This window comes from Micrasema longulum, unplaced genomic scaffold, assembly GCF_059751315.1.
Source record: "Micrasema longulum isolate JH-2025_06_02 unplaced genomic scaffold, ASM5975131v1 h1tg001018l, whole genome shotgun sequence".
Lineage (NCBI taxonomy): Eukaryota > Metazoa > Arthropoda > Insecta > Trichoptera > Brachycentridae > Micrasema > Micrasema longulum.
The window spans coordinates 699,783-833,790 of NW_028278206.1; the positions used below are offsets into that span (position 1 = coordinate 699,783).

At 31.9% G+C, this 134,008-nt stretch overlaps 1 protein-coding gene across 2 annotated transcripts; it reads right to left on the reverse strand.

The window, feature by feature from the left end:
• Positions 1-24,082: 24,082 nt before the first annotated feature.
• Positions 24,083-115,665, reverse strand: Pka-C3 (Protein kinase, cAMP-dependent, catalytic subunit 3). Of its 2 annotated transcripts, none has more exons than XM_088232781.1 (7): positions 115,646-115,665; positions 67,948-68,116; positions 56,754-56,863; positions 32,050-32,295; positions 28,772-28,953; positions 27,761-27,838; positions 24,083-24,656 (listed from the first exon to the last, which is right to left on the reverse strand). In XM_088232781.1, exons 2-7 carry the CDS (start codon positions 68,052-68,054, stop codon positions 24,531-24,533), a joined length of 849 nt encoding a protein of 282 aa, XP_088088907.1. In that variant the 5' UTR covers positions 68,055-68,116; positions 115,646-115,665; the 3' UTR covers positions 24,083-24,530. The 2 variants fall into 2 exon arrangements, with proteins under 2 accessions (XP_088088907.1, XP_088088908.1); XM_088232782.1 differs by lacking the exon at positions 115,646-115,665 and adding an exon at positions 89,752-89,822.
• Between the last annotated feature and the right edge of the window lie 18,343 nt (positions 115,666-134,008).

Sequence of the window (134,008 nt, forward strand, 5' to 3'; positions counted from 1 at the left end):
GTGAACGAAATTTCAAAAAAACCCGAATTAAGTGGTTTTCAAAAAAAGTTGTATTTGTATACCGAGCGCCCGAAGACAACAGATTAAACTGTACTTTTTACGGGTTTGGATGGTTCTAGTTCCCATAGTAAACTATCTTTATAAAACAAAACACGATACGGACACCCCGCACTGTGAACGAAATTTCAAAAAAACCCGAATTAAGTGGTTTTCAAAACTTTAATAAAAAAAAACGTTTTTTAGTGTAGTATTAGTCTATGTAAACTTTGTGTTCATTTATTTCTGTCAATAGCGCACAATAGCAACTTGATAACGGCGAAAAATGGGCCGTACACTAAACGTTTGGTATTGCATTTTTCAGTTTGCTCTGACGCTTGGGCAAAGGCAGTTGTGTATTAAGTGACTTTTGGAGAAATTTACAAAAACTTGTTATGACTGACGTTTTTCAATATATTTTTCATTCAATTTATTTAATTTTATCGAATTATCATATGCTATGCTAGTGAGATTTTAGCCTCCTTTAAATGAACCACTAATTTTGTCTTTTTTGTGCGTTTTAAACGCATATTTCAATAAGCGTTTAGAAACGAAACCCCATTTATCCCCATTTAAAAATAGATGCATATTGTAAACTGTAATCTTAGCTTTTATGCTATAAATGAGTTGTCATTTTTTGTCGTCTCTTCAACACTTTTATTATCTTTTTGAAAGTCTGTTTATATTTCTCGTAAAGAATTATTTGAAGCATTAAGAGAACGCGGTGCATTAAATGCCAATTCTTTGAAGTCGAGGGATTAAATTAAATATATATCACAAAAATAACACATAGTGGCAGATTTGAATATTTTGGACAACAAATTTTACAAAACCATGAAAACAAATTTAAAAGAATTGAAGTTATGGAAAAAAAGCTGCAATTTTATTTTGAAGTTTGAAAGACATAATTTAGAGTGGTTGTAAGAAAAAACTGTATTATCTAAATCTTTGGGTAGACCAGCAAAGGTGTTTAAAGAAAACGATTTTACATCGAGGCTGAAAAAAGTGCAAGATCTGCTTCAGACTCACAGTTCTGATGAACTCCAGTTAGCAACAGAAATGAGTTTTCGGAGCTTGGGGAAAAAGTGATGCTGCAAAACTCGTTTGGCAAATAACATTTTCACTCCGTCAAGCATCAAGGATACGTCAAGATTTTTTGAAAATCTAAAATTTATTTCATACCGCCTCGAAATTGAATCATAGCTAGTCTGTAGACAAGAAAATAAACAGAAATTGTATTTGAAAATATGATTTTTATTAGCGAGTTTCGAGAAAAAACTGGGTTACTGGTAGATATGCTAAAGCATGGCTTCGGTAGTACTAACGATGGCAACACTTCCCGTCGATTTTGGACAGTCGCATTCTGTCTTCAGAAATAACAAGTATCGATGCTGATCTAGTTTGGCGATTTTCAGTCATTTTGAAAGTAATGTCCAGTGGATATGACACCGACGAAAACAGTTTCGAACAGTATGCTTTAGACACTGGCAGACTTTATGTGCGTCTATATGATTGGTACCCCATGCTGACAAGTGTTCATAAAATTCTTATACACGGTGCATCAGTAATTATTTTATTTTAACTTCCAATACGACAATTAAATGAAGATGTACAAGAATCGAGACACAAATAACACCACACATAGCCGAAAAGTTTCCAGAACTAGCACCAATCAAGTTACATTAAACAATTTGTTAGTCTCGTCAGACCCGGTAATTTCCTCTATTTGACCACTTCCTAAAAAAAAGTTATATATTTCCTGCTGATGTTTTCCGGAATACTAAGAATTCCTTCCGGCTTAGACTCTGGTGACAACGAAGGAACGAAGATGCTTTTAACTCTTAAGTTTTATACCATTTTTTTTATAAATATGTACCATCCCACTTGTTGCTCGTTTTTTTATGTTCATAAACGTAAATTAAAAACAATATGACTTACATGTATTCCCAGAAATTTGTGTATCTTAAAAATGTACGATTTTTTATTTGTCGATTCTTAAGTAAGAGTAGATTAGTCATTTAAGCCTAAAACTATTCATAACGCAACATCAAATATTTACAAATGACCGATTTTTTTTTCTTTTCATACTTGATCAAAAAACAATTGATTCGTGTTTTTTCTGAATTTCGTCCACCGAGCGCCAGTGGTAAATATCTATAATGTGTAAAAAAAAACACTGCTCCAGTACCATAATCCAGAGAGAAAATACGTTTGTATGAAGAAAAGTCAGACTGCGTTTCCTTTTGAGATAAACAATTATTAAGTATACCAACAAAACTTTGCTAAATAATCTTTTGTAAAAACCGTTCGAAAAACGTAAAAAAAATGGTGTTATTTTTCATTGGTAAGTCGGTACCTAGGTATTTGTTTTTCATTGAATTCCTAAATTCTATCGAATGTCAGTTGATATAATTTTAATATTACCAAAAGTCTAGGAATAAGAAATAAACCGGTAGAAATTATAGGGATTTAGGGAAATAATCGGATAGGTATTCATAAAAAAACAAATATAAGAACATCTTTCCAATTTTTGATTATATGTATTCTCGTGATGGATAAAAAAAATACAATCCTAAATTTTTTCTACTTAATAAATTTAAGATTTTGATAGCTATAAATATGCTCGGGGCAAAGATCTACATTTTAATGGTCTATTTTTTACCACCCCATCATCACCATCATCATCATCATCACACAGAACTGTATTCTTCATCCACCCGGAAACGGACAAAGAATGTCATCACAAGTAAACTTTTTAACTTTCCTTTTAAAGCACTTTCTTTTTTTTGTCTTTCTTTTTTCTTCTCTTCCTTTTTTTTAAATCTACTATTTTCGTCAATTTACCTTTCTTTTATATGGGTTGGTATTTATATTTATTACAGATGAAATATTTCTTTTTTTATATATTAATACTGTTTACCATTGTATACTTTTCTCGATTATCTTGTTCTTTAAAAATATTTTGCCATTTTTTGTTGTATTTTTTTTCACTGGTTTTACTGTAATAATGTAAAAAGTTCATGAAACCGTAAATAAATAAACAAAAAATAATTAACAACTGTATTCCGTTCAATGTATTATATTTAAACAATTTTACTTAAACTTTTTTCAAAACGTTAAAAAAAAAATCTTATATTGATAATTTACTACATTTTGCCACCTACTTCTCATAATAAAATTATTTATATTGTATCTAGCACATTGACACTGTTAAATGAGTCATTACAGAGAGAATAATATTTAATGTGTCTATTGTAGATAAGAAAATATTAAAATCAAGAATAGATCTTAAAAATATTTTTGAAAGGATATGCAAATAATTTAAGTGCCGTTCCAGTTATAAGTTCATTTTAAAATAAAAATATGACAGTAGAAAAAAAAACCACGTTTATAAATTAAATAAAATGAAAAAGGTGTAAACAATTCAAATTACTTAATAGTTTATTTAAATATAATAGTAAAGAGAAAAAGTTATATTTCGTATTTTTATAATCTTAGCAAAGAATGTATCTGATAAATGCCAACTACATGGTTAAATAATACAATAAAAGATTATACTATTTAATCAACATTCAATTTCCTAAATGATCCATCAACTCCAAACAGGGACTCAGTTGTCACAGACTTTCCAGGTCTTTTACTTTCGTCTGACATGTATTTCATATCCTCATAGTACCAATCTTTGAAATTTTCTATCTTCTTTTTGGTCTCATCTGAAATTAAAATATTATTATTACTATTGAGCTATATCCTTTGAATAATGATCGTTACATTATTTCTTTTATCTTTGTACAATATTAACATATTACAACAGAGATGAAGAACATTTAAGAGAAGGTAATATAGAAGTCAAGGCATCTACAGGGCTTATGACCGGTGAATGGTTGGTTTAAGTGGCCACTTTACACACTGTGTAACATTCACCATTCTGACCATATTCGAACATCTATATTCCTTAAATTCTTTCATCTGTTGATGTTTGTGAAGTTAAAGAGCTAAAACCTTTATTTATGCGGGTGAGATTCATCTAATTGAATTATTTCACCTACATACTAGGCAACGCCTGAAAACGTTTTTTGTTCAATTTCTATACTTCTAAATGAACCAGGTGGATTTATCAACAATATTTTGAGTTTGTCTAAATTTTTGTAGACAAGGACTGGATTCAACTCCTTGGAGAGCTATATATATGAACATATTACAACAAAGATGAAGATCTTCTTAATCAAGAGAAGAAGTTCTCATGAAGAGTGTAATTACGTTAGTTTATTTGTAGTTTCATTAAACTATTTGTTTTTTTTGTATTTTTGTGGCGCATTTTAGGTAAAAATTTAAATCCCCGATAAATAGAAGATTTGTTAAATGACTTTAAACTCTGAGGAAAACGTGAATTAGGACATTTTTCCCGAAACTTGAGTGACGCGGAGTCTGCAATCAGTGATCACAATACTGAAAGTGAAGGAGAAGCGGAAAGTATTCCTGAAAATGAAGACTCAAGTGACAACGATGAACAAAGCCGAAACAGCAATGCTTTTTATGGCAGAAACAGATACAAATGGTCAAAAGTACCACCATCGCGATCACGGGTGACAGGACATAACATTATAATTTATTTACCCGGTCTTAGAGCACAAGCCAAGAATGAAATGTTTCCATTGGAAGGGTGGTATTTTCTATTTGCTGAATATATGATTGGCAAGTTTTTCCGTGAGGTTGGTTTTTAGCTAAAATCAACCTGCATAAGGACCTAGCCAAAATAAGAGACCTCAGAAATAGCACTTTCATTTGTGCCCACGACTCAAAGACAGCAACACTCCAAGAGTGTGCTTCAAATGTATGAAAAATATGTGAAGTTATGATTTTTTAGACGTAAAAATATGTAATAATAAAAATATGTAAAAATATGTAAAAATATTTAACTCTTTAATAAAGATATGGAAAGCGATGAAACCGGTCACTGGATATTCCAAATTCGTGGATTAAAGTATCACTCATGTTTTATTTTTATAATAAAATAAAAAAGTAAAAATATGTGCTGAATGCCAGGAAAAATATTAATTTGACTATAAACATTAATTTGATAGAAAATATTGAGATTGAAATAAGGTTCCTAAACTTGACTGATTTTTTTATATTTGCAAAGTACTTTGTGCATTCTTCTTGTGATTTTAGAAGTTTAAGTATTTTTATAGATTTTTTGCATGTTTTATTATTCATAAGATAAGAGTAACTTCAAAAAAGACTTGATTTATCTTTAATACATCACTGTTTTCTAATGTTAACTCATGTTTTTTGTAACTTGTTTTGTTTGACGCTAGAAATGTCTATTTTTACCTTAAAAGCTATAAATAAATACTTTAATAACATTCATAAAAAGTATTTAATTTATTTGTAGAGATAACTTATTTAAAGATGTACATATGTGCTAAAATATAAGTAAAAATGATATATTGGCATGTTTTCAAGAGATGAAAGAAAAGAAAAAGATGTAGAAAGGAGAGTGAATGCGGGCAACAAAATAAACGGCGAACTAAGCACAGTAATTGCTAACGAAAAATTGTCAATCGAAGCTTAATTGGCAGTCCTCGACGGAGTTTTAATCCCACTTAACACTTTTGTATGGAAGTGAAACATGGAACTCGCAGAGGACGGATGAGAGCAGAGTGAATGCGGTCGAAATGCGATATCTTTATCGTATGCGTGCAAAATCAATGTATTACAGGGTTACGAATGATGAAATCAGGCGAGAGTGTAAATCTGAATCAGGTATAATTGATAAGATTAAGAAAGGGTCTCTTAGATGGTTTGATCATGTAGAACGATTGGATAACGAAAGAGTAATAAAACGAGTATATATGGCGAGAACAAACGGTAACGCGGGACGAAGATGACCAAGGAAGACATGGAATGATCAGATAAACCAAAGTTTTAAGTCTGGTCATGTCAAAAGCAGGCAGAATCGAAGGACATGTTTGTATGTGAAAGAAGGAATGTATGCCAGGATAGACGTGGGTAGCGGTCCGTCCTCTCTGCCTACCCGAAATGGCGCGGAAAATGGCGCGATCGTAGTAGTAGTGAAATATTACAAATATATTTTAAAATATTTTATAATTAATGTTTATACATATTCACTTATCGACATATTATGTGAAAGGATACATTTGGTTAGTATGTTCTACAATAGTTTTATTTAGCAATATAAAAATTCCGTGTTGTTCCACTACACACAACGAATATTCTGCAAATATTTTTTACGTAATTTAATATCTATTAAACATAATATCTCCTATATATGGATATGTTTTATAATTAATCACATTTCGTCTGGAATAAAACACAAAACGAAGAATATAATAGTGGCTTCATTATTTAATAAACCAGGGCCCCAATTGCAATGGGAAGATTTATTCAAACAGTGTATGCGTGTCCTACTTTTACGGTGTTTAAAACTACTTTAAAATGAACAAAAAGTGAGATAAATTCAAACCAATTACAATAATAAAAAAAATTAAACATTTCTGGGCCGCGATAACAAACGCCGTCTTTATCGGTACATATAGAATACGTTTCGGAAAAAAATGTCTACATATATTTTTTTCTTAAATTAAACATAATTTTACTTTGTGGATAAAATTGAAGATAAATTTTAACTTTCAGAATACGGACCCTGGGCCTCGATTACAATGGAAAGTTAAGGACGTCATCCTTCCACCATGACGGTATAGTTGAAGATAAATTCTACCGACCCAGCACCTTCAAGTTTTGGGTAGGTATATCAATATGTAACAGGGAAACGCGTACGCCACGGTACATTTATCTACGCACTAAAGTGACAACGACGGGTCTTGCACCTCACGGTACTCATATCTACTCATTATAAGTGACGATAAAAAATTCCGTCGGCTAGTTTTTGCATTTACAACAATTTTTTTTTTTTCAATCTTTCCGACCTCGGCCATCTAGCCAGTTTCTTTCTTAAAGGCCTATATAAATTATGAGAGAGATAAGTCAGTTTTAAAGTCGAGTTGAATTCTGATATTACTGTCAGTTTTGAAAACGAACGGCTAAATCCAGAGATAATGCAGCTAGATGCTGCCCTATTAAAATATAAGAGCATCTAGCCGTAAAAACATTTCCACCGTAAGAAAAAATATTTACTATCTTCCTGGGCTTTGTAATGCTTCGGTAGATAAATACAGATGAAAGTTAAGCATACCGTCTAGATAATTGTCAAGGGTAATATAAAAATCATATTCAAGTGAGAGTTTTTTTGCTTGAATTGGGATTTATTGGAGTTTGTTATATCTTCGAAGTGGCCACTTTTCATCACAGAAGCCAATTTAAAATATAAACAAGAACTATTTTTTTTATTAAGTTAGGAAGACGGGTTAAATTTTCAGTGTCATTAATTGGTTGGATTCGATCATATAACGCCGAGATGACAAGTCAGCAGAACATAGTGAGGTGGATAGAGTTAGTACAGAAGTAAAGTATACCGTCTCAGTATGTAAAGATGATGATAGCCTTTATAATCGCGGCCTAGGGCCTGTATTACAATAGGAATTTAACATTTATCTTCAATTGTATCTGCTATCACGCCAAAATACAAATTTTTGTAGATAAACACCGATTTTACTTTATAACATCTTGATATGTACCTATGAAAATAGCATTTGCAATCGCCACCCTGGTGAGTGTTAAAATATCTAGGTACCTATTATTTGTTGAAGACATAAGTCATCCCCTCCATATTCGCGCGGTAAAATATGCCGAGGAAAGTATTTTAGTAATTCATCTGTATTATGGTGTATAAAAAGCTGCAACACAAATGGATTAAACTTACATTTAATTAAACATAATCAATAAATAATTCGGCCTAAGTAATGGTCAGCGCGTTTGTCTATCAGGCAAGAGGCCTCGGATTCGATTCCTGACATGGTTGGTAGGATATATTTATTCAAAATGGTGTTTTCACACCAAAATATATCATAGTCCCTGCACTGGTACCTGAAGCGTTAGACTTATTATCTTATCTTCATGTAACAAATAAATGATCAAGGTACGCTGCGATTGGTGCACCGATGCGGTACCCCATGCACCATCAGGTCCCGGGAGACCCGTAGGGTCGATGAAGCGAGGCCTGGATGGCCGATTACATGAGTCCTAGAGGGCCGACTTCTTTAGCAAGCCAAGCAAGGCCAAGCAAGGTCGGCGAATGCTTTTCTTTTCGGTTTCTTGCTAGTGTTTTTATATTTAAGAAATATGTACCTATAACTTATAAGCGGTCATTGCTTATTCTCGATCCAAAATAAGATCAACCAACTACAGTACGAAATTAGGTTCGTACTGCGTATATCTCTGGCCCCGCTACGGTAGCTTCACCCGCGGTGATCATGGCTACGGTGCGGTGTCTATAATTCTTCAGTAACTCGTCGGCTGTCTCACCTTGCGCTTGCTTTACAAGATATAAACCCATTCAGACCCTGAGTTAAAATGGATGTTCAACCGATATTTTCAAATTCACTTTCACCAATTGTTAAGAACAAAATAGGATAAGTAAGCGTTCGAATCGTTAGAATGATGCATTTTTATAAATCAATAATGTGAATACTGTATCCTTCAAAATAACGGAATGTTGCTGTTAGTAATTTTATTAATTTTTATAGATGGTACACAAACCTCAACGCACTATGATTTTTTATCCTTATTACCTTTCCACACCTAATGGTGCATAGAGCATTGCACAGGCATACCAATTACATACAGGCATACAATCATTTTTGTTACATGAAGGTAAGATGATCAGTCTCACGCTTCAGCTACTGTGAAATATTTTTAATCTAAAAACATCCTTTAAATAAATATTTTATAGACGCGCTGACCATTTCACCAAAAAGCCGATGATTATATATAAAAGTACATATACAAAAAAATATATCTGAAAACCTTGATATCTCACAAACTTGTGCCATCCACACAATTTCAAAACATACTGGTGTTGGGGTGCATTCCATAAAATATACTTCATTACAATATTCAAGAACCGGTAAGGTTAAAACGCCAACAAAAAATAGACGGCGATTGAACATATTTTCGGCAATCGATGATTTCGATAAAAATGCAATTAGATCGAAGGTTCACACTTTTTATTCGAAAAAAAAATATCCTGCAATGGTGCAAGCTTTCAATAGCCATTATTTATTTACCAAATTTAAAGCGTAACACTTACCATAAGGTAATCGAAGAATTGGGTTTCCAATATTTTAATCAAAAACGTGACAGTTTATTGACTGAGCGGGAAGACCTGATTCTTTGGCATAGAGATTATTTAAGATCTGTTTAGACATACAGTGGAGAAGGTCGCATACGACCATATCATAATATACAACTCATAATATACATATCATAATATACAACCTCGATAAGACTTGGATAAATTCACAAGATGTGTGTAAAAAATGGGTTGATTAAACCGTTAAATCGAGACGAGACATGCAGCTTTTCCGTGGGACCCCCTAATCCAACGAGTAAGGGAAAATGGTTAGTAGTGCTACACATTGGAAGTGCCGTATAATTTGTTTCGAATGGTTTACTTATTTTAGTATTAAAATAATATTGTGCGGACTATCATGACGAAATGGTCGGAGAAATATTTTTGGAGTGGTTTCAAAATATTTTGCCATCACTGGATGAAAATTGCCGCATTCTTATGAATAATGCCCTATATCGCTCTGTCAAATAAGACAAGTTTATGGAAAAAAATGTGACAATATTAAACGGCTAGAAGACAAAATAGAAACTAATGTTGACACAACAATGATCAAAGCGGAGTTGTTGCGGGTTGTCACCTCGTACAGGGGAACATATGACAAGAATGTGGTAGATGTCACTGCAAGCGCAGCAAGTAAATTTGTTCTTCGATTACCCTTCTATCATTGCAAATTATACCCAATTGAATTGGTGTAGTCGATGGTAAAACATCACGTCTAAGGTAATAATACCATATCATTATAAGTGATGTGAGAACACTTATGCTTGAAAGTATTTAAAGACTTTACACTTGACCATTTGAATACGAGTAATTTCGTCAAACATATTATTGGTGTTGAGCAAAAATTTTGGAATGTCGATCATATTTTTGATAAAGTCGAGGACAATAATGAGGATTCATTGGCTTCCGATTTTAAAGTGGGTCATTTGAGGAAGATTAGTTTTTTTTTATGGCAATTATGATATTTTAAACTATGGATCAATTTCTTAACCGATTTTATAAAGCTAATGCCACATAAAATTTTATATTTATATTTTGATACTATAACCATCTTTATTATCACCATCATCAAAGGTAAAAATTGCTTTCACATTTTTGATTGTGAGTAGGTAGTTAAAATTAAAATAGAAATGAAAATAATGAATTCATTTAATTCAATTATTCAATGGGGATTAAATGTGTTAAGTAAGTAGTGGGGGAGGAGACGGAGACATACGCGGACGCAGGTCGATCTTATGTTGCATCGAGATTAGTTTAAGTGATAGCTTCTTACACACTGTGAACATTCATACACAATATTACCTAAGTAGATTGTATGAATACATTTATACTGTTTGAACATCCATCCATTTTCTTTTTTTTTTTTAAATTTTTTTTTAAACTTACTCTTTCTTTGTGTTTCTCTTGCATTAATCCTTTTATTAAATTCAAAATAGTCTCAAATCCGTTGGGTATATTTATGTAGTGTACTCTTTTTTGTCTTAGAGGGATCAGCTGAAAAGGTTAATGTTACTTTCAATAAATATTTAAAAATTAGTAATTATAAATAACTAGCTAAACCCGGCAATGCTTTTCAATTGCTTGATTTGAGTTTACAGCCGTATATACATAGGTTAAATTAACACAATCTAGAGTTTGAAATAAATTATTGTATTTAGTAGACAGAGTATCAGAACGAAATTTTATTTTTTGTTCATTTCTGCGTTTATCAAAAATAGTAATCATATTTGTTTACCGGGCGCCCGAAGACAGCAGATAAAACTGGGCGCTTTTATTGGTTTTTGGATGGTTCTAGATCCCATAGTTAACAATTTGTCAAAAAAAAACAAAATAATAGGGACACGCCAATGGTAAATATCTAAAGTGTAAAAAAATACTGATCTTGTGCCATTATCAAAGGGGAAATACGGGAAAACTTGTGTAAGAAGAACAGTCAGACCGCGTTTCCTCTGAAGATAAAATATTATTTAGTATGCTTACAAAACTTTGTTTAATGATGCATGTACGTAACCATAGAAATAAGTTCGATTTTTTAAAATAAAACCACTAACTTATTTATACACATAATGTGCCTTGAGCCCTTTAAAATTATGACACTTCACAATGCATGCATTCATGCCCAAACGCTCAGTCATGCCGATTTGTATTTAGTTATTATTTAACCGCCAGCTGGGTTTTAAGGTAAACTTTACATTTAATTCTAAACCAAATCGCCTTTTTGTGTCATGAAAGCGTGCAAAAACATTCGGATAAACATAAAAAAAGTTGATGTAACTTTTCATGGGTAAGTAAGTACCTAAGTACTTATTTATGATTGAATTTCAAGTATTATATTTTCAAATATAGAATTCTTTTTGCAAATGTCAAACTCTGCTCTTCTATCAACAACGGTGCACTGAGAGTAGAAATGATATTTTCAAAAATGTGTTGGATGTCAGTTGATATTATTTTATCATTACCAAAAATCTAGTGCAAAGATATAAATAGATAAATTATAATGAACTTAAGGAAAGCTGAAATCTGATTGGGATCTATAAAAAAATAAGGTTGTTTGTAAACATTAAAATACAAACTTATGACGTTGATAAAAATAAAACTTGGCATTTTTTAAATATATGCATTTTCGTCGAATGCAGCCCTGGTGAATGATAAATCAAACATTTATGCTCCTAACGTTTTTTCTATTAATTGTATTTAAGATTTTAATGCTATAAAAATGTCCAAATCGAATTATCGAATTATTTCACATACTGCTCAACGCCTGAAAACAATTGTCCAGTTTTTAAACTTCTTCTTGGACCATTTGGTTTTGAGTTTGTCCAGATGCACGCAGACAAATTACTGGATTTCACCCCCTAGGGAGTCACCAAGATTTTAAAAAAATTACCACAGGGATGCAGAACATTAAGGAAAAGGGAACATGGAAGTCTGTCTGCCAATAGGAATGGAAGGAACTAGAAATTTTGCAAAAATCGTTAATACCTTGTGCTGGAAAAATGGAAATTGAGTTGTGGTAGAGTGGGATTTGAACCTTGGATCTTTGGCCCGTGAATCTACAGTACCTCTACGAAACCACAACCCGGTTCTTGTTTCTCATCTCTTACTAAATCTTCTTTTTATTTAAGGATTTTTTATATTTTGAAAAGGGAGCATATTTTTCATTTCTTAGACTACCATCCCTTTTGCAAACCCTTACACTTCTCCTATTAAAAAAATAGGTAAAAAACGTATTTAACCAACGAACCGATATGCATTGGACGCGTACATGGAAGCAGCCGAGTAGGAGAGGTGTAGGGATTTGTGGAATGGATGCTTGTCAGAGATATAATGGATCTACTTTATTTTTTGTTATCAATTATTTTTTTAATAAATTTAAAAAAAACGGTATTTTAAAATACATATGCGAGTTTTTTTAAAAGGTTACCACGAGAAATTTCCCTCTGAAGTTTCACGGTCTGGCCCTGAAACGCCGAGTACATAGCGGTGATTTTAGTCCCAGCTTCGGGGGCGGCCGACAATGGGTCGAAGGGATCGGAAAACCAGTACGCGGGTTATGGAATGTTGTGAGTTTGGGACAGTTATAATACTACCGCCATAAGCAAAAGGACAGTTTGTGCTTTTGATTGAGTATAACTGATACAAATGCATTTGCCCAATAATTTACATAAAATGAAATAAAATCCTTACCTCAATTAAAGTTAAAATATTTTTGAGGTTTGGGATGGTAACGAGATGCTTAAATTTGAGTAATTTCATTATGTCGACGATGTAAATGACGCCAGCGACAACCGACTGATCATCTTCGTGGATAAAGTAGAGACTGAAAAGTTGATGTAGTCCTACGAGGTGTTGATTCGAAATGTCGCTAATATCTTCAACGTTCATCTGAACGATCACCACACGGGGGTCATCTGGATTCTCTGTTCTAGCCAATGGAAGATATAACCTTAAACAAATCGGAATGCAGATAAATAAACTAATACAAAAGATCATCTGCTCGACCATCACCATTTCCCTATTAGCACCTAGCGTGTCTGGATTAATTTACATAAAACATAAGATCGGGCGTACGCTTCCGATGCCAATCTAAGAACAGCTCGCCCGCATAAGCCTTCTTGGCGGTGCTCACATACACGGAAAGTTGCTCGTTGCTGGACCAAAAAAAGCAGCCTGTAAGAGCTCTCTGTAATCTAGTAACCGGAGCACCTTTGATGCTTAAAGAAGGTAATCCAAAAGTACATAATATGCACTTCATAAAATTGAAAAAAGAGCAAAGTGAATTCTTCACTGACTGGAATTAAACTGATTGCACACGATCAATTCGCCGAAATTTGTTCAGCCTTGTGCATTTTTTTTGACCAAGAATCCAAGAAACCATGAATTTAACAAATATACTTATATATATACATACCCTTCTTTCAATATCCTTTGTATTACTGGACAAAAGGGATCCAAATATAGAAGTTCTGGTATAAGGGATCTCAAAGTGTAAAATTTATCCATCATCTTTTTAGCCTTTTCCAATCGATATTTACACCCTCTTAAGTAATTTGCAATCCATTGATCGTCTACAAACATTAGAAACTGAATTATGAAAAAGGGTCAGTAAAAATATGTAATCATCGTTCCCTTTCCGCACCTAATGGTAAATAGGACACTGCATTGGTATATCAGTAGCAGCATATCTCAATCGTTTTTGTTACGTTCAGGTACGTTAATCAGTCTTACGCTTAATGCGCCAGTCCTGGGACTATTAAATTCTCTAGAGTAAAAAACGTATTAAAATAAACATTTCATTTCAATCATGTCGGGAATCAAACCCGAGACCTTTCGCATGGTAGACAAATGCTCCGACCATTACACCATGAAGCTGAAAAAAATACATACAATTGAAAAATATTGTGGAAATTCGAAAAATAAAACACTATTAAATTTGTGAAATAGTAATAAATAAGGAAGTAGTTTTTTTTTAGTAAAACAGAGTGGTAAAATTTTCTGATAATTAATATTCACCCAAAAAAGGATTTTTCTCAAAGTTCTTTAATTTCTTTTAAAATATTACTTAAACGTACTATATACAATTCTTCAAGTGTGTCTAATCTTAGGCAATTTTAAATAGCATTTTTTTTAGTTTTAACATTACTATGGGCCAGGACCTCGTTCAAAATATTGCAAAGAATATATTTAATATGCAAATCAATATTATGAACGCATGTATAAAATAAAGTGTAATTTCGTACTTTAAAAAATGGATTTATTTGATACATATTTATTAGACCTGCATATTAACAATGGAAAGCTTGAATTGTTATTTTGTACTTGTCATGAAAAAGCTCTCTGGATGTATATAATAAATAAAATAAAATAAATAAGGCCTTGCTTAGTTTAAAAAACCACGTTATGAAAAAAAACTTAAATTAAAAAACGATAACATTAATGTTGCTACTCACTCATTCTAATGTTTCCTCTCAGATGGGGTTGTTGAAGAATCCACTGCCTAATTATGTCACAGTCATTTTTAAGTTTGTCTCCTTCTTCCCCTATTTCGTTAATAGCTTTTCTTGCCAATAGTGGAGAAAGCACCCTTATATCCATTTTAAAAAATGTATTTTTTCTTTTGAAACGTCAGTAAAATCGAATAAATGTTATTTTACCCTAAAATATTCTTACCAAATTTTCAATTACGATTTGTAATTGAATCAAAATTAAAATTGTAATTTTAAACGTATCTGACTTGTAGAGGAGTCCAAATGACAGCTAACGCTTAATTGGAACAAGGCACAACTGTTTAATAAATATATACCTATCTTACTTTTTTATATGAGTAGTGATCACATGGTTAAAAACACTGCACGTTTTTATCTTTTTTTTTTAGAAATTGAGTTTTGAATGGTATTATCGAACGTTTAGTAACGTCACTAAAGTTTTTTCTTCAGAAGGTCATAAATCCACATTCAAATATTTTATCTTAATTGTTGCAACAGAGAGAGAAAACATTATGGGGAAGGGGATATTCAAGTCAAGGCATTCATAGGGCTTATGATCTGTCATTGGCTGGTTTAAATGGCCACTTTACACACTGAGTAACATTCACCATTCTCCCATGTTTAAACATCCATAGTTTTTTAACTTTTCCGTCTGTCGACTTTTGTCTGGTCCAGCCTGTCTGCAAATATTTGGACAAATTTAGATGGGAATTACACCCTAGGGAGGAAACCGAGCCTGTCTGCAAACTTTTGGACAAACCTATTTACAGACTGTCTTAACGATATTTTCTAAAGTGTTTCTAGTACAAAGATAAAAATTGATAAATTATAATGAACTTAAGGAAAGCTGAAATCTGATTGGGATCTATAAAAAAATAATGTTGTTTGTAAACATTAAAATACAAACTTATGACATTGATAAAAATAAAAACTTGTCATTTTTTAAATATATGCATTTTCGTCGAATGCAGCCCTGGTGAATGATAAATCAAACATTTATGCTCCTAACGTTTTTTCTATTAATTGTATTTAAGATTTTAAAGCTATAAAAATGCCCGAATCGAATTATCAAATTATTTCACATACTGCTCAACGCCTGATAACAATTTTCCGGTTTTTAAACTTCTTCTTGGACCATTTGGTTTTGAGTTTGTCCAGATGCACGCAGACAAATTACTGGATTTCACCTCCTAGGGAGTCACCAAGATTTAAAAAATTACAACAGGGATGCAGAACATTCTAGAGACGGGAACATGGAAGTCTGTCTGGCAATAGAAATGGAAGGAACTAGAAATTTCGCAAAAATCGTAAATACCTTGTGCTGGAAAAATGGAAATTGAGTTGTGGTAGAGTGGGATTTGAGCCTCAGATCTTTGGCCCGTGAGTCTACAGTACCTCTACGAAACCACAACCCGGTTCTTATTTCTCATCTCTTATCTAAATCTTCTTTTTATTGAAGGATTTTTTATATTTTGAAAAGGGAGCACATTTTTCATTTCTTAGACTACCATCCCTTTTTCAAACCCTTACACCTCCCCTATTAAAAAAATAGGTAAAAAACGTATGTAACTAACGAACTGATATGCATTGGACGTGTACATAGAAGCAACCGAGTAGGAGAGGTGTAGGGATTTGTGGAATGGATGCTTGTCCGAAATATAATGGACCTACTTTATTTTTTGTTATTAATTATTTTTTTAATAAATTTAAAAAAAACGGTATTTTAAAATACATATGCGAGTTTTTTTTTAAGTTTACCACGAGAAATTTTCCTCTGACGTTTTACGGTCTGGCCCTGAAACGCCGAGTACATAGCGGTGATTTTAGTCCCAGCTTCGGGGGCGGCCGACAATGGGTCGAAGGGATCGGAAAACCAGTACGCGGGGTATGGAATGTTGTGAGTTTGGGACAGTTATAATACTACCGCCATAAGCAAAAGGACAGTTTGTGCTTTTGATTGAGTATAACTGATACAAATGCATTTGCCCAATAATTTACGTAAAATGAAATAAAATCCTTACCTCAATTAAAGTTAAAATATTTTTGAGGTTTGGGATGGTAACGAGATGCTTAAATTTGAATAATTTCATTATGTCGACTATTCCAAATTTGTGGATCAAAGTATCACTCGTCTTTTATTTATATAATTAATTATAATGTACTTAATTAATAGCCAATGTCAGATCAAAAAATGTGTATTTATTATTTTTACAACTTTAGTATCAATAATAATCATAATTATGGTTAACTTATATAGCGTTATTTTCGTAATATAATACCTCAAGGGCGCTTTACAAAGTGATTATAAAAAGATATAAATTTAATTTTAACTCAAACTTTTTAATTTAAGAAAAATAATGTACTTTTTCATATTACTTTTCCACCACATGCTAAGAATTTATTCAAATGATTTAGAGAACAAGTGGGTTTTAAGTTTCTTCCGAAACATCACTTCACTCTCACAGTTTCGGATTTCTGCTGGGAGAGCATTCCATGCCGTAGGGCGTGCGACCGCAAATGCACGTTCGCCGAATTTAGTGCGCTGTTTGCGTAGAGGTATAATAACTTTTCCTTTCGACGTAGATGTAGCTGATCTAAGCGTAAGACGTCTGTCAGCTAGTTCATCTGGAATGCAGAGTTCCCTTAGATATTCTGGAGCAAAGTTGTGCAGTGACTTATACATAAGCCAACAGAGTTTGTATTCCACCCTCTGTGGAAAACGTAGCCAGTGCAATTCCCGAAGTAGTGGAGTGATATGACTGAATTTAGAGATTCCAAAAATAAGTCTCGCTGCGGCATTTAATACAGCCTGTAGGCGAGTCATTTTATTCATCGGTAGACCTGCGTAGATACCTTTTCAATAATCGACTCTAGACACTACAAACGCATTTATCAATTGACGGGCGGCATCAACTGGCAAATTTTTGCGTATGCATTTAATCTGTCTCAGCTGGTAAAAGCATGAACTTATCGTTCTACTAATTCGAGCGTCAAGAGAAAGGTCAGAATTAAGGATGACTCCCAGTAGTTTAACGGTGGGTAAAGCGGTACTCCTCACATCGGGTAGTGCCGTATCTTGAATCAAATTCTGTCGTCTGGCTGAAGCCATCCATAGTTGTTCCGTTTTAGATGGATTAAGTGTTAGTCTATTTTCAGCTATCCAGTTTCCTATTTTCTCAATGCATCCATTAATCAAATCAACAAGCACATTTCTCTCGCTCGGTTTACAATAAAAATAAATCTGCGTATCATCTATGAACTCTTATTTTCTATAATTTACATATTCTTATTTTATTTAATTTTTTATTTTTCTCACGAAAACAATATTCATTCAATGTAAAAACTGTTAATGTGTAAGACTAATCATCTTGACCAGAACAAACCGGGTGGTTCTCTCTAAAACAAACCCGAAGATTCGTTTTTATCGGTATACCAATGCAGTGCCCTGTGCACCATAAGAGCGAAAAAAGGAATGATGATAATTTTGTTATAATAATTTTATTGTATTTAACTTGATAGCTTGATACTCATCAAAACCATTTTTTATTCGTAATGAAGTTTATGGTATACAAAAAATATCCAAACATCATCGTCGAAAGAAAAATGGAGATTGCTTGGGTTCACCTAAGCATGTTATTACTTTGATCCCGTAACATAATTTCAATAGATTTTATTTTGCAGTTAGTAAATCACGACATCCGTCTTCTGCAGTTTGATTCTGAACGCTCTCTAAGAAGTAGAGAAAGCGTTGCTAGCACGTAATAAGTACCTTAGTAAATTACGTGCTAAAACGTTTTCTCTACCCTCGAAAGCGTTTACCCTCGCACTATCAGTATGGTGAAAACAGCGTTTGTCTTCAACGCGTTTGATTTCTGATATGGTAAACATTTAAGTGATTGAGTCGGGTCGTGGTCCCGTGGCAAGTGTTGCGGACTCACGGATCAGAGGTCCGATGTTCGAACCCCACTCTACCCCAACTTGGTTTCCGTTTTCTATTAGTGAGTTATATACAACTCGTTAAAAATGGCCACCAAAATTGAAATTTTTGTGTAAATTATAAAAACGATAATATTTATTTCTTTAAAAAAAAAGTTGCGCACCTAATATTTTCAAAAAATAAATAATATTTTCGTCTAACAATTATTTGCCTTTTATTTCAATTTCACATTATATCACGCTTAAAAAACACCAAGAGTCGTGTATTTTATCGTTGTTTTCCATAATCTCCGAGAATCTATTAAATTTTCCTTTTTTTTATGGGTGTTAGGAGATTTATGGGCCATTTTAAAATTAGTTTCTCATATTTATTTTTGAAAAAATATTGAAAAAAAAACCTAAATAGAAAAATAAAACCTCTGTACCTTGTTTTGCGTTAATTGAATGCAAACAACAAAAAAGTAAAGTATTCAGGAACATTTGACTCTTTTGTATTTCGTTACAAGTTTAGAGTCAAAGTAGGGAAAACTAATATTTCGAAGAAAGTTCAAGTATAAAATTATATTAATAATAATAATAATAATAATAAAACATTGTAATTAATTACAATTAATTTAAATTAAGTGTTTGTTTAGATAACTACATTAAAAAATAACTTTTTAGTCTGGACCCGTCCTTGGAGACAGGGAAATATTGCAATGTTAAACCGCCTAAATTTTGCTCAACGAAGTTCGGCAAAAAGTCTCTGGAAAATATTGGCCATTCCTTGCCCGATGAACTAAAAAAAGAAAAGTCAAATAGCAAATCCAAGTGATGTAATTAAAAAACATTACCTACAACAAAAGTTAGTAAAAGAAAACGATAGTGATAATTATTACATAAATAGTGTACATATAATACTGTGTTTAATGTTTGTAATATTATATTTTCTTACTATTTTGGATTGTTCATTATTAACTGATATTTTGTATTGTCACAAAATTGTTTTCTTTTTATATACCGTCCCAAATAAGTTTTCTGAACCGCTCTCGTGGCCGCAGAAAACACTTTTGTCTCGTGTATTTGAATACAAAATACACGAGATAAGAGTGTTCTCTGCGGCCGCGAAAGCTTTTGGAATATCACACCTGGGAGTAAAATATCTTGTTAATTTAAATTTTGTTTTATTCATAGTAAAATAGATTTAAAAAACACCAGAATTTCGGTAAAAAATTCTTGAGGAAAATATCAGGTATAAGCGGGAGGTTCGATTTCATTACTAATACTGAAGTTCTAAAACGGACGCAGCGGCCTTCTATAACGAGCATTTTGAGGATGCGGCCGTGGACCTGGATCGGTCACGGGCTGCGGATGCTTCAGGAGAACCTTAACAGGAAACGCGGCATCACTTCTTTTTCATAAAAACATATTTTTTCCCTGTTTTAGTTAGGCAAAATAAGTTCGACGTGCAGAAGTCTTTTTCGCACAATATCAGGGAGACATTTGGGCACGCGGGCTCCCGCCGTTCTGGAAGGCCGTCGATGACGATCTTTTGGATTTATTCGGCGAAACTAAGGGACGTGTGGTTATCACGAAAGAGGGCGATAGTGCTGACTGGCGATAGGGTCTCCTGAAGGCGTCTGGTGATGTCCATAAGCTCCACTTTGTACGTATTGTTTAGTTTTGTTTGGCTGTATTAGTTTCTTTAAATAAAACTGCAAAAATAATTGTCACCTAAGCGCATTTGACGTAAGTGGCTCTTTTTTTAGTAATGTTGACGTCAAAAAATATTTTTTTTTTATAATCTATTAATAAGGAAAATACGCATTCAAGTTTATGACTCAAATCTCTATATTATGCACGTTTGCAATATTATTTTTTTTCGTTGTATGATTAATATTGTCTATTATTTTACTTATTCTTACATTATTTATCACAATTGTACACGTACTCCCGTAATTTGCGATATTTAAACTGTTCTTTTATACGCAAACTTTTTTCAACTTAAGTATATTCCTTTCTTATTTAACATTAAACCCCTAACCTAATATTTTTTACATATGATTCACTCTTTACTTTTAATTTACGGGTTACTGACCCCAGTAAGACTGGCAATGATTTTCCTTGGTACTGAATTATATTCGTTATCAGCTACATAAATTAATGTATTGACTGTAAATGATCGAATTTGGCAGTCGAACAATGGTCAATGTCTTGTAATTAAGGTAAAAATGAATTAAAGTGGTTCCAAAAGCGATACTTGTAAAAAACCCCAAATCATTTTATGCTGGATCTCACGTTTCATTATTTACTAAAAAGTATATGAAAAATCATTTGTAATCAATTTATTGTTGAGGTAATTTTTACACTATTTTAAACTACAGAACTCTGTGTTTTGAATACCAATGTTTTTTTAAAATTATTTTTAAATGATTATATTTCTGTTAATGGTTTAAAACACAAAAATACTGCAATCACATATGTATTTTTATCGATTTTCTCTTTCCAGTTATGAATTGATTATTTCTACAAAAACTTTTCCAACAGCAGCAAAAGCATCCCACATCAGATGTATCCTAATTCCATCCGGACTCGCTTTGTATGTCAAAGATTTTATTGGATTGGTTCTTGCCGTGGAAAAAATAAATAAACAACAAACAAAAAAATATTTTGATTTATATTACGTTTATACATCTTAGAAAAAGTGGAGATAATTACTTAGTGGCCGAACCAAAGACGTCACTGAGTTTCATTATGTTTTATTATGCAAGTATCTTGTATCCTCGAATATTTGTACTTTTTCTTTAAAATTTTTATATGATAAAGAGGTCCTAAAGGAAAGTTGCTTTTGGTAGGCTTAAAATTAATAATAATATTCCACAATAGTAAAAGAAGCTAAATGTGTTGCCTTATAATATATCATTTCAAATAATTATTGCGTTTTCTTCAAAATTGACTAAATTGGTTTACTTAAAAAGTTAAATAAAACAACCCATTTTGACAAAAACGTAACCGTTGTCCAAACAAGCTTTAAATATTTTTTAACTGAACTTTATTTAGTTCACCTGACTCTCGACTAGCTTGAGACTCCAATTGAACTTCTGATCTTCCTCGTAATGAAATATTTTTTTCATGTCAACCATTGGACCACAAGATAAGTAAAAGCGGTTTATTTTGGTATCATGTAAATAACACACTCAGCTATAAAAATATTCATTTATTTTTATACAATACACTGACAGATTTCTAAATAATACAAGAATACTTTGTGTCTTACAAATACTCGTCATCGGTAGATCATTATCGTGACCATTCAACTACTCATACAGGCATAAATCATGGCTCCATAGGCATTATCACAGAAAGAACTGTCTCCCGCCAGCCAAACCAGAAACAATAAACGTTAAATCCTACTTTTACTTAAATATACAAAACTAAAATACTAATTTAATTTTGTCAGCTATTTTTTACAAAGCATTTCAGGCTACTTAAAAATAGTTCCAAATATTTATAGAAATTATCCATAAAAATATACATGTGTATTTGTATAACGACACAAGAGTGTTTGAATAACACAAAGGTTTTTTACTACTTGATAAAAATGTATATAATTGTTTTCAACATCATATATTTCATAATCGAATTGGTAGTAATATTTATTTATAATTCACACTACAACAGCATACAATTGAATTGTAAGAGACACTGAATTGTTTAAATGGCTATATATTTACGCAAAATATTCCAGATAGTAAAATGTTTTAAAAACACTATATTTAGATATTTTGTATATCTAGCATTTATCAACAGCAGCAAACTTTTTTACTTGTATTTAGTTAATAACAAAGTATGGATATTTTATAATTATAATAATACGTTATTTAGATTCGACCAAGATTTAAACGTGATCAAAACTAAATTACGCCATTTTAATTATTGTAATTATGACTCATTTCCACAGGGAAATGTCAATAGAGAAAATCAATCTAAAATATATTATTTACTCAACTAAAATATTATATTGAATACACATACAAAAAAACCTCATGAAAAACAAAGTTCAATTCAAAGCATAAAAAACCAACTAAAAATGTAAAGAAATAATTAATTTTGCACTATCTGTCTACTGTCTACATAAAACTCGAAATATAATATAATGCTAAAACACACAACTTTGGCATTAAACAACTTATATTTAGTTTTTACTAATAAAATGGGTCATTTTCATGATTAATTTATCTCTTTGATAAATCAATACCATTTTCCTTATTTTAACGTCCATTAAAAAGGGTGTTAGTAAATCTATTTAAGTATGGCTTCAAAATGGCTGTCTATTCAAGCATAACTAAAAACACATGCATAGTTTTAAAAGTTAAAACCGAATAAACTGTAAGTACATGTGGTTTTGTCATTTCTGTCTGCATGTATTTAGGATAGAAAGTCCCGTTAACAATACCGACTGAATAAATTGACAGAAAAAAATTGAAAACAATGCTTTTACTCGCGTACTCAAATTCCTTTTTTTCTGCAGAATCCGCATAAATGTATCACACTATGTGCAAGTAATTTTAATAAATAATATTTATTCAGTTCTTGGTAAAGAATAATATATTTAACGACTTCAACTTTTTATAGTGAATATATGTATACAAGTAACCATTTTTGTGCTTAAAAACCATACGGATAAAAACGCTTGTAATATTGTATATGTACATAATTTAATAGGAAATTCGAAATGATATTCAACACACCAATAATTTTAGTTTTATAAATAACAAATTGATAATATCAATTAAAACTACGTCTTAGTGACTATCTTTTTACACACAAAAATCACAAACCAAGTATATTGAGAATCTGTCATTAATCATAATGAATTTTGATTTAAATCACACATATTTATTCCCTATTTATGTGCGAATTCTACCTTTGATAAAACTACATAACTACATGTGTTAATATTATAACGAAGGTTTTATAAATCAAAAGTAATAGTTAAAGAAACATATTACAACAGAGATGAAGAACATTTAAGAGAAGGCAATATAGAAGTCTAGGCATCTACAGCGCTTATGACATGTCAATGGCTGGTTTAAGTGGCCACTTTACACACTGTGTCACATTCACCATTCTGCCCATATTTGAACATCTATATTCCTTTAATTCTTTCATCTGTTGATGTTTGTGAAGTTAAAGAGCTGAAACCTTTATTTATGCAAGATTGAATTATTTCACCTACATACTAGGCAACGCCTGAAATGAAAATGCTATTTTTTCAATTTCTATACTTCTTCATGGACCAGGTAGATTTATCAAAAATATTTTGAGTTTGTCCAAGTGTTTGTAGACTTCTCTTGAATATTCTTCATCTCTGTTGTAATATGTTGATCTAAACAGCTCCCCAGGGAGTTGAATCCAGTCCTTGTCCACAAAAAGTTGTACAAACTCAAATTGTTAGTTAAAGAAACTATGTTGTTTTTTTCAACATCCCATTAGGTTCGTTTTAACTAAGCAATAAATTATCAAAATAATGACGATCAATATTTTTAAACGCGCAGTATATTATCTTCATGGCTGTTTTTTTTTTTGTTTATATTGAGGTTAGACAAAATTACCTTGGCATCATTACTTGAATCCGAAGCAGTACTTAATGTTAGGAAGATAATACATGTTTACTTAATACATAATAACATTTTTTACCCTATTTGGACTCTAGAGATATCGAATATGTATCAATTATTCATTTTTTAGCGCTCTTCCCCATTTTTATAACTTGGGGGTGTCTATACTTCTATGAAATAGTTTTATTAGGGTTGTTAGTATCAAAAGTCTTCGAATAATCTAAGTTCTTCATTGTCTAGGGACCTCGCTCCTTTCCAGTCCGTCTCCGGGTACTCGTCAAAGTTACTCGTGTCCCCTTCATACATCACTTGGGGTACAATGGGAGGCTGCAACAAGTCGAGTCATATATTTATTATTACAAGAATTGAATTAATAACAAAACACCTTTATACAGTTTAGTCAGATTGAAACCAAAGAATCTTCAATAACCGATTTGAATGTATTTATTTATTTATTTGTTAACATCCATAAGGTTATTGTACATTATTTAAGACAATAAGTCCTAACTCCATGGGACTAAAAGTCCTGTGTTGAGATGGGACGAGCAATTGTATGACACAGACACATTTTAGTATATCACCACAAATATAGGATCAGAAACATAAAAAATAATTATGAAAAATATTTCAAAAAACATATATATGGCACATCAATATGGTAAACAGTAATCTCAAGCATTTGGAAAATCATCATGAAGTTTCCTACTCAAATCCCTTCCACTGAGGAAAAACCAGTCCTGAACTCCTTTCTTGAAAATATTTTTTGTCCTTAAGAGCTTCATACGTTCTTCCAAAATATTGAACACTCTCGGTGCGATAAATGAGTGATGTCTCTGAGCAAAAGTCGTACACCAAATTGTATTGAAAGAAGGTGAGTTTAAAAATAAATAATCCTTGCGTTTTCATTGAAATTGATAAAATGGTTTCCATGAAAAAGGTCAAATTAATCATCTTGTTTCGCACATATTGACAAAAACGCAAATGTTAGGTATTTTTTTACTTTTAAGTTTTATAACCGTAACTTTTTATTCACCTTTCACCTTTTCTTTTCATACTTAACTCTGGAATAAATTGTATAAAACAAATAAAGCCAGGAAACAGAAATATTTTATTGAAAATTATGTGTCCCTTAGGATATTACAACAGAGATGAAGAACTTTTTAGTTAATGGAATATAGAATCACATAGCTTATAACCTGGTTGACCTGATTGACTGATTTATTTATTTAGTGGCCACTTTACACACTGTAACAGTCACAATTTTGTCTATATTTGAACATTTATATTCCTACAATTCTTCCATCTGTTGACGTTTGTGAAGTTAAAGAGCTGAAACCTTTATTCTTGCGGGTGAGATTCATCTGATTTAATTATTTCACCTTCATAAATTTTCATACTTCTTCTTGGGCCAGGAGGATTTATCAACAATGTTTTGAGTTTGTTCAAATGTATAAAGACAAGGACTGAATTCAACCTCTAGGGAGCTGTTAATATTATGAAAATTGAAGAATATATTCGGGGGTTGCCTAGTATGTGGGTAAAATAATCAGATGAATCTCACCCGCAACAATAAAGGTTTCAGCTCTTTAAATTCACTAACGTCAACAGATGGAAGAATTGAAGGAATATAGATGTTCAAATATAGGCAGAATGCTGAATGTTACAGTGTGTAAAGTGGCCCATTAAACCAGCCAATAACAGGTCATAAGCCTTGTGGATGCCTAGACTTATATATTCCTGTTGTAATAACTTAATATTAACAGTTCCCTAGGGGTTGAATCCAGTCCTTGTCTATAAAAATTTGGACAAACTCAAAACATTGTTGATTACGTGTCCCACTTGTAGAGAAAAAATGTTAAGGAAATTAATATTCTTTCAGTATTCTGAAGTATTGTTTTATGATTAAATGGGTAAATGTATGCACGAGAATCTCCAGAAGACGTGAATGAAGGTAGCAAATTTTATATATATAATTATTTTAGTAGATGCAGTGCGTTTAAATTTTTAACGAGCTTATGTTAATGTATTAGTATCTAGTGCCTGTCGGTGAACCAAGAATTTGTTTTTTTTTTAATTGGCCCCCTAACCAACACAAATCAACACAAAATAGGACACAAGCTTTCTGTTGATTTAGATTTATATATGACATAATACATCGTTTTACTTTACAAATTAATTTCATATTTTATTGGTACAAAATATTCCCAATCAACAAAAGTGCCGGTATGCGGGTATATTGTATTATGACAATGTTAAAAGTCGATAAAATAACATCACATATCACTTGTCATATGGACCGTAAGAGCAGTTTTTTTATGTGTTTTTTTAAGAATGTACATGATGTTCTTGTATAAAAAGTTTTTAGTCATTAGAAAGTGAATTATAAAACTTTAGCGCTGTATATACAAAAAAGTTTATTTTTTTTAAATCCTAGGTTATCCGTAAGTTAAATTATTTGACGCTTTTGTATTTATTGGATGTATATTGTTGTTCAAATTTAATTTAATATTTATTAGTCTTTATTTTATGTATTACTTTTCATCTTAAATATCATATTTTCCTTTTCTTTGTGAATTAGTTTTTAGAATATTATATTTGAAAACGTTATGTTAAGCGTGCATTCTATTTTACACTCATATTAGTTTTTTTTAATCTGTGGCTTGGATCTATAGAATGTATGGTAAACTCTGTCACATCCGGAACCATAATGTTTGTATTTAAAATATATTTCAAATAATACTTCAAAATTTCAAAAACATTAATTGCTGCAGAGCGCAGAGCTAGCTACCCCCCCCCCTCCCCCGCGCTTCTGTTTTCTGTTTTCTCCTCTGCAGAAATTACCAACCATTCGGTTTTGAAATGATTATTTTTATTCGTTTTGAAACGTTTCTTTTTTTAATCTGCCAATATGTCTTCGTTTTTTATACTGATCACCGTGGTTTCGGAAGTTACAGGGTTTACCATACACTCTGTATAAGGCCCAATGTCGTGAATCGAAATATTTCAGGTGACAAATTATAAAGGCATCAAATATATATATTTTTTAAATACAACACATGTGAGGCTAGGTACTATTTGCAAATCATTTTATGTGTGCAAAAAATAATAAAATAGTAATAAGTCTATAAATTGACATCGACCCTCTACAAAATGGTTGCAGGAAAAATATGAAATCTGACATTGGCCCTTCTAGAAAGCCACAAACATAAATTATTCAAACGCAATGCTTCAAAAATATTTTTACAGTGACATCTAGCGATAAGAAAAGAATCATCTTGGCTCTGGCGCCAGCTACGAGTTTATAACCAACCTAACTACATTACTGTCAAGAGATGGCAGTAATAGTATGAAAATTTACTTAATAACAAATACCCGCCTATAATTATTTTATTATAGTTGCTTCAGATTATTGTTACAATTTTAATGGGTACCTGTAATTTCCTCAGGAAGACGTCTTGCCAGTCTAGGTGCTTAAACCATCTGTGCCTCTTCACATCGTCCGCACCACACTAGAAATAATTTAAATAAGGTTTAAAAAAAACATTGCGAGCAATGATAAAATTTCACATTTTAAATATTATTTTAAAGTTGGCAAAATTGAACATCATTTAATCGTTAATAAAAATTTGCAAAAATTCTAGAACTAAGCTTTTTTTTTCTCTCCAATGATGTCTTCGTGATTGAGCACTTTTTTAATGTCCCTATCGTTTGCTTTTATTGATAAATTGTATATTATAGGATCTAAGACCATCCAAAAACCTTAAAGCGCCTGAAGTCTTCAGAAGTACGGTATGCAAATATGAAAACTATTTTTGAAAAAAGCAAAACGCGCCGACGCAGAAAATGTATTTTTGATACTTTTTCTTTTAAAATAGCGGTTTTTTTTACGTATCGGGAAGACATCTGCGGAGAGTGACAGAAATAATATTCAAAAACTTATTCATTGAACTACTCTTCGCCGCATATTATATTAAGCTAAAATTAATTGATAACTGGGCAAAGGAGATTTTTTTTGTTTAATCCGTCTTTCATGATTATGAAACCACTTTATAAAACCAATCCCGATCCCCAGGATTGAGACTGTAAAGAAGAAAATGTTCTTTATCTCTGTTGTAATATTTAATATTAACAGCTTCCTAGGGAGTTGAATCCAGTCCTTGTCTACAAAAATTTGGACAAACTCAAAATATTGTTGATCATCGTTTATGTTTTCTAAAACTTAGCACTAAGTTTTTCCTTGTATGCCAAATAGGTAAGTGTTTACAACTTACACAAATAATTCGTCATGATTTTTCTCCACTCTTTTTAGTAGCCATCGAGTCAAAAGCACTCGTCAAGATTTCTAGTTCAATTTAACTCACAAAACTGTTGTACACTTTAATTATTGAAAAAAATATACACGTTTGTGTAGTATTATCATTTTTCTTTTAACATATTATTACCTTCATGTTCCCAAGCCTCTTGGTTCTGTCAGGAACCAGTAGTCTCTTGATGAGATCCTTAGCCACGAGGTCCAGGTGTCTGGCCCACTCCACCTTTCCGCTCAGAATCTTCTCGTATATTCCAAAAGGATTATTATCGTAGAAAGGAGGATACCCCACCAGCATTTCATAAATTAACACCCCTGAAACCAAAATAATTCAAATAAATATTACAATTTAACACTGTTTTCCTGCTTACATTACTTTTAGAGAAGATATAGATTGTTATAAAGGAAAATGATTTCGAGAAAGGGTATGCTTTGTAAATTATGTTTTAAATATATTTTTTTACAACTATATATCTTTTTTTTTTTAAAAAGAAAAATAGATAATTACTTCGAGACTTCATTATCATTAAAATGACAACTTTGCCCAGAAACCTTTACAATATTTATGATATTTTTTTTATTACTTATTAAACTTTTGTACACGTAAATTTGTACATGGCGGGTCTATTATCAAATTGCAATTTCTTCCAACTATAAAATAAAATGTCTTATTTATTTCATTTAAGTTTCAAAATGTGTGCTAGAAAAAATAAAATAATAACATGAAATGGATACAAAAATAGAACTAGCATTATTTGTATGTAAATTGATTTACATCGATACTAGTCTTCAGTGGGAAAGAGAAATAAAGAGAGAGGAAAAGAGGAGAAAAGAGGAATTAAGGAAGAGAAAGGAGGAATTCATTCTGGTATGATTTAAACGGGGACACTGTAGAAACATCTTTGATGGTGGATGGAAGTAGATTTCACAGGAGCCGCATGAACACTATGAGTTAAAGAAGAAGGAGGAATTGTGGATGGGAATTAAGGTGGTGCTTTGAGAATACGAACGAAGATGTTTTTCAAGGTTGTTATGCCGTAAGCTGTTCGTCTTTCTTGCAGACAGCTTTATTTTCGAAGACAGAAAATCCAAACATCTTCGTAAAATTAACTCAAAATATTATTATCAGATAATTATAATCCTTATTTTAAAATACACATTTTATTTATCGGTTTGAAAAATAAATTGAAATTAGAATTTTTTTTTTCAACCGTTTTCAACTTAAATTTCTGCCATTTTCCTTTTTAGAAAAAACAGTTAAAATACCTGCTTGCGAGGACATAAACGCCACAAGTCTAAATCAGAAGATCTTGTCAATTGAACTCTATAATTTTTAATCATTAAAATCTGTGTTTTTGTCTTGGAAAAAACCGGATAAATCCATTTATTTATGAAATAAAATGAAATGTCTAAAAATTACATTAAACTTTCTTTGAAATTTTACGCGTAGAAGTTGTAATTTAAGATCCTTAAAGCTGTTGACGGACATCTTAAGTATCAAAACATAAAAACACAAATTGAATAAGATTTGCTTTTACTACGAAAAACGTCTAGTAAAATAAAAAATGTTTTTAATCTTTCTTGGCACATCAGCGGACAATTATAAATCGGGTGATAAAACCTGTTTATTAAACAATGTCATTAAATTATTATTCTTAGATGAGGAAAATAATAATCCAAAGATTCATTTTACTTTTGGCGTTTTTTTTATGAATAAGTAATTTTTTTTAATTTTTTTTTCAAATTATAAAACTAGCCAAATGAAAAAATATACACAGTTTTATGTATCGTGTTATCAGAGCATTTTTTAAGAAAGAATATCCTGCTAAGTTTCTATTTAAGAGGTTTGTTAGCAGGTGGGAAAGAAAGAATATGGATGGAGATTATAAAAAATTCACCACAACACCGGGAACAACTGAGAAAAATCTTTCTTGAAGGTTTTCTTGCAACAGTTGGGAATCGAACCCGTGACGCCAGTTTCACTGTTGGCCGTCAAACCAACTACGCCACGGCGCTGGTCCAATTATCATTATCATTATGATTTTTTAAAGTGTTGAGAATTTGAAATTACTCCACCTAAGACGTCACAAGTTCTAGTCGGTAAGTTCTGCTGATTGGTGAGTTGACTTCCCGGAAACCGGAAATCTATCCCAATACTCAATCATTGGTCGGTTCGAAGAACTTGTGACGTAGTTCTAAAAAGGTGCATTTTAATTGATTTTTTCATGAACTGCGGTACAATCAAATTCTCTAATTTTTACCGTGTAGTAAAATATTTTTCCGTAGCACTGAACTTTCTCCTAGGAGATGCCAAATCACGGAGTTAAAAAAAGTAGCTACTTAAAACATTAATAATTTAATTTAAAAAAATGTTTAGTCGTCGATCGTTTTAACGTAGCGTTCACAAAAAAAAGTTTTTATTTCCATTTGTAGTCGCATGTCAAAAATAAAAATCCACAAATAAAGCACTCTCTATCCCCGCAACATAATTCAGAATAGCACCCCTGTAGCACAATCACAAAAAACCATCGACGTGCTAATAAGCGAAGTGATACCGATTTCTCACCATGGTTGTTTATCGTATTCGCAATCACAATGGAACATCCGTGAACACCTAATAATTAATGTCAAAGTATTTACGTTTTGCGACGTATGATCCTGCTGCAGAATCACATATTTTAATTTCACCGGTGGTAAACCGGTGTAAATATGGAAAATATTCCAAAACTGAGATTTCTATTTATTTATTTATCGTGCTTTTTATTGCAATTAGCTGGCGGTTAGCAAACCAAAGGTCAAGAAAAGCAGTCACCATAGTAATTTAATTTTCACTTTTTTGTATTAGATACTCCTTACTTTTTTACAAATGCAGTATATTATTTGTTATAGTTAACGCCGATTTTTTGCAAGTGAACTGTATTTATTTACGAGGAAAACAAAAAAACAAACCTACACGAGCGTTGACTTAGCGATTACCCACGCGTTGACTTATGACTACGATAACTTAAGCATGTTCATTGTGATCCCTCAAATGCTTAGCATGTTTTTAAGCACGTCGATAGTTAATTGTGATTGAGGTACTGGGGTGGTATTCCGAACCCAAAAACGCGCGTAAAAAACGCATTTTAACGCGTATTTACGTACATACAAGTACACGCTAACGGAGAGATCTTTTAGCGCACAATTCCGTTCAGAATACCAGCCCGGCACTGTTGACATAGAACATTAATTATTAAATATTTTACTCTGAAATATTTTATTGTCCCTGCTGTGTAAAATTGATCGCCTTACCTTCAAGTTACTATTTTTGAACGATTATTGAAATCGTTACACCGCAATTAGTATGTTGTAGTAGTAGTAGGTATGTGACACCTGCTAGTATTAAAAATTCCAAATATTTTGATTATTTACCTAATGCCCACCAGTCCACGGCCTTATTGTGTCCCTTAGACTGGATGATTTCAGGGGCCAAGTATTCGGGAGTTCCACAAAGCGTCCACGTCCGGTCCGTCAGCTTCTTGGCGAACCCGAAGTCGGTGATCTTCAGGTGACCATCTCTGTCCAGCAGCAGGTTCTCTGGCTTGAGGTCCCGGTACACGACGGACTTGGAGTGAAGGTAGTCGAGGGCGCAGACTATTTCTGCCGCGTAAAAGTTACCTAGAAAGAAAGAAAAATTTATTTGTATTTTTTTTTTATAGAAGTTGCATTATTATATACTGTCGAGTAAAAAAAATATTACTATTAAATAAATTAATAATAGTGGCATAATTTTATTTTTCATTATAATTTTGAATTCCAACGAAAACGGTCCATTGCAATGCCACGCCACGCCCCTAATACTTCACAATTCGGTCAAATTTTTAACTTGGTTTGTGACTGTTAAAATTTAAATAGAACATCGTCACGAATCTCGACGTCACAATTATCAAGGCCAAAAATGTTGCGTTTTTGTAGGGACACGTTTTTTTTTTTAATTCCCATTTCCAAAATCAGGATTCCTAAAACTAAAACTAAGTAAGGAAAAATACAGATTAGGATATAAAAAGGAAAAAAAAAACCTACATAAATGCATTTTAATTGAATTAATTTTAATTTATAAAACCTACATATTAAATTTTGTAATGAAACGCTCGAATTATAATTTTGCTTGTCATGTAAAAGCCCTCTGGGCGTATATAATATTTTCCTAAAATATATATAATTTATCAAGAAATCAAAATGATCTCATCTAGTGAGCAAAAAAAAAAGTTTTTTTTGCCGTAAACGTGTTTATCGTATTTATGAATATATTGTGTACCATTATTTTATTTCCTCTGTTCGTCTTTACAATATAGTTTTATGTTATTTTTGTTTAGTTTCTTTTATACAATGTTTCTTCATATAACTGTTGTAATTGGCTTACGCCGTATATGTAATTAATAAATTTAGATTCCAGGTAGTAAATATGAGTAAGCTAATAGTTTTAACAATGTTCAAATACCTATTTGTCAAAATTATTAATTACTGCATATCCTTTAGATTTAGATTCTCAATTCTTGAATTTCTTGTTCCGCAGTATTAAGTCTATCGAGCACTGTCATTTCTTATGACTCTTATTATTTAAACACTACGAATGTCTGTCATTATACAAGACAGACGTAGGTGCACTAGATTAATATTCGTAATTATTAATTACCACTGTCCTATACTACACACAGAAAGCTATTGCAATTTACCATAATTTGGCCACTCTTACCAAAACAGATCATCAATCAGACTGCTATGAAGTCATCTCATGACTAATGTTTTATATGAATCTAGGTGAAATCTGGTACACGTAAATATTTACATTTTTTAGAGATACATAAATAAAATCATTTAGTTTTATGAACCATTTTTTTATTGACACAACCAACTAGTTTCGGCAACCACTCGTTGCCCTCTTCGGGGTTATATAAAAACTAAACAAACACATGTAAAAGAACCGTGAACAGATAGATAGAGGAGGGGGTAATTGTGTTTAAGGTAGGGATAGACTTTATTGGGAAAATATTACAAATATGGCTTCGACTTAAGTTTAATTGATTATTTAAAATTTTGTTTGACAGTTTTTTTTATTTCATAATGGCATAACTATTATTGTGGCACAACTGTTTCTTGAATTTGATTGTAACATTAGCAATTTCGCTTTAAAGGCCACATAAATATTTTAAATAAATATGTCGTAAATTGTGCGGATAGGAAATGCATCAGAAACATACAGTAATGCAGTGTATTTCATGTCGACCCTCCCGGGAACCGAAACCTTGTTCCTTAAGAATGGTAGGCAAACGCGCCTACCACAATACAACGAGGCGGACTTATCTCCATTCGATCCCTTTATTCGGGATTTTTAACTTAGAGCCATCGAGTCGAAAACACTCGTCCAGGATTCTGGTTCTATTTCACACACATAACAATATTCTTCGTTCCCGTGGACACAAATATTCAACTCAAAACCAATGATTTTGGAATTGTGCCATTATTATTATTCAGGTGCAAAATACCGACTTATATAATCGATTGAATTAATAGGACACGATAATCTTAATTCTTTAATCCAATACTTAATCCACTTGAAATATATTATCGTTAGCCACTTGAGTTATTCCATAATCCTTGTATTTTTCACAAAATTTATTTTAAGGAATTATTTGGCTAGGGATCGTAATTTTTTACAAGTTTTATTCATTAACATTTTAAAAGAAATTCCCTATTCGGGTATGCCTTTTTACTGTGAAGTCTTACCATCCAGCGAATGAAAACTTAGATTGTGCGCCAGAACACTTGATTCATTTCATTTAAGAAATATTACAAATGTAAATACGTCGCTGACAGCAAACGAGAAATAATTAAAATAATTAAATAAATAATAATAATAATAAATGTTTCAGCTTATTAAAATTACAAACATCGACAGTTGGAAAAATAATTGAGGGAAAATAGATTTTCGAACATAAGCAGAATGATGAATGTTACTCTGTTTGTGGCCACTTAAACTTGCCAATCAAAGGTCATAAGCCCTGCCCTATAAATGTCTAAACTTATATATTCCTTTTTACAAAATGTTCTTCATATCTGTTGTAATATATTAATAGAGAAAGCATTTATTTATTAATTTGTATTTTTTGTTTTGTTGGTAAATTAATTTTAAGTAAATTACAAAAATCCAGGTAATTTATTCGAAAATGGCGCTATATGAAATATTTTACCTGAAGCGTAAGACTGGTGTGTCAAGTGTGTTGTGTGATAAAAATTATCAAGATGCGTTGCGATTGGTGTACCAATGCAGTGCCCTATGCACCATTAGGTGCGAAAAGAGGATGATGATGATGAATTAAAACAGAAAAAAAACACAAAATGATTTTTACAGCATACGAATAATGAAGATTATTATGGATTTTGGAAGAAACTGGCGATGGAAAACGAATCATATGAATTTCACCAAACTTGTTTCCGAGCCGGTGTTGTTTGATAATTGGAGAATTTATAAATAATTCAGTCAGACGCCACAACAAAGGAGACTGCAATCTCGCACATCTATTCACAGCGATTCGTAAAATTATTTAAGTGGAAACAATGCGTGTTAAAGCTGGAGCAACTACGATAAGTAATTGATTTTTTTGACATAACGGTTTCTTTAGTTATTTATTTTTAAATAAAATCCTGTGAAAAGGCTGTAAAGATAATACTATCCATAAAGGTTTAACGAAATAGTGCTGCTGGTCAGAAATGCTTCGACATTTGGCTGAATCCGAAAAAACTGTATCGAACGTCGATAAATGTTTTACTGTCTTATTTTATTTATTTTATTAATATTTATTATCATAAAATATGCATAAAATTATTTATTTATGCAACGTTGCTTTGACAACCTAACTAGGATTACTTACCCCGTTCTAAGCCAATCAAAAAAAATAATATAAAAAAACAGTAATCAATACATAGGAAAATAAATAAGGGTAAAAGATATAGTGAAAAATAAAGTATAATACTTAGTTAAATAAAACACAGAAAAAACGTTGTAAAACGTTTGTAAAAACGTATCTAAGAACCCAGTAAAAAAGGTACACAGTAAAGGCAGAATACATAGTAAGAAACATAGTAAAAGACATATTTTAAAACCCAGTAAATACGTAGATTAAAACAAAATATGTACAAAAAACAAAGTAAAAGACAGCAAAAAAAAAATATGTATGTAAAGCAAAAAACATTTTTTGTAAAAACATAGTAAAATACATAGTAAAACGAAAAACAAATCAGTAATTTTATAGAGTTCCTGGTTTTCTTCTAACTTCATTTTTTTACCGCACATATCTCCTGGAAGATATCAAATGTTACATCGGTCACCTGCACCGGTACAATATTTACTACCGATATCGAAATAAACACGGCGGCAGAAAGAGTGAACGAAACAGGTGTGCACTTCGGTCGTGTGAAGACACTTGCGGCGGTGTGGGCAGGCGGTGTCGGGCAATCTTCCATCAAAACTCGATCATAAAACAGAGATAGGCAAAAAGTCAACACTAAATACGCGAATGACGCAGTGGAACTTCACAAAATAATTAAAACACGCAATCATTAATGTCAATGCTGAAGAAATATTTTGTATTCATTTGGAACGGACGTGAAGTTTTGAATTTCATAATGTACGTAACCATCTTCCATATATATTCAGTAGTGACCGACCGAAGTTCCGGTTCGGCCATTAAAACGAGTTTCTGCCGCGGTTTCGGTTCCGGCTGAAAATTGGCCAAAACTTCGGCTCAGCCGAAACCTGCGGTCGGGATGTGTCGGATTACGTTCGGCTGTTGGTACTTGGGTGTGAAATTAGCACAATTAGAGACCATTCTTATAATTAGTTATTGTATTGCCTATTATCTAACATAAAAAATTAAAACAAGACTGATTTTGAGATTTGTTGCCTATAGTTAGTAGTTCTGAGATCTTTTACATTTATATTTTCTTTATATTTGATAAGTTCACATCCTGTCGTACATAGAAAAACCGTTATATAATTTATATAACAATGAACCATTAAATTATCTTTAATTATATTGTGTATTTTATTAAACACTTATTTCAATGATCTCATAGGGTTTCACGATAAAACGCCTTATTTTGGACGATTTAAAGTGGCTTAACTTATTTTAATAATGATGTAATAACTTATACTTGTAAATAAGTCACTAATTAAAAATACTTTTTACACTTCGAATTTATTTTTTCGACCAATTAGCGCTTTCACCTTCTAATGGGCTTATTATTATAAAGTGTAAGGATAATTTATATAAACCTAAAATAGAGGGTGAAAGCGCTAATTGGTCGCATAAACAAGTGGAAGTCTATCAAGTATTTTTAATTAGTAAAATAATAATAATAACTTTTAAGTATTTTTTTTGTACCACAACAGGCCAGGAGGCCCAATTAAAGTGGTGAATTACATCACAGAACACCCAGGATAGAGAAAAATCACATTAATTTTTTTGTGTTCTCACCGGGAATCGAACCCGGAACCTTCCGTGTGTGAGTGAAGCGTCTTGACCACTATACTACGGGGCCGCTAATATATCACTACAATGAAATTCCATCAAAAATTGTCAATAATTAACTTAAATCAAATTATTTAAATAAGTTTCAGTTTCGACCGAAACTAGAACAAAATCTGAAATTCAGTTTCGGTTTTGGTTTCAGCTGAAAATTTTATTTCGGTAAGCACTAATACCAAAAGGATTTAAAATATTTTGAGTTTTTCAAAATGTTCGAAGACAAAAGACTGGATTTCACCCCTTGGGGAGTCATTTAATCTTAAAAGGATTTACTTGTTAGATTAATGATATCTCAGTTTATTTATTTATTTATTTACATACATAAGTTGATTGTAGATTATTTGAGACATAAGTCCCAACGCCACACATAATCCCATAAGTCACACATCTCAACAGGGAAAAATACACAAGGGTTTGTCATGTTCATAATACTAGACACTCTAATAAGGATCTGATTCTACAGAGAGGAGTCAATACTTTTTTGGCTCAAAGGCAGCAATATTATATAGCCCCGAGGGTATATAACCTTATCCCAGTTTCGTGGAAATGTGGTGGGATTGCCAGGATGAGGAAGGTGTTGACTGCATTCTTAATCCATATTGGTCGGAGGGAGTCAGAGAATCTGTTGTCCGATGTAGAAGGACGTAAGCTGGTTGCTTGTTTTACTAGTAATGACTTAGGACTTAGGATATAGAGATTTTGGTATTATTTATGTTTTCTCTGGATATTCATTGTTTACCTTTAAGACTGAAAAAGCACACATTATGATAAAACTGTATATACTTTTAAATATCATTATAAAATACATAATTAACTGCCTTAGAACGGGGAAGCTATCCCTAGTTAGGCAGTTTAGATGAACCAACAGCAAAAATAAAAAAAAATGTATGTTTACTTTTACTACTGAATTAATTTGTTGTATAAATAATTGCTTGTATATTGTTGTAATAAAAAAATTGTAATAATAATAATAATAATAAACAAATAATAAATACACACATATTATACATTCCATTATTATTCCAATTTGTTACTTTCGGGGGTGGCTTAAAAAAAAAAAGAAAAAAAACTCCATGGGACTAAAAGTCTGGTATTGAGATTACTCCCTATAGAGTGAAATTCAGGATGTCTACAAACATTTGGACATACTCAAAAAATATTTAAAACAAATCAGCCAATTACAGGTTTATACAAGTAGTACCACAGTAAGATATTCTCAGACGTAATAGTAATAAGCAATACTTAAACTAAATTTTAAAGTAAATAAAAGACATTTTATTCGGAAAGCAAACGCCGCACGTTATTAAGATTGTTTTCAAATAAATATTAGTTAAATGATTGCGTAACTGTTTTAAAATTAGTTCAAGTTCACCGTTAATATGAATTTTGCCTATAAATAGATGAAACAAGTGGAGTTTGAAGAAGAGTGTTCTTTCTTAAATACAATAGTTTTAAAAATGAAAAATACTTTATCTACTTTCTTTGGGTGGTCCCGTGTAAGTTGGATTCGTTGCGACGTTTCGGCTACTAACGCAGGAGCCATCTTCAGGATGAACTATGTGTTTTGGAGGAAAAAATGCGTTAATGTACTAGTAGTTTGTACCAAGTCGTAGTCGGCAGCAGGCACATTCCGTGTCATTTTTGTTGTGTACAGTGCCGGGAAAATAAAATTAAAAATAGTCCAGAAACCGCATACGAGCATCAAACAGAAGGCTACTAAACTACTCATAAATAAGTAGTTTTACGTTTTAACCCATTAGTTTCTTTGTAGACGTCGCTCAGTACGTAACTCCTGATTTGCATTCAACTATGCCGTGTTGTATCCTTTTAAAGTGTAGAAATACTGCTAGTATCTTAAGGAAACAGGATGGGATCACATTTCACGTGTATTTAGCAAATGAATGTGTAAGTAGCAAATACATTACTTAAAAATTGAATTATTTTTCCATCTGTCAAATTGTCGAAGAAATCGAAATTAATATTTCGTTAGTGTTGCCAGGGTAGTCAATTTTTTTACCATACTTTGCTCATCTAATGAGAGAACTAATGAAAATTGGACCTCGGATTCAACAACTCTGTGGTGGGAATTCGACCGACATTATCTTTAAAACATCAAATATTATTTAACATGATATAAAAATATCCGTTTTATATAAAATAAAATTTGTTTTATATTTTAAGTTCAAAGTTCATTTATTCAAATACTCTTATTAAATTACCCTTCACTTATCTACTATGTTGTGTCAATCAATATTTCTGCGCCCACAATAAAATTTAAGAGAAATTGACAGATTGCTTTTTTTACCTTACATTTGTGTTTTGATTATATTTTTCCCATCGTGCAACATTACGCGGCGACATTACAAATGCGCGTTGTGAAAGTGGAACATAGTGGGGAGATTTTTGGACACAGTCCGATGTATTCAAATATGATTCTACGCTCTTTCTGGATTATTCTCAATTCTATAGCCGGGAACAATGTTGAGTTTAATTTCAGCCCGTCGTCATTGTTTATGTTATTTGTAGGATGTTTGTGTATTTCAATTGCCTCTTTTATTATTCGTGCACTGTAATTTCTAGGTAACGAAACACACAGTTTACCCTGAAGATGGCTTCTGCAATGGTAGCCGAAATGTCGGAACTAATACATCTTACACGGGGTTACCCAAAATAGATATTGATAACAGTGACCGTGAAAACCTACGCACCTATTTAAAAATACTTTGTTTTGTGAATCATTTTATTTGTTTACACAGCAGACTAATTTTTTATCGACAGACACTAATTTGTTATTTTATATATTACGAGCTAAACCCGGCAATGCTTTGTTATTGCTAGATTTGAATATATACTTGAAAATACATTTAATGAACATAAACTAAAGTTTGATATCACACTATTGTATTAATTTATATGAGATATGTACATTAAGGTGGGCCAATATTTTTTTCCGAATTTTGAAATAAAAGGGGTCTAAAAAGTTGCCTTTTGGATTACTCGGAATGTCAAAAATATCAAAAAAAATATTCGATACTACTTTTGGCCCGATAAGTATTCGAAAAAGTCGATTTTTTGCGCTAAACCGGCTGCTATTTCGTTAAGTAAGAAAATCAGTCCAATTAAATTTTATAATGTGCATTTAACCTCATTAAATAAGTATCTAAGGGCATGAGTTGCACTTTGTTTTGTAATAAATGGGTAGCATTGTTTTAATGAGCCATTGTTTTCGTCAATATTAGCCAGGCGCTCAACGAAATCAGTTCCGCGGAGTGTAAACTTTTTGCATTTCGGTAGTTTTAAAACGTGTTCCGATTTGTACGGTGATTGAATTATATCTTTACTAACAATAACTTTTTATCAATATAGATAATAAACAAAATGTTCAGACAGTGATAAACTTCAAACTTTGGTTGAGGGCCAAAAGTAGTATGGAATATTTTTTTTAAATAATTTTTACGTTTAATGTGATCCAATATGCAACTTTTCAGTTTCTTTGATGTCTAGAAATAAATGACTTCATCCATCATCGGCCACCCTTAATATACATTACTATATTTGTGTTTCGGATTGCATAAATTGTGAGAATTTGCGGTGACAGGGAATTTCGATAAATAGGTATTTGAACATTTTTTTCCTGTCACTCTCTTTCAGATGCCTCCCCGATACTGTACGAAAAAGACAACTGCATGTCGGGCCTTTTGTTGGAAAATACAAAATCGACCTTTTGTTCTCTCGTTTTTCTCACTTCAAAACAAAACCGATTTTGTTATTTTGTTAGACAAAGTATCAGAATAAAATTTTCAGTATCGGAACGTTATGCGTTTTTCAAAAAAAAAACAATTATGTCAAGATGGTGTAACTTTTCATTTGTAAGTAGGTACCTAGGTACTTGTTTATGATTGAATTCCATAACTTAAAATAATTCATTTTCAAATGCAGAATTCTTTTTGCAAGTGTCAACCTCTGCTCTTCTCACTAACAGGGGTGCACTTTATTTAGGAATACGATTTTCAAAGATGTATTTAATGGCAGTTAATATCATTATAGCACTATCAAAAGTTCAGTAAAAATAAATAAATGAGTTAAAATTATACTTAACTCACGGAAAGAATCTGAATCTGATTGGAATCCACAAAAAACGATTGTCGTATGTAAACATTCAAATATAAATACTAAAAAATAAGATCGTTCCTTTTCTTTTATGTGTATTCTTGGCAAATATAGCCCCAGTAAACGATGACAAAAACGTTTAAGATCCTTCCTTTTTTCTACTTACTAAATTGAGGATTTTAAGGGCTATAAATATGCTCATGGCAAAGATCTACACTTCGCTGAAAACTGCACGTTAATTGGTCAAGTAGTTAAGTCTATCGAGGACACACAACGAACATTGCATTTTATAAATATATATAATTTTCATTTGTTCAATAATCCTGAAGCGGTCAACGTGTTGTTGCCGAAACTAGTTGGCTGAGTAAACAAAGAAAGTGGTTCACAAAACAAATTTATTAACTTAAAAATGCATTGTTAATATTATAACACCAGCTTTTAAAATTGGTTTTCTGCTACTTTTTAATGGCATAGTTGGTTATACTCGTATGAAAGGGTTGTACATTAATACCCGTATGCAGAGACAAGACTTATTCTATTGTCTTCACCTTCGGGTTATTCTCCGCATTTGAGATTAGAATGTACTATCCTCACCTTAAGTTTTGTCTCTGCATACGAGTATAAGTCATCATCTATGTAAAAAATGGTATATTTTTAAAAATTTGCAATATAACGCCTTCATCCACTCAAATTATTTGTACTTCATAATCGTCATAAATAAAAATTATTAGTTAACATAGATCGGGAAAATCTGTCGGTAAATTACTTAGCTGGTATTTTTCTCATACTCTATTGGTTTTCGGAATGAAGTGCGGAAAAGATCCATACAACACTACGGTATTCATTAACAAAATTTATCTTTTTTTTTGTTTAAATATGATGAGATGTCAACCGTTCGCTTGTAAATTACTACTGATTTATGAACTTCAATCTATGATAATACAATTAACTTTTCTAAATCCCCTTCAAACATTTATTTCGGTATCCGTAGTATGTAATATTTCCCTATTGTCAACATCAATTTGTTTGAATGAACAGATATCCTTTAGTTACCATTTCAACCACTATATAGCGCCACTATCTATATGATATGGAAAATTCACTACTAAAAAACTGGTATTGTTATTTCAACCATTTTTACTCATTTCTTCATAGTTTGCAATAAAAACCACAAATATTGTATAAAACAGAAAATCTCTCACTGACGTTTTATTGAATATTTAAATACACAAGCAATATTTATAAACATTACAAGCTCTATACAGTGCACTAAAAGTATATCTATGATTTTACATCATCAGAATAATAAACAACCCTAGTAAAACCGTGGAATTTAGTTTAAACACCTCCTAAAAAAATTTGGTTTGTGACATTTGAGGTTTTTAAAATAAGATCTTCAATTGTTATCGAATATATATTACGCCTTGCTGCAAAAATACTATTGAATAAAAATACAAGTTTATAATATCTGCCCAGACTTGACAAACACCATGTATCAGTCGTGGTTATAAATAAAGCATTGAAGACACCGGAGCCATTTTGTCTCCTAGTCCAATATAAATTTTGGCACCACTTTGCATATATAAATTTAAAAACACTTCAATACTTTTCTCTATCATTTAGATATTTGCCACGAGAATAAATTTTCAAGTTTTTAAAAATAAAAGATTTATTGCTATTTTTTTAATAGCATTGTGCATACATTTATTAGGGACAGAGACACAGTTTATAGTGATACAATCAGGAACGAACTATGCCTGTGAACTTTCCCCAAATTACTTGAAAATCCGTTTTGAGTCGGGGCACTTGTATAAATAAACTTACATACACATAGGTGTACAAGTATATTATTAGCACATGCATAATCATATTACATTTTATACGTACATATTAAGTTTATATGCATAAATATATATGTATATATATATCATACTACCATAGAATTAAAAATAGTACAGAAACCACATTCGGGCATCAAACAGAAGGCAATTTAAAGAAGAAGTAGTTTTAGGTTTTGACCCATTGGTTTCTTTGTAGACATCGCTCAGTCCGCAACTTCCACCTCAACTGAATTCAACTATACCGTGTTGTGTCGTTTTAAAGTGTAAAAATACTGGTGTGATCTTAAAGAAACAGGTTGTAAAGATCTCAGAGAAACAAAATGTGAGTAGCAAATGCATGTTTTAGTAGCAAATCCATTACTTGAATTATTTTTCCATCTGTCAGATTTTCAAAAAAAAACAAAATGAACATTTGTTAGTGTTGCCAGGGTAGTCAATTTGTTTACGCTACTTTGCTCGTCTAATGAGAGAACTAATAAAATTTAAACTTCTTGGATTAAACCAGTGATGGACATTTGACCGACTTTATCTTTAAAACGTCAAATATTATTTAACATGACATAAAAATATCCGCTTAATGTAAAATAAAATTGATTTTATTTTTAAAGTTCAAAGTTCATTATTAAATTACTCTTATTAAATGGCCATTTACTTATCTACTCAGTTGTGTCAATCAATGTTTCCGCGTGTCTAATAAAATAAAAAAATAAATAAATTAACAATTTTTTTTTTTTAAATATCTTAAATTCGTGTTACGATTATATTTTTCGCGATCTGGCAACATTACGCGGTGACTTCACGCATGCGCGCGGCGAAAGTGAGGCAAAGTGGGGGGTTGTTTTAGACACAGTCCGGTGTATCTATGCATATTACATATCATTAATGTACACTATATTATATTACCTATTACATTTTTATTACACTTTACATTTACACTTATATATTGGTCGTTTACCAGTTGTTCTATCTTATTAATAACCTTTTGACAGTTAAGACAGTAAGTGACAGCAACATCTTTGCGTATCTTCCTAAAAACATAATTCTTTAAGAAAGCTTTTTAAAGAAATAAAGATTATGGCGGTATATAGTCAGTATATTTATGAGAATATTATGTATGTGCTTAAAAATATTTCTTTTTTCCAAAAATAGCGATAAACATAATTATAATACTAAAAGTAAGTTATCCCGAAATTGAAGCCAAGTAAGGCAATCATATCGTTTGTGGGGCACTGCGTACGCTTCTACAATAGAATACCCGACAATGTCCTAAACATAACAGACAATAAATTCAAAATGTTTATAAAAGGTGTACTTCTAAAAGAGGCCGATTATGGACTAAATGAGTACACGGGAGACAGCAGTATATGCAACTGACAATATTATTTTATTTGTGTTAATTTATTTGATTATTTTTAGAATGTGTTAAAACTGGACTATCTCTTTGTGTTGTTTTGTTTATTCATATAAAAATGAGTATATTATCTACTATATAAACACGTTAGTAGTGGATATATAAACTTTTGAAAAAAACTTTTTTACTTTGATTTTCATTTTTAAACTACTTGCGATTATATTTTTTTCCTTCTTTTTTGCACTAAAAGTAGTGAATTGATATCCTTAGATCATAGAATTAAGATTAGATATAACGATAATTTACCTTATATTGAAACTTCACTGATCCATTAGAATTAAGTCTCACTGTATATATTATAAAACTATGTAATTGTACTGCATGTTTCCTCAATAAAATATATGTTTTTTTATACATATTGACTTTCAATAAACATGTAAATTATACCTACATTGAAGAAAAATTACAAACTAAAAAATTAAAAACATGTATCGACATGTCGATAGAGCCGGTTTCGTAATACTAGTAGATAAGTTATATATTCCGTGATTCCGTCTCGATTCTCGATACATACCGATAAAGTATTAGTTTACAGTCTTTCGGCGCAAACAAAAGGTACAGTATTGTGCGAATTTTAATTACTATAAAAAAAATACCATATAATATTTTACAGAATATTTAATAATTTCTTTCTTATGTTACACAAAAATATTATAACTGTCCATTATTTATTATAGAAGCAAAAATTCATTAACATTTTCTTGTATACCCACGAACAGGCCATGCCTTTGTGGGATTTTCTTGTTTACTATTTTTACTATTATTATGTATTTCATTGCTATGTAATTATGCTTTTTTTTAATACTCTGTTTTTTATCACTTCTGTTTATGGTAAAAAAAAAAATTTTTAAAAATCATTTTAAATTTTTTTATTTTAAAATTAAGAAAATATGTTTTTTTTCAATGTTTTTTGTACAGCACTTGAAGTTTTTTTTGTTAAGCAACTTAAAAACCTTATTTTATAATCTTCTTCATCATGTTAAAGTATGTATGTTCCATTGATTCGCACAATACTGTAGTTATTCTATATATTAATGGTGGACGTTTTAAGAAATCTGTCCATCACCATCGTAAAGACAGTAATTGTTTTCTCGTTTTAAATGTTCATTTTCAAAATTTTACAATATTTCTGCATATTTATTATGTTGTTAAAAAAATCTTTTGTTGATTTGCTATTCTGATCTTTCATCTTCCTTTAAATAATAGAAACTTTTAGAAACACCCAATTTTCAACAATAGGTGTTGCTAGTTTACTCCGTTCTTTCATTCTATATAGTAAACCAACACACATGGGGATGTCATGTCCAAGCCAAGCATATACAGAAAATCTATAAATTCTGTAAGTGAATGTGGAAGTAAAGTACCTATAGATAGAATAGTGTATGCACAGTATGTAAAGTGAACACTTAACTCAGCCGATGACAGATCATAATCTCTGTGAATGTCTAGATTTCCATATTCTCAGATGCTTCATATATGTTGAAAAAATATCTAATAAGAATAAGAATTATTTATAGTTTAAATACGAGTACAATAAACATTATTACAAAGTTGTTAGCTGAAGGCAATATAAAAATAAATCCGTATAATTTTATTGATTGGATTATTTATTTTTACATAGTTTTATTTTTAAATGGAGGCATTTAAATGGGAAATCTTTTATCTATGATTAAAGCCAATATAATTTAATTATGCTGCGCAAATGTATTCAATATACGCAGAAATACTCGTAATACGTTGGTTATACTTAAAAATGCTATTCAAAAAATATATTCATTACCAGCAGAAAACAGTCGAGTTTCCCCGACTGTATAAGCTAGATACTTTGACCCTTGGGGCATTATGTAATTTTACTATTATTTTTTTGTAAAAAGAAATATTTGCGTTCTTATGATTTACCCAAATATTTAATTGTGAGGGCCATTTTCAACGAGTTGTAAATAACTCACTATTAGAAAATGGGAATCGAGTTGGGGTAGAGTGGGATTCGAACCACGGACCTTTGCTCCGTGAGTCCGAGACACTAGCCTCAGGACCACAATCCGATTTTGAATTGAGCCTCTGGGCGTCGTTTTAGTGGCCCCGCGGGCCTTAGCTGATCGCTCCTTCGTGCATTGGTTGATAAAAGTTCTTGGAAACCTAGAATTATTGCCCCTTTGATCTTCACAATCAATTTTTTGTTGTTTGAAGAATCTGAAACTCAAAATCTACAAAAACCTATGGCGATGTAGCATCGTAATTCTATTATTATCATATTAAGACAAATGTGTTAGTATTATACATTTTTGTAAAAGGCAGATTTGCCGTTTATGTTATTAAAATAAAATAAAATAAATAATATTAATTTATTTTCCAATGCGAATTCCATTTTCAACTAAGAACTTTTCTTAGGGAGTGATTTAAAAAAGGTAGCTAATGCATCTTTTCAGCTCTCCGGGGATCCCTATGCACAAATTTATGTCAATCGATCGCTCTGTTGCGACGTGAAAGAACTAAAAAAATAAGTATACATAAAATGAATATTAAAATATTTTTCGCCATGCACTAGATTTAAATCTCAAAAGCATCTGGTATCAAAAATAGACTTTGCTCAGTTTTAGCTGCTTGACTTCATAATAATTCAATACGGCGATAACATGTTTAAGATATTGTGCATATTATGTTTAACATATAATAAACTTAGTCATTTTATAATTAATGAGGTGCAATGATTATTATTTGTAATTTTACTGAATATTTTATTATTCTGGCCGTGGTAAACGATTCAACTTATGAACGTTCAAGTGATTTCAAGATGCATGGCTTCCCATAAATCTAATGTTATCTTTGTAAAGATGCTTGGATAAAAAGCTTGTTCACTTTGCTAATTAAACAATATATCTCTAAAACAGATCAAGCCTCACGGGTATGATGTAAACATAATGGATTGGCTTTTTTATAACTTTTATATTAGCACTAGAAATCGGATGACGTAAATCGTTAAAAAACACATTCGCTATTTTGTAACTTATGACCACCGCATAGGGAATAAAGCTCGTAGCCCATTTCGGACAACAGACACGGCACGATAAAATATTACAAGGTAGATTGGTTTTCTTTTAAGCCAATGAGAAAGTCCAGTAGTTTTTTTGTTTTTTAAAAGACTACATACGTATCTAAGTAATCACAATTTTTTCTGAACAAAATGAACACTTTTAACTCAAAATATAGCCTTGACCGTAACGCGACAAAGAGTTAATTAATGTAACCAAGTAATCACGAATAAATATGTACTTTGGGATGCAATAAAAAGTAAACGCATAATTTAGTCAGATTAATTAAGCATGCATTTGTCAAGCAGGATTATCCTGAAATACTTCCATGACGTCATAGTTAAAAAAATCTTAAGTGAATTTATAGCGTCTAGCTTGTATGCAGCAAAGCAATGTGCCCCGTTCAAACTAATTTATTTTTATCAAAATATTTTTTCATGCGTTTTCGAGACACTTTGTCATACAATTAAATACTTAAATTTTTAACACGCGTACGAAAACATTTTTTGTATCCAATTTCCCGTAGCACTTAACTACCTCGTTGACAAGCTTATTCTTATTCTTAGGGGTGGGGGTCAGTGCTATTCAAGCTCCTGACGTCACTGTGACCTGTGAAGATCTATTGTGACGGGTCCCCGCGAATAGTTCTTGCCCTCTAAGCCCAGGTCTATAAAGAGCCTGGCTACTGTGTGGAAGGCGAGAGTTTAAACTATGCCGAATCTCCCCCTCTAAGCCCAAGTCTATAATAAGTCTGGCTACTGTCTGGAAGGGTAACGTTTACATTTTTTTTGTTAAATCTCCCCCTCCATGCCCAAATCTGTAAAGTATGGGGCTATAAGGTAGAGGACGAGCTCTTTAATATCCTTATGTTTAGCTAATAGTCCCCCGAGGATGAGGCTCCTTTTTTTATGTAAAGCGTCACATTCACCTAAAATGTGTATAGGTGTTTCCTCATCTGCACTGCAGAACCTACATCCAGAAGTTTTGGAAAGGTTCATTCTAGTAAGGTGTTTGTTTAATCTGTAGTGCCCTATAAGGGCTCTAGTGATAACCCTCACTTGATGAGGCCTAGCTTTACAAGGTCGAAGGCAAACCTTTGCGAGTACCCTTTTATCAGTTCCTTCGCACGGTGCTTACCAGGTACTTTTCACCAGAGCATAACCCTCTGTTTCCTGGCCCATAACCTGAGCTCGTTACGAGGAGCACATTTGGGCAACCCACAGCAGGGCTCGGGGCCTATTGGGGCTGTCTCAGCTCCCAGCCTTGCCAATTCATCAGCTGCCTCGTTATGCCAAATTAATGTCATTGTCAGGCTTAACAAAAGTCCTGGATTGGCATTAAAGATGCATTGTCTGACCTTAACCTATACAAAATAAGAAACTATTGGATATTAGAGCAGGTTATTAATAGCATAATCTAGGCAGACATGACAAGTGTGTCAGCTTTAACCCTAGGCCGCGATTGAAATTGGAAGCTAAAGACGTCATATCTTCACCATGACGGCATAGTTGAAAATCGATTTTCCAGAGTGATTACGAAGATACACTACCGACTCCCCAGCTCAAAGTTTTGGGTAGGTACATCGATATGTAACAAAGAGAAGCGTACCCCACGGTACACATATCTAGGTACTAAATTTAAAAGGCGGCCTCGTGGTGTAATGGTCAGCGCGTTTGCCTACCACGCAAGAGGTCTTTGGTTCGATTCCTGACATGGTTGATTTGAAATGTTTATTTAAAAGGGTGTTTTTACGAATGATTCATAGTCCCTGGACTGGTACCTGAAGCGTAAGACTGATCATATTACCTTCATGTAACAAAAAAAAAACAAGATTCGCTGCGATTGGTTAACCAGTGCCGCCCTATGCACCATTAGATGCAGAAAGGAAATGATGATGATGATGATGAAAGTGACATACCTTCATTATGAGGTCAAATTTGAAGATAAATTATCCCTAGCGATTACGAAGATGCACTACCGGCCCCCCACATTGAGATAAGTACATCGGTTTGTACCGACAGGTCTAGTACACAGATCTACTCATTGAGAGTGACACATTTTGAAGTAAAATTAAATTCTTACATACCTGTCAGTTTTGAAAATGAACGTCTGGATGCAACATAAGAAGCTAGATTCTGGCCTATTAATATATAAGAGCATCTAGGCGTAAAAATGATCCCACTTTAAAAAATAAATTTAGTTATAATATTTTTTCCATCTGTTTTACTATCTTCCTGGGTGTACGTATCGAGACGTTAAAAATCCGGCTTTGTAATCTCTCGGTAGATAAATACAGACGACAGTTAAGCATACCGTCTTGTTAAAATGCCAAAAGTCATAAAAATCATGTTCAAGCGAGCATTTTGCTTGAATTGGGATCAATTGGAGTTTATAATCGCTTTAATGTGGCATTCTTTTATCGCAGAAGCCTATTTAAAATATAAACGAGAACTATTTTAAATTTTCATTGAGTAAAGCAATTTTATAGCGCGTATTTAGTATGTATGGTAAAAGTATGTATTGTAACGAGCAGCGCCCCTTACGCATGTAGATGCTTATCATATCTTATCACCTACATATTATGTATGGCCACTGAATAAAAAGCAACCATATAAATTTTGTGCACTTCCAAACAGATCAAGATAAAACACGAACTCGTCCTAGATAATGTAAGAAGTAGTAAGAGTAAAATTTTCAATGGGCCTATCCGTCAACCTTGATGTATGAAGCAGGGAGACGATAACAAACTGATGGAAGCTATGTCTTCATAAATACGGTATAGTTTAAGATTCTCTTAAGTTATTACGAAGATACAGTAGTTATCGATATTGTATCTTTTGATTTTGACAGTAAGTTATAGCCAGTTAAAAGTCTTATCTGAAAAATTGTAGTTACGTGATATGTTTTTTTCCTTATAATTTACACAGCTATGAAAAAACATAATATATCTTTATCTTTCAATATACAGACAGAAGTTAAAAAACGAATAATATCTCTAAGTTTGTTCGTGTACGGGTCACAAAAATATTATATCTGAATGACATACAAAATTATTACTTTTTTTTATATAGGCCGGAGTGGGCGTTTCTAGGAAAATTATTAGAAAATCAAAGAAATCGTAACTGTGTTTTATTACGCACATAATATATTATAATATCTTGGCATAAATGACACCGGAATATAATCTAATAGATCTGGTCCAAGGGAAGAATAAGGTGTGAACATATTTATACCGAGACAATTTTATGTAATGGATTTGACGACGAGTTGAATGTATTGTTGGTATATTCCGCACTTTGCTTATTTTTCAATACAACTTTTCAAAACACACAAATTCCAATAAAATTGTTCAGTAGATTTCCACTTGGCCAACTGAAGCAAGTTAAGACTGTACGTCCGAACATATATGATGTCTATATTGTACAGTGGTTTGCCATAACGTGGAAAAACCGAGAATTCTCCATACAATAGATTTTTTGTGGTTTATTTTTCTATGTTTTAGGGCTTTTTTTATATTTGGGGCTTGGATAAATAAAATACATAGTTTTTTTCATTAAAATAAAGGTATTTAATACACAAAAAATTAAAGTCATTAACATTAAATGATATTTTTAATATTTTGTGTGATGACCTTTTGCTGCAATTACGGCTTGTATTCGTCGTGGCACACTCAAAATACAGCTTTTTACTGTGTTTTGCAGATCTTCGTTGTGGTTCTAAACGAATATTAGTCGTTCCATTAATTATTGCTTGGTATTTATTCATTTTTAGACATTTCTCTCCCTCCAAAACATTCTCTATTCTCTATTGGATTCATATCCGGAAAATTTCCGGGCCAATCCAAAACATTTTTTTTTTGTGTAGTAAAAATTTCATGATGGACTTGGCCTTATGGCATGGTGCTCCATCACCCATAAAAATTTTATTTTTGCCATTAGGAAAACCATTGTGACAACTGTACCAACAGTCTATCTTGGAGAATTTCCCGGTATTGGTCTTGCCTCACTGTTTCTTTGACTATTTGAAGTCTTCCAGTGCCCTGGTAGTTAATAACGGATCATATTATGATATATTCTGCCACAAGCTCTCTTACGGTTAGGTTCCGAAGGTACGCCCAAATCCGTACTTCGAGAAGTTTGAAGAATCTCTGCTATTTATACTGAGACATCTCAGTTTTATTAAATTATCCACAAATTACCCCCAATTTTCTCGGAAAAATATCAGCAGTCCTTTCCATAGCTAACAAAATATTATAAAATGTGAGGTTATGCAATAACTTAGTAAAAATATATTACTTTCGCTTATTATTGTACTTAAATTACATTCGAGTGTGTATATTTATGTGTACATACCTTTTGAAATAAAAATATCTTATATAAGTCACCAAAAAGTCTTAAAAATGGAATATTCCGACGATTAATTGTTTGTTAAACATCGCACTACACACCCCGACCGCCAATAAATGTCATAAATAGTCACAGAAGGTAAAAAAAAATAGAGACCAGCGGTGTTTTTATTTATAAATATGTGTTCATCTGTGTTGCCAGAGTCAAAAAAAAAATTGTTCTACCGCATTTGGGGGAAGAACAAATACTTTTTTTGAAGATTTGTACTATTATTTCACTACGTCTAATAATATGGCAAGCCACTGTACATCCCTCTAATAAATTATTTAATGAAACTGAAATCACAAATAAAGGAAAAGCGTACACAGGTTTTGAAATTTATACGCACGCGACAAAACTTATTTAATTATTAACGCCCAAAGGGTCTTTACGTATACAGACGTTATAAACAATTATTTCGTTGTAAAAGGTCTTTACGTATACTAGTATCTGTTTTTTGGTCATCTATGTGTTTGTTCCCGTGGGAATGAGTTCTCGGGAACAGATAACAATGTGCGGGTTTGACTTAGAACTATTATTGTATCTAAAAAAAATATGGTGTCTCATTGGCATTGAAATATATACATTTGCTCAAACCAGCAACATCAAGAAGAATATTTAAAACTCAACAATTGCTGAGCTTTTATTGTAAAGTGATTTTATCAGGCAAATAAGGTGTGCTGGTACCCATCTCATTGAGGACAACCCATAATTTGCTCCAATTTACACAGTCAAAAGTTTTTTTATAATCAATGAAACAGAGAAACACAGGTTTGTTGAATTCAATAATATAATTCAATGAATAAAAGATTATCGAGTAGTTAATATTTCTCGCGGTAAATGGGGTTTAAAATTTATGAACCGGAGAAATTTTTGTGTAAAAAAAAATGGGTACCGAAGTGAGGTTACCAAATTTAAAAAATATATTCTAATTGACTCCTAACCGATTAGCAATGTCATTTTATGATTGATAAAATTGATATAAAATCTTTATAAATAATCTTAATTCAATCAGACAGAGGCTTATCCTTAAAATAAAATACTCCTCTGTAAAACTAGATAAGAACAGAAATATTATGCACTATTCTTCGCTCCTAGTTCATTCAATTTATTTACCAATGATATGGATGACACTAGGGGTGGGCGTTTCGGTCCTTTTTACAAAAATACCCATTACAGTTACCGTTTCACAAATTACGTAAGTAACGACTAACGATTTGGTGCTGTTTAAAATTTCGAATAATACAGAATACAGATAGATGGAGAAGGTCACGGGACTGCGCGGGTGTGGGGTGGGTGCAGACGGGCCGGGGAGATTTCATGCGTATATGTGTATGTACTTCTTTCTTGGGAGATCAAAATACGAGTAGGTAGGTATTATGGATACAAAAATTTAGTAAGGGCGAAGCGCGGTAAGGGAGTGCGACGGGACGTTGAATTTTTCGGGGTAACCGAAATGTATTTTTTTATATACTTCTGCCCTTGGTGATTTAGTTTTTGTTTTTTTTAAACGATTCAATTTATTTTTGTAAAACTTTTCAAGTTTTAAAACAGCAGTGATATTCCTTCTAATAGACACGAAAAGTTTAACCAAATACTCCTTTAAAAAAACATGCGAAAAGGGGGTAATGAAAAGCGATGCGCTTGGTTACTTTAGCTAAATTGCTAGCAAAATAACATTTCAACAAACACTTGAAGACGGACACGTCAAAAGTAGGAAATTCGTCATGAAATTCGGCATGAGAAGATGTATGAATGCAGAAGAAACGAGGTATTGAAATTATATTTTCGGAAATTTTGAGCCGGTGAAAAGTTTAAAAAAAAATTCAATTAATATTGAATGTAAAAAAAAACACCCATCGACTCTGATGCAACATGTCCCTTAAAATTTTCTCACAAGACGTTTTCTCTCCTAGTTGCGGAGCTGTCAGTTATAAACACGGAGAAAGATTCCATTGTGATATTTCTATAATAAAAAGACGCCAGGGCCATTGGAATGAAATAATGCTGGCGGATTACTTCTGGTCCATGAGTAAGGATGCTCCGGAACTCACTTATAAAAGGCAAGCCAATCTCATGAAGCCACCACATTATTCTATTCAGACCCAATCACCTGCCAAGTATTATTCCATCAATTTAGAACTCTTCAAATGTAACTCTCATGCAAAAAATTCAAATGGACATTTAATGTTGTTGGCATGTGTAATTAAAATGTATCGTTTTCTTTTGATTCGTTAAAATAAAGTAGTTACACCTGTTGAAACAGAAACAAGAGCTAATTTTTTTTTTGTCAAATCATTTTTCTCTGCCGAAAATTGACTCATCAAGTGATGAAAATGTTGTTGGCCAGTGTGACAGTATAATCATCATCATTCCCTTTCCACACCTAATGGTGCATATGGCACTGCATTAGTACACTAATCGCAGCGTAGCTTGATCATTTTTGTTACATTAAGTTAACATGATCAGTCTTACGCTTTGGGTACCAGTCCAGGCACTATGAAATATTCTAGTGTACAGAATAAGTGGTCAACTATATTTTTACCCAATAAAATGAATATGTATTTTTTTAACAAAAATATTAATTTTTCATTTGTTGAACAGAAACAGTTCCAATAAAAAAAACTGGGTTTAATATTCCTCATTAAATTTATCATAAATATTTTTCTGCTTGTCTGATTCAATTACGCATAAGCTGAAGTTTTATGAATTTGGAACATTTAGATAGTTGAAATTAAGTTCAACATTTCAAACGAATAAATAAAATAATTCGATAAAATCTCACCCACAAATTGACAGGTGTAAAAATCTAAGAAATAAACGTGATTGAACGTAGACAAAATGATGAATCACGGTGTGTAAAAAGAGCCTTAAAATCAGTAAATTACCGGTCATCAGTCTTGTAAATGGTTAGCTTTTTTTATTATTTCCTTCTTAAGAATTCACTTCATATTATTATCACTTTCCATTGTTAAATATACATGAAAATTTCAGACACAAAAAATGCACTCGTTCACCTTGGTAATAACATTAGAACATCCATTGTACCAAAATAGGCGAAACATAAAGGCGGTGTTTATATAAAATGCACATAAAATAAATCATTGTTTCATTAGAAGATAGATTTTAAAACTTCTGGGATTTTGTTTGCCAAAAGTACTAACAAAAAAAAGAATCCAAAATAACCCGACTACAAAAAGATGCGCAGTTCAAATAACATAATGATTTCAACAAACTATAAAGTAGATACTAACGTCCTAAATAAAATACAAATAAATACGGGATTGAGAACACTTAGACATCGGTAAATATTTAAACTAACTTTGATTTCAAATAATGCTACATACCACACACCTATGGCCCGCATGTGTCAGGAATATAATATATACTGCCGAAACAATAAAATTGACATTTTTCATTATACTTTCTCAGCTTTTGCGAATAATCTCTTAAGAACAAATCTTATTTAATAAGTACACGAGTACAACTTATTTTTTATTGCATTGTATCCTTTATAAAAAAATATTTTAAAATATGTATTTCATCTTAATATATAAATCTATTTTGTGTAATTCTATAATTGAAGATATATATGCATGTAAAATTGTATCGACGAATGCTTTCAAATTGTATGTTTTCTATTATGTATCTTTGTTGAATTACCTAATAAAATAAAATAAAATAAATAAATTAATAAAACATTAGACATTATGGAAATAAAATTTTTAAGTTCATGTATTTACAATTTTAAAAACCCTTTAGACTATAGGTTAAGTCATGTTGTCTCGTCTGCTTAATGTAGTCATCGCGCGATTCTTAATACAAATTCATTTTAAATTTGTCTCCATCATAATTTTTAAAGTAGGCAGGTAAGTTATTGTAGTTGGTTGGAAAACGAGTTCCCACGTGGATGCGGGGTATGAAATGGCGGGGGCGAAGCCCTAGGGCTTCTACAATGTTATTGAGCTGAGTGGACTGTAATTAAATTTAATCAAAATAAGTGAGTATCCTCGATATGCGGTATGCAGTGTCAATCGGTCACAACCCCAGCAAATGAGTTGGTTTAGGAAGGGATGCCACTAACCTGGTTCTCGTTCTTGATAGACTTTACTATTCGAATCTGACTTGACACTTGCGAGCGACACTAACACGATAGCAGGCCCCAATCTGGATCTCAACACTGATGGTTGGTGAAAACAAAGTTTTATAATTCGACACACATTCAACGAAATAAATGCGCGATGTACGACACGGGGTCTTGAGGTGGCGGGTGATCAAAAGATACTGAGGTGAGAGGCAAACAGTAGTTACAGGTTAAAAGGATGTAGAAGTTGTGACAATACTTGACCCATGCATACCCATATAATTCGCAACTACAATGTTTAAGTCCATTGTATATTATTTGTATAGTATCAGTAATGTTTAAGTCCATTGTATAGTATATTTTACTATCCTGCATTTGAACATGCCTATTCAATGTGGCAGTCTTGTTGTTTTCTGGTATTTTCCGGTTACTGTTATGTCATCGTCTCGTATGTTTCTCAGTGAAATTTTGTGTACAATTTTTACCGTCTTAATTTTCGACAAGTATGTCAAACTGGTGTGTTTTTTCGTACTGTTCAGTCGTAGCAGTCAAGTTAGATAAGTTCTACCATATTTATGATTAGTTTTATTATTTTATTTTGTTGTCTTTGTATGCGTGTTATGTCTATTTTATTAACAGTGATAAATTGTGACGAGTATTAAGATAAAATCATTATAAAGCTTACCTGTGGCACTACTGAACCTTCCAGCATTTCTTAAGTATGAAAAAAGCTCTCCTCCACAAACATAGTCAAACAGCATGTAGATACATGTCTCATCTCTTGTCCACCAACGCCTGTAACAAATAATACCATTAAATAACAAATAAATTATATACCATTAATTAACCGGATTGTGGTCCCGTGGTAGTATTGTGGACTCACGGGCCAAAGGTCCGAGGTTCAAATCCCAGTCTACCTCAACTCGATTTCCATTTTCCCACCACAAGTTATTTATGACTTTTAGGAAATAGTCAAAAAATTTAATGCGTGTAAATAATAAGAACTCAAGTATTTCTCTTTTAAAAAAAAAAAAAATTAGATTATTTAATTTCTAATTTTATTGGTAATGACAAAGGATTTAGATATTTGTGGTATATTTATTATTTATTTGTGTACATATATTATTTAATTTTCAATCTGAAATTGGGGCACACACAGTTATATACATGTGCTCATTTCTAAATATTTTCTTATGTATTATGTCTTAACTTTAACTTTAAAAACCTATTAAAATTGATAAAAATGTTTAATTTAAGTTAATTTTATTTATGACAAAAATAACTATAAGAAATACATTATTTACTGCATTAGAACGAGGAAGCTATCCCTAGTTAGGCTGTTTGGATGACTCACCAGCAAAAACGAAAAAAATGTTTGTATAATTTTACTGCTTAATTAATCTATTGTATAAACAATCAAATGTAAATTGCTGTAATAAAATAAACAAAATAACAATACAAAAAACCTTTACAATTTAATACTATCGCAGTAAATAAATGCTGTCACCCACAAACATCGTAAAATATTATTTAAATCCTTGTACCTTATGAATTAATTAATACATAAGAGGTGACTTTTCTTAATGAATGATTCTCAAATATAAACTAATCTGCTTTCCATCCGAATTGTGTATACAATATAATGATCTGTTAAATAAGATGTCTGTTTTATCTAAGGATTTATTTTATGATACATCTTTGTTTTCGGAATGAATCAGAATGTAAACTATTTGAATATACATGTTTGCAACGCTGTAGTATATAAACGTTCTAAATATTTATGCAACAATAAGTTTTTTTCGTTTTCTTGGAACCAGTGTCAAATTTCTTGGAAAACGATTACCTAAAATAAGATGCGGTCTGTGGAAAAATACGCAATTTCATCCGACAGACAATAATCTTATTAAATAACTTTTTATGAAAATAATCACTTAATTTTGATTCACTTTTAAATTTTATCCAGACATCATTATGATGATATGTTAATGAAACAAGAATCAATCATGTTTGAGTATGTCCAAATGCTTGCAGACTGGCTGGATTTTCTCCCTAGGGAGTTATTCATATTTTAAATTATTTCAACAGAGAGAAAAAACGATTTTGAGAAAGGAATATGGAAGTCTAGGCATTTATAGAGCTTATAACCTGTCATTGGCTGGTTTAAGTTACCACTTTACACACTGTGTAACATTCACCATTCTGCCCAAGTTTGAAAATCCATATTTCCTCAACTCTTCCATCTGTTGACTTTTGTGAAGTAAAAGAGCTATGCAGTGAGTTATCTGAAGAAATAAAAAGCATTGAAGTATTTAAAATTAATTTGAAAAAATATGTTCTTCAAATTTATTTATTTTTTAAATGTAGTTATAAAAACCATTTATTAGTTCTGATGTTATGAACTAATTTATTAAGGTATAAATAAATAAATGAAATAACTATATTATATATCCACCCCGACACAGACTTAATAATAAATCACTAAAATAGAAATAAAATTTAGTAAATGACTTTTTTGTCGGCCTCGTGGTGTAATGGTCAGCGCGTTAGCCTGCCATGCAAGAGGTCTCGGGTTCGATTCTCGACATGGTTGATACGAAATATTTATTTTAAGGGGCGTTTTCACACTAGAATCTTTCATAGTCCCTGGAATGGTAACTGAAGCGTAAGACTAATCATCTTACCTTCATGTAACAACAATGATCAAGATACGCTGCTATTGGTGTACCAATGCAGTGCCCTATGTACCATTAGGTGCGGAAAGGGAATGATGATGAAATAACTTTTTTATAGTGGTAAATAAATATTTTTAACATTTTTATAATGGTTATAAAAAGAAATCCCTGGTTGTTATTTATTAATAAATAATTATTTGCATACATTGACGCAATTACTAGTGCATTTCAAGTTTATCTTTCATTACTGACCTATGAGGAGTCTTTATCTTATATCGGTCAAGACCAATACTCAGTTGCTACAAATAATACTGCATTGGAATTCTTTTGTTTAAGACAAAACAAGTTAGTTACAAAATGAATCGATTTGGTCAGTTGTTGTGAAGAGAAATAACTAGTGGGCTGTGGGCAATAATTTATTACTACGAACTATTTTTCATGCTAAGAAAATAATAATATTTAGTTGAGATTTTAAATAATTAATTTATTGAATTTATTTCATTTACTAAACATTCCAATACAAAATGTGAATTATGACTATTTATTCACACTGCTTAACCTAACAACACTTTCTGAAAGAAGAACTATTAATGATCTCATTGTACTGTATAAAATTGTAAACTCTCTTTTTGATGCACCAAAAATACTTGAATTGATTAATTTTAGAGTACCTACTGTCAACACTAGGAGTACTTTATTGTTTCATTGCTCCAGTACTTCTTCCAACCAGCAAAACAATTCATTGATACCGAGACTGCATAGGTTGGGTGACACTTATGGAACGGCTGCAGACATTCCGTCCAATTCTTTACCATCTTATAAGTCCACAATATCAAGTTTATTTGTAGCTGCTCGTCAAACTATTATTGACAATTCAATTTCATAAATTAAAAAAAAAAAACTTTTTTATTTTTATTACCTTGTACTTGTTTTTTTATTTTTTACTGTTATATCAAATTACATTGTCGTATTGGCAAATACGCATTTCATAGATACATATTTTTATTTCTTATTTTTTCGTGATAATATATGCTTGCTTGTTTATTAATTTAACTTAAAAATGTCTTTCTTGCTTACCGTAACACTTTATTTATTGTTTGCTTTACATAATTTATTTCATAAGCTTATATTTTTGCATTTTTTGTTTATATGCTTACTGTTTTTTCTTGCATACCTTTGTTTTTATTGTTTTATTTTTTTACTTTGTAAAACTTTTTATCATATCCTTTTTAACTAATTTCACATTTTTTTTCTGTATATTCTGTTTATTATTTAGTATGTCAGCATGTATTTCATTTTTATTTTTTGTAAATGCCTTTTGGGCGTTAATGAACAAAATAAATAAATAAATATAATACTCGTAAAATTAAGCATTTTTTTACTATAGTTTCAATATCTTATGTGCATATTTGTAATAATACTCCAACGAGCACCCGAACTATTATTTGATATTTATGTATTTCTTTTATTTTAAAGAGTCGACAATAATAAAGTAACATTAAAACAAATACAGTTTAAAGACAAACCAGCAAAGTGTCTAAATAAGAATCATGCATACTATTAAATTGTGTTACAACGAAAGGGTGTGTTTATGTGTATTTGTATGAGAGTAAGTGTGTGTTTATGTGTATTAGTGTAGGAGTAAGTGTTCAAGTGTGTGTAAGTGTGAGCATCAAGAATAGTAAGTGGGATCGTATCGCAGCCAGAAATAAGGAGTCTTAATTTATTTTTAAATAAATAAAGGGGCATGTAAAATATATCTTTAGATGAAAAAAAAAGCATTATAGTTAGAGCAAGAACGATAGAGGAAAGAGTGTTGTGCATTGTTAGAGCTACAGACTGGCAGATGGAACAAATACTTATTTCTTGCCACGCAAAAGGGGACATTGAGATTAATTTTGAAGAGTTGGTTAAAAGAGGTTAAAAAATACTCATGTTTATAAATATTAGTATTAAACCACTTACTGATTTTTTACATCTACCGGTTTCAAGACGTACCCGGTAGATATAAAAACTTGGTAAGTTGTTAAATACTAAAATTTACTAACATTAATTCAAATGTTTGACGGCAAATTTAATGCTTTGAACATAAATAATATATTATTCGTTAGTTCATCGGTTTCTAAAAGGTGTTCCGTGAAACCCTGGGGCTCCTTGGAAGGGTCACAGGGGTCCGAGAGTTGAAACATTTGTCGTATAAAACAGGCAGTCGACGATACGATACCGGTGCTTTTATCGATAAAAAGCTTTTAAAAATCACATTCAATACGAGCAGTAAATACTTTTGATTAAAGATTTAGTCTTTTTTTTAAAGTTGAACATTACAAAATGCAAACAATAAAATTTCATGGGTCTTAAAAATGTCATTTTTGACAATGTACATTTTATTGTCGAGGTAGGGTTTTGCCAAAAAGGGTAGATTAATCAGGATTATATAACCAAAAATAAATGGGAAACGCTGAGAAAGTTTATCAAGATGCAATGTGTTTAATATTTTATGTACTATATTATAAAATAACATTGTAACAAGAAAATAAAAAAAAGATGCAGTTCTATTGCTTAGAGCAGGGCTTAAAATGTTTTTTTTGTTTTTAATATATTTACGGACATCTATTTTAAACGAAATATACTATAAATAAACAAAAAATATTTTAAAGATATTATGGGATTCGGGTTGATAAAAGATCTTTATCTTCCTTTGAATTAATTCAATATTGAATGTTACATTATTATTAAAAGTATTAGTAAAAAATTTTCATTACTATGGTCATAATTAGAATCACTGAATATCTAATAGGCCCTTTATTTAGTTGTCTCTTAAAGTCAAGTTGGAAAAATTAAAGAAATACTAATGTTCAAACATAAACGTGATGGTTTTTTTTTTTTTAATAAAAGAAATATTTTCGTTCTTATGATTTACCCAAATATTTCATTTTGAGGGCCATTTTCAACGAGTTGTAATTAACTCACTATTAGAAAATGGGAATCAAGTTGGGGTAGAGTGGGATTTGAACCACAGACCTTTATTCCGTAAGTCCGAGACTCTAGCCACAGGACCATAACCCGTTCTTCGTTTGTCCGTTTATGTTGCAATATTATAATAAATCAACATGCCTATAATACTTACCTAATTTACGCCACGTATTTGACAAAATCCTAATATTTACCACATATAATCTTAAATTTAGATAAAATAATTTTAAAAAAACACTTGAAAGAGCTTTGTAGCATGAATATTCATGTCAAAATGGACAAGTGACAAATTGTATGCACCTTTATTTCGAGCACCAATTAAGCCTCTCTCCGTACCTTTGAGATTGGATATAGATTACATTTCCTTGAAATGAGATTTCCAGTGCTCCAAGTAAGGTCCACTAAGGTCAGACATCTCGCACCTGACCTGGCGAGGATTTGAGTTAATTACCAGAATATGTGTGGGTTAGTATCCAAATCGATTAAATAAATTGAAGGCCATTATCCAGACTAGAATGCAAAATATATCTCTGTCCTCTCATCAACAGTACAGGCGCCATAATACCACATACTTTAATATGTGTTATGGTATAGGATATAAACCTTCTAACACGTTTTTTTTACACTTGTGATGTCATAAGAGCTAACTTCCTTGTTTCACTTTTTGTCTCTTTCAAGGTTTTCTACTAAGAATAGGGAATAAGCAACGCATAGAATTTTAGGCTTTACAACAACGAATATACTATATATTATCATATTCATAGCTTCACCCATATTTTTTTTTGACTTGCACTGCTGAATGCATTAATTTCGCGAAATAATATATTCAATATTTAAAGATACAAACGTTGGGTTAAAAAAAGTTTTTCTGTTAATTGGAGAAATTCCTAAATTAACTTTAATACTAAGTTTATACTTAAAGCACTAACTTTGTGGTTATTCATTATAATAAAATAAATAAAACAACTTTGTTTGCTTTGAAACCGGTCGGTGAAAAATAAAAATTAGTGGTTAAAAACAAAGTTGTTTTATTTATTTTATTATAACTTTAATACTTTTTAAAGCATACATTGTCGTCAAACATTTCAATCTATGTTAATAAACATATGTATTTTACCACTTGCGGACTTTTATAGCGGTTTCGAGACGCACCTGTCTCTTCGCTAGGATACAAATTACATTAACATGCAAATCTCTCTATTCACCTTCACTATAGTAGTAATATTTTAATTATAATCTGTGCGCGCTGAACATTTTATCTTAATTTTTTTTATATTTTATTTTATTTTATTGGAACAGACATTTATAAATTTATAAGATACAATCATATTAAAAATACATATCATAATGTCCGAAAAGAGGCTTCCACATAATATTATTAGTATAAATGTTGTATCATAAAAATTATATATGACATAAAATAATTAATCATACACAACTTATATATTTACTAAAAATGTAATACATATTATTAAAAACAAATATACTTTTTAATAATTGTCACACAGTTGCACATGATAATAGATATTACAACTATAGTTGACCATTCGTGTATAAAGGAATTCAAATCATAGATTTATTCGAGAAAATCGTCAGTTGGACATTTCTCTTAAAACCCATATATTTAAAAAAAAAATCTTCAAAATAGCTATTTATATTTTATAACATATATTCTTAAGAGTTTTTTGATGCAGATTTTTATCCATTTCTAGATTTTTACACTGATGTGCCAAAAAATCTCGAAAAAAATGATTAATTGTAAAAGTCACTCTGCAACGTACTTCAAATGAAAAATCTCTGAAGTATCCATCCCCCTCGTTTTGCTGATTTTGGCAAAGTATTTTAAAGTTAATTAACTCGACTTGATTGAAGTAAAATCTATTTCTAGAAGTTTGGTAATTATAGGTTTCTGGCAAGTTACTTGGGGAAACTTAAAAATTATTACTAAAATCTCAATACATTAGTTCTTTGTCATTTTTACAAACCACCTAATTTGTACTCCGAACTCTCGCCAAAAGTGATTTATTTGTTGTATTAATTTGTACTGTTGTATGAAATAAAAGAAATAATAAAAATATGGAAAGCATTATGTATTTTTTAAATTTAGAATCATGGAGTAGGGCACACATAAACATATTCTTACGTGTGTTCTAATAATAACAATGCCCTTATAGTTTATAAGTTGTTTAACACATATTTTTTTACCTTCAGTTTGAATTTGGTTTTTGTTTTCTTCATTTATGTTTTTTCCCGTGTCTTATTATTATTTTAATGCCGTATGTGAATGTATGCCAATCAGCTTCTCATGAATGGAAAGATCGAGGGACGTCTTTACGTCCCTCGATCTCCTTTGAGTTGGAAGAAAACAGCTTTCCTGGCTTCGAAACATCCGTGCATGGACCAGGATTAGAACTGTGAAGGAGCTGTTTCGTACTGTTCAGGAGAGGGAGAAAGCTCCCAAGTGATCGTCCACGTCGGGGGGACCCGACATGACACGTGAAGAAGAAGAAGATGTAAAATGTAATTCCGCCTTTTTTCTAAATGAGAGTATGATTAATATTTATTATTATTATTATATTCATTATTTAAAATTTTTAAAGAAGGGTGACTGCCGGAAACAAAGTGAACAGTGCACTTAAATCAACCTTGGCAAATAAATGCTTATCGCAGGAGGCAAAATCAGCAGTTCACAATGGAGTCCTGGTCCCGACCCTGATGTATGGGAGCGAAGTATGGACTTGGAAAAACAGAGATGAAAATAGGCTGAATGTTGTCGAAATGCGATCTCTCAGGCGAATGCCTAGTAAAACTATGTATGAAAGATGCAAGATGTCGAGATCCATACATTATGTACGACTGAGATAAGAATTAACGACAAAATCAAGAAAGAAGCTCTGCGTTGGTTTGGACATGTAGAGCGAATGGACAGCGAAAGAACGGCTAGCAAGATTTACGACGCGAATGTTGATGGATGCAGAAATAGAGGTAAGCCGAGAAAGACTAGACATGAAAAAAACCAACAAATACTTGAAAATAGACATGTTAAAAGTCGGAATAATCGGCGCGCGTGCATGAGAAGATGTATGTATGTGGAGAAAACGAGATCTGTGTGCAAAGATAGAGTGATGTGGCCTTCTATCCTCTCTGGCTACCCTTACGGGGAAACGGCATGATGGTTTTGTTGTTGTTGTATATTAATTTTAAGTGTTAGTTGTCTGCGCACTTTAACTTTTCCGAAACAAATCTAGTCCATTTTAGAACCCATTGAGACTACACATTGAGATCAGCTCTTGAGGTCACTAGATTTATTTTTTGTTTTTGCAGCAGTTTTATACACTATTTGACGTTAAATCATCAGTGTGGTCATTATGAAAAGTAAAGACTCGTCACTTTAAAAAAATAAAATTCTTTAAATTAATCACTCTCTAGGGCGATAGTTCTGAAACTTTTTAAAGTCAGGGAGCACTTTTGATCATAAGGAAAATTCGCGGTACACTAAAACTAAAGATTCAAAAAACATGCAATGATAGATCTCATTAATTCTGATTATTTTACTACGGACAAATAAAAAATTACATTAATTTAAAAAATACATAAATACTCCCATGAAACTTTTTGTGTCGAAAATGATTAAATGTGACTCCTAAGCTTGTTGACTTTTACAAATTTCAGAGATATTAGGTCTAAAATCTGATATAGCTACTCTCATTTCTTCATTCAAATTGCTAAATCTTTCGCGTTTCTTCGTTTTAATATTGGTTAATGTCGAAAAACCTAGCTCACACAAATATGAAGTTGAAAACTGTTATATATTTTTTTTAAATTAAAGATGCACTTATGTTATAAACAGCATACACACAACACTATCGAAATAAACACACAAAAGCTAATTTAATCACAGGGTCTGTCTATAATTTATATAAACGCAATAACGCAAGGGAAATCCCCTGCATGGAAGAGCTAGTAACCGAGTTGTGAGGTGAGCGCACAACTTCACTTTGCAGGGGTGCTGCCATCTAGTCATTATATTTGCAACTCGCACAGTAAATTTTGTTTTTCGTAATTTTGCGAAGCACGTGCAACAAGCTCGCGGAGCACCGGTTAAAAACCACTGCTCTAGGGGGTAGAGAAGATCCGGAATATCACCTCTGATTACCTTCTATCAACTTATCTAGCATGTTATTAAAACAAATAGGCAGCAACCCATTTAAAATATATTTTTACATAGCCAACAAAGTCGGGCTAAATATTTTGAGTAATCGTAGCTATTTCTACAGGATCTCGTTTTTCAATGTGGGATGCAGTTTCTGCAAACTGATCTTCATGAAAATAATTTCGATGTCATTAATCATTTTATTGGATTATTTTGATAAATGTTTGACCATGAAATCCATGTCTCCCACGTGTGAGCAATTTCATTTGTAATAAAATAATATCAGACTTGAGCTCGTTTGATTTCAATTCCCCTATGTACTTACCGAGTTCGCCAAATGTCGATCGTATCTTTTAATGACGCGAATTCTCTCGAAAATATACGCCGGCCATTTCTTACGAGGACAGGTGATTGGCAGACATTTAAAAACATTTCAGGAAGTTGAGATCATAATTAAGATGAAAGATTACGCCTTAAATATCATTAGGCTCCTGTTTTACAAAACAGCTTAAATGATTTCTATCGATATTTTAAATTTATAATCTGCTAAGCTAACAAATATATTATTGTTTATTAGTGTTTTGTTAAATCGGATAATAGAATATGTATATTAAGGATTTAATATTCAAATGTGTACTTCAAATTATTAATATTTAAAGCATTAACTTTGTGGTCAAACATTTTCCTAAATTTGATTAAATATTTGTATACATATAATTACTTAGGGGAGACCGAGAAGAGTAAAAACAGTTTTTACATTACCTAGTATATCTCAGCCTAAAATAGATTTACCTCAACGAACTTTATAATTTAACGTTGCCAACTGTATACACTATATAATCCAAATAAAATAACAGAAAAAAACAATTGGAGTCAATGAGAAAATCAGCTAAATCTGAAAAAACTTCCTGGGTTACAACTCTCCTAGTACTGAGGTAAGTTAAAGGGGGGTCAAGGTAACTTGAAACCTTAGAGTATAAACATATACTTGAAACAGTTTGGTATTTGGGGATTATAATTATTTTTTTGAATAAAAACAACACTATTTTTAAAAATAACAAAATTTATTCAGAAAAATATGCGCGAAATAAATTTAACTACCGCAATTAACCGTTGGTATGTTCATCAATAAAAATATATCGGTTATGCTTTATCATGCGCTAATCATAAATTTTAGCAATAGAGTATTTCGTACATATTGATTAGGCATTTTGAAACAAGAACAATTAACAATTATCTGTCCAAATTCACACGACAAAACATTAGAGTAATTAAATAAATAAAAGAGGAGAGTTAAAACAAGCTGTTTCAACTCTCCTACGCCCAAAAAAGCTGGCCTTGTTTAGAATAATGGCTTCGAACCTCAAAACTAAAGGAAAGCTTTAAAAAAACAATATCACATATTGGAAATAATATCACGTCAGTGTTCACGTAATACGTATCCACTAAATTCGTCCTAATATTATATCACTACGCATGGTCAAAGTGACGTTACAAACAAATGTTTTGAATCTGCGCAATTCGTTTGCAATGCCCGGAGTATGCATATTGTTTTCTCCCTGTAACGCACGATTCACCGGTATAGAGCGTAGTCTATCTCGCTCAAATCACGGTTTTAGCTAATATGGTATTGTTAATACAAATTGTGCAAAACAGAATATGCACTGAGACGATTGCGCATGCGTAGACAAGATGAGAAAATCGTCCGCTAGAGTGGATCTCGCTAGATCTTTTGGCGCATGTATAGAATTTAATGTTGCACAAATATAATGTTGCAATGAATCCCTGTTTTTCTTTTTTACATATGATTTTTTACTAAAATTACTAATTTATTTACACATACTTTTACTTGGCAAAGCGCTGCATTTATACACATACTAAGCAACCGCCTCTGGTATCTTTATGAGTTGTTACTAACATGACATTGTTTCATTTCAAAAATAAATATCTCCAATGTACACAAATAAAGAGAGCGGGGTTCGAACCACGTTTTATTCCTTCGCGCATCGAACAATTCCATCTTTTTTTTTAGATATGTTAGTAGTCATTCCTTAACAATGAAATATGTGTTTTTTGCTTACAGGTTAACAATGAAGGGGTGCCTGATCTCCGCCAGGATGTTCTTCTCATTCTTGACATGTTCCACCTGCTTTAGCCTGATGACGTCAGCCATGGCGAGGATCTTCATGGCCAAATAGCAGTCTGCCGCCTTGTCACGACACAGGCAGACGCGCCCGAATGTTCCAGTGCCTAAGGACCAAAGAAAAGATATTAGGATTATAGGAAAACCCAAAAATCATACATCAAACTAATCTGTTGTAATATTATTTACTACTAATCAAAATATGCTCGGGTTAGTTTAAATTTTGCTAATCAACCAAATAAGTCAAAATTTATCACGTAAAACCATTTTTGTCGGTTTCTGGGGTGTTCTGTGTGTAACAGAATCAGAATCCTGGACGAGTATTTTCAAATAGATGCTACGCTCAGATTAAAATATTGAATAAGGAAACGAGTAGAATGAAGTCAGCCTCGTAGTGTATTGCTTGGCGCGTTCGCCTAATATGTTTTTAAGCCCTGGGTTAGATTCCTGGGAAGGTTGACATGAAATATTGATTAAAAAGGTGGTTCTACAGTAAAATATTTTATATTCAAGTACTAGGACCATTAGTCCCATATTTCCCCCATATCACCTATACCAATTATTGAATAAACATAAATTTCATTTGAAAATAGTTAACACATGAGTCTTAATATTAAGTCTGAATTTCTAAGTGATATGAATGAACCTTTCCCTAATTAATTCTTCAATTTTATTTAAGTTTATCATATATGTTGATTTAATCTTCTTTTGAAAATAAATTATAAAAAGAGGAAAACCAACAAAAAGAATTGAAGTACCTAGACAATATTTATGATAAAAATAAAGGATTCTAAAAAATATATTTACAGTCTTAAAACGAAGAAGTTATCCCTAGTTACTCTCGTCCAGGGTTTGGGTTCTATTTTACAAGCAGAATAGTATTTTTTGTCCCCCTGACCGCAAAGAAAACTCTTGACATTTTTTGATACCAAAACAGAACGAGGAGCACAATTATAACGTGATAAATTTTAAAACTTTTTCATTTACTTATAAAAATATGTATTTACATTTGGTGTCGGATTTTTCGGCATCATTTACGTCCATTACTATAATCATTCATCTCCATTTCCGTAGAAAATGTCATTCTTTATTTCAATTTAACCTCCAAGTGTCATAATCACGTCAATCGAATGTTGCCTAAAAGAAAGTAACGAAAATACTTCCCACACGCTTCATACCGTAAATTATTCTTTGTAATAATTCAACCCATTACCTGCCACGTTCAGAGCTTAATATTTTTTTTTTACGTAAAGTTGATATTTATTCATAATCAGCCTAAGCCCATTCGCACAGTTTACATGCGTGTTATTTGAATATAAAATAATTTATAAATATAGAAAATAATACTTTAGCTTGAGACATCAATAAGGAAAAAAAAGAATCAAAGCTCAGTAGCTAAGATTAGGCATGGCATCCCCCACACTCTTCTTGACAATAACAAGATATCTTCGAAACACTGGAAAATTCAGCCCAAGAAATTCTTAGTCACTGGAAGAGTTTAGTAGTCTCCATATTCTTGACATAGGGGAATAAAAGCTGTTGTTATATTTTAAAGATTTGACAAGCAAAATATTATTGTTTTCAGTGACACGGAAGGGAACACGAAAGAAGAACATTGTTTGTACCTGAGAAGGGACATCACTTATTAAGTTCATTATTTTTTTTATTTTTTTTTATTCAATTCAATTCCTAATACATGTAAGGTCCAACTTTTTTCTGCGGTTCTCCAACGAAGACATTTTTAAACGTTTTTCTATGTCAGCAAAGGAATAGGTTCCTCTTTCGAAGCCGAGCAACCGTGCGACTCTTCTCAGAAAACGATGCAGGACGGACTTTAATTGGCAAATATGATTCTGATAGTACTGAGTATTCATTATTAACGATAATCTTAATTATTATTATGAATAACTTAAAAAGCGCAATTTTCGTAATATAATACCTCAAGGATGCTTTACAAAGTGATCATATAAAGAAATAATTTTAGTTTTAATTTGTAATATTTTTTTTAATTTGTAATTTAAGAAAAACAATGTACTTTGCCATCATATGCTAAGGATTTATTCAAATGATTTAGAGAACAGGTGGGTTTTCGTTCTACTATTTTGAGCGTCAAGAGAAAGATCAGAATTAAGGAAGACTCCCAGTAGTTTAACGGCGGGTAAAGCGGTACTCTTTACATAGGGGTAGTACCGTATCCTGAATCAAACTCTGTCGTCTGGCTGAAGCCATCCATAGTTGTTCCGTTTTAGATGGGTTTAATGTTAGTCTATTTTCAGCCATCCAGTTTCCTATTTCCTCAATGCATGAATTAATTAAATGAACAAGCACATTTCTCTCGCTCGTTTAACAATTAAAATAAAAATGTATGTGTACGCAATGTTACATATTACATACATAGTTTTGTGACTTGGATCTAGAATGTCAGATTTCAAGTTTTTCTTGCCACCATTTTATAGAGGGTTAATTTCAATTTTAAAAACTTGTATATTTAACTATTTTATACACACATACATGTATTGCGATGTTTTGTATTAATATTTGTTTTCAAAGACGTCAAACAGCTCATTCTTACGCCACAAAATAGCTAAATAATTACTCTCCTGTAATATTAAGATTTACGACATTAGCCCTTATAGATCCAAACCACAGAATGAAAAGTTACTCATAAATTTATGAGCAACAGAGAGGGAAAATATTTTAAGAAGGGAATGGGCTATTCTAGGCATTTGCAAAGTTAATGTTTCTTCTCTCTTTTGCAATGAATTTAGATCTTAATAACTGCTTAGGGAGAAAAATTCAGCCTGTCTATAAATATTTGGACGTGCATTATTGAATAATAATTCCCTTTTTTTTCACTTGAATTTGTGATTTGTCCGCCTCGTGGTGTAATGGTCAGCGCGTATAGCTACTATATAGAAAGAGAGGCTGCGTATAGCAAGAGGTCTCAGGTTCGATTTCCAACATGCTTTTTTTATTTACAAAGGTGTTTTAGACTGTAATATTTCATAGTCTTTAAACTGGCTCCTGAAGCGTGTTCTGTAAGACTAATATTTAAAGCACTAACATTGTGATTCTCCATGTTAAATCATTAAACAAAGTAGGTATTTTGTGAAGTGATTAAAAAAATATAACGGCAAATACGTGATAACATTGAAGGATTCACCCGGAAATCAATGCCCACTGTCATATGACCTACTGTAGTCTTAAAAATAGTGCAGAAACTGAATAATTTATTTCCTGTGTAAACAATTGACTATCAAAACAGTCAAATAACTAGGGAGAAAGAACTGACACGAGCGGATATCAAAATTGCTGACAGCCACGAAAATAGCACACGAACTCAAGATTTTTATATTTTAACAGTAGCGTCCTTTGGTTACTTAGTTTGGAAAGTCAGTTCATACGGTTAGTTTCAGCATGTAGTCAAAGTGCTCAGTTACTAACTCTATTACTCTGATAATTTAACATGTAACAAACGCCCATCAAAACACGATATCGTTTTCTTCTGTCAAACTCCAACTGGGTAGGAGCTCCTATGCTTCCCACAACAATTGATTCCTACAACATTTATTTATTTGTACATTTTATTCCACGTGAAACTTTTATCTTTTCTTTTCTGTTCTTTTCAGTAAACACCTCACTCGGCATAATCCGTGTCGAGGCATTCATTTATATTATTTTTATATTGTTAACTGTTTTTAGTTGTCTACGTAGCACATTGCATTTCAAATAGATATTGTGTCACATCACTATTATCGATTATAATAGAGTGCTCACAAAGGGTTAACCTTTGTCACTTCATGTACGGGCACCCGGCTGCATAATATATAATAGCATTCGAGGCTGGACTCATTCGAAAAGAAGCCAAAAAAAAAGTGGTACCAAGTTCAAAAAATAACTATTACCACCGCATTAAACATTATTCGTGCCTTAGTGTGTCAAGTCTGATTATTCAATTTACTAAACAAGCAATACGCAAAAACTAATATATTTCTAAACTTATTATAAATAGCATTTTATTTCTATAAAACTCTTTCCAAATTTCGATTATTGCTGAATATACCTACGTTGAAAAAAGTTACTTATTCTGTAGCTATTTTTTTTTTTGTAAATTCAGTCGTATCCTATGAGAGTGAATGTCAGTGAAATACGATTTTGATTGCATTAGTGACATGGATATAATATGACGAACGAAAGATCTAACGAACCGAAATTGTGACCGAAAAGCCTCCGGGAGAGGTGATTAAAGCCTTGAATTTACCTTTGTAATAATTTTATGAGAACTTAAAATTATACTTCGAAATCGTCCTTCATGGGATGAATTGCCAAAAAAAAAAAAATTATACTTAGTGCATTTCATTAGTATCATATAACATTAGAAGTTTGGGTCATTAAATAACATATTTTATTTATAGTTTACGCATCGGGGGTGCTTACATTACAATGTGAGTTATCTTTAATTGTCAAACTGAGATTTTTTTTCTGTATGAAAAATTAATTACTATTTTTTTTCTGACATTTTATAACTTCAGGTGATCATAGAAGTTACTTCAATTTTTCAAACAAAAATACACATTTTTGTACGGAAAATTCGGTAATGTGCAGTAAAATGGCTAAATAGTGTTCTACCACATAAAAGAAAAAAAAATATTTTATTTTAATCCAACAATGTAGAGATAACTTACATAATATGTATAATACTATATTAATAAAACTTTTAAAAGATAAAAACTTGTTTAATAATTTAAACTAAAGTACAAAACAAAAATGAATTAAAATAATCAACTCGTAAGGAAAGTTTATATTTTTATTTTTAATTAAATGATTTTTTGCAAAAGTGAGATAAAATAAAACAAATTAACTTATGTGGTGTATTTATGATGGTTTCAGCAATTCCAGGCATCGTTCAAACAGAGCCGAATGGATCCACCCTGCAGTGGCTTGGAGAAGCGTATTGTTCGAGGTTTTCAGGCGTTCTCATAGGCTTTTTATATAGGCTTTTACTTTATAGAAAACTGAAACAAAATCTGTTAACTTCTCATTGAAATCGGGGCCTTGCTGTCATTTCGATACAAAGTAGATAAAAAAATATTATATTTTATGGTCATATACATTTTTTATGTTCAAACCAATTGAAAATATTCATCACTCATTTTAACCTCAATACAAACGTTAAAATTATTTATTTAAAAAAAAAATTCATTCGTTTTTTTCCGCCACAGTAGGCCACAGGAGGCCCAATGAAAACTTGAAAAAAGTCACATTGAATCTCACCGGAAACGAACTTGGAACCCTTAATGCCTGAGGCCAGCATTTTACCTAATACTCCATGAGAAACGCCAAAGACTAAATGTTTTGTTTATATATAAAAAAAATATGCACAACCATTCCAATTTTCTTTTTCTTGTCTTATTATTTTAAAATTGGGTACATATAATTTTTATTAACACACCTATCGAAAGTGGAGAGATAAAAAAAACACATCTTAGTTGTTAGAAAATATCTTGTTTTGAGGTAGAAAGTGCGTCGTTTAATATCTTTGAACAAATTTTTAGCGTATTTATTATTTAAGTATTTTGTTGATGTTTTTTTTGCAATTTTGCTTATTGACGCTTTTTCCATTGATAAAGTCCATGTGTCTTCCAACGATAATATAAAAACAGCCATATTCAAGGCAAAATATATTTTTAAGCTGCCCTTGTGAAAATATATTTATATTTTATGAAAAAAATTAGGACGCAGCTTATTTGCGAAATTCAAAGAAAAACACACAAAAAATTATCTGAACTAAAAAAATATTACATTTCTGGCAGTTAGTATCAGTTACTTTGTAAATACTTGTATACAGTTCTTTTCACAGTGTTTTTGCTGCCAATGGCAATGGATTCAATTTAAAAATCTTAGATGTTTTCTTTTTAGAAATGTGTAATATTTCAGATGATGCATAGTTTGAATGAGTGCAAAATCCGCCCACCAAATTATTAATGTTCCCGCCCACAGCGCTCGAAAGACCCTCGCCTAGTTCTTACTTATGCAGCATCACTTTACTGAATATTAAGGTAGAATGTTCCAGAGCCTTTTTAAATAAATGAATACCTAATGAATGAAAGTCACGAGAACAAACGGAAAATCGTCGATCCGCGGCCTTATATTACGGATTATTTGAATGAAAGTTTAAAAGTTTAAATTTAGAATTAAAGAAAAACAAATTAAATTGTACGACGATGGAGAAAGTTTTTTCGGAATAGGGTTAAATCTAGAAAATTTATAGATTCATTCAAGCAATTTTTTTATTTAATCTCCAGTACCCTTTTAGGGGCTTAAGTGATAACTTCCGCTTGGTATCGGCTAAGTTTTATCGGGTCGAAAGCAAATATTTTCGAGAAACCTTTCAATTATTCATTCGCATAGCGATAACCATACATGTACACATAACAATTAATGCACCCACTCCTTTTCCAAAACTATTTATAAAGACTTACTTATATTAAATATTTATCTGCAATCAAACCGCGAAAATAACAAAACATAGAAACTTTAAAAACTTTCATTGTACCCCTCACTGCAGTATTGTCAATTTGTGATCAATCAAATACACATAGTCAGTACAATAACCGTTTTCTAATTTCATATGGGAAACATTAAAAGAACTTGCCCGATACAACATGCACTCACAAAGAACATAAGTTTTTTTTACTTCAATTATTTTTTCATACAGATACAAACATATTACAAAAAATACAGTAATAACGTATCCCAAACTCTATGAGGCCAAGGGCCCTGTGTTAAGTTGGGATACAACATAATGTAAAATGGAAAGCACGTACATAATTAAATAATAACAAAAATAAAAATTAAATATTATTACATAAACATTCATGTATCTCAAAGAGCATCTGTACAACACGCTTAATAGTATATTAATCTATGCAATATCTCGCAGCAGTCTCCTGCAATGGTCTCTTCCTTAGACAAAATCCAGACTTGTACACTTCTGAAAATGGATTTCGTTTTGGAGAACTTAATATGTTCATCAAGGACATTGAACACTCTTGGGGTCACACAAGAGAAATTCCACTGAGCAAACGTCGTACGTGTTTTTGGAATTAAATAATTCAAATTACAGGAAAACCTCGTACGAGCATCCTGCTAGGATCATCTCTTGTAGCCGCATGATCAGAAATGTGTCAATGACTCTTTTTTTTTAAAGTGTCTAATGTCCAGTACGTTCATGAATTGGAACAATGTCTCAGATGGGAAAGTGGATATTAAATCAAATTATCAAGTAGCACTTTTGTAATCTTTTCAATTCTTAAAATATATTTGGAATATTGATGGGACTGTGGAGCAATATTCAAGGATACTGCGTACATGTGCAAAATATAAAGTTTTTAGTGTCTGTGGATTGTTAAAAGTCTTACAGACTCTTATTATAAAGCTCAGTGTTTTACAAGCATTGCTTACTGTCTTCTCTTTATGTTATTTTTAAATCTATTTTTTATATAAATATACACCAAGGTCACGAATACAATCTACTTCGGTAATTTTGCATTTATTTATACGATAAAATAATGGTTTTATAAATTTATTTCTGGTAAAGGTCACTCTGTACGAAATTCGAAATTTTCTTAACGTTATTAAATATTTTAATATAACCACATACCGACTTTTCTATGTTGAGCGGATTCGAGACGTACCCGTCTCTTCTTCAAGACACCCTGAATGTTTCACCACAAAGTCAATGCTTTGAATATTAATAATATTTAATTCTTCTTTTATTGTGCATTGCAAATAAGTCATTTTATTTCATTAATTTTTCACGCCTATAAGGCTTTTACATGCATGGAAGTTATATAAAACATGAGTGTACAAACAACATAAAATTTAAAAAGTACAATATTAAGCAATAAAAGAGAGAACAGTGTTTAGAAGTAAAGTTGGTTTAAAAAAATAAGATGGCTATAAAAACAACATAAATTAAAAAAAATACAATTTAAATAAATTAAAGATAGGATCAGTGTTAAGAAAGTTAGTTGGTTTTAAATTTTAAAAAAGAAAAAATAATAATAATAATTATCTAAAGAAATGCAGTTAAAGGTTTAAAGCAGCTAGGTGCATAATCTTATAAAATACAATATAAATAGAATATTAAGTTATATTTGATATTGAACATATACATTGATATTTAAAATTTACAAGACTCACGTTAAAGACATCGATGTTGTAAGCATATTAATTCGCAAGTACATGCATCCGCACTACTGGTGAAGCGCTGTAATTGGTCGATGATGGACCGCAGTAAAACAAAGTATTATATCGGGTAACTCGACCAGGCACTCGCACATTAATCAAATTGATAAGTTCACAACAATCGAACATTGATGTTATTATTATAAACAAAAAAGCTAGTCATTTAATTGTTGTCAGTTTTCTAACGTTTGGATTTTTAAATAATCATTTAAGTATGTGTAATTTATGTTTTCAATCGGCATCAACCAAACCAAACAAGGCATCAATTTGAGGCCTTGTTTGAATACCTACAAACAAGGCATCAAATTGACGTTCATCATCAGGGTTGATGTTAGTTGTGTAAACATTTAAAGATGACACGTTATGCATTATTAGGATTTGTGGCGTGTCGCACGCGTTATTATTTGCTGCTTGTTAATCTGATATCTTTGTCATACTGTTATGTGATTTTTTTATTACTGGGTACCGGGATAATTTTAATCAGATCTCATCATTTTTGTTTGTATTGTCGGATTGTTCACTTCTTTTAACAATCGAGTTTCGTGTCTCTTTGCTCTTTCTAAAATTACCGGCTCGAAAGAAAACTCATGTCCCGTTTCTATGTGGTAGTCGGACGCTGTAATGCGACCCGAAACGTCGGAACAGAGTGCGAACGCGACACGGCATAATACCCCAGAATATCTCACTGTGCAATAATATTTTCGTATGTAGATCAAGGACCGCGTTATTTAAAACTAATTCGTCCTCCAATAACGTCAACCTGTAAAAATACTTATTTCTGTAATCGCGAATGTATTTTTGCACATCATGAGGTGTGGGCGAATTCCGGCGAGAACGGGCGCGATCTGGAGACGGGATTGGAAAACCGGTAAGTCTTTGTAGGAATATTAGCTATGTGCTTTTATACAACTGTTTGAATACAATTATGGAAATTGAACGCCTAATACTTGTAAAACAATGTTCTTTACCCTAAAACTACCATCACTATCCCCTTATCGGCAATCGATGATGCATAGGGCACTGCTTCAGTACACCAATGCGGTGTAACTTGATCTACTGTTACATAAAGGTGAGGTGATCAATTCCAGTCCAGGAACAGTAAAAAGTTTCATTTAAAAATCATCTTTAATACCAATATTTCATGTCGAACTTGCCAGGGCCCAGGAATCGAACTCGGGACATAAAGCATGGTTGGTGAATGTTTGAACCACTACACTACAAAGAGGACTTATCTTAACTCGATTTTATTTTTCAACATTTTTACCTGAGAGTAGTCATCGTGCTGAAAACTTTTTTTTCTGGTTCTGGTTTTATTTCACACACATAAATGTATTCTTCTTCCGCGTGGGTACGGACAAATAAATGTTTTCTACAATGTTTGATTATGTCCAAATGCTTGCAGACTGGCTGGATTTCCTCCCTAGGGAGTTATTCATTTTTAATTTTTTTTCAACAGAGAGGGTCAGGTCATAAGCCCTGTAAATGCCTAGACTTCCATATTCCCTTCTCAATTTTTTTTTCCCTCTCTGTTGAAATAAATTTAAAATGTTTTCTAATTCAAAAAAAAAATATCACGCGTTACCTAATAGGTGAATATGTACGCCTATTTCGATAAAGGTTTATTCATTTTTATTACACGTAACAAACATCAACAGATGGAATTTAAGGAATATGGACAGATCGTAAGCCCTGTAAATGCCTAGAATATTATATTCTCTTCGCAAGAGAGTTCTTCAAATGATGTTTGGTACAAATATAGTACAATACTTTGACCAGCTACCAAAAGTGCACTTTTCATTTAAATGTGCATTAATATCATTCCATTACGTTGCATGTTTTTGAGCAGAATGTTTATTTCATTACTTTTACACAAGGTGTGTGCAGACTGCAGTAAAGACTGTGTTACAAACTGATATTTCCTGAAGTTTTGACTACCCAACAGACATTGCGACGCCGAAATACATAAACCCATACAGACATTCCACTATAACATGTAAATGCGGAAGTTCGGAAAATGTAATATTTTATCGCAATTTACTATCAATACATTATAGTGTCACTAGTAGATGTAAAAAAATAATATTCTATGACATCTTAATTAATGGTGTTGTTTTTAAATCATTCGTGATAATTTCCTTCACACCAACATTTAAAAAAACTTTTCAATTATATATTTCATAATAAATATTAGTAAATGTTTGTATTTAACCATAACCGACTTTTCTATGTCTACCAGTTTCCAGACGTTTCCGTCTCCTTGTCAGGACACTAATTACAAATACTTCTAAATTCCGCTATACACCTTCACCACATCATCCCCCTTTCCGCACACGATGGTTCATAAGGCACTACGCTTAAATACCAAATACAGTGTCTTTTAATCATCTGTTACATAAATTTAAGTTAATTAATTTTACGTTTCGGGTACCAGACCAGGGACCGTGCAATATTTCATGGTAAAACCACCTTAAAAACAATTATTTAACCTCAGCACTGCCAGGAATCAAGCTTAGGACCTTAATCATGATAGGTAAATGCGCCAACCACTACACTATGAGGCCCACTTAACCTCACTTGATTTTAACAAATTACAATAGGGATGGAGAATACCTTAAAGAAGGGAATATGGAAGTCTAGGCGTTTACAGGGCTTATGACCTGTTAATGGCTGGTTGAAGTAGCCACTTTAGACACTGTGTTACATTTACCATTTTGCCTATGTTTAAACATCCATATTTCTTCTATTCTTCCATTTGTTGTTTTAGTAAAGTTAAAAAGCTGAAACCTTTATTGTTGTAAAGAGATTTATCTGACTGAACCAAATCACATACTAGGCAACGCCTAAAAGCAATTTTCTAATATTTATACTATTACCAGGTAGTTTATTTAACAATGTTTGAGTATGTCCAAATGCTTGCAAACTGTCTGGATTTCCTCCCTAGGGAGTTGTTCATATTAAAATTTGTTGCAACACAGAATATTACACAGTGTGTAAAGTGGCCTCTTAAGCCAGCCAACGACAGGTCATAAGCCCTGTAAATGCTTAGACTCACATATTCCCTTCTCAAACATGTTTTCTGTCTCTGTTGCAACAAATTTTAATATGAACAACTCCCCAGGGAGGAAATCCAGTCAGTCTGAAAGCATTTGGATATACTCAAACATTGTTGAGTTTTTATTCTCTCAGACAGTTAAGGTGCTTTAAAAGCACCGAGTTCTGTCGAGATCAATTCTAAATTAACCTTGGAAAGCCAACAGGTGCTTGATTGTGTCGGGAAATGTAATAGTATAACATTGATTTGGGTACCTGGACAGTCAAACATCGACGGTAACGAGGCAGCTGATGAATTAGTAAAGCTGAGAACTGAGACAGCCTAATGGGCTCTGAGCCCTGCTGGGGGGGGGGGCAAATATGATCTTCGTAACGAGCTTAGGTCACGGGCCAAGAAGCAGAGCATAATGCTCTGGCAAAAAGATCCTAGTCAGCACCACGTGAAGTAACTGATAAAAGCGTACTTGCGAAGGTTTGCTTTCAAATAAAACTTAGCCAAAATCAAGTGACGGTTACCACCAGAGCCCTAACAAAACACCGCAGATTGAACAACCACCTTGCTAGAATAAACTATTCTGAAATTTCTAGATTTAGGTAATCTTTTAAGAAACACTTATGTACATTTTATGAGAAAGTGTTGCTTTACATCATAAAAGGAGCCGCAACTTCAGTTAACCACCGGTTAAACATGAAAATGTTTAAGAGCTCGCCGCTTACTTAAAAGTCCAATGCTTTACGGATCTGCGCTTGGAGAAGGAGATTTGGAAAATTGAGAACGCTTGCTTTTTAGTCAGTAGCTAGGCTCTTTAAAGACCGAGACTTGGAGGGCGAGAACTATTCACGGGGACCATCACAATAGATCTTCACAGGTCGCAGTGATATCAAAAGCTTGTGTAGCACTGACCCCCACCTCAAAGAATAAGAATACGCTCATTTCTAGGAAAGTCAAAATAAAGCTTTCGTCAACTTCAAATTACTATTTGTCAGAAAAATGTATTAAGACAATTATTTTCTCTGACAAGTTTGGCACGGAACGATGATGAAAGGAAACTTGTTTTTGAAAACATTCGTAATGTAATTTATATTCATCCACATGGGTTTTGTAAAATGGATGACGTTGTTGTCCTACTTCCTGATTCCAGGAAGTTGCCGACATTCTGGCATAACACATTATTTTCATACATATTCGTATTATGCTCCTCATACTTCATATGTCCCGTTTAATTATCTTTGTCCTTATTCTTATATACGCCGTCTGCTTAAATTTAAGAACTGAAGAACTGCTGATAAACTATCGAACTAAAATATCTATTTTTATGTTTCGTACTATCATTTTTAATTGTTTTATAATTATGAAATTACTCCGCCCGTGACGTCACAAGCTGTCGGCAGTGAGTTTAGCTGACATTCAAAAATAGAGCCCCGTATCGTAAAAATACACTCAACGTTGAAAAAAATATCTACCGGAAATCAATACTAACACATAACAACGCTGTAATCGGGGGTTGAGTTTTAAAAACTTGTGACGTAGTTTTTTTTATTTTTTTATTCAAAAATAATTTGTTTTTGACAAAGTACATAATTATAAAATTAAAAATGTTTCGTACATACATAGTTAATCATAACGTTTCTACCTCTCTAATAAAGTAAAAAACTCGTGTTTAGAGAGGGATTTCGTTTTTCATTTACGTTTTATTAAATCATAAAGTACATAAAATAAGGTTATTTATGGAATAACACATCAAGCAAATGGCTTCCACGGCTTTGCTGGCACATATGCATTCTTTTGTCGAAATGTTTCATGACCATTTTGTATAAATGTGGCTGAATTTCGTTAATGAAGCGATTAATTTTCTCCTGTAATGCACGGGTAGCTGTGGGCTTGTTGACATAGACCTTTGATTTGAAATAAGCATGGAGACACAGATCTCTTCGTGTATATACTGTAGAAAGCTTCATGAAATTTGCAACTCTTGTCCACGACGCCGAATCGATGTTCCGGGATTTTCACCAACACTCACGCACTGCTTCGATATTGACATTTGAACGGTTTGTTTTTGGATGACCAGTGTGTTAAGCGCCTTCAGCTGATCCAGTCTCCTTGAATTTCTCAATTAATCTCTTTAAAGTTGACGAAGTTAAAACACTATTCCGACCATATTTTGTATTAAATTTTCGAACTGCCAAGCTTTCATTAAATTCGTTGTATCGTCAAACGCTCCATTTTTACTAACCCTAAACTGTCAGCTACCAAATAGTTTTATTTTCAGTGTTGCCAACAATTTACTGCACAAATGGTGGCAAATTCAAACTTTGTTTTAATTTTGGGACATCCTTCATAAGTACAAACATAAAAAAATTTGTAGCGACTCATTTTATCGGTTGTAAATATGATCAATGTTTAAAAGAAAATTAAGCATCGGTGAATTTAAAATCTCATATCCGAACAACGATAATCCTTTCCAGTGTATTTATTTTTATGGTTAAGTTTTGTCCCAGAAAGACCAAGAGAAAGCAATAAGATACGTTCAGCTGATAGACAGGTAAGACTGTTTTCTCCGCATTGTTGGCCATTATAATGTTTTAAATTATGTATATTATGATATATACCGTTGCCTTTAAATCTTGTTATCAACGTGTCCCCGACCATGACTTATGTTCTACTCACTTTACGTTTGAAAGCTAATTAACCGTTGTATCGTCAATTTACTAACGAGAGAAAAGCCATTACTGAATTTTAAAATATATTTGCCATTCGTTTATTTTGCAATAACTTTGTTTGAATTTTTTGTGCAAATCCCATCTTTTTTATTTATTTTTATATACGTCATTTACGTTGCATTAAAAATTTGTTTTTATTTGTAATATGGCGAATACAATTATTATTTCAATACTCACATATGAGTACTTTACTTATTTTAAAAGTGGGTCAAAATAATGAACGGTTTATTTTATTATTATTTATCTTTCAAAAATAATATTTTTGACTTTTGCGCGTTCGAAACAGCACTTGTTTCAAGGTAATCACAAAATATTGCTCTGAGGAATTTCGAACATCGGGAAACAAATAGGCTATCATAAATAAAATGAGTTTTAAATTAAAGAAAGTTTTATTCTACACAATATTTACAAAATGAAAACATGTGACCGCCGTATCGGAATGTCAATTATTTTTATCTAACCTAAGAGCCCATGAATAAAAACCTAAATAAATATTCAACGCTTCTCTATTTTGAAGAAAAAAGTGTTGCCAATGGATGTGCGTCATTACGTCAGAGAAATAAAAGCAGCTGTTTGGACATTTAGTAATCCGAGAAAATACAATGGAAGACATATATTATGTTACCAATCTTCGAGTTTGCACTTTGCAGTAGGAATAAAATGGTAAATTATCGTGGGTGGCCACGAGTACCCGCTAGCCACGTCGGTTCTATGTAAGGTTTTTCACTTAAAGTTATTAGATATTTTTTATAAATATTGTTGATTCCCCACCGCGCTGTTGCGGATATATAATCTATATATGAAATGGAGTTTTTCGCTACTATCCGTGGCTCTGTTATACTTCCTGTCAGATATACAGATCTGGTGGCATCCAAAAAGAATTTCGAGGGTTTTAAAAAGTTTTGTAATCATTTCGGCAAATCGATCACGTCCGATCAATTTCATCTCAGTCTGGGAAAAATTATCTTTCTTCATAGTCTCAATACAATTTGAGATCGGGTTGTGGTCCTGTGTCTCGGACTCACGGACCAAAGGTCTGTGGTTTAAATCCCACTCTATCCCAACTCGATTCCCATTTTCTAATAGTGAGTTAATTAAAACTCGTTGAAAATGGCCCTAAAAATTCAATATTTGGGTAAATCATAATAACGCAAATATTTATTTTTATTTAAAAAAAAAAAATTATAATAAAAAAACCGAGTAGTAAATTATGTGTCTTTCTGGATTACGTTCTTAGTGGGATTTTTATTGCACCACAACAGGTCAGGACGTCCAATTACAGTGTTGAATTACAGTACAGAACACCCAGGCTTGAGAAAAATCACAATTTGATTTTTGTGTTCTAATCGGGAATCGAAACCGGAACCTTCCGTTCGTGACTCAAGCGCCTTAACTACCACACCACGGATGCTGCCAATTTTATTTACATGTAAGTGTATTTTTTAGTATCCTGACAAAACTGGTAGACACTGAAAAGTCAATAAGTGGTTATGTTAAAACGTTTAGTAACAATAATTCATTTGTAATGTTTTTATGTCAAAAATTAATACCTTCTTTATTTTATATCTCTTATATACATATTTAGATAATATTTTTACTGTAACTTTCCAAAAAAGAGACAAGCTCTTGTGCTTGGAGAGTGACTTACACTGTTATAGTTATTTGATGATTTGAAGTTACGTTATTTCGAATACACGTGAGAAAAAAAAAATATTCGAAATAAAAAGAAACACTGAAAATAGTACAGTATTACTAAATTGAATAGAATTCTGTTTTTACTTAGCTTAAAAAATATATTTTAAATGTACTTCGAATTTATTTAGTGATATATTAGTTTTAATCGTTTTTAGTACATTGGGGAGATTATTACAAATGTTCGTTCCTTTGAAAACAAAATTATTAATTTTGATCATGACTTGTGTGGAATTTTTTATATTTTTTTGGTATCCGAGTGATTTATTTATCTCAAATTCATATTTGTTTTCTTCTTTGACCATTTAAAATATAAATGTAAGCAACTTAATAAAATTTACCCAAACTAATTTTCAAAACACGTAAATTGTACCACAAAAATACCAAAATGATATCCAAAGGCAAGAATCCCCCCTTACACTATATACAGAGTGTTTTTTAAAGCCTGCCACATCTGAAACCACGATGATCAGTATGAGCAAGAAGACATATTGGCACATTAAAATAAATGTGCTAAAATGTCTTCTTACCCATACTGACCATAATGGTTTCAGATGTGACGGGGTTTAAAGAACACCTGTATATATAACTCAACTAAATAGACAAAATGAAGAATATTCTGTGAGTAAGCCTTGTGAATGCCTCCATATCTGTTGTAATATTTTTCAACCATGAGGGTTTAATCAGAACCCTGTCTTCAAAGTCGTTGACGTCCCAAAAACATAAAGAATTTGTATTAAACTCAAGTTGAAAAACTTGATTATGTTGTTGAGTAAATTGAGCAAAAAATCGGGCGACGTGTTTTGTACAAATTGTTTTATCTATTAATAGAATACTAGTCTAGAAATAGGTTCATGTTATTTTATGCTCGCTAGTTTTAGACCCGCATTACAATAACATAAGTTGAATTGAAATATTTGTTTCATAGGTGGTTTTCCACCGCAATGCTCATTGTCCCTGACGTCCGAAGACTGGTCACTTTGCCTTGTTCATTTTCCTACATTTAGTATGTTCTTCTTCCTTTCGAAGTTTGATCTAGGAAGTGGGATCTAGGAAGTTGGCCGCGGTCCCAATAAGGAAGTTCAGTGGTTTTTAAATGTTTTTTAGGAATTATGTTGCTGGTGATCCCGTTCCAGTAGCAGGTAGACAGAAGAGATGATGTTTTTGTTTGAAGCCTATTTATTTTATGTTGAACAAATAACACTTTGTCGTGGAGCGCGAGAGTAAGAGGAGTTGAAGTAACTGCACTTGAACTACATGCTGGAACTGAGTGACTTCGTTGAGCTGGACTGACTGACTGAACTGAACTTGTTGGGCTGACTGACTGGCGTTGCCACGCCCTGTAGTCTCTTAATAGGCGACGTTCTTTTGTAGTTCATTTCCTCGTGATGGGATCGATGTGAATGTACTGCAGAACGATGATCCCGATTTTATGTGCAATACTGTTTCAGTTGCATTATAATGTTGTACTGGATTCTATGGAAAATAATGACATTGCTTTCTTCAGTCATCATACTATTTCAGGTTAAACGTTTTAGCACGTACATGTAATCGATTATGGACTATGAACCCTAAAAGACTGCTAAACATATCCATTTTTTTTTATCGTTTGTATTTCTGAAATTACTCCACACGTGACGTCAGAGGTTTTCTTCCGTTTATTATGTGTCAGTTCTGCCGATTGGTCCGTTTACGATAAGTAAGCCGGATATCTTTCACGGCTCTCTTATCATTGATTGATTCATATGAACCAGTGGCATCGTTCAAAGTAGTTAATTTTTATTAAAATATTTTTTTATAATGTTCTTCGTACATTTTAAAGAAACTTTGTCGTACAATTTAATGCTCTCATTTTTACGGCGCACAAGGAAACATTTTTTGCATCAAATTTTCCGTAGCGCTGAAGTTCCTTAATTGGAACTTACACTGTATTCATTCATTTTCATACAGAGTAACTAGAATCAGGTGATTGTTATGACCATGTGTATTTGATATACTGCAGCAATACATGAAAAGTTTCTTTGTTCTGTTATTTTCGCGGTTTGATTGTAAAGAAAAAAAAATGAAATTTAAAATTATTACAATTTTTTATTTATTTTTAAGTTTTCGTTAAATTAGTTTTTAAAAGGCTGACAGAAAGAATAAGTCAGAATGAACAGTTCTGAGAAAGGGGCGGGCGCTTTCATTGATTAGTAGTAATCGACCGAAACAAGATTTCCAGCCGAAACCAAAACCTATTTAAATATGTTAAAATTACTTCAAAATGCCCAAACTTAGGCGTTCTTTTTGTTAAATAATGAGTGTTCATTAAAATAAGTGTTAAACAAAATACACAATAAAATAAAAGGTAAAAAAGGTTATGAGTTATTTTGTTTATTTTCAACACTTTTTGGTTTTTCGTTGCTTATTTATTTATTTATACATTTTTAAGGACGTATGTATACATTGAAAATTATTATAAAAGAAAGTAGAAAGACACAATGGTATATAGTGGACATGGTGGGAGTGGAAGCGGAAGAGAGGTGTTTATAATTGAATTTGATTCAGTGATCGTATGAAAGAAGACAACTTGTTATCAAAGAAATCAAGACTGGTATGTTTGTTGGCAGACCTAAGAATTCTGGGCATAGGGGAATAAAAACCATAATTAGTTCTATGGTTATCGGTATGAAAAAGTTAGTTTTGTCTGAGGTTTCTCGGTTTTTCTTTTTATGTTAAACATATAACTTATACGTAACAGTTTTCCAATGTACGCTATAGGAACTTTAATTTATTAACTTCATAGAGGAATTACAAAAATATAAATATGAAAGATCTTAGTACTACTAACTAGAGTCAACAAATCACAAAATTAATCTAGTTTTTTATTTTTTGTTATACAATGGCAATACACTCATTATTTATTGGACAATTATCCAATGAATATCTCACCCGAGTACAGCCGAACGTAATCCGACACATCCCGACCGCAGGTATCAGCCGAACCGAAATTTCGGCCTATTTTTGTCTAAAACGAAAACCGCAGCTGAAACTCGTTTAATTTGCCGAAAATGGCTGAAACCGAAACTGAAACTTCGGTTGGTCACTATTGATTACCTTGCATTCATGTAAAATATGGTTAAGTTACACTTCTTTTGCGTACCAATGCAATTATCAAAGTACCGTCGAAAGCAATGAAGATGATTATAAATTTACAACTAATTTGGTAGCATTTTAAATATATTTACTTTAATTCATAAAATAATCATTTTTAAATAAGATCACAAGAAAAACGTGGAAAAGGTTACATTTTGGTCTGAACGAACTAATTTTGTGAAATAATGATAAAGCCATTTTTTTAAATGATTGCATAAACTGTTATCCCTCCTTATACTTCATTTAACTAATACGTACCCATCGCACCTCCAAAACTACAGTATTGTAAGTCTAAATTTCTCTATTTTGAGTTATAAATGTGTTTAACCCTGAGAGAAATAATTCTTTAGAGAAGCCCTTAAGCTCTATCGCATATAAGAAAAGCGTAACAAAATTTTTGGTTTGGATTTTAATTTAACGAAAAACGTATAATGGACGGTTTTGTTTATCGCTCGCAATTTTTAACACAAGTACCTACAGCTAGTTGTACCTACTGTAATCTGTAGCTAACTTCGTGGTCAATAATCATTTGATTCAATAATAGCGATTCTATTAGGTTTTTACTCTAAAGTTTAACCACATTTTTTTCTTTCTTATGAGACCACCAACGTATAACGTATCTATAGGTTTTATTTTTAGCGATATATCATAAACCTCAGCATTGTTTAAAATCAATCGGGTGAAATATCGAGAAGAGCACTGCAGTAACAATGATGTTACAGTGTTCTTCTCGCATCAGTCAAACGACCAAATACTATAAAAAAAGGCATTATAATGTCAATATATAGACATTTAAAAAACGTTTGTTTTTGCTCCCCTGCAAGATGGCCTTCTAAGCCATACCACAGTGTACTTCTGGGGATGCGATATATGTAATAGGTACTTTTACTGCTATTTTATTCGAACTGAAAGTGTGCAAACGAATTGGCTTTGAGCCCATTCTAAACTTATGTCAAATTAAATTGGACTGCACTAAAGTTCCGTAAAGTTGTGTCTCGGTACTCCGAGGAAGATCACATTAAGTTAACTTAATTGTTTCGAGAAATTTCAAATATGAACGGTCGAAACGCAGAGAAATAACTTTAATACTGTTTTTGAGTTAGCTAAATAAAATCAGCGAAGTGACATTACTTCCCTAACTGATTGTCATAGCTTTTCATTTAATTGAGAACAAACGCTGTTTACAATAAAAAATTGAATTGTCACAAAAATCTTTTTGTATTACAAAACCGATGTATGAATTAAAATGCGGTATTTAAATTTTCTGCAGACTAAATATATTCATATAAATTATACTTCAAAAATAATTTGTATTAATAAATATTTATAAGATAATTCTCCAAAAAAAACCGTTTGTAATCGGTTACTTTCAATTAATTAATTTGTTTGCATCATTTGTAGGTACGTTAAGAAAAGCAACATTTTTATAAGTGTTCTTGTTCCACAAATATTTAAATTTAGGATTTTCCGTTATTTGTAAATAACCATGAAAAAATGTTCCCAATATGAACAATAAATATTACCGTTTAAATTTTTATCGACAGCTATATCTTTCTGAAATCACGTATTGACATGTCGGGAGAGCCGGCTTTGTGATACCGAATTAGATAGCGATAGTAGAAAAGTTAAGTATATCGTCTCGATATGTACCAATAGAGATAGTGTTTGTAATCGCCCCTCCGATAAAAAGTCACTCATATTTATTTTACGAATGAAGTCCTACCATGAGGTTACGCGAATTAAAGTGAGTCAGATGATAATACTATAAACAATATCCAAACACCGCTGTCGGTTTGTTTAGATTCCGTATAATTCTCGTCTTAAGAACCGCTTTAATTAATATACTGGACGTTACGTACGTTATACTTGTCTCAACTATTTTACGTCAAATTGTCAGATAAACATGTCCTGTTCACTTTCGTCAGGTTTCATGCCATTCTGCACGTTCTCCATTTTAGAAAAATGGCGCTGAGGGTAGCTATGACATCTTCAGCTAGCTATGACGTCATGCCGGGTGTGTCAATGAATAATTTTGATGTTAATGTTATTATTTGGAGTATCCGTGGCCTGAATTTAAACTCATTCTGCTATTTTGTGATATCTTTAAGCTAATTTCAAACGACATATTTCAGTAGATCTTTGAAGTACCGAGATAAATTTGTCGTAAACTAAGTGGAGTTGCAGCTTTAGTTATTATAATAAAATCTTCCGTAAATAATATCCAAAATATTTCAGAAATGTTCTGTTTGAACCGCTAAAATAAAATGTTTAAAACAAAAATGAAAATTGAAAATATATTTGCTATAGTAAATTGAGTAGAATCAATTTATCCATATATTTTATTTATTTTATTTTTTATTATTTTTTCACGCCCATAAGGCTTTTACATACATGAAAGTTTTACAAAATGTAAGTATATAAACAACATTAAATTTAAAAAATACAATATAAAGCAACAAAAGATAGAACAGTGTTAAGAAGTAAAGTTGGTATAAAAAAAAGAAGATGAGTATATAAACAACATAGATTTTGAAAAAAAAACACAATATAAAGAAATAAAAAATAGGAACAGTGTTAAGAAGTATAGTTGGTATAAAAATAAAAAGATGAGTGTATTAACAACATAAATTTTTAAAAAATACAATATAAAGTAATAAAATATAGAACTGTGTTTAAAAATTAAGTTGGTTTTAAAAAAAAATAAATTAATAAAATTATAACAATACATATATATTTATTTATTTTAAATTCTTTTTTTTAATAAGCTAAAGAAATACAGTTAAAGGTTTAAAGCAGCTAGGTACATAATGTTATAAAATACAATATGAACAGACTATTAAGTTCTATTTGATAAGGAACATATACATTGATATTTAAAATTTACAAGACTCACGCTAAAGACATCAATGTTGTTAGCATATTGGTTTGCGAGTACATGCATCCGCATTACTGGTGAATTCGCGCTGTAATATAAATAAAAACCTATTTGAATTGTATCAACAATATAGACATAAGTGATATACACCTCCATATTATGTAACATTATCAACGTAGGAAAGGAAAAAGTTACTAAGTGGCGTGTAGCAATTTTAAGGAATAAAATTTAATTTAATTTTCTTAAAATTAAAAAAGAATCTGTTGTTTTTATTTAGGTATGTAGGAATCACGCCAACATAATACGTACGCATGACAATTTGACTATCGTTTAAAACAAAAAAACTTGGATTGGTACATCTGCAAAGTTGCTTCATTCCACTTGGTAATTTTTTTATTTTCCATTGTCGATATAAAGTACAGGACTGAGAACGCATTTTATCATAAAATTCAAAATCTCCCAACTCGGCGTGTCATATTGAATATGAGCTTTTTTATAAAATCCTTAATTCAGTAAAACTTAAACTATTACGGATTAATGAGTGCCAGACGTTATCTGAATATGCAGAAATCCGGATGGTTGAATTGACCATTAAATTAGAGCAATGTTTTGAAAGAAAACGCGAAATCTATTGTATGATAAATTTTTTATTACTTTTTGAATAATACGGCGAATTGAAATCACATTAAAATCTTGCCGGCCGCCATCGCCCTTTTTTATTTATTATTTTGCCATCTCTTTTATTTTTTTACCCTTATGACGATTCGAATATTTGGCAACCCGGATGACTGTAATATAAATGTTAAGATCATTAAGTTACACGGCTTTGTATGAGAAATATTACCGTTCTGTGAAAACTTGCCTTCAATATGGTAATTAGGAGTATTATCTTGCTCAGGTGTGGTATTAACCACAAAATCCTACTCATAACAACAGTCCATTTAATATATTATGGGCTTATGTATATATTGTGATGAGGTTAAGGCGTATTATTTTATATTTTTAATGTTAAAGATTACATTTTAGCACTGCATGCCACAAACATTCCATATACAGCAGTAATTTTTAACAAATTACAACAGGGATAAAGAATACCTTAAATAAGGGAATATGGAAGTCTAGGAATTTACAGGGCTTATAACCTGTCATTGGCTGGTTTAAGTGGCCACTTTAGACTCTGTGTAACATTCACCATTTTGCCTATGTTTGAACATCCATATTTCTTCAATTCTTCCATTTGTTGATTTAAGGGAAGTTAAAGAGCTGAAACCTTTATTGTTGTGAAGAGATTCATCTGACTGAATAATTTCACATACTAGGCAACTCCTGAAAACAATTTTCCAATGTTTAAACTTCTTCTTTGACCAGTTGGTTTCATTACAATATTTGAGTTTGTCCAAATGTTTATTTATTTGACACTTTATAAACATATACAATATATATATATATATATACATATATATATATATATATATATATATATATATATATATATATATATATATATATATATATATATATAAGGGTGGGCATATTGCCTTAAAGCAATTTCTTCCTACCTACCCAAACCGTTCAGTTTGAAAAAATTATAAATACATGGACATATTGAATCTTACAATTTAATCAAAAATTAAAAAGAAAGATCAACAAAATAAAAACATATAAAAAAATAACACTATACTATGAAGAGAGGAGAGGGGATGGGAAGGAAAGAAAGAAAGATAAAGGAACAATTAAATGTGTAGATAGTGACATTTCAATCTTGACTTAAATGTAAATAAAGAAGGGAGGTCTCTAACATTAGTGGGTAGATTATTCCGTAGACAAAGGACTGGATTTCACCCCCTCGGGAGTCATAAGCCCTGTAAATGCCTAGACTTTCATATTCCCTTAATTAAGGTATTCTCCATCCCCGTTGTAATTTTTTAATCTTAATGACTCCCGAGGGGGTGAAATCCAGTATTTTGTCTACTAACATTTGGACAAACTCAAATATAGCAGTAATTATGTTATTTTTTTCAATTTGTGTACATATAAGGATAGGATTACGTGTACATAATGTGTTTTTTGGAAATTTTTGTTATGTTCGAAACTTTATGTTGTAAACCACTATCCAACACAGCACATATTATAATGCTTCTTGATTCTAAGTGTTATGTAAATAATTATGTTATTCATGCTCAATTTGTAGTTGGTAAATTTAAAAAAAAGACAAATCCAATTTATAGCCGACAAATTGTCGGAAGCACGTCGTATCGGGTCCCTGAGCTCTTCATTCTTTACTCCTCAACATTTCACGCTCACATACAAATTACATGAAAAACACCACTCTTTGAAGAAGGCTACCTGCAATGACAGTTTTTGTAACATCGTCATATTACACTTTAAATACAACTTATCTTTATATATATATATATATAGTTCCTCTGTACGTGTGATTTCACCGAACTCCTCTTAAACAGCTTAATCGATTAACGTGCGGTTTTCAGAGAAATATAGATCTTTGTGCTGTGCGTGTTCGTAGATATTAAAATCTTTAATCTAATATGTAAAAAAGAAGTAAGGAGCATAAATGTTTTATTCATCAATCTACTAGGGTTGCATATGCATTTAGAAAAAGATTGTTGGTATTTTCGTGCCTAAAAAAGTTTGTTTTTGAATTTTTAGAAACAGCATTTGTTTTTTTGTGGATCTCAATCAGATTCTTTCCTTAAATTCCTTAAAATTTCAACCCATTAATTTTTTTTTACTGGATTTTTGGTAATTCTTAAATAATATTAAATTTAATACATTGTAAAAATCGTATTTCTATATAATTACACCCCTTTGTTGGTGAGAAGACCGGAGTTTGACGTTAGCAAAAAGAATGCCATATTTAAAAAAAATATATATTTTATGTTTTGAAATTTAACCATAAACAGGTACCTACTTAAATGCAATATTTTAATATTAACTTTTTTTAGTTTTATAATGTAATCACAAACAAGTACCTAAGTACCTATTTATTAATAAAAAGTCTTTTTCTAAAGTAATAGCAGGCAAACCAACGTTAGGGCAGAACAACGTCTGTCGGGTCCGCTAGTAACGCTATAAATATAAATATATATACATGGAAACAGAGGAGAGGAGAGGAGTGAAGAGAGTTCCATATTTTATTTAATACAAACTATTCAACACTTACACCACATCTTTCTTTCATACTTTTTTTTCTATTTTAAAAGTATTGTTATTTCAATAGTTTTAATTTGTCCAAAAGTTTGTAGACACAAGACTAGATTTCACCCCCTAAGAAGTCACTACGATTAACAAATTACAACAGGGATTGAGAACATTTCAAAGAAAAGAATATGGAAGTCCAGACATTTACAGGGCTTAAATCAGCCAATAACGGGTCATAATTCCTGTAAATGCCTAAATTTCTTCTCTTAAATGTTATTTATTCCTGTTGTACTTTGTTCATATTATTCTTTATTTTTCTCTCTTGCTATAATAATTATTTTTAATTTTAAAGAAACAAACAGTCGATAATGATATAGAAACATTAAAAAATACAGTTTAAAGACAGACCCGCAAAGTTTCTAAATAAGAATCATAGATATTATTAAATTGCGTTACAACAAAAGGGTGTGTTTGTGTGTATTTGTATGAGAGTAAGTGTAGCTGTGTAATTATGTGTATAAGGGTAGAAGTAAGTGTTCAGGTGTGTGTAAGTGTGAGCATCATTAAATAGTAAGTGGGATCGTACCGCAGCCAGAAATAAGGAGTCTTAATTTATTTTTAAATGAATTAAGGGGCATGTAAAATATATCTTTAGATGAAAAAAAGCATTATAGTTACAGCAAGAACAATAGAAGAAAGAGTGTTGTGCATAGTTAGTACTACAGTCTGGCAGATGGAACAAATACTTATTTCTTGTCACGCGAAAGGAGACATTAAGATTAACATAATAAACATAAATTTGAAATCAGAAATAGATCTTTTTTTTATTGTTATCATACCTTGTATTTTGCTAAATAAAAGACTGATTTTCACATTAAATAAATAAAAACTTGGCATATTGTGTTATTATTTTGCTGAAATTGTTAAACTTTAACAATTTTTTTCTAATTAGTAAAGTAAATTTTATTTAATCATAAATCTAATCGGGTTGTGATCCCGTGGCTAGTGTTGCGGACTCACGGATTTTTTTTCATACTGAAATTTATTTGTTCTACCAAAATAACATAACAAATAACAAAAAATTTCAGGCTTTATTTTAGAACAATATATCAAACCAAGAACCCTAGAGCAATGGTTCGACATTGTTAAGTCTTAATACTCTCAAATAGTAAGAGTATTTGCCTCTTTTACATAGTTTTACTGATGTGAAAGATGTCGATCTCCAAAGTGATAATGTTCAGATACCTGACTGCTCTTCCAATTGGCATAACCAGAGGCAAGTTCGTTCTGGAAGCCGGGAAGTAAAACAGTATGTACTGATGATGTCGGAGATAACCATCAGGAACGGAAATTTATAAACTCGAAAATGGCTGAACTCTTGATAAAACCTCTTATTGGTATGAAAAAATGGGACAATGTGAACCCATCCCTTCTAAGTTGCAAACGGTCGGTCACAATCAGAGGTCCGAGGTTCGAACATCAACGTTATTCCTATGATAAGTTATTATTTTTAACTCGTTGAAAATTGAAATGTTTAAGTAAATCATAAGAACGCAAAAATTTCTTTTTACAAAAAATGGCGTCCACTCCGCATTAAAACATTTAGAATTAGGTTTCTTTATTCTAAATAAGAACGAATCTGAGCAATAATATCCCTTTTGAAATACGATTAGCTGTTGATCCGATGTTTGTTGTTCTAGTGGTCTATCCTATTTCTAAAGCCCTAAATATTGGTGTTAAAGTATTGCGAACATCCTGTGACCTGACACATACAGTTTATATTAGGAATTAGGAATTTCTGCAGTTTACAAAGGTGATGTTGAAACACACGAGTTCGTATTTAGTTTCTGAAGCTCTGGTGTTGCATAATATTCTTTCCGATCTGTTCTGCATCACTTCTATGCTATTTCAGTTAACTTCGCCCAGAATTACGTGTCTTTACTTATTTATTCAAATTTCACGCATATCAACAGTTTCAAATAAAGATTACGCATTCGACTAAATTAATTGGGTAATTAAACGTATATACGCCTACATTTTAAATAGCCCATATAAAATAGTACCTGCTACCTTAAAAATCCAATTACAATATAACTTTTATTCAGGAGAGGATTTTCTCTTTCGTAATGAGAAACATTGAAAATATAAAGAGTATCTAAAAAAACGTGTACATATTTGATTTTTCGTAAAACTAATATTTTTTTCTTTTAATATAGACAGCTAACTAACGCAAAGAAATATTAAAATGCCGTAGTCAATATTTTGTTTTTTTCAGTGACTTATATTTATTTATTCAATTAAGACTTATTTATCAATCATTAGAGGAATCAATTATTATGTATGGTATTACCAGTTGGGGCCTTTTTTGTAAAACCAACAGCTAAAAAATTCAATCTTTACAAAACTTGGCTCTTAAATTAATTAATAGATTAGTTGGAATTGATAAAGTAGAGGTACCCGAACTTTTTTAAAAGCAAGGGTGCCTGTCCGTAAATGCTATTCTCTGGCTTAAATTTGTTACTAGATATCGATTTGATAGTAATTTCCAGAAAAGGTATATACATACACATAATACAAGGCTAGCACAATGTAAAGGCTTGTCAGTACCGAGGTTTGTAAATAAGTATGGCCAAAGAATACCTCATTATACAATTCCTAAAATTTTCAATAAGATTCCTAAGCAGATCTTAAAAGAAAATGTTTACAAAACTTTTAAGAAAAAATAATAAAATGGCTAATATGTAACAAGACTTTATATTGATTATTATTTTATGTTAACAGTCATCTATTTATTTTTTTGTAAATAAATTTTGTGGACAAAATACGTATGCTTTTAGTACTTAATAATGTTTATATTATCTTTTAAATTTAGATAATTTCTCTAACGTTTTTCTTTGTAAAGAAAAAATAAGAAACCTGCTGACAAGCTGTTTTCGCGGTTTAGTGGGTTTTATTTTTTTTCCTATTATATTTTCTGTTCATGTTTTACCTTCATAATTTTTTTTTTTTTTTTTTAAATATACTAAAAATGAAAAAATAATAATTAAACACTAAGTAAAATATAAATTCAATTTAAAATACATTTTTGTGGAGGGCACATAATATATGTGTTCTCCTTGAGTAACCCGTGCAGAAAACACTGCAATACATATCGCTAGCCCAAAGCAACAGTGAGATATCTCTGAAGAACATATTCTGAGATAATCAGACTTCAAGGTATGCAAAGGGTCTGACTTAATTAAATTATAAATTCTTGATTTTCACATAGGTTGACTATCTAAATTAAATACTTTATTATGAAAAACATTCATTTATTTTATTTATGAACATATCTGCATGTGTCTCAAAATTATAAATTTCGGGTTTATCTCACTGTTTTTTTGGGCTAGCGAAACGTATATTGTATAATGTTATAATATTTTGATAATTTATATAGAGCCATTTTTGAGAAAATCACCTCAAGGGATATACCTATATCTAATATATCGATGACTTAGTTTCCTAGATAGATAACAATAAAAAAAAATAGTGTTGTGGTGTACTCTTCATTGTATTTTAAAAAACACCCCTTTTCAATTTAAAAAGGTATATTTTTTAAAGTCAATTTATTGTCTTTTTCTTGTTAAACGGATATTTTTATATGAAAATATATCAACTTAACAATCTCTCAGCTCCATAACTAATCAAAACGTTGTTATAGTTATAAAGATGCTAAACTTGCTTTGTTTCTTTGTTGCTCTCAATATGTGTTATTTTTTATACGTTAATATTTTTTATTTCCCGAATTGAGTTGTTGTAACACCTGGAAATGTAATTCAACGTATTGTACTTAATACTTTGTTTAATACTTTGTGTTATATGATTTATAAATAAATAAAATTAAAATAATCTGCAAAACAACTTAAATCCCAAAACTAATAGACTTTGTGAATACATTTCACATAAATACATACATAAATATTTCACATAAGGTTATATAAATAATTATTTGTTACTAATCAATTTAGATCTGTCAAAACATTAGTCAGCCATTAATCAAAACTAGATATTTCGAGTTATCTTTGTATTAACCTGAGTCATCGATATATATATTTAGTATATGTGTAGGATTATGCGGTTGAGGGTTTGAGCTCCTACCCTAGTTAGAGATTACCAGAGAAGACACAAGGTTGCTGTTTGATGTTTATTTATTACATGGCGAATAAATATATGACACCGTGTTGTGGAGCGCGTGAGTAATGGAGATGATGATTTAAAGATACTGCACTTGAACTAAATGCTGGAACCACAATTCACACATGACTGCGTTGAACTGGACTGACCGAACTAAACTGCTGAACTGCTGGGCGTTACCACGCCCTGTGGTCTCTTTGTAGGCCACGTTCCTTTGTTATTCTTATCTCGATGGTAGGGATGGTGTTAATGTTCTGCAAAATGATGCTCTCGTCTTTTTGTGCAATACTGTTAAGAGTTGCATAATATGTTGTGAGTCTCATGCAGCTCAATTACAATAGCTGCATTCGTCTATGGTTGAGCGCCAGGTGCTCAGTTACCGATGTTTATCACGTCACAACACTTATCCATAAAAAAATATTATCGCGTCGGTAATTACCGACAAGTGCGTCTATTGTGATTGGGCTGCCGACCTGTTGTGGTTCAAACAAAAATAAACTTTTTGAGGGTTACGTTATGATGTTTGGATTAGATCCTGACAGTTATATGTGTGTTTTTTTTAAATAACAATTTTTTGTCTGAATACAGAAAACCAATGACATGGTGTGGCTTTATCCATAAATTGTTTAACTGTTTATAATTTGACTCGGACTTTAAAATGTAATGTCTCACAAATTACTCCTTTTGTTATTGTTACCTGAACATTGTTGAATGCTTTGTTTGCCATTTGTTATGTAAATAAAGCTGATTTAATTATTTTCTTTTCTTTTTATATCGCGTTAGTTTCTCCTGTAATTCGTTTTATTAATCGCAACCAGTTGGTTGTGCAAAATATTAGCTTCGGACTAGGCACTGCGGTCAACGATCATAAACTTTATTGTTAGTCAATAGTCAGACAATAAATTACTTGAACTTGCTTCGGAGCAGATGGTAAACCATATTTTCGTAACCACAATAAACATTTATTTCTGATATAAATCGTGGGCATCTATTAATAGATCTCGCTCGTAAAATAATAAATTAATAGAGCTGATCTTAAGATTCTAGAAGAATTCAGAGCAGTTAAAACAAAACATTAGGTCTTTCTTATTTCATAGATCCGAATATTTACAATACGCGAGATGGCTGTTTATAACTTTTTAAAACGATCTGTCAGCATACTGAATGTATGAATTTGACTTTTATGTACATTTACAAGTATTTGTGATTATTAATGTCAAAATCAAAATATACGTATTCTTTGAACAATCAATAAAACTTTATTTTAGTTTGAATCTAGTTGTGGTCCCGTGTCAAGTGTTACCGACTCATAGATCAGAGGTCCGAGGTTCGATTCCTATTTTCAAATGATTATTTATTTACAACTCTTTGGAAATGGCCACAAAAAACATGTATTTAAAGGACGGATTACAAAAGAAAAAAAAATATGTGTATTTGAAAAAAAAATGGTGAAAACATAATCAAATACGCTTTTAACATTTACAAATAAAAAAATTCAATATTTGATATAAAATATTGTATGAATGTGTAGATGCGTGCGTATAATGGTGAGCGAGACGGATCAGTGACGTCATAGTTTCCGCTCTTTTTTCATAATTTAATCCCCTTAGCTAAACAAAAGTAAAGAACCTAATTTTACCCAAAGATTATTCGCTTCAGAGCCGTCCAGAGACATTGTAAGGGCACATTAGATATATTTTTTTTATTTTTAAGCTCGTGGCTCTAAGAAGACCCTGGGCCGCGATTATGAACGCTATCTTCATCGGTACATATCGAGACAGTATAAAGTAAAATCGGCTTTTATATACGAAAATGTGTATATTTGGATGAAACTTGAATATATCTTCGTTGGTAACCTGTAACTGAACATATTTCAACAAATTGTACTCATATTCTGTTTTTCATACAGAAAACTTAATTTTACTTTGTAGATAGAATTGAAGATAAAATTGAACTTTCCATTAGAATACGGGTCCTGGTACATAATTCACCCAATTCGTTTGAATATACTGTTTCTCATTTACAAGCACTTTGCCATTCGCTGATCCGTGAAATATTTTTTCAATGGGAATTGGAGTTTATCATGTTTTAAGAATCCCTTTATGAATAAATTATGACAAAGGTATTCTCGTAAAATTTCGTTGTTTTTTCAAGTTTTATGACGTCACCGCTTTTCGGCTAAAGTTTTTTTTTAGCGAAGCAAAAAGATTATTATTGTAAAAATAACGTTCGATGTTTATAAAAAACATTTGGTGTAAAAATAGTTTATAAGTAAATTTGTAAAAATATCTTGTTTTTTTTAAACTCTGTTTTGATTTAAAACTACAAATAAAAAACGTTCGTTTTTAGTTGAATACTTTATAATTCTAGTACGCAAATGTAATAAATAAAATTGTCGCAGACTTTTGCTTTTCATCATTAATTTATCATCTAGATTAAATACGATAGTAAATACTTAAAAACCGACATGATTTTAAGTAACATATTTGTTTTTCTTTTTCACCTTTTAATGGCCAGACAAATCTAAACGGTTTTTTTCAAAAGAGCCAGACGAAAGTTTTTAGAAGTAAACAAGTATCTAAAAGCCAACATTGAAAGTCTTGTAGACCCACCTGTTAGCCGGAGGGCCTGCCTTAGGGCTAACAAAGAAGTAAGTCAACACGCGACACTACACTAAAATACTCGGTAAAAACGTGTACATTGGGTGTACTTTCGAATGCAAACAAACAGTTAGAACGCAGATAATTACAAAAATACAACTTTCGCTTTTAAAAGACATCTCCATAATAGTATGCCTAAAAGTGATATAAAAATGTAAGAAAAAATAAATAATCCGAGATGAATTTTAATATTACGTTTATTTAAAAAATGCTCCAATCTTAAAGAAACTATGCACTTAATATTTATTTTCTTTCATATTAAGTTCAGAAATACCACCTTCGCTGCTAAGCTATTATGTAATATAATGCATTAAATTTTAATTATTTTTGTGAATAATTTCTGTTTACTCTCCAACTTAAGCAATAAATTTGAATTTTATAACTTAAAAACATCTATTATCATTTTATAAACCTGTACAACTATTTCCAAATTAATTTACACCGCATAAATATAAAGTGTAACTTAACTGACGCAATCAAATGATTGGCGGTGCTTTACAATTATTCAAACTTAACAAGATCAAAATATATATTTATTTATAAACTTTGTTTTTAGACCACTTTTGTTTATTTTAAAGCACTACTAGTTTCGGAAGACTCAGTACATTGAAATAAAATGAAATTAAACTCCTTCATTCTAATTATATCAAATAAAGGCCAAACAATGAATCACTTTCGGAAAAAAATCAGTTTTTTTTTTTTTTAATAATATTTTATTTAAAAATCCCTCACCATTACTTACAATATTTTCGTTATATAAACCCCTCCCTCCTTTATTAGCGCCTCCCACCCCTGTCAATAGCTAGATTTTTTATTTCTCTATATTTATGTTTAGTTTATAATAACACCTGTACCTATAGACGGAAGGTACTGAGTGTTCCGAAACTAGTAGTGCTTCAAAATAAACTCAAGTGGCCTAAAAACAAAATTTTAATTACATCATTCATCAATAATTTTAAGGAGATCAATTAATATTTCCTGCGTAGTATTTTCAGATATTTGAAATGATCAAAAAACATTTGTTTTATGGCACTTGTGCCAGTATAGCGAACAAACATGGCAATTAGGCCACCTTTTTAAAAAATAAAATACTTCAATATTAAATTTATTACATAATCTATTTTTAAAATGACCATCCCTATTATAGGGGTGATTCCTATAATATGAGCAAACATATTACACTGTATCACATGTGTATATCCTTACGGGGTAGGTATAGTAAATACCTGTTCTGAGGTATGCAGCATTTACTTATTTTTATAAAATACAGCATATTTAGTCTGACTAATATTTGAAGATGATTTAAATATATGCAAAATGTGTATTTAAAAACTACAAACATAATGAAACTAAAAAAAATCAAAACTGGCAAGCGTATGAAACTGGAAAAAAGATTTAGAAAAAAACTCAAAATAGGTATGAACTTATTTAAAGTAAAACACTTAATTGAACTGTAATTTTTACAAAAAAAGTTTACTATATTATAACACTACTAGTTTCGGGTATTTTAAATTACAGTATTTTTACATCAGTTTATATTAAAGTAAATGCTAAAACAATAAATAATATAGGTATGAAATGATGGAAAAATTATAGAATCTAGTAAAATAATACTTGAAATTTGATAAATACCATTTTTAAATACAGGATTAAGACCATATTGATTTGCAGAATATTATAACTTGTTATTATTTTAGTATTATGTACAATTTTAAATATATTTATATTATAACGTCATTTAATCCATTAATTGTTTATAACGTGTGCTTTATTTGTATTCTGATAGTAAATATTTGTATTCCAACACGTGATTAAACCGAACCGGTTTCCGTGATAAGAATATCGAATACCGGTTCCGAAGAGTATCTTCTTTGGAACTTGTATCTGGAATACAAAACTATACACTCTTTCACTTTCATTGCGAACGTTTTTCACTTTCAAAAAAGCACGAATTACGAAATTCCCCAACAGTTTAAAATACCAGCCGATTACTTGTTACACGTATTTTATCGAAACATCAATATTGACATATAACAAATACCATAAATTAAAAATATTATTTGTGAAGCGGACACTTTAATTTGTTTTTGTTTTGAAATCGCACTCAATGAATATTTGATAAAAATATATTAATTGTTTATTTTTTTATAAATAATGGTCCAACCAACTGACTTTTTCTAACATTCATTTGTAAAAAGCGAACTATTGGCTAAATTTGATTACCTCTCCCAGTTACACTTAGTTTTTACAGTTTTTTTTTTAAATGGCGGCGTATTTATTACAGGTATCATTATTCTTATTTTTTTTATAAGGTCAATGCTAAATAAGCTCCTGACGTCACTGCGACCTGAGTAGATAAGATTTATTTTAATGGGTCCCCGTAAGATATTCTCCCTTAAAGTCTAGGACTAGAGCCGGGCTACTAAGTGAACAGTGAGTGCTTTCACATTCATTGCTAAATCTCTATCACCAGGTATCTAAAGCATCGGGCTCCTCGCTAGCTAAAAATTCGTAGTTAAAATCAATGTTTATCTTCGAAGTTTTTTTTTAAGTGTTAAAGAAAGTTTGCGTAAGCTGTTCAGTTGAGTTATAAGATTAATTTATCTCAAAATTTTCAGCGTCGAGTTACTCGCACTTCATGAAATACAAAGACTTACATATGGCTGCATATTACACGCATAATGAACATAACGTATTTATGTATACAGCTGAACAAAGGGCAGGTGGTGATGTGCGATTTGTGATTGAAGATTCATCTCTTGGCCATTACAAGAACATCTGGTAAGCGATAAAGCTTTCTCAGCTCACTAAACGAATTATGCAAATCATGTTTTAAAACCAAAAGGTGAAAATCAGCCCACTTAAGCACGCTCGTGTGATCTAGTTCATTGTACTGATTATTTTATGAGGTACCCTGTTCACTTTTTGACTTACAGAATTTTCAGTGTAATATTTATTACTTTCTGGCACCTGAAGCGTATTTAGATTATATTGTTTGTGTTTGACGGCACGGCAGCAGTGCCTAAAAAGTATCATATATTAAATATAAAAAATCATGTTCACAATAAGATTTATTAAAATGAACTTCTTCAACCATATTTCAAAACAAACTTTGCCAATACTCCAAATACACGTACCTACTGTTTTTTTGACATTTCTACACAGAATAATAAACTATGCTGGGTCATTTGATGTATCTGATCATTGAAAAAAATATTTAATTGACAGGCACCGCGCCTGCGAAAGTGGCGTCGCGGGTTCGATTCTGGCCAGTTCCAAATAAAAATAAAAATGAAGATTTCATCAATTAGTGTGTGCTGTGGTGTATAATTCATAACTTCCTTCTATAAGGCGTACAGACTTCTAGGGTTTATCTTACGAATCTCCAAGCCATTCTCATCACCAAATACATTAAAACTTCTTTACTTTACTTATGTGCGAAGTCAACTCGAATTCGCTTCATTAGTATGGTCCCCTCAATATAATGTATATATTAATCAAATTGAAAACATTCAAAAGAAATTTATAAGGAGCCTGGAATATCGTTTTGGTAACATTGAAAATGATTACGGCGCATCTTTGATCAATTTTAATATAGAATCACTACAAAAAAGGCGCCTTAGATATGATTTAATTTTTCTTTTCAAAATTCTCAATAACATAGTTGATTCGCCGTATCTTTTACAAAATATTGGTTTCCGTTGTCCTCTTCGCTATACTAGATTAAATTCCCTTTTTTATGTACCAACTTGTAAAAACAATTATACCTCGAATTCATTCATTAGACGTACCTGTAGAAATTATGACGGACTCAGTATTGATGTAGACATTTTTAACTGCACGTTGCATTTGTACAGAAAATTTCTTCATTGGGTCGATTATTTGGGATAGTTGCTGAATGTACATCTTGAGTGGTTTATGCTATGTATATGTGCCGCATGTAATGTATATGTTTGTGTATGTGCGTTCATGTGTGTGCGTGGATGGCTCGGAGTGTACATTCGGTATTTTTATTTATTTTAATGTATTACCTCCATGGAAAACGCAAATGCCAACAATTATCCTTTTCTCACTTAAAATTCTTATTTATTTTTTATTTTTTGTCACATTTAATGTTTATATCTTTTTAATTTATGAAAACTTAATTGGTCTTTTTATGTTAAAAAATTGTTGTTTTTAGTACTTATTTTGTATGACTATGTTTTCTAAATAAAATAAAAAAAATAAAATATGCTTTCTTTCCTTCCTGCTGAAAGCCTCTGAAATAGGGGCGAAGCGGATTATTCGTTTTAAAATAAAAAAAACGCCACATTACATTTATGACCATTCACATTGCTGTATTTAAGAGAAATAAAGCTAATTTGTGTAGTGAATTCGAGAAATTTAGATTTATAGACTGGTTAACATGATAAAAAGACGTATATTAAAACTACAAAGGAATTCATTTTTATTTGATTTAAATTATTTATTGACAATTCTTGATAGAATTCCATTCATATGATGTAATAACTTACATTTACATTTACGTTACTTATTAAAAATACTTTGTATACTCATTTAATTTTTTTCGACCAATTAGCGTTTTCACCCTCTAATGGGCATCTTCAGACTGGTAAACATTACACAGTGTAAGGATAAATTATATAAAACTAAATATTACCTTAAGTGTAGGTACATTTAAAAATAAGTGTATTACTTTCAACTTATTTTTAAATGTACCCACACTTAAGATAATATTTAGCTTTATATTAATTATCCTTACACTATATAAAGCTTACTAGTCTGAAGATGCTTATTAGAAGGTGAAAGCGCTAATTAGTTGAAAAAAAGCATGTGTGCTAAGTATTTTTAATTAGTAACTTATGTATAAATATACTTTATAACATGAATACATATTTATTTTAGCAGTGAAAAGCTATTAACCCAAACTCTAACTATAATGGCGACGGAACATGGCAACAGAAAATATAATAAAATCAGCCCAGTGCCGTGGTTTGATTTACTTTCATTGGATTCGAGTTAATTATAATGAAATAATAATAGAGATTATAATTCAGGAGGATTGGCATAGTGCAGAGTACAGACCAGACCGCAGGCAGGCGATACCATCAGTGGAACACGCCGTTGGCAGAACGTCTGGAAAATTCGTGGAACAATCTGGCAAAGGACCAACGCGACGGTTATAGAGAGCACTTCATAATAGTGCCCATTCGTAATAGAAAATATAAATCACCGATCAAGTTTTTGTGCCCACCGAATGGAACAACAGAGAAGCAAAGTCGACGAAGCGACAAAGTTTACAAAGCTAGCATTGAGGAAGTACCTAAACGACAATTTGGTCAAAGAAAGTGTTTAACCTTCGACAATTCGGATTCCAAAAGTTAAGTGCTTGAACACATACTACGAAGTCTACGTACGTCGACGTTGTATTACTTAAATTATTTAAACAAGTCCGACGAAAATCTAATAAATGTGTTTAAGAACTCGTATATGAACATATTACAATATTGAATTAACAATATTTTGAGTTTATCCAAATTTTTGTAGCCAAGACTGGACTCAACTCCCTGGGGAGCTGCTTGTATTAACATATTTTGTATTTTGTATTTTTTTTGCACCACAACAGGCCAGGAAGCCCAATTACAGTGGTGAATTACATCACAGAACACCCAGGCTTAAGAAAAATCACATTTAATTTTTGTGTTCTCACCGGGAATCGAACCCGGAACCTTCTGTGTGTGAGTCAAGCATCTTGACCACTACACCACGGAGGCCGCCGTTAAATAAAGAATTAGATAAAATGTATAATTTAATATTAACATATTACAGCAGAGATGAAGAACATTTAAGACAAGGTAATATAGAAGTCTAGGCACCTGCAGGGCTTATGACCTGTCAATGGCTGGTTTAAGTGACCACTTTACACACTGTGTAACATTCACCATTCTGCCCATATTTGAATATCAGTATTCCTTCAATTCTTTCATCTGTTGATGTTTGTGAAGTTAAAGAGCTGAAACCTTTATTTATGCGGGTGAGATTCATCTAGATGCCTAGACTTTTATATTACCTTCTCTTAAATGTTATTCATCTCTGTTGTAATATGTTAATATTAAATTATACATTTTATATAATTCTTTATTTAACATATGTATTTCAATTTGGAATCTCCTCATATCAAAAATATTTTGAGTTTGTCCAAATTTTTGTTGACAAGAACTGGATTCAACTCCCTGGAGATCATACATGGTCAATATAGTGGAGGCAATTGGTAAAATAAACCAAAGTAGGGAACAAAATGCCGAACACTCTTCTATTGGAAGGAAAGGCCTGTTGACTACTGCCGACAGGCCGTCCTTCTCCTGAAGAGTTTTAAGGGGTTTCCTCTCCACATAAGCAAATGCTGAGAAGTTCCTCATTGGCCTACTCTAGAATATCCTGCCTGATTCTAAAAACTTTGCAAAAATTTAAAGTAATTTTACTGCAGAAAAATCCTTTTTTTTTCAATATAAACCTTGTATATTTTATAATTTATTTCTTATGAAAGGTAAAAAAGAATGCAACTCCCATTAAAAAAATAATAATTAAAAAACTTCCTGGGGAGCTGTTAGCATTAACATATTACAAGAGAGATGTAAAAGTTTCAGCTTTTTACCTTCACAAACATCAACAGATGAAAGAACTGAAAAAATAATGATGTTTAAATATAGGCAGAATGGTGAATGTTACACAGTGTGTAAAGTGGCCACTTGAACCAGCCAATTACAGGTAGTAAGCCCTGCAGATGCCTAGACTTCTATTTAACCTTTTCTTTTTTGTAATATGTTAACCCTCAATATTATTTTTTATAACGGGAAAGTATAGAACAAATCTATCAAAGTGTATAAAAATGATTTTTTCAAGTGAATTTTTAATTTTAAAACTGTATTTACTGTCTTAGAACTGGGAACTTGACTCTTATTACACAGTTTAGGTGACTCGCCAGCAAAAACACAAAAAATGTACCTTTATATAAATGTGTATTTATTACGCATTAGACCTCAGAGTAATAAGGCGCCACAGTTCTGCTGCAGAGACGGCAATTCGCTCCATTACATTGACCAAAGCGTTGCAAATTTTTGTGTTAAAAACAAACGTAAAACGGACAGTTTCGGTTTGCGCTTGTGATTCTCGACCTGAGTACCTACGATCCGTAATTTGGCTGTAAACTATAGCTAACTTCGTGATAAGCGGCAAAACAGCTGTGGCGTCCTATTACTTTGAGCATTAAATCATAGCGACAAAATGTGAATTGCGGTACAAATGTCTAATTATCAATAAATAAAACATCAATATATCCCTTTCTCAACAATATATTCAGCTATCGAGTTACATTTTAGTCAAAGTAATTTTGTAAAATAAACTGATTTGGATTAAAAAGATAAAAGTTGCATTATCAGAAGTATTGTACATAGGAGTTGGAATAAAATGAAATGAGCTGCTATTTATTGATGAAATGTATAGATGTATGAAGCAAAAAAAATAATCCGTATGCATTAGAGACAAAACAGCTAAGATATAAATAAAATTATTATTATAAATAAATAAATACAAGTTGCTATTAAAAGTTCGGTCAAAATTCCCAATAAAATTGTTTATAACTCATTTTAATACATTTCGTAATCGATAACTCACATTAAATTGAATACATAACTCCAAGTGGAAGTATTTGTTTTCAAAACAAACAATTCATAAGGTTTTTAAGTGGAATATTTGCAATAAAATACGCAGCCAATAATAATTATGGCTAATTAAACATCTCAAAAAAATGTGGCATCGACCTTTCCAGATCTGGTTAGAACGACGATTACAAAAGTAATTAATACAAACAAACATTATCATCGAAGATTGCGATTGTCCATAATCATATAAGCAGATGGCGTCTCACAATGTCAACCAGTCTGATGACGAACTGAAGACATGATGGAAGCAACTAGTAATTCTATGTTTAGTATAGAAAGTTGAAACCAGTTCTGAAGATGGTGATATCTTAGTAAAAACAGATTTCTTTTATAATGCACCTGACAGCTTTGTAAATAAAATAGCTATTTTACTAGCTATTACAAGTGTTATGTATTGATTATAGGCGATCAGAATATATGGAGGCGTTAGATGAAATCTACCGGGGAATCGAAAACAACTGACAAAGGAAATTTCAGAGTCTAAGATCTTAATAAATATGTTGGAAATTACATTGTTATTTTAAAATAAATACCAAAATAGTGCTTTTTAAAGGACATAATATTAAACAATATTGTTAGTATAGGATTCCGTATTGAATGTCTTTATTTTAAATTTTAATATATTTTTTTTATATGTTTGAAGCACTAAATTTGTTGGATATTATTATTTATTAGATGAAAATTAGAGTTAAAGAACATATTAAATGTCTTAAAAACAATATTTTTTCGGAGTTTGTCGAACATACTCTTACAAATATTACTCATTTAACTTTAAAGATTGTATCGAAAATTTACATATAAACACAAAAGGAAGTACGCTCAATAATTCAGAGTTATTAGAAATTAGATAGGCTGTAAATAACAATTAAAATATTATTTATAATCAAATAAATCTACGCAATAGTCATATTTTGAATATTTTCCCTTTCCCTAGATCCTCACATAAACCCCAGTTTCTACCCTCTCTCTTCTCCTTTAGCCACACCCACTCTACCCTCACTGTGTACATTTTATATATATATTATTTAAGTTTGTAACGAAACCTGGAGAAGTCGTAGTGTTTTGCTAAAACAAGTGGGTTGTTTTTTTCTGTTTTTAAATAAAGTCATTTAATTTTAATCGATTCTTTTGAAAATACTTTATATTTTCTTTATCGAATCTTGGCATTTTCTATGAAATCATTTTAACAAACGAGTATTTACCAATTTATTTATCAATAAAACGGTATTTTTTAAAGGAATAACCCAGCCTATCTCTTTTGAGTGGTTTATCAACATGTGCGATATAGGGGATTTGGAAGAAAGTTATGAAAAATACACCACAACACCCTCAAAAATTGAAAAAAAAATCTATTAACTGGTGAATTTATTACATTACAGAACACACTGGCTTGAGAAATGTTATATTTATTTTTTTGTTTTCTTACCGGGAATCGAGCCCGGAACCTTCTGTGTGTGAGTTAAGCGTCTTGACTAATACACCACAGAGGCATTGCGAGATATGTGCATGTGATTGACAAACGAGTTTCTAGTGCACTTTAATGATCTACGCAGATTTCGCTCAGTCTAACAACTTTTCTTTCCAACCGGACCAAGTTCGACCTATTTACAAGTAACCGGTTATCCAGCCTCCCAGCAACTCTATGGAAACTTACGCAGGTTAAAGTACAAAGACTTACCTTTCAATTCATGCTGTAATCAGAAACCATAAACGATGGACTAAGAACAATGTAAGGAATAATATATCAGTCAACATCCCATAACTCCAGTGGTATCGTAAGGAGGGGATTTTTATTTGGTAAATTTATTAATGTTATTCCATAATTTTAATGCCGATTTAATGAATAATATTCTATGGTTGCTCAGACCTAATCCTACATATCATATTATATTTGATAAGGATACCAATTTGTTGGATAGAGTCCAAAACGAGCTACAAAGTTGTCGTCGAGCTTGAAACGGCTTCAAAATGTGGAGAGACTGGAAACTCTCGGTCTCAAAACGCCAACGCTGCAACGTGGTTTTCTGAACGCAAAAACGTGCGTAGAAAATACATTTTCGACGCGTATTTGCGTACTAAATACACGCTAACACAGCGATCTCTTTGCGCGCAATTGCGTTCAGAATACCAGGCTTGATAGAGAGATACAAGATACTCAACAATCACCATAGCCGCCTAAATTTGGATCTTATGTTCAAGCTTAAACAAATGCTCGTCTTCGAAGCCGCAGTCTCAAGCTGGAGACAACCAGATTTAATCTAAATTCTCTAAAGCATTTCCTGAGCAATATGATCGTGGATGGCTGGAATAAGCTGCCTTAAGAGCTGATCTCAATGGGTTCAAAAATGAACTAGTTTGTTTCGGAAAAGTTAAAGTGCGTCAACAACTAACTTTCGCTAAAATAGATTTAAGCAGATCAGTTTTAAGCTACTCGCTTAAAATTAATTTGCATAATTAAGTTATACGCTATGCACTCTAAGTAATTCAGACTTTAGAAGTTGTCTATGATAGTGTGAAAGCACTCCAATTTAATCATACACACGAAGCATACATAAGAGGGACATAGATTGAATCGTATTTCTTGATAGTATAACTTTTACATAGGTAAGTAAAATATATCATGAAATATAATATAATTCGTTTAGTATTTTACATCGCAGCTTAAAGGACAATTTCCTGTGAAAGTAAAATCACTTAAATATCTCCACCATGATAAGATAATTTTTCATATCCTGGCTTTTTCCCAAAAATAATAAAAATGCGTTGCGTAAAACTATTGTCATAACTTTACAAAACAACTACGGTGGAATAAATAATAGCTATTGTGTGAGTAGATAGAAAGTTATTATACATATACGCAACCAGCGTACTGAATTCGGTGAACGCGCATTTGAATTCAATAATTCAATCATATATTTGGTATTGCGTCAAAATGCAATACAAAATAACACAACGCTAGTAATTTTAAACAAATATATGAATAGAAAAAAGATTGACAGATTAAAGGATTTGCCTTGACGATATTTTTTTAACAAATTATGCATTTGTTCTTTATTCAAGCTCTATTGGTATATTTTGCTGTTCAATATTTAAATTTAGAGCAATATTTTTTGGATCATTTTGCTATTTTGTGTTAGAGTCCCATTATTGTGTTTACTGTTTATTTGGTTTTATTTATATAATTAAATTTTCCTTTGTATTTTGGGTTTGTTTATTTTGTAAAGTAATTTTGCAGTTTACCAGTTTAATCCTGCTTATGTGTATTATTCAAAATGTAAAATCATAAATAATATATAAAACAAAATTAAAATTATTGTTGAAACTCTTTACATAGTTAAGTGTGTATATATATGTATATGTATGTATATGTGTGTATATATGTATGTATGTGTATATGTATGTACGAAGTATGTATGCTTTATATTTGTGTATATGTATGTACGAAGTATGTATGCTTTATATTTGTGTATTTAATTGTATTTTTACATTTAATGTAAACTTAATTTTTTTTTCTTTTCTTCTCTTTTGGGCTATAACTGTTTTTTTTTATTTCTTCAATATAGTTTTTTTTTATTTATAGGAAAAATATTCGTAAACCATATTTGCCGCAACAAATCGGTTTCTTAGAACAGGCATTTGCCCATATAGGAACCGATTGCAACATTAGGCGTATTAATATTTCTGGCTTGCCGACCCTTCATATACTGAGCCTACTCCTAGTACTAGCAGAATTTTGCCAGAGTGTTTTTTGTGCCATTTTGTAACATTGTATGTATAAACTAATAAATAAATAATAATAATAATAATAATAATTCAATCTATCTTCATCTCCAGTAAGTTTCGACATAACGCGGAAGGTTTGAACAAAAGTGTATTTAAGTGAGGATTGTTTGAGTGTTTTTTATTTATATTTCCATACTGTCTTTATCATCAAACCCCTATCGCACTCGATGATGCTTACCTGAGAATAATCATCGAGTCGAAAAAAGTTTTATTTCACACAGAGAACTGTATTCATTATTATTTTATTTTAAATCATTAAATAGTACACTAACATATTGTTATATATGCTCTTAATACGTATTTATACATATTTTATTAATAAGGTAATGTAAACTTTTACATATTTGTAATATTTGTATTACTAACTAACCTCCTAAGCCTCTATATTGGAGATTAGAGGCCTATCAGCATGTGTGAAGGAAAGAATATGGAAGAAAGTTATAGAAAATATACCAATGAATGTTACAATGCTATATATGACTGTAGATTTCAATAAATAAATAAAAATGTATTTTTACCGCGTGGATTTGTTCATCAGGAATAATTTCCAGTCATTCACAGTGAAGGTTGCTGACCTGTTTCTGGTTTAATTTTTCTCACTGTCATTATAAATCAAAACGTGTTTATGCCTTAAACATTTACAGGTACCGGGGGGGTCAGAAGTGAGGGCCTTGGAGTGAAATATAGCCGAGTCTGTTTACGGGAAATCAGATTATTTTACCATCTGAAATTTGCAGGGTTGAATCTGGGCAAACTTAATCGGGAGCAGCGCGCCGGTCCCCGCCTGGTTCATTCACCCTGAACCGGTCCCTTTGTTCCGTCCGTGCTACAACCATCTCCAATAGCCTCGCTTGTCCAATAAATATTCCTGAATGACGTATCTAATATTTTACCGACTACGTTGTGTGGTGAGGTTTCTCCGAAATATTTCATCATGCGCCATTCTAGAATTTTCCTCAATCTTTCCGTGAAACCTAACTTGAAGACATGTTGAATTGGGAACAATAATTATAGTTTGCCACGATTAATGACCATTACTTATTTTTGATAGCGTCATTAATATTTTTTACGGAACGAACTCAAATGATACTTCACTTCACATTTTATTTTACTTTTCTGTACGTAAGAGGTATGTGCACTTAACATTTCTTTTATTTTTATCTACGTACGTAAAATTTAAACAGGTATGTCCACTTAACTTTTTCTTTAATTTTTTTTTTCCTGCTTCTTGTTCCTAGATGGTAATCTGTCTTTCTTTTAAACTTCATTTTGTATGTTCATTTTCTTAAATTATAATTTTTAAAGTACTGTTTTATATTGTACTATTTGATTTTTATCCGTTTACCGCTTTTTAAGTAAAATATTGAACTTATGTTTGGTAAATATTGAACTTAGGTCGTCGGGGTCGGAGTTTTAGTCCCAACACTTATGTATGGAAGTGAAACATGGAACTGGCAGAGGAAGGATGAAAGCCGAGTGAACGTGGTTGAAATGCGATCTCTTAGACGAATGTGTGGGAAATCAATTTATGACAGAGTTACGAATGATGAAATCAGGCGAGAGTGAAATCTGAGACAAGTATAATTGATAAGATTAAGAAAGGGTCTCTGAGATGGTTTGGTCACGTAGAACGAATGGACGACGTGAGAATGGTAAAACAAGTATATATGGCAAAAATGAACGGCAACGTTAGACGAGGACGACCAAGGAAGACGTGGCATGATCAGATAAACCAAAATCTTAAGTCTGGTCATATCAAAAGCAGACAGAACCGAAGGGCATGTATGACAAGATGTATGAATCTGAAAGAGGCTAAGATTGTATGCCAGGATAGACGTGTGTGGCGGTCCATTATCTCTGCCTACCCTTACGTGATGGTAGTAGTAGTAGTAGTAGTAATGTTTGATCAACCGATTACAAATCGATCGAAAAGCGGTTTATCTGAAACATACATATATTTGGCACAAATGTCGAGATCCGTAAACTGTGTAAGGTCTCAGCCTATCGCATTATCGACATAATCAAGAAAGGGGTGCCGCGATGGTTTGGACATGTAGAGCGGACGGACAACGAAAGAACGGCTAAAAGGATCTACGATGCGAATGTTGATGGATGCAGAAAACGAAGGAGCCCGAGAAAGACATGGCACGATCAAGTCCATCGAATGAAAAATGAAAAACTTAATGAAGTCACTGAAATTAAATATTTAGGTGTAATGTTGGATTCAAAACTTACATTTCACCAAAACGCTAAGATGGTAATAAATAAGATTGCAAAAAAATATCAATTTTGGGAAGGATCAGAAGATTTATTGATAAGGACTCCTGCAAAACTATTTAAAAAGCAATTATTGAACCACACGTTAACTACTGTAGTAGCATTTTATTTTTATCAAACAAAGAAAACATAGATAAACTAAGTGTATTACAAAATAAAGCCTTTAGAATCATTTTGAAAAAAAAACAGATATACGAGGGTAAAGTCGATGGTAAATGAAATGAAATTATTAACATATAAACAAATAATATTTTACAATACAATGATATTTGTTCATAAAATTATAAACTCTAATAAAAAAACAGAATTTTGGAAAAAAATTGATCGGAACCAGCATGAACACAATCACAATACTAGAGAAAAGAACAAAATTAGACTTCCATTTAGGAAAAAGGCAAAGTCACAAAATTCGATTTTATTTAAAGCAATTAAAAAGTATTACGAAATGGAAAAAAATATTTATGAAGAAAAAAACATATCAAAATTTAAAATAATGGTCAAGACATATGTGATAAACAATTTATAAATTAAATATATTTGCAATGTTATTATTAGAACACACATAACAATATGTATGATATGTGTGCCCTATTTTAAGATTTAAATAAAAAAAAAAATAATAAAATACTTGGAGATGGACGTGTCAAAAGTAGGAATAATCGGCGTGCGTGCATGAGAAGATGTATGAATGTAGAGGAACGAGGTCTGTATGCAAAGATAGAGTGATATGGCGTTCTATCCTCTGTGCCTACCCCTACGGGGAAAAGGCGTGATGGTTTGTTGCATATATTAGATTTTTTGTAAAAAAAATATCGTTTTTCTGAATAAAGGCTTGTATAAGAAATGAATACAAAAAGTGTTTTTTTCAATAATTATTATCTAATAAATTTGTTTAAAAAACTACTTTGATTAAGTTATTTTGTTACATTTTATAAAAAGCTTTTTTGACGTAATTCAACTTATTATTAGATATATTGAGACAATTTATTTTGGTCCGACGAACAATGGACCAGTCAAGGACACAAGCAAAAATGTGATTGATTTTGTCAGAACTGTACCAACAGTTTTAATTTCAATTAAATTGATTAATAAAATTTGACTGTATAGTATTTAACATACATATTGTGTATATTTTTGTGCATATATTTTTTTTCACACTATTAATTCACAATAAGCAATTAATACATTTATATTACATCGCTTTGTTTTGGAATATCCGCCTACTTCATACAACTTATTACTTCCAGTCAGAAGCCATCTGATTGCCTTAGTCTCAAAGGGGAAAACCAAGAACACAGCATGACACTCGACATGTCACAAGGTATTTGTACACCTAAGTACTCTTGCACAAGACACGATTCCGCCCGCCAGACACCTGGGAGAAGAGCACATAAGAACAATGAAGTAGTGAGTCAAGCAGTTGTACATTGAACTTGAAGAGTACGATGACTTCATTTTACCCTTTGCTCTGAAGAAGGGAGCTGAAATTCCTTTGAAACGTCACCAGAAGCTGCATCATACGTGGGAGGATGAGATGTTTCGATGGAATTCAAGTGTTAAATAATTAATATACGTATTTTTTGTATGAATTACAGCAGATATGGAGAGGACAAAATACGGGAACTTTCTACAAAAATTTGGACATATTGTTCTCATGTGTTTTTAGCCAGGTATTGGTTTTGTAATTACCTGCCTCACTAGGTAAATTTGCATCGAGACCGTATTTTTTTTCTAACCATTATCAGCATGGTACTCGAGTCGATATTAAGCGTAGGTTTAAGATATCTTTCATGTACCAGTCGCTTGTACGAACTATGCCCTGAACTTTTTACTCATACGTTTGAATCGTGAGTATAATTCATTCTAACCATTTATTGTTCCTTTTAATTGCAATAAATTAATATTCAAAATGTGAATTTCAAAAAACTAATTTTAAAATTCATACATAAAAGTTTCTTAAGTTTCTTTATATCTTTCAATTTATTTTAACAGAGAGGGAAAACATTTTTGAGGGGGAAATATGGAAGTCTAGGCATTTACAGGGCTTATAACTTGTTTTCCCTCTCAGTTGAAATAAATTTAAATATGAATAACTCCCTAGGGAGGAAATCCAGCCAGTCCGCAGGCATTTGGACTTACTCAAACATTGTTCTTTATATATTTTTGACCCTTGTGCATTGATATACACACACATATACACCTTCACGCCCTTAAACAGCTACTCACACGAATACACTCACCCTCTCTCTTGTACACACATTGTAATTCAAACACATATTTACACACACAAAGCAACATCGTAACTGAATTATATTGCATGTATTTCTATGGATATCTGTCATTGGTTTTCTTCTGTGTATATTTTCTTTATTGTTTTTAAATCTATGTTATTGTTGATATCCTCTTTGAATAAATAATAATTATGTAACATTTTCATATACTTACCACAAATAATTGTTAATTATTATGTGGCAAAAGCTTAAAATAAGCTTTTTTTATGTAACTAAAATGCTCTCCCACAAGTAAAAGTGTGTAGATAACCTTCATCTATTGGTGCCTTATGATTACGACAACACATTACTAATCCAATGAAAGTTTGCGTAGTTTCGCAGACTGTTCTTTATTGACCTGTTTTTGCGGAATTACGATTATCAATGATTAAATCTGTGAAATGTTGGTTCTGATTGACAAAGCGGTTTGATGATTAAATGAGCTATTTCCACGAAGGACAAATATTAACATACAATGATTTACAAAGGCGTTGGTCCTTTCCATTTTAGTAAGGCATAGATTAAGCTTTGAGAATAATGTATTTCGTACCTTTTAAAAGTTTTTTTCATTATAATTAATTTCAATGATTTTTTTTACAGAACACAGTAATTTAGTTAAAATCTTCATAAAATCAAAAAACATATGCAAATTATACTTCATTTAATTTTGTGTTTTCATTTACTCATGTGTGCTTCTATTTTCTACTATATTGTATCCCAACTCAACACAGGGTTTTTTGATAAATTACCTGGTCCATGAAAAAGTATAGAAATTGAAAAAATAATATTTTCAGGCGTTGCCTAGTATGTAATAAAGGTTTCAGCTCTTTAACTTCACAAACATCAACAGATGAAAGAATTGAAGGAATATAGGTGTTCAAATATAGGCAGAATGGTGAATGTTACACAGTGTGTAAAGTGGCCACTTAAACAAACCATTGGCAGATTGGCATTGGTTGGCATTGGCAGCCCTGTAGATGCCTAGACTTCTATATTACCTTCTTTTGAATGTTCTTGAGGTCACATTATTTTTATTATTAATTATAGTTTGTAAGCGAAAAATAGGAATAAATAAAAAAACATCAAAATATTTCGTGTCAAATATTTTCGATTCAAATTGTTCCTACTAAACGATAATAAAAAACGTCTTGCTTTGGTATCGTAATCATATCTGTCTAGCCAATGAGATACATTGATTGACAGTAATTTAATATGCTAGATATAAAAGTGGACTTTGTCAATTTTGTTGTGATGCAATCGTAAAATCTGTCTATTCTATTTTCAGTAAACTCACGACAATCCATATACGTAATATGTAGATCACGTATTTAAATTAGGGCGCGAGATATCGTGAGTCTAAAATCCGTGTAAATGGCTTTACCAAAGAAAACAAATGAAGTCGAGTTTTCGAAAAAAGTAAGCGACCCGACGCGACGACTAGATTAGCAAAACGTTCTCATTTCAAATATAGTTTCATGTCAAAGTATTTTTTTCAAATGAAGAACAAAGAAGGTATATTATAAAGCTGACGTATTGGGTGTCAACATAAGTTGTGTCCGTTTTTATGCAAATGATCAGAAGAGGACACAAAAAAAAACAAATTAGTACATTACAACCTCAGAGTAATAATACGCCATTGGCTAATAAAGTCACCCGTGCGAACAAAAACCAGTCTTTGATTAAGAATCTACCTACTAAGAAATGACTGATTTTTTAAATCTTCTTGAGGCCCGAGACAAACCTGGCCACCAGAATAAATGACTTTTTCTTTACAAATCATAAGAGTGGAAATAATTCAACCGAAAAAATCAACAAAAAAATTTATCTACTATCCACAAAATTATTATGTATTTATTATTATAATATTGTACTGATTTTTTTAACAAATTACTTTACAATATTAAAAAGTTATATTATGGAAGTTAATTTAACACCGAATAATCTTTAATGAACAATGCTGTGGGTATGTCCAAATATATGTAGACAGGCTGAATTTTTAGGAGTTATTTACATCTGAATTTGTTGCAAACAGATAGGGAAAACATTTTTAAGAAACACTTCTCACGCCTGTCTACAAACATTTGGACATACCCAAAACATTGTTGATGACAATAACTGGTATGAAAAGAAGTATTGAATAGAAAAATCGCTTTCTGGCGTTGTCTCATAAATATGTTAAATGGCTCAGCCGGATGAATCTCACCCACATGAAATAAATAAATCTTTAGGTTTCAACTTTTTTACTTGTCAAAAGTCAACAAATGGAAGAGTTGAGGAAATGTGGATGTTACACAGTGTGTAAAGTGACCACCTAAACCAGCCAATAACTGGTGGTCATAAGCCTTGTTAATGTCTAGACTTTCACATTGCCTTCTCAAAAATGTTTCTCTCCTGCATCAAATCTCTAATGGGTTTATTTATTAAAATACTTTCACATTTAAATCATTTCTTTAAAAACCATCGTTTAACAAAAAATCTTGCATAACTGGATCCCATTTTGAGTAATTCACACTCGAAGATTTTTGAAAAAATAACTATTAAAATCTGACGTAAAAAAAAACAAAAAAAAAATGTCTTTGTGCTGCTATTGCAGTCAAATAATAACTAGGGAATTGTTTACAAGTATTTCCACTGCAAAAAAAATATTTCTAGTGTTATAAAAAATGCCTGATGTCTACATATTATGTGTACCTAGAGACGCTAAAGGTTAAATTCCGTAGGCAAGTCGGTAATAAACAATATTTTGAAAAAAAAATAGTCTCTGTAAACAAAGTGAACAGTTAATTGCATTATTTTTCATTTCAATTTATAAAGTCTGTTCATTATTACAAGAATTTCCAAATAAACAAACCAGCCGCGTGATACCCGACGAAAAAAAGCCTATTTTACACATATCATCTCTCATCATTATCACATATCGTAAAATTTAACTGGATTGACATTTACTTGATTTGTTAGTACTTATTTAAATTTGATAATATTTATTTACATTTTTTTAATGAAACTCCATAGTTAATAAACTTGATAAAAATATCAATTAAAACGCCTCGATTAAAATATAATAATATAATCGTTCTTATAATTTACCAAAATATTTCAATTTTGGTGACCATTTTTAATGAGTTGTGAATAACTCACTATAAGAAAATAGAAATAAAGTTGGGGTGGAGTGGGGTTCGAACCTCGGGCCTCTGATCCGTGAGTCCGCAACAAAAGTCACGTAACTACAACCAGATTCAAAGAATATAGTAAAACTTAACAAAAAAGATTTTATTGATAGTTTTATCAAAATAATTATTTGAATTCAGAAAGTACTTTCAGGTAAAAATCCTGTAATAGGAAATTGACTCGAGATTAGTCGGTCTCATGGTGTACTGGTTATTGCGTTTGCCAGGCATTAATAAAATAAATAATTGTAAAACAATAAATATCGTTCTACTGTATTGTATTTTAACATGCCGGGTAGAATTTTGCAGTGGTGTAAAATGGGCCAATCATGCGATATCACGCAGTGGGTTCGTGGTTTGCACGTGCACAGCGATCCAGTCTCCGTGAATGTACGGTAAGCAGTATTCTGATGCCCGTGTGTGTGTAAATTTTCGCCATTTCAAGTTATCGTTAAGGTTAGGTAGACGTTGTGACACTGACGCGACGCCAAATGTGAGCAGATGCATTCTGTTCTGAGAATGACCCTCCCACCTCCCGAGTGACCTCCACTAAGAGTGACAGACAGATGTATGTCAGAAGAATAACATCGCATTATCTGGATGAAAAACAAATGGACTAAATGATGATTTCATTTATTTCTCTAATGCGTATTCAATGAACAAACGGACACCAGCACTGCCGTCATACAGAAAAAAAGACGTATCTTTGAAAATACCACTGCTTTGTGAAGATAGGGCGTAACGAATTTAGTTTAATATAAAATACGATTCTCGTATTAACTTCGTGTTCTTTAATAAATGGCATAACGTCCATTTAAACACTGCAGTCTAATATTACACTTCTTTGTTCGCAAATCTCTGCAGGTACAATTCTCTTAACTGTATACCCTGGATCATTTTAATATTAGTTTTAGTCGAATGTCCCCACGACTTTATAATATATCTTACTATTTATTCTACTAAAGAATAATAATACATTATGTAAGCCAATGACGTTATAAATCGGCTTGTGGTCCAGTGGCTAGTATCGTGGACTCACGGATCAAAAGTGTAAAGTTCGCACCCCGCTCTACCACAACTTGATTCCTATTTTCTAATAGTGAGTTAATTACAACTCGTTAAAAATGACCACTTAAATTTAAATTCTGGGTAAATCGTAAAAATCCATTGTTTATTTTATTTTTTAAATTAAATAAATAAATTAATTAAAATTATTGTTTTACAAAACCCATTTTTTAATTAATAATACTCATTTAAATTCAGTTATAAAAATAATTTCTTCACTTATACAGTTGAAACAAAACTAACTGCAATCTTACATGTTCAGTTCTAGACGCAACAGATCAAATTTAATATCTTGGTGTATTCATCCATGTAGGCCAAAACCCAAAATGGAAAGACCATATTAGTGAACTAGTTAAACGTATTAGAATATGCATATACATTTTTATTATATTGAGAAATATTTTAAGAACCAATACTAAATATTGTATTATTATTACTCAATTGTACAATCATTATTACAATATGATATTGTTGGATGGGGTGGTGCATATGCATATATGTTAAACCCTCTTAAAATAGTACGAAGATTAATTATCAAAATTTTAAAGAAACCCTTAACATTTTATACGAAAAATCTATACATAATTTTTTTAAAGTTCATTCAGTAGACACTATTTACAAAATAAATTGTATTATACTAATTGACAAAGAAGAAAAAATAAACGAATTTGAGATGAAGAATTCCATCAGACACCAAAATAATATCTAAATTCCTTAATTCAACACGTTGAAATAGTTATGTTTTATTGATTCTATTTTATTTTATTTTATTTATTTGGATAACCAACAGCTATAATTATCTCATATTTATATAACAAAACAAATAACAAATAAGCCAATTACAGGTTTTCACAAGTAGCATCACAGTAAGTTAAAAAAGATTCTCGAACATAAAATGAATAGTAATTAAATGTAAATTTAAAAGAAAAGAAAAAATACTACTATATAGAGTTATTTCGAAAACAAACGCCGTACGTTATTAAGATTATTTTCAAATAAATCTATCTTAAATGATTTATTAATTACATTAAAATTATTAAAAGAAATAAAAAATATAATAATCTCCCCAATGAAGTCAAAAATATTGAAACTATTGTACCTATCACTAAATAAATTCTAAGTAAAATCAAATTATTAGTATTAGTATTACGAGTATTACGGTATTATTTTTTACTGGTTTTCTCTTTATTTCGATATTTTTTTTGTTTATTCGAAATTATATGACTTCAAATTACTAAATAACTATCAGAGTGTAAGAGCCAGTATCTTTTTTGTAAAGTTACAGTTTTAACGATTTACTAAATATATAAAAGTAGATTGTAATAGAAAAAAAAACATGCATCATTTTATATGACTATATTAATTAATTTTAAAAATACAAATTTTTCAAACCTCACTTTCATTCATGTAAATTTAATCAAACATTTTTATGATGCATTTCAATTTATTATTTTCTTTTATGTTTGGTTAACCTTATTTTCTTGTGGATACTTCGCGTGTCTTAAAATAAATCGTTTATATCTATAAATATACGTCGTAAACGCTTTACTATAATGATCTACGCCTTACATTTTGGTGTTTTGTATAAATAAATCCATTGTCCATCACCTACACTAAATGGATAGTATTATGCAAAAATCTGTCAGGCCACGAAATAAAAAAAAATATTGGAGAAAGAAACGAAATCCATAATCCATAATTGATATTCGTACTTTGATAAAATTGTTTGAAGAGTTTTAATTTTACGAATTCTCTGTGTAACATCCCCCAAAATACCATGAAACTGGACTAAAAACAATGTAAAACCAATAATTTAAGATGCTTAACGCATCGTTTTTAATTAAGATCAATGTGTGGCTCACATGATAACAATTTTTTAAAGACGCTTTGTTTGCCAAAATTGCCGGCGAGTTTTGTTTTTTACAAACTGCAAATAATATTTTGTAATTTAGAAATTCACATTGGAAATAAATCTTAATGTCTGGATAAGAATATGAATCTTTAATTATTTTTTTTTACAAAATTTTCCATATAAATAAAATGATAATGTGCTTTAAATAATTTTACATTTAAAAAAAGACAAAAATTATCGGTTTGCATTTTTTTTCGAAATAACTTTATTTGAAGCATTTTTGTTATTGTTGTTACAAATGTTTAATTTTTTAAAGTGTTCTGTAAAAATGTGTTATCGCAGTTTTTTGTTTTATATTTATTTAAAAAAATAATAAACATATCTGGAAATGGAAGGAACAAATAAATAACATTGTTAATAGAATGAGAAAACTTATATATGTATTTGTTATATTAAGGAATATATTAACCATCGGAAAATTAAAATCAATTTAAATTCATTTCAACAGAGAGGGAAAAATTTTTCGAGAAGGGAATATGGAAGTCTAGGCATTTACAGGGCTTATGACCTGTCATTGGCTGGTTTAAGTGGCCACTTTACACACTGTGTAACATTCACCATTCTGCCCATATTTGAACATCCACATTTCCTAAACTCTTCCATCTGTTGACTCTTCCATCTGTTGTTTCTCGACTGACTCCTCCATCTGTTGTTTTTCGAAAAAAATTTCCCTCTCTGTTGAAATAAATTTAAATATGAACAACTCCCTAGGGAGGAGATCCAGCCGGTCTGCAAGCATTAAGACATAATCAAACATGGTTAAAATCAATTTACTTTGCGCCCAATCCATATTACAGTACGGAATAATCGTATGGGGTGGTACTTATAAAACAAATATTTTACCTGTCGAAAAAATAAAAAAATTAGTCACAAAAGTAATTTTAAAAAAACAGTCTACTTTTCACACTGTTAATTTTTTTTTAAAATAGGTTTTACATATAAAATTGTTAAATAAAAAGAATTCTTTGCTTCAAATACATTAAGACCAAATAAATAGTAGTGTTTCTAGGTCACAAAACGTAAGTACGCGACCTAAAACAGGTGGTAATATCTTAATTCCCAAATTATACACAACTACAGCACAACATCATCATACTTACAGAGGAATATTTTTCTTCAATAAAATGAACAAAGAAAAAAAAAGTACAGTCAGGAATACAATATATTTAAGAAAGGAGTGAAAAGTTAAATTCATAATCCTTTTTTGTAGCACTAATTAAAAACACCGTTTATAATTTTTTTGTAATTTATATATGTTATCCTAAAAATATTGATAATTAAAAATAAAATAAACAAACTATGGTAAGTTGTCACTCCCTATTATGTACACAGGAATTGTTTTTTTCTTTGACGTAATGGGAAACGTTAATATAAATAAATGTATTTAATTCATGTAAAAATTGTATTTAGTAGTAACACCAAATTTATTTTTTTTATCTGAATAAAAAAAAAGTATTTTTAGATGTGTTAAACTTAACAGCAGGCTTAAAAATGAATCATGTTTTTAAAAAAAGCACTTGATATTAAACATCAATTATCTCAGTTTTAGGTTGGTGTGGCTTAACGCATTTTTGCGTAAAACCATGCAACATTTTGTTAGTGTTACGATAACAATCACTCTTGTTTTCGTAAAGCTGTTTATAAAGAAACCCTTTGTGATTTTACAGTAACTGCGTATTAAAGCCAGTGTACAGTAAACAGGAATAGATACGAGATAATACATACTCGTATATTATTCATTGGTTCAGAGAGATCGATTGCATTTTTATTTGAATAGATTTTTTGATGCATACATACATCTTGATTCTTCAGAATCATTTTCTCAATTATTTCCCCATGGTCTCTTTATTTCAGTAACTTTCGGCTTTCAAGTTTGGTGTAAACGCATATCTAAGCTTCGGAAGCCTACGGTCGCTTCTAGTTGAGAACACATTCACTACATAGTCAATTTCATTCTGATTGGCGAATGACTCGTACAATCACATTTAGATTGATAGACAATATATATAATTACTGGAAAGTTTCAAAACTGCAGTTATCAGTTATTCAACGTAACAAGAATGTAAAAAAATATATTAACTACAATCTTGTTTTCTTTGGGACTCTTTTATTTCTATTGTATATTTTTATCTAAATTAATTTAATGCTTTTGCCAGTGTTTTATCACTAATGTATCCTAGATATTAAATTCGCAGTATTCATCTAAGCCTAGCCGCCTGATTTGTAAATAGCACCTTGAAATTCGGAACAGTTTTCCCTCCCCGAAACTCAATTTTTTTGCGTTAAAATAAGAAACACGAATCCGCAAAAACATTAACCATGTTTTTTTTCCAGCGGTACGAAACATCTGGGCATAAAACAAATCACACTGAATTATTGTACTCTAATGGTGAATTAAACAAGAAACCTATGAGCTTTAAGTGATTTCTTAGCCATCACACTTCAGGGACGACCATTTTTCTGTCTCTATTTTTCAACAATAATTGATATTAAGTATTCAAAAGTCCTTTTTCGATTATTTGAAATCTACTTGTTTTTAGCCCTTGATTCATTTGGTAAGCGTTGAAAGAGTATTTTTATAGCCGGTAGATAATGATCCGGTTATTTTTAGTCTCGAACTTGCGTAGTCCTTGCTATTTTTAACATTTTCTGTAAAATTGTATTTTAAAATCAGTTTTCACTAGTTGATTATCAATAAAAATAAATAAAAGCTACTCATTACGGACATACGAATGCTTGTAATTAGTTAAATGCATAAAACAACTTAATGAGGAACTTAAGCCCTATGGGAAATAAAAACTGTTTTCTTACGCGCGGTTAAAATTAAAGCATTAAATTATACGGCAAAGTTTCTTACAAATGTTCGAAAAAAATATTAAAAGTAGCTAGCATTTTAAATTTACTGTCGTAAAAACTAAAATTTAACACACAATGTAACAAAAGCAAAATAAGAGAGTGGCTAATTGATCAAAAGTTTATATTTGAATCGTAGCTTGTGTGTAAATATTTTCATTTTTCTTTTTTTGCAATTATTATTATTTTTATGTTAATTCATCGTTTTAATAAATTTAGATAATATTATAAAAGTTAGTATAAATATAATATCCACCAACAAGCTACAGAAAATTGCTTGATAAGATTTTAGTATCAGTAAAAAATATGAAAATTGAAATGTTAAAACTGTAAAAATGTATAATTTTACACATAAAATAAATTTAAAAAATATATTTTATAAAAAAAAACAAAATAAAAACGAACGACTTCACTAGTTTATTTGAATCCACTGATACCAACCAATGATAAAAGAGTTGTGCAAGATTACCGGTTTACTTGCCGTCAACAGGCCAATCGGCAGAAATGATTGTGAAGAAGCGGAAGAGAACTTTGAGACTTCACTTCACTAAAAATCTTTGAAAACGCAGAACCCTGATAATACAATACATAAAATGAAACCACTGAACATCCTCATTTTGCAGTTCATAACGACCTCATAAAATATAATGAAATAGCACATGTATTTTCTTTGCAAAAAATATTGGAGTACAATCGAAGTTTGAAAGAAGACATGTGTGTAATCAATTGTTTCATCTGACATAATTTATTCTCCTTCTTCATCTAGATCTGTTCTGGCAGAATATATATCGAATATATATGATATCGAACTGTCCCTCTATCGTTTAGGCGGTCTTCCAGGAAGGCGATGAGCAGGTGGAATTTCATTAGCTACAGTGTAAGGGATCATAATCCCTCCACTCCATAGAGTTTTCCATTCTTATATGATCTATCCAGAATATTTTTCTTGGTCAACAATTCTTGTTAACAAAAGTCTACGATGTATGCAAGAAAAGCGATTTGCTCATGAATGTTGATAAATCGAAAGTGATGGTTTTTGAAAGGGATGAAAATATAACTAAATTCGAGATCAGTGTGAACGGAGATATTCTGAATCAGGTAAAATAATTTGTGTATCTTCGAAGTATGTTTACTAGGGATGGAAAGAATGTGAAAGATATTGAAAGGAGGGTGAGTGCCAGGAACAGGATGAACGGTGTACTGAAATCTACTTTGGAAGACAAATGTTTATCGCAGGATGCTAAACTAGCCGTTCACAACGGAGTTCTAGTGCCAACTCTAATATATCGGAGCGAAGTATGGAATTGAAAAAACGATGATGAAAGTAGGTTGAATGCTGTCGAAATGTGATCCCTCAGTATGATAGGTGCACAAATGTCGAGATCAGCGAAAGGTGTAAGGCTGAGACATGCATTATCGCCAGGATCAAGAAAGGGGTGCCGCGTTGGTTTGGACATGTAGAGCGAATGGACAGCGAAAGAACGGCTAAAAGGATCTACGATGCGAATGTTGATGGATGCAGAAAACGAAGAAGACCTAGAAAGACATGGCACGATCAAGTCCATCAAATACTTGAAGATGGACATGTCAAAAGTAGGAATAATCGGCGTGCGTGCATGAAAAGATGTATGAATGTAGAGGATGCGAGGTATGTATGCCAAGATAGAGTGATATTGCGTTCTATCCTCTCTGCCCACGCATACGGGGAAACGGCGTGATGGTTTGTTTGTTTGTTTTGTTTGTTTGTACTCCATCGCACATCGCATTTGGTGTCAAGGGTTCGTCTTATTTCTTCATTGCAGATTCGGTCTCTAAAGCTAGGGTTTCCTAGGACAGCGGTGCCCGTATTTTAACGGCCGTAGTGAACGATGATGCAGTGGACAGCCGTCGTAGAGGTGACTAGAGTGTGGTTTTCTAGGAAAACGGTGTTATCAACACCATTTAACACCGTTTTCCTAGGAAACCACTCTCTAATCACTTTTACGATGGCTGTCCACTGCATCACCGTTCACTACGGTCGTTAAAAAACGGGCACCGCTGTCCTAGGAAACCCTAGCTTTAGCGTTCTCCTAGTGATTGCCCTTTAAGTTTTTATTTCCAATGTTCTGATCAGATTCTTCGTCCCAAATGTGTCAGCTTCTAACTCCTACTAAACTTTAAATTGAAATATGAACATCTGACGTACTGCGATTTCTAATTTATTACAAAAACATGACAGCAACTGGTGCAACACAAAATGTGTCTCTCGTGTTGTCACGAAGCTTGTGCGTTTCGTTTATCCTGAAACTTTTCAAATTTGGAATGCGAAACCATTTAAATGTAAAATATGTTCCGCCATAGAAAATGCAAAAAATTCCAGTTTCATTTTTGAGAGTTACGTGTCTAAAAAAATAAACTTTTGTGAAAAACATTTTCATCGAGGTATGTTTTTAAAAAAAGGCCATACAAAAATCTAGGCATTGAAAGGACTTATGACCTGTCAATGGCTGGTTTTGGTGGCCACTTTAGACACTGAGTAACGTTTCTTATTATCCCTCTGTTTGAATATACATAACTATTTAATTCTTCCATCTGTTGATATTTATCGAGAGTTAAAACCTTTATTTATGCGGGGAACATTCATCTGACTGAATTATTTCACCTACATACTAGACAATACCTGAAAATATTCTTCAGTTTTTATGCTTCTCAAAGCAGTTGGTTTTATCAACAATATTTTGAGGATTGGATTCAACCCCCAAGGGAGTTGGCAATATCAAGATATTAAAACAGAAGTGAGAGAAAATCATTTACAGAGCTTATGGCCTGTCATTTGCTGGTTTAAGTAGCCTCTTTACATACCTATTTATCATATATTAATAACTCCTTACGGGTTTGAATTTAGACCTTGTCTACATAAATTAAAACAAACTCACAAAATTGTAGATTTTACCATATTAAATAGTTTTGAATTTCAAATTTTTATTGTTTTTCTAAATATAATTGCGGTTAATCATATCGCGACTTAAATTCAAGGTATAACTTTTCTGAAAATATTACTACATTTTTACTTGATCGCCTTTCGCACGCTGGACGTATAAATATTAAAAATAACATGAAATGTCCGTCCGGAGAGGTAAATCATAAATTTCTATAAAATTTCTTCATCATAAGTGCCTATTCTATTGAATGAATAGTGTAACTTTTATCGAGTGCGCAAATTATAAAAGTAATCAATTAAATTTCATTGTCAAATTTCACTTTGAATGGAGTAGAGAATTACTTTCGTTTCTGTGAGACGAGTAAAAGAGGAAGAAAAAATATAATGGCTTGTGGTAAGTAGTGTAACGATAAATACCGACTACGGTTCGGCAAAGGAAAGTGACAGTTAACAAAGAAACGAGACTCGAAGAAGAGAGTTTCGTGGTTCAGATTTGTCTGACCTACATAATATGTATAGATTCAATAATACGTAAGTATTTTTGATATGGGTATGTATTAATACAAACTAATACCACTTTCGTACAAAGGGATTTTGGGTATTATTCAATTAAAATCTATAACCTACTTCCACTATCTAATAAAAACAATTAGTAACGAGAAAATGTTCAAAAAGGCTATAAAAAATGGATAATGGAGCTAGGTAGAAGTAAAATGGATTGTCTCATTCGCCCAAACCAATATTGAATCAACTGCTCCACAAGTGAATATAGCTTACGTTAGGTTTTTGTTCTCTCATTGTGCGTTTTGTAATATAAATAATATAGATGTACATAAATTAATTATAAACATAAATATGTAGTGTTTAAAACTGAATGAACATTTTGTTAATTATCTCTTTTTATTAAGTCAGTCTTCTTTGTTTATTCTCAAATGTAAAAATGTTTTTTTATAAAAGTATATTGTTAAGTGTCCTCAGCATGGGTAACCCCACCCCAGTGAAGTCACATTATTTTTATTATTAATTACAGTTTGTAAGAGAAAAAAAAATATATAATATCAATAATACTTCAATATTTTTCTCAAGCCTGGGTGCTCTGTGATGTAATTCACCACTGTAATTAGGCCTCCTGGCCTGTTGTGGTGCAAAAAAAAAAAATGTTAAAAAAAATTAATAAAACAAAAAAAATATTGGGTGTTTGGTATTGTACTTTTATGTAGGCACCTAGTTGGTGGCCTAATTTTGTGATGTACAAAGTTATGTGGGTGCACAGAATGAGAGCAAGTAAAACAGGGTACTTACGTTTTACACAAAGATTTATTCACGAAACTAAACTACTGAAGCTAACACATTGAAAGAAGGATTCTAATAACTATATTAGGCAAAATAAAATGAAGTTGGTAAATCTAAATTGGCGGTAATTTTGTGCCTCGAAGACGCGTGCGGTGAGGTCGGAATCCGGTAGTATTCTCGAAGCCGGTTTGGCCCGTTCGTACGCTCTACGTCGGCGTTCGGCAATGTTCGGCTCGTGCCGTCGTTGTCGACCCGCCACACAGCCCCCTTCCAAGTTTTGAAATCTGTTTTTCAAAACTGACGCTGTATCACCCTCCTGCCGCTACGCGTTGTGTATGCCGGTTGTTCTGTTGGTGTTTCCGTTTCTGCTGGACTGGCTCGTTCTTCCGCTGTCTGGAACGCCGGCTTGCACCTGTCCAGCGAAACCTTTTTATGTTCGCCATCCACGTCCAGTGTTACCGTCTTTTCCGCCCTGGTGATGACCTTGTAGGGCCCCTTGTAGTTCGGCATCAGGGGTTTGTACACTCTGTCGTCCCTCAGAAACAAGTGTGTGGCTCTCTTTAGTTCCGGGTGGATGAAAACGTTACCTTTATTGTGGTGCTCGACTGGCCTTGGTTTGACGTTTTGCATGAAATTTACCAGTTGCCTAGTGTAGGAGTCCGGGTCAATGTAGTCGTTCGTCTGCTCCAGGATGTCTGCTGGTAACTTTAGTTTGCACCCATACAGCATCTCTGCTACTGAGTGCTCTGCATTCGTGCGCAGTGTGGCCCTCAGTCCGAGTAGTATGGTGCTGATCGATTTTGTCCACGGAACAGGGTGGTGAGCTTTAATGGCCGTCTTCAGCGTTCTATGAAATCGCTCGATCATGCCATTACTTTGTGGATGGTAAGGCGTCGTGTTGGAGTGTGCTATGCCTGATCTGGAACAAAACAAGTTAAAGTCCGTAGACATGAATTGCCTACCCTGATCAGTTATAATTTTCTCCGGTACGCCGTATCTCGCAATCCAGTTGTCCCAGATGGCTCTGATGATTGTGTGGGTCTGGATATCTGCGATAGGGATTACTTCCGCCCATCGAGTGTATCGGTCGATACATGTGAGGCAGTACCTCAGTCCCTCTGATGGTGGAAAAGGTCCGATGAGGTCGACATGGACCACGCAGAATTTCTGTCTCGGCATGTCGATCTTGATGATCGGTGTCCTCGTGTGTTTGTTGACTTTGCTCTTCTGACAGGGTATGCAGGCCTTCGTCCAAGCTGCGCAGTCTGCTTTCATATTTTTCCAGACGCCTCTTTGACTGATGGTCTTGGTCGTGGCGTCGGCTCCTGCATGGTTGAGGTTATGCACTTGGTTGAAGAAAGATCTCTGTAGCGTTTTTGGGATGTACGGTCGCATGTTGCCTTTGTTGAGATCGAAGACGATTTCTTGTCCCTGCATGTTGGTTTTGATCAGGTTCAGAGCAGTGTTCTTGTCGTCCAAGAGTGCGAGTAGTTCGTTGTCCTGCCTTTGTTCTTTATGGATCTTTTCGAACGATATGTTTGCCTCTTGTTCGATCATGTCGATTCTTGATAAGGTATCGGCGACGACGTTGTCTTCTCCTTTTATGTATTTGATGTCCGTGCTGAACTGTGAGATGTAGTCTAGATATCTGAGTTGTCTGGGGCTTTCTTTGTCGTGACTTTTCCTTCTAAACACGAATTGTAGTGGTTTATGGTCCGTGTATATACAGAATTCTCTGCCCTCCAGATAATGTTGAAAGTACCTTACAGTCTCAAAAATGGCTAGTAGTTCCCTGTCGTACGTACTATATGAACACTGAGCCTTGTTCAACTTTTTTGAGAAGAAACTTATCGGTTTGTAGTTGATGCCGTCTGTGGTTTGTTGTAGCACGCCTCCGATTGCGTAATCTGAGGCGTCTGTCCACACTGACATCTTGCTGCTTTCCTCTGGGTAGCTAAGCTTAGTGGCGTTGATCAGCGAGTTCTTGACCTCTTCGAAATCGTGTGTAGTGACTTCGTTCCACTCTACTTTTCTGTTGTCATTCTTTTTTGCTCCCTTGAGGTAATCGTGTAGTCGTATCAATTTGTGTGCTGCTCGTGGTATGAATCTTCGGTAGAAGTTTCCCATGGCCAAGAATCTTCTCAACTGCTTAATGGTTTCTGGCTTGTTGAGGTTCGTGATGGCTTCCACTTTTGTTGGCGAGGGTCCGATGCCTTCAGCCGAAATTTCATAACCAAGAAATAACAGTGTTTTCTTGGCAAACTCGCATTTAGATGGGTTTACCACCATTCCATGATCTTGAAGTCGCTGGAACAAAGCTTTTAAGTGTTCCACATGTGTTTCTTCGTCTGGTGAAGCGATCAATATATCGTCGATATATGCGTGTACTCCTTCTAGACCTCTTGTGACTTCGTTGATGTGCCGTTGGAATGTTTGTGCAGCGCATGATAGTCCGAATGGCATTCTTACAAATTCAAATAACCCGAATGGTGTGGTTATAGCTGTCTTTTTAATGTCAGTTTCATTAATTGGAATTTGGTGATATGCTCGTTGTAAGTCAATTTTGGAAAAAATTTTACAGTTAAATAAGTCATTGCATATATCGTGGATATGTGGCAAGGAATAACGATCAGGTACCGTCTGTGCGTTTAAGCTACGGTAATCGCCACAAGGGCGATAAGTACCATCGCTCTTCTTCACCATATGCAATGGAGAGGCCCACTCACTCTTGGAGGGTCTACAAATACCTTGAGCCACCATGTGATCGAACTCTTGCTTCGCCTGCCTCAGTAGTTCTGGGGACAGCCGACGAGTCTTACACATAACGGGTTTGCCACGGGTATCTATATGGTGGATTGTGTTGTGTTTATCCAGCCCTGCGTATGGTTTATTGATATCTACTAGTTGTGGATACTTCAATATGAGTGAGTGGTAAATGTTGGTTTTGTCTGTTAATGATATGGAACATGTTATGTTGTTGTTTGTGGAGATGTCAAATGCTCTGACTATCTTGCCGTTTGTATTGTCTACTAACCGTTTGTTCCTAACATCTACTAACAGGTGGAAGTTGTGGAGAAAATCTGCTCCTATAATAGGGCGTGTCGTATCCGCTATTATAAACTTCCATGTAAACATTTGTTTACATCCCAGATTCAGTGTTACCGTGGTAACTCCGAAATTCTGGATCGTAGTCCCGTTCGCTGCATAGAGAATTAGCTTAGACTTTTCTCCATGGCGTTTGTGTAAAGATCTAGGAATTAATGATATTTCCGATCCGGAGTCAACGAGGTATGACACACCGGTATCACGATCTTTAACAAAGAGACGTGTTGTGTTGGTTGAATCAGCCGCCTCCGCTATGATTCGACCATCTAGTTTTTTGAAGCTAGATGCGGTTTAAATTCACATGGTGTGACGCATTTCTTAGCTTGATCGCCAAATTTTGTGTGGAAGTAACAAAGAATAGTTTTCTTGTTATTTCCGTTGGCCCTATAGCTTGTTTTGTTGAAATTGTTGTTGTATTTGTTGTTATTGAAATTGTTACTGCTGTTACTTGTTGTGTGTTTGAATCTATTGTTATTGTTGTTGTGACTATGCTGTTTGTTGATTGTGTGAAATAAACTCTCTACCTTATGGGTTAGAGCTTGTACGGACTGTTCTAAACTACAAATGTTATTTTTATTGTTGGTACCTACTACCGCTACATTATCCTGTGTGTACACCTGTATTAGGCGATCTGCTATCGTCGCTTGCCTATCCCAGTCATCTTCGCTTATGGCTAAATGCGCTTGGATCGTCTTGGGCAGTTGTTGTATCCACAAGTATTGCAACGTCGTTTCGTCTATTTGTAAACCTATTGCTAGCGTCCGCATCTCTCTAAGTAGGCTGGATGGGTTTCGATCCCCAAGCTGTAAGGAAGAAAACAGTTTTTCTCTCCTTCTGTCCTGTGGACAGCCCATGCGTTGGATTATAGCTTCCTTCAGCCTCGTATATTTTGCTCGGTTCGGTTCCATGAGTAAAATATCTGAAACTTGTTCTATGTGCGCTTGTTCAAGTTTTGACACTAAGTGACTATAACGTGCGTCTTCTGAAACTATGTTTGCCAACTCGAATTGTGCTTCTATCTGTTTAAACCAAAGTTCGATGTTGTTCACCCATAGCTGTGGTAGTTTAACGCTAATCCTATCCGTGTGGAACATGTTGTTTGCTGTGTTGATATTTGTCAAGTCAGTGTTGTCCTTGTTAGCCATTGTTTACAGTTTAAAAATATTCGTTTTTAAAAAAAAAATTCAGAAAAATGTATGTAATAATGATTACAGTATAAGTTAAAATATTGAAATAAAAGTATTCAATAATGAGTGTAGTTGTATTAAAAAGTTAAGTTTAAATTATTAGATTTAAATTTAAATTTAAATTTAAATTTCAAACAAAAATATTTATTTTTTAAATGTCAGAGTCACTATTTGTTATGTATGTACTGTGCAAGTTATAGAAAAGAAAATTAAAAACAGAAAATTTAAATAATTATTTTACCATACGGCGGAACACATTTTCCAACTATTAGGTATTTGTATTCTCCAAGCCTGAGTGGTCCCCTCAATATTAATATTCCTTTTGATTGTCCGTTGTACAATATATCAAGTTTAAAAATGTTTATGGTAAAACTTCAAATCTGTAACACATAATAACATGCATAGCCTAGGTTAAAAATATAAACATATATAGTACAGTCACACGATATAATGTATATAGAAAAAAAGTATGGATACTAATGTCCACGTACTAAGTTAAACATTCGTCGGCTTAGCCGCCCGAATATCTGTTTGTTTGATAGTTTCAAGTTGTTTACAAAAATAAAATTTTACAAATTGCAAGTATTGTGAACGACTGCGCCAGCTGAAAAATATTTCCGATAGATTTCGCTGGTAAAAAAAAACTTACTCCCGCAGTGCGTTCACAAGGAGAAAACTTTCGGATGCCTACGTCACGCTTGTCTCGCCATATAATATTTGTCAAAAATAA

What these genes read in the sequence shown, in the direction of transcription:
- Pka-C3 (XM_088232781.1), bottom strand. Translation starts at nt 68,054, where the DNA reads ATGAAGATCCTCGCCATGGCTGACGTCATCAGGCTAAAGCAGGTGGAA. An exon ending in AGAGGCTTGGGAACATGAAG is followed by an intron (nt 27,839 to 28,771) that starts GTAATAATATGT and finishes AATTATTTCTAG; the next exon opens with TGTGGTGCGGACGATGTGAA. An exon ending in TCTTCCTGAGGAAATTACAG is followed by an intron (nt 24,657 to 27,760) that starts GTACCCATTAAA and finishes GACTTGTTGCAG; the next exon opens with CCTCCCATTGTACCCCAAGT.